The 144,179-nt window shown below is 40.5% G+C and overlaps 2 protein-coding genes across 6 annotated transcripts; both read left to right on the top strand.

Moving 5' to 3' along the window:
* Positions 1-37,424: 37,424 nt before the first annotated feature.
* On the top strand, positions 37,425-119,193 carry CD2AP (CD2 associated protein). Of its 5 annotated transcripts, none has more exons than XM_030448241.1 (19): positions 37,425-37,631; positions 41,137-41,277; positions 60,060-60,220; positions 77,751-77,904; positions 81,886-81,992; positions 86,953-87,073; positions 88,881-89,065; positions 93,074-93,182; positions 96,666-96,757; positions 98,911-99,015; positions 101,434-101,470; positions 101,849-101,911; positions 105,175-105,334; positions 107,618-107,760; positions 113,797-113,912; positions 114,716-114,802; positions 115,418-115,602; positions 116,705-116,768; positions 117,875-119,193. In XM_030448241.1, the coding sequence occupies exons 2-19, from the start codon at positions 41,235-41,237 to the stop codon at positions 117,914-117,916; spliced, it is 1,974 nt and encodes a 657-aa protein (XP_030304101.1). In that variant the 5' UTR covers positions 37,425-37,631; positions 41,137-41,234; the 3' UTR covers positions 117,917-119,193. The 5 variants fall into 5 exon arrangements, with proteins under 5 accessions (XP_030304101.1, XP_030304100.1, XP_030304103.1 ...); XM_030448240.1 differs by having other exon boundaries at positions 114,713-114,802; XM_030448243.1 differs by lacking the exon at positions 41,137-41,277.
* A 6,729-nt stretch (positions 119,194-125,922) lies between these two features.
* LOC103525764 (adhesion G protein-coupled receptor F4-like) lies at positions 125,923-130,201 on the top strand. Its single transcript, XM_030448156.1, has 5 exons — positions 125,923-126,000; positions 126,904-126,940; positions 127,102-127,262; positions 127,799-128,056; positions 128,774-130,201. Exons 1-5 carry the CDS (start codon positions 125,923-125,925, stop codon positions 130,199-130,201), a joined length of 1,962 nt encoding a protein of 653 aa, XP_030304016.1.
* Positions 130,202-144,179: the final 13,978 nt, after the last annotated feature.

The following is a 144,179-nucleotide window of genomic DNA, read 5'->3' as shown; positions in this document are numbered from 1 at the left end:
AGGGGGCAGTCACAGCTTCCTTGTGCAACCTGTGCCAGTGTCTCACCATCCTCATGATGAAGAATTTCTTTCCAATATCTAACCTAAATTTCCCTCCTCAAGTTTGAAATAATTTCCCCTTGGTCTCTCGCTACACACGCATGTAAAAACCCCTACCCCAGCTTTCCTGTAGACCCCCTTCAGATATTAGAAGGTTGCTATAAGGTCACCTCAGATCCTTCTCCAGGCTGAACAACCCCAACTTCCTCAGCCTGGCTTCACAGGGGAAAGTGCTCCAGCTCTCTTATCATTTTTAGATGCTCTCCTCTGGATACATTCCAGGAGTTCCATGACCTTCTTATACTGGGGACTCCAGAACTGAACACAGAGCCCCTGGTGGGGTCTCACGAGAGCAGAGGAGAGGGGGAGAGTCCCCTCCCTCAACCATCTTCTCTGCTTCTTTTGATGCAGCCCAGGACCTGGTTGGCTTTCTGTGCTGCAAGCACACACTGATGGCTCATGTTAAGCTTCTGGTCCAGCACCCCCAAGTCCTTCTCCTCAGGGCTGCCCACAATCCTTTCCCCTCCCAGCTTCCATTCATGCATGGGATTGCCTCCCAGGTGCAGACCCAGGTGCAGAAATTTGCTCTTAGCTTTGTTGAACTTCATGCAGTTTGCAAGAGTCCACTTCTCAAGCCTCTCAAGGTCCCTCTGGTTGTCATCCCTTCCCTCCAGCATGGTGATGCCACCACACAGTTTGGTGTCAGCAGCAGAATTTTTGAGGGTGCATTCAATTCCACTCTCCCTGTCACTGGCAAAGATGTTAAACAGCACTGGTCCCAGCACTGATCCTTGAGGAACACCACTCCATTTGTCCTGATTTGTTACGGATTTGTCACAAAACAAAAGCTTTGGGCTTCATTTGTTACTGGTTGCTCACTGGTAGAGGCCATTGAGAGGGGAAGAAAGGCAATAACCAACTTCATTCCTCCAAGGCAACTTGGACCCACCTCAAATTATGATGAGGCTGCCAAGAGCACAGACCAGGCTGGAGGGAGACCTGAACTGATGAACAAACATTTCTTTCAGATGTGGCTTTTCTCTTTCATTTCTGCACTGCTGGGCAGCCAGAAATCCCCCACCCACATCCCTCCTCTCCTTGCTGAGGGTCTCTCGGAGACTTGTTCTGACCACTCAACACCATGCACAGGGGCTGCCATGAGAACAGACCCCAAATCCAGCTCTACCTGGCACATCACCACCCTTGCCTCTGCTCCTTCACCCTGTGGGCCCTCGTTGGGCACAAACTCAGGGTATCCTGGTGATAAATTGGGGTTGGGGGCTACCGCCAGGAATAAACATCACTGGTTAAATAGGGACAGGGCCCTTAGTGCTGGGAAAAAGAGCTCCAGAAACCCTTTGCTTCTGCTTATCAGAGCTGAAAATCACAGAGCTACTCTGGATCTGCTCAAGGAGGAGGGAGCTGCTGGATTCCCTGCTGCCAGGTACCAGCAGGCTAGTGAGATGAGGATGCTCAGGGGGTGGGGGTGAGGGGGAGATGTTTAAAGGAAAGAGCATCTCAGCTGGCATTTTGATTACAGATTTCATCCCTTGAGTGATAACACAGTCAGGGTCCTGAGACAAATCTCCATATCAAAGTATTTAGGCACAGGCTATTATCTTGTAGGGCTGCTTTGAAACACCTCTTGGGGGTGAATGAAGATTGTAATTCTAAAATTATGGAAAACATTGCACAGCAGGGTAAAGCAGGCATTAATGTGTTAAAGCCTTGTCATCAAACACACCTTTTATTAAAAAGCTTGGCCATTTACAAGTCAGCCCACTCTAGGGTACTCTTAGGATGCCTTTGTACACCACCTCAGACCCCCCAGTACTGAGAACAAGACTCCAAGAGCCATGAAGGAATCCTTAGGCAACAGATTTTAGACCCATACAAATCCACCCCCCAAGGCTGGGTTTTTACATGGCAACAATTATCTTCTTTGTGAAACCTTCACCCTGTCCCATCCTGCCCAAGCTGGATGAGTAATGATAAAACCCAGCAAGGATGACAGTTCCTCTTTGCTTTTGTTTTCAATTAACAAGACTGAGCCTGGGGTGAAAGGGCCTCCCTGCAGGTTTTGGCCATGGGGTCAGTTTGGAGACTGCAAAGGCAAAAGCAGCTCAGGGGGTTGCAGCTCAGCTCAGAGGGAAGGAGAAGGGACCAGAGAAAGAGGAAGGGGGTGACTGGAGGCCACGTGGGGAGACATGTGCTATGTAGTGATGTCCTGGTTGGAGCTGCAGGGTTGCTGAGTCCTGCCCTATCCCTCCTATGCATCCTGATCAAATGATGCCAAGATATCCCCTTCCATGTGCTGAAAATGTGAGGGATGGAAAGGCTGAGGAACACAGGGTGCTGCCAGCCCTGGGCATGGCTTGGGTGGCCCTTTCAGATCCCTGGGGCTCCTCCAGAGGATTCATTGGAGCCTTTTGAAGTTTGCGTGGTAAAACCTAGAAATCCAAGCAGTCATTGAAGCCCTCTGGTGATTGCTGACATGGGTGACTTAACCAAATGACAACTGCAGTGAGGTGTTAGACCTCCTGGGACATATGCTGCAACCTGGGTTCTTGTGACACACGAGGTCTGCCCAGTCCAGTCATCTGCTGCATGATGCTGCTCTTGTGCAGCCCTGCTGTGCCCACAGCTCTCTGCAAAAGCAGAGCAGGTGGGACAGAAGGGAAGGCACCTGGTACCTTTTGTGCTCTACTTCACAGCTTCACATTTCCACCATCCTGGTCCCTGAAGGAAGGTGGCTTTGCACTCAGAAGCCCACACTGCAGTCAAACCCAGGCAAGGTATGGATGCAGGCTCTTCACAGCCTGTCTGGGGAGCTGTAGCTCCAGTGAGGATGTGGGATTCAGTTGAAAAGCAGTGCCAGGACTCTGTAAATAGATGTAGCAATTTGTTTTTTTCAATGCATGTGAGCTGGAGCTCTTTATATTTCCCTTCCAAACCATGCTATGTGCTGCCTGTGAGAAACCCCCTGGAGAAGATGACCCTGCCGAAGGATGGGCTGCACTGGGCAAAGCATGGTTGGGATTTTCTGCTGGGGAGGCTGTGCCAGCTTCTCTGAAGGAATGGCTTTTGGCTGGGAAAGCACTGTCTGTCCAAATCAGCACACTCTTGCCTTGATTTGCATGGGAATTGTCAAGGGAGCCAAAACTCAGGATTTCTCTGAGAGGATATTTTGATTTCCATTTTGAAACATCATCACTTTTAGTCTACCTTATACAACATCTTCTTTGATTTTCAGGTTGCCACAGGCCACGTCTGTTGGATTATTGGATTTTCACTCTGTAAAGAGGTGGATGCATCAAATTTGCTGCCAGAGATGATTCCTGTGTGGTGTGATGTCCTGAATCCATCCTGGGAATTGCTTGGGCAGAGCTGAGGCCAATCCTTGCCTGGGACTGTCCCAAGAGAAGGGTGAAGACACCTGAGCACCATTGCACTTATACAGATAGGGCCTTTGTGTCCCTCTTTGGTACCAGGCACTCTGCCATCAGGCAGGTATCTTCTCTGGCAGCTCAAGCACAAGGATTTTAGTTCATGGAAATTCAAGTGGAAAAGCTTCTTGCTTCACTGATCCATGGCTTTTTTCTTCATGAACACAAGCACCCAGACATAGGGTAAAATAAACTGAAGAGTGGAACTAGAGGGAGGAAATACAACACAATATCAAAACAACCAGCAAAAGATTGATGACAGTCTTGTAGCATCAGTTTAAGGTCAGGCCCCATCTGTGGTAATGGTTTGCACAGGCAGACCAAAATCTGTCCCCTGTGGAGAAAAGGGCTCTGAGGGGACTTGGTGTGGGAAGAGGAAGGGGGCTGTTCAGCCTGGAGTTGATGACATGACCATGCTCCCTGTCCAGAGGCAACCTCCTCCTTTAGGCCAATTCCAAATGTTTCAACCCCCGAGAAAAAAAATCTTCCATGTCTCTTCAGAACATGACAGGGTACAGTGGTGCCACCCACTCCCTTTATAAACCATCCCCTGTTTGGTAAGGCAGGGGACACAAAACACTGTTACAGGTGAAACACCAGGACTTCAGAGAACAACCCTGTCCTTTTAGATAACAGGTAGAGTTGCAACCCCTTACACCTGGATGTTGCTGTGTAGATAATGATCTGTTTACACCATGTAAACTCCCCAGGCTCCTCAGACTTGCCAACCATGACAAATCTTCCTGATATCTCCATAGCAATCTGTTGCAAAGGCCTCTAGCTGGAAAGGATGCACCTTTCCCTGACTGTTCCAAGCCTGTGCTGTTCACATTTCCATAAGAATGCTTCTTAAATTAGCTTGCACCCCCAACCTGAATGTGTTATCTATAAAATGCAATTTTTGACTCTGCATGGCCACTGGAGAGAAACGCCAGTAAAACCAAATCACCAGATAGGAAAAAAAAAAAAAATCAAGCAGATTGGACCTCTGGAGGCTTCCAGCATCAGGCACAGAAAAGAGATGATAAAACACTCTGTTCTGAGCTGCATTTTCTGCAATGTGTTAGGTGGCAGCTGCTGGCTTAACCCCTTCAGTGCCTGGGGGTGCATCCCAGCTGCATCTGCAGGGCAAGCAGGGATGTGATGCAGGGGATGCTGATGTCTCTGAGGTAGTTCCAAAGCTGCAGGAGCTGCCATACCCACATTCTCAGCCAGCTAATGCCATCGTTGTCACCCAGCTAATGCCATCGATGCTCTGCTGAAGATGCTGGAGAGTGGCAGAGATAGGGTGAGATGGAAGAACTGTGTCCTGGTGAGCTGGACCTCCAGAGAGAAAAATATGGTACAGATGCCTGTCAGAAAAGGATAAAGTCAGGGTGAGGAGGGTTTTTAAAAAGACAGAAGAGCTTGACAAAACTCGTTGTTGTTTGCATTTTGGGGGCACCTCAGATTGCCCCAGGCAGGAAGAGCAGAAGGGCATAGAGCCAAGGTCCCACTCACCTTGAGCCTCTGGGTTCTTCAGGATGCAATGGTTAACTGAGCAACATCATGGCTTGCAGAGCCATCTGCTGACAAAGTGATGCAAAGAATGCTTTGCTTTGCTTTGCTTTGCTTTGCTTTGGTTTTCTCCTAGTGTGGAGATTTTTCTGACTTCAGCAATTTATAGGTTTCTTGAAGTATAAGCAGTATGGCCAGTATAGTCTGGCTCCTGCACACTCACTCAGCACAGGACCTGATTTACTGAGCTGGTCTGACATGTTGCTTTCTCAGTAAGAGTTGTTCAAATCATAGCCCCATTCAAGCATTGGAATGGGCTGCCCAGGGAAGTAGTGGATTCTCCATCCCTGGAGATATTTAAAAAGAGACTGGATGTGGCACTCAGTGCCATGGTCTAGCAACCACAACGGTGGTAAAAGGGTTGGACTCAATGATCTCTGAGGTCCCTTCCAACCCAGCCAATTCTATGATTCTATGATCTTTAGATATGGAATTTGGTACAAGACAAAGAATCGTTTAATGAAAATCATTATGAAGGACCCTTGGGAGTTAGGAACCAGACCATTCCTTCCCCTTCCCTTTTTCTGCTTGACAATCAAGGTACTGCAACAGAATTCATCACTACAGACACAGCCCTGCTAAGTGGGTCAAGGACACAGCTGTGAGAGGAGTGAGAGGGATGAGCTGAACAGAGGTGTGCTGAGGCCACAGGGCTACAGATCCTGAGTTACCAGGAAGGCAGAGATACATCTGCACTAAAAAAATTTTTTTCCATGTGGATGCCCCTCGTTAGGGCAGTTTTTGGTCTGCTCTCATTGCACACAAGCTCTGGCACTTTTGGTTTACATTAGAATTTGTATAGAGGGCTGGACCTCTGCTGCTTTGCCTTCTCTCTGGTAGATGTAGAAACAAACCTTTCCTTCCTGACCTGGGTGTGAAAAACAGACTGTATTTATTCACTGACAATACCAACTTCTTTTATTTGTGTGTGAAAAAGGAAACTTTTCTTTAAAACTGTAACAGATGCTGCAATTCTTAGGCTTGCAGAGTTTATGTTCCAAGGAAAGCAGAGTTTACAGCAGTTTAGAAATGTAAAATCCTGCTACAAAATGCATGACAGAATTTTTGGAAGGGAAAACATTGTTTTTTTTTCCAAAACATTTTATTTGCTTTTCTAATTTAATGTAAGGCAAAATCAGAATCCACTGCATTGCTTGATACTGCTCTAGCAGCACAGCGTGGATGCCTCAGCATCACATTAGCAGAGTTGAGAGCACCACAGAATGGTTTGGGTTGGAAGGAGCCTTTAAAGACCACCTGAGCCAACCTCTCTGCAGTGAGCAAGGAGATTTTTTACTGGATCAGATTGCTCAAAGTCCCATCCAGCCTGCCCCTGAACTGACTTAGTAAGTGGTACTCATCACATCTCAGATGTGCACCTATGGGTGCCCCATCTCCTCTCTGCTCCAGCCCTGACCCATCCCACCAGTTCCACTTATCTCTTAATACCAACCCATTGCATCTATCTGCACCTAAAATATTTCTTTCTGGCAGGATCTGGTCTTGGTATTGCAGTTTGAAGGAACCCTGAAGCTTCAGCTTGTGATGCTTTGTGGAGGGTGAAATGCAATCAGAAACAGAGCTGAAAAAATAGCAGCCAGGCTCAAAAAGTCCATGGTCATGACAGCCATTCCACAAAGGAAAAAAAGGGGAGAAGAAGAAAGCTTTTAAAAGAAAGTGGCTGAGAGAGTTCTTTGTGGTTTTTTGAGAGGTCCAGGGTGATGCAGGGTGAAAGAGTGCTGCTTGCTCTGTGGAATGGGCAGAAAGGGTGAAGTGGGATCATGACACTTGTGACACAAAGACTGTCTCTTGTGAGCACAAGCTGCCTCTTTTCCCTGAGACTTTCATGCTGGCATATCCTACCACTTCCAGGGGCAGGGACTGACAGATATATGGTAAATAAACCCTTCAGTTCTCTGTTTATACAGTGCAAATGGCACTGGATCCCTGATGGCAACAGCCAAGTGTTATATATTGCATAAATAATGAATATGCTAATTATCTAAAAAATCTGTGAAATGGCATGCTACAAACTCAATAAAAAAAAGATTATTTTTTTAAAAATTTTGCCCATCATATTGAAATTCACCTTTACTATGTGTGCCTGCATCTTTGCATTTCAAGACAGAAGGATGCAGAATGCCCTTTGGGTAAGGATTACTTACTTAGAATTCTGTTTTTTAGGGGTGCTTTCATAGTTTTTATAGTCCTTGAACAAACCTGGGCTGAAACACAGTATCTCTGGAGTATTTTGGTCAAAGCAGCTGTAGCTAGAGTGCCTTATTCACCTGAATGATGTGACACATCTCTGTCTCTCTCTCTCCATTCTCCTTCCCTCTAAGAATTTGTCCTTTCTGGTGTTACTTTAAAGACCACCTACAAGCCAGAGACATCCTTGAGTGCCATCTAACAACAAGCCCACTGTCACAGTGCTGTTCTCAGCCTGCTTCCAGTGGGAGACACACAAAGGGACAGGATGCTGCAGAAAGTGAGAAGGCACCCTCCTTTGCTGGATGATGAAAAAGGTCAATATTCCCCTTCTGGGAGGCCTTTATGGCTCAGGATAAGATGGAGGTGGTAAAGAACCACGACCAGAAAAAATACTGAAGCAAGTCAGGCAGCAGATCAGAGAATCAGAGAAGCATTTATTTTGGAAAAGATCTTTAAGATCTAACCCAACTGTTAATCTAATGCTACCTAATGCTTCCAAATCCACCACTAAACCATGTCTCCAAGTGCCATGTCTACATTTCCTTTAAATAGCTCCAGGGATGGTGTCTTAACCACTTCCCTGAGAAGCCTGAGCAACAGTCTGAGCTGGGACAGTCTTAGCCTGCTTTGCATCAGCTTGGTCTGAATTGCAAAACCAGACTTGTTTCTAATTTTCACTTGATCCTCCCTTTCCCCAGAGCTGCTGCATGTCAAGGACACCAGGTGACAAACATTTGGCAGTGCCACCTGCTTCCCTTCAGACCTGCTGAGACCCTCTGGCATCCCCAGGAAAGCAGAGAGCACTGCAAATTGGGTCAGTCTCAACCTGCTGGGATATTTGCTGTCAATCAGCCTCCTATTTTCATATTCATCAGATCAACAGGCCTAGGGGGGTACACGGAAAAGCTGAATTCTTCCTGCACTACCTCCCCTCCATGCTCAAGTGTGCATTTCATGCTATAGAAAATTCAACTCCTTTGATTTTTCAAAGATTTTATTCCAGGCAGCTTCTCCATCTAAAACGCTTTCTGAATGAGTGCCACATACAAGAAACCAAGAAAAAATATGAGGAATCTTTTTGCCAAATGCTTCCTTACTCAAAGGAGTCCTTGTGAGACCTTAAGTTTGGCCTGGCTTTGGTTATATTTTTTGGAATGACTGGGGTTTGTGGACCAGCCCTCCTGCTGGGTCTGATGGATGTACAAAATTGGCTAAACATCTTTGTAATAAGGGTTGTGATCACATGGAAAGAAATTTTGGCATAAGGCTCAACACATCCAGTTTTGTTTGAGAGTTTTCCCAGTGTTTACAAGCAGAAAAGGATGAAGAGATAGAGATGTCTCTCCAGAGAGCCATGCTGAAACACCAGTTATTCAAGCATTTCCTTAATAAAGGAGCTTTTCTGTATCACAGTAAATCCAATTTTCCTACTAGAAGTTTCCCGTTAAAAACATGAGGTTCTATAAAAATGCCATCTTTATTTAAGGGTTGTGCACATCAGCATTAGATATTCTTTGTTAAATTACATCCACTCTCACAGGATATGTTCTTTGTGTACTTTAACATTTGGTATGAGTTCATTAAGTCAGTCTGAAAAGGAAAAATATTTTGATCATTAAAAGAAAAAAACCCAAAACCAACACACCCAAACCCTTGGTGTTTTTCATGCTCTTTTAGATTCCATCTTCCAGTTTTATTTGGCTGACTTATACCAGAACATATATATTAGAAAGAAGATTTCAAAATTACATTAAATTGTAAAACTGAAAGTCCAGAAATGCCTTTGGACATGCAAGCATTTACACTAAAAACATATAATGCAAATTTTACCATCAGCTGTCAGCACAGCCCAAAAACTTCTGTACTACTGACATATGGAGATAGTATGATTAAGAGATGCTTTTTTTTTTTTTTGTCTAATTCCTAATCTAATTCCTAAACCAGACATTTTACAAGTGTGTTATCCCTTAGGAATATCAAATCCATGGCTGTAGCTCAATCTATGGACTTTTTCCGAAGTATGACAGATACTTTGTCAAAAGCTTCAAATTAAGAATGAGTCTTCTGACATTTCACTTTGGCATTTAGTGGGGGAAAAAAACTGCCAAGGTTTGAATGTGGTTTTTGGACATTTCTGTCTCTCCTTTTGCAACTATGCAATAAACTCATGATTTCAACCATGCTTATGAAGTGACTCAGAAACACACCTGCCAGCATCTCCTCCTGATGGGGGGGCTGAAATGAATCACAGAATGCCAGGTTGGAAGGGACCTCAAGGATCATTTAGTCCAACTTTTCTAGGTCATAGAATCATAGAATTGGCTGGGTTGGAAGGGACCTCAGAGATCATCGAGTCCAACCCTTGAACCACCGTTGCGGTTGCTAGACCATGGCACTGAGTGCCACATCCAGTCTCTTTTTAAATATCTCCAGGGACGGAGAATCCACTACTTCCCTGGGCAGCCCATTCCGATGTCTGATCACTCTCGCCATAAAGAAATTCTTTCTAATATCTAACCTAAACTTCCCCTGGCACAACTTAAGACCATGCCCTCTTGTCTTGTTGAAAGTCATCTGGCAAAAGAGACCAACCCCCCCATGGCTCCAACCTCCTTTCAGGGAGTTGTAGAGAGCGATGAGGTCTCCCCTGAGCCTCCTCTTCTCCAGCCTCAACACCCCCAGCTCCCTCAGCCCTTCCTCATAGGGTCTGTGCTCGAGTCCCTTCACCAGCCTGGTTGCCCTCCTTTGGACCTGCTCCAGGACCTCGATATCCTTCCTGAACTGAGGGGCCCAGAACTGGACACAGTACTCGAGGTGTGGCCTCACCAGGGCTGAGTACAGGGGCAAATATACTTTACATATATTTTATGTAAACCCCATCAAACTGAGTCTTAAAACTGTCCAATGCAGGGAAATCCACCACTTGTCTTGGGAGATTATTCCAATGTCTAACTGTTCTCATGGTGAAAAATTTTCTTCTGGAGTCCAACCAGAATCTCCCCAGAAGTCAGTTATACTCATTATCCCTTATCTTTTCCATGTGACTCCTTGTAAAAAGGAGATGGGCTTTGTTCTTCTCCTCTAGCATTCTTCCCATACAGGTTATTTCTTTTGTTTTCTGACAAGTTGATTTACAATGAAAGAAACGTGTTCATTCATGGATTTTTCCTCAAGAAATCAGGAACATGTAAGAATATAGATACAATTATTTGAGAATAAGCTTGTATGTGGATCTTAGAATCTGGAATGATGCTTCTGCCAAGTGGTGAGGTTCAGACTGGACCCTCTTGCTTTCTAAACTCCTTCTCAGAGAGCAGACTCAGTGCTCCTGGATCTCAGCCCCCAGCAGTGAAGTTTAGACCCTTGGTTCTACCAGAATCAGATTACAGCTTTATCTTGTACCTCTGAAGTGGGACCCCACTTGTATGTTACCTGTGCTCTTTAAGGCCTCACAGTCTGTCCACATGAAGTGCACCCAATCTGCTCTCCAGTCAGTCTGCTTTGGGTGATTTGCCTCTTGTTTTTAACACATGCACTTTTGGCTTCACCTTTTTGCTCCACCTGCACCTGAAATTCATTGGCTTTCCTCTGTCTCTGGGTGGAATGATTCTTTCCTGCATTATCTGCACCTGGAATTACAGTTCCCTGAATTCTGGTTTCAGTTGGCCCAGTTCCTGGTGTGTGGCATTGTCTGCAGGTCTTGCTTCAGTGCTTTTTCCCTCTATTAATCTATCCTTAGGACTCTTCCAGGTAACAATTTAACTGGGGTTCAACCAAAGTTCAGCCAGGCCTGAGGCTGCAATATCTCAGCTCCTCTGAGCAAAAAGTGGGGCTTGGTCCAGCCAAGCTCTAAATGTTAACAAGACCAAACCTCATCTTCATTTTAATCCCCCCAGTTAGGAATTGATCATCTGAAGGTCAACAATCCTCTAAAAAGTCCAACTCTTGCAGAGCCTGTTTGAGCATCAGGCAGGGATCCAGCTTCTGGCAGAAATTCCATACAAACACCCTTATACAACTTTCCTTTCCTTTCCTTTCCTTTCCTTTCCTTTCCTTTCCTTTCCTTTCCTTTCCTTTCCTTTCCTTTCCTTTCCTTTCCTTTCCTTTCCTTTCCTTTCCTTTCCTTTCCTTTCCTTGCCTTGCCTTGCCTTTCCTTGCCTTTCCTTGCCTTTCCTTTCCTTGCCTTTCCTTTCCTTGCCTTTCCTTGCCTTTCCTTGCCTTGCCTTTCCTTGCCTTTCCTTGCCTTTCCTTGCCTTTCCTTGCCTTTCCTTTCCTTGCCTTTCCTTTCCTTGCCTTTCCTTTCCTTGCCTTGCCTTGCCTTGCCTTGCCTTGCCTTGCCTTGCCTTGCCTTTTCCTCTTTCCTGTGTGCCAAACTACCTATAGATGTAAGACCAATTAATTTCTAGTGTGGCTGCACAGTCCTTGTCCCCTCATGAACACAACTGTTAATGCCATCAGCTCACCACAAGGCAAGAAAACAGCCACATCACACAGCATCCCACCTTTGAGACTGGACTCAAATGTCTCTGCCTGAAGACATTGGCTTTGTCACCCTGATCCACACTAAGTAGCTGTAGTTAGGATAGAACTGCCCTGGTGAGGTCCCATCTGGAATACTGCATCCAACTCTAGGCTCTCCAGTTCATGAAGGACAAGGAACTACTGGAAAGGGTCCAGCACAGACTCACCAAGATGCTCAGGGGACTGGGGCATCTGCCATGTCATGAAAGGCTGAGGGAGGTTCAGCCTGGAGCAGACTGAAGGGGAATCTCATCAATGTTTATAAATAACAAAAACTTGGATGTCAGGAGGATGGGACCAGACTCTTTTCAGCTTTTTCCAGTGACAGGACGAGGGGCAATGGTCACAAACTGGAACACAAGAGGTTCAACCTAAACATAAGGAAAAACTTTACTGTGAGCACTGGAACAGGCTGCCCAGAGAAGTGGTGGAGTCTGAATTTCTGGAGACATTCAAAGCCCACCTGGAATCCATCCTATGCAACCTGCTCTGGGTGATCCTGCTCTGTCAGGGAGGTTGGACTGGATGATCTCCAGAGGCCCCTTCCAACTCCCAGCATTCCATGATTCCATGAAAGCTCAGCTGCTCTCCTGGGTCATGTTGCAGCACGGGATAAGAAGGAGCTGGAGAAAAGAGTATGGGGAGGCCAAGATCTTCCAGCTCCTTCTGCACCATTTCTGTCTCACAGGGTTTTCAGTGCCATCCGAGGCTGCCCTTAGGATGAGGAAACATCCATCCTTCCCTTCCCATCCATCCTTCCCTGGGGCAATGGTGGCAATGGGGAGAACTCATCCTTTGCCTGTGATTAACACCACTCAAAGCTTGGAAAAAGCTAAAATGGGAATGTTCTGCTTTGATTCCAAACAGCACAGAAATTCATTTCCACCAACCGATGGAAATCTGGCAGTTTAGGACTTGGCATAGGCACCACTAAGATGTTCCTTGCTGTCAAGAAGGTGGGAAGCGATTGAGGGGTGGGTGGGAATCTGCCGGCAAAGGAGGAATCGCTGCTCTTGGAACAGACCACGAGGAGGAGCTGCAGAATCGGGAACAGAAAAGCTCCCCCCGAGCTGACACAGACCCAATGCAGAGCCCCAGCACCACTCGTTATCTTTTAACAGGATTTGTTTGGTGAAAGATTAGAATACTTATATCTTTTCTTTTCTTTTCTTTTCTTTTCTTTTCTTTTCTTTTCTTTTCTTTTCTTTTCTTTTCTTTTCTTTTCTTTTCTTTTCCCTTTCTTTACCCTTTCCTTTCCTTTCCTTCCTTTCCTTTCCTTTCCTTTCCTTTCCTTTCCTTTCCTTTCCTTTCCTTTCCTTTCCTTTCCTTCCTTTCCCCTTTCCTTTCCTTTCCTTTCCCCTTTCCTTTCCTTTCCTTTCCTTTCCTTTCCTTTCCTTTCCTTTCCTTTCCTTTCCTTTCCTTTCCTTTCCTTTCCTTTCCTTTCCTTTCCTTTCCTTTCTTTTCCCCTTTCCTTCCCCCCCCAAGATTTCCTTTTCAATGATGACTCAAAAAAAAAAAAAAAAAAGGAAATATCAGCTGGTGTTTTTTAGCTCAAACAATCAGCTTTAAAACTTCACAAGTGATTCATATCTGATTAAAATAGGGCAAAACATCTTTTTCCCTAACTTCAGACCTGCCTTTCTATTATACTCCTCATACAGGAAAATGTTTGCTGTGAACAATAAGAGGAAAGTCCCACTTTCCTGTGAATAGCTGTAACATCAAACCTTAGCCCTTAATATAATGGCTTCTTATTCTCTCCCTGGACTAAAGGGCAGCCTAAGTGAAACAGCCTCCAGAAGAAATGGGGAAAAAAAATCCCCTAGAAACAATAAGAAAATTTCCCAAACAGACAAACACTCAGCCTCTGTCTTGTGCCAAAGCTCTCTGCTTTGCTTTCTACCTGACTGACTGCCAAGAAATGAAGAGATTATCCAAATGCAAGACACAGGATCCTTTCCTCTGGGCCAGCACTTTCACAGGGAAAGCAGAGACGAAGCAGATGGAAAAAAGAATTTCTTTTGTTGAAAGAAAGGGCAGAAAGATGGGTAATGTAGATGAGGAAATGTGAAAGAGATGGATGACACCTTGTCTAAAAAGGAAGATGCAGCCACTTTTGCCATCATTAATTAAATCAGGTTTTAAATGAGGGCACTAATGGTGGCTCCCCCTGTGGCTTTGCAGCTCACTGTAGTGTTTTGTCTTGGTTTATTGTCTGTAAGTCAGGAATAAAGACATCTACCTGTATTACTGGCTGTGAGAGTTAATGACTGATTAGGATTTTAAAGATGTAGCATTTGCCATAGGTAAATACCTGGTGGCTCAGACTTTGCCCTTAGCCTGCACAGGTACCCAAGGACCTGCTCCTCAGCAAAAATATTTTAGCAGAGCCTTTGTGTTTTGAGTCATGCTTAGAGAAATGCTACAAAACATACCATCAAAAATTTTAATCTGTTTAAATAAAAACATTTCTTGCAGTAGAAATGTAGAATAACAGAGAAAAACGGAAGGAAAATCACAAGGAAATCCTTCAGGATTGTCAAATCTCTGTTTCCTGTGTGGGAAACAGGGAAACTTTCAGAAAATACTTGGGTTTTGGTATATCCAGCCTTAACCAAAGCAGCTGCTTAACCATACTCTTAGGTTTCAAGCATTCAGACAGACTAAAAATATTCATGTTCCTCTCTCACATGTTTATTAATAATCCCGGAGCAAAGTAAGAATTTCATCATTGCCAATCAGCCTTGAGTCTCACACTTTTTTTTCAACAACTGAGTTGCCATTACAACACAGTAGATGTAATATTCCTTCTCCTTTTGCTGCTCTTACCTGGCATCCCCCTGGTGACCTAAACCACATTTGAAAACAGTGATTTTACTGTGAGAGAGAAATGCTCAGGTCTTACTTTACTGAGGCTCAGGAAAACACATTCAATTCCCTGGAAGTAAGAATGAATTCCATGAGGAACTCCAGGGGAACAGGGACAGTTTTTTTAATCATTTTATAACAAACAAAATCTAAGCTGTTGCACAGGTGACAGAAATTACATATGAAAAGGATTTGGCACAATGTAGATACTGGTTGAATTCCTATGACCAGTATAGTCCTAGGGCCAAAAATTAAGAGCAGAAGAAGATAAAACAAAAAAATGCAAAAAAAGAATAACTTGAGGATGTTCTCCTTGTATGAAATATGAAGGAGTTTGTCCAATATGTGATGAGAAGGGAGAACCCATACTGGGTGACAAGGTCAAGGATTTTTTTCCTTCAAGAGTCACTTAAGAAAAAGGAAGTTTATTTAAAATGCTCAAGTGTCTTGTGTAAGCAGGATGAGATGTTAGTGATCATACTTGAGGAGGTGGAGGAGGGATGATGCTCCAGGGCACTGGAGAAGCAAGAGGAGTGAATATTTTAGAAAAAGAAGGGAGGGAGGAACGTAGGAACTGCCACCAATCAGTTTGACTGCATTTTCTGAAAAAAAAATATTTAAAAAAAAAATTGAAACTGTGTTTGTAAAATGCAGAAAACATCTAATATCAGTCAAGGAAGGTTTTTAAAGAATCAGGATGTTCAGCCATTCTATGCAAGTAAAATGTTGAAACAATCTTGCCAGTGTAGATAGGATTGCTGGGGGTGCAAAGGGAGTAAGTGTGCTTGATTTGGGGAAAAAAAACCACACTTCAGAAAAGATGGAGATGATTCATCCATTTCTAGAAAATTCAAGGCAATCCTCTAACAGATAACAGATGAAGAAGATTGTAACAACCTTTCTATACACAAAAAGACTTCTGAAGAGAGGAAAGAAACTGTTCTTCTTGTGTACTGCAAAGGGATATAAAATAATCAGGTTAAATTACAGAAATCACACTTGCAGTAATGTTTTGAAGTCCCAAGTGTCTGAACTGTTCCAGCTTGTGTTCAGTGTAATAAATTGCCTTCTTTCTCACTGCAAATTAGCCAAAGACCTGCTCTACAATAACTGATTTGTTTACACTAAATGCTCTCCTTTGTTGGAAGCAGATCTGGCAAAAATCAGTGTGTTATACCTCAAACAGTGACTCACTGAGCTTCCTCTTTAGGAGGACAAATGAGATCAGGGCTGCAATAAACTACAAATAATCCCTGTGGATCATGGGGTTTGATTGTTGGAAATCCTTGTGGACAATAATGTTAAAATTTCCTTCCTTCCTTCCTACAGAAATGCCTTCTGAATTGTAAAGAGTGGTACAGAACCAGAGTAACCACACTCTATTACTCCTGGCAGAAGAATCTCTTCCTACAAGTGCCTCATCACCTGCAGAAAAACTCTTTTCTTTGATCCTGTGCACAAGAGGGTAGAAGATGGAAGAAATGAGGACAAGGTGGTGGCATGGTAATCTAAAGGTTTTCTTCTATCTTGGTTTTCTTTCCACAGGATGTTCCTAAGAGAGATTTGCAAAGGCTGGTGGGAACAACTCACATGTCAGGAGCAGAATTCACAGTGCCCAAAATCTGTGTCCTAAATGGAGCAGTTTCCATATAAACAGGGACAGGAACCACCAACAGGATGCTCAGGATAAGGTTAAGAGCAGCCTTGAGGTCTGTTCTTTACCAAGTAGTGGTTTTGGGGTGTATGTTACACAGCTGAGAGAATCAGCCCTTCCAAGAATTGCCTGATTTCTAAATTCTAAGTAGCCCTTGGCCAAAAATCAGGTCCAGAGAGGTTCAACCCAGACAAGAACTTACAGCAAAACACGAGAGAAAACCTGGGATTCATAGGTACCAGATTCCCACTGAAAAAGCTCAGAAACAGGCTTTGGACTTTAGATGCTACTCTTAATTTTTAAACATCATCATTTTAACTGAACTTGCTATGGTATGGAGCTCCTGGTAGCTAATTTTGGGTTGTGCCACTGTGAGCAGAGATGTGCTCTTTGATGCAGCATCTGTGCAGTGCAGATATGGAGCAATTTGCTCCTGTGGCCCATTGCCAGATCCCAACATTATTATCACTTGGGAGGAAAACAATGTAGGTTTATGACTTGCTTGAGTTCTTTGTTTTGGTTATTTTTTCCTGCTAGGTTATTTTTAGTGCAAAATTGTTCCAAATTATGTGAAGAACAAGTGAAGCTGAGCTAAAAGCACGATCAGAATTGCTGCTGTGTGTGCTGGATGTCTCCATAGCCAACAAGAGCCAGTGGGATGTTATGCTGCATAATCCTAAAGAAATCTCTAGAAATCAATGTGCCACCTCTGTTGCCTCCTGAGAGCCCCCCATCCAACCCACCCTGGCATGAAGGAGCAGCTCCACTGTTAATTTTAGCAGGATCAGATGGAAAGAAAGAAGGAAAAAAGCCACTTTCAGAAAAGCCCACATTTCTGTGTAAGGACAGGAGGTAGCTGACACAGCTCCTTCTCTCCCAGTGCTTTTGAAGAATACACAGTATTCAAATCCTTAAATCACTTTGTGCCTGTTTAAGACATTTTACATCTCCCTGGGCTATTTACTTGCAGAGACAGAACCATGGTGTTTTACAGAAATTAATTAACAAATCCATGGCCTCCTTTGGGTGGCTGGGGAAGGAGCAGCATGGATGAGTGCACCACTGACAGGGTTTTCATGTTGAGCTGTCAGAGGAACATGTACCTGACTGTTCTTCAAGCCTAATTATGCTGCACAACTTTCCCTGTTGCTGTCTGCCAGCTCCAAAGAGACAGCTGTGTTGCCTTCCCTTGAATGAAAAAAAGTGCTGCAGTCATAGGCTGCAAATATTTTATCTCTGGAAGCAATTATTATTTTGTTTTAAAAGCTAAGCTAACACTGGAGACTTGTTTATCCTCCCAGTAGACACCCTGTGTTTGAGCTTTTGAATTTCTCATTGCTGTTTTTAAGGCAGTGTGGTGCAGTTGTCAGTGCAAGTTGCTTCTCATGCTACAGAAAACGCCCTAATTTGTTAACAAAATAGCAAAAGGGGAGTTCAGGAGCAGGTTTCAAGAGCAAAAAAATGTGTTGGAAAATCACCTTGGTTCCAAATTAAATTAGAAGTGTGGGATGTTGCCAGAAAGCCCCCAAACCATCATGAGCTGTGCAATGCCATTCTGCTTCTGCTGAGTGCCCTCCAATGCCCATCTCCATCCCTCTGTGCTCTGTCCCCAGCCAGGAGCCTTCTGTGTCCTGTGGGACAATGACAGTGGCAGCCAGGGCTGGGGCTGGGACACACTGAGCTCCACTGGCACTTTGTAATCCTCACTGTAGCACTGCAACATTTAATCAAAAATGAGCTGTACAGACAAGGATCAATCTCACTTTGTGAGTGGCCTCGGGAGTTTGTGAGTGACCAAGGGTTTTGTCCTTGCTCAGTTATTGCCCCAGGTTCCCATGACAGTGGTTGCCCATTTGGTGGAGGCCACCATTCCAAGTGGCTGCTGGCACAAGTCTGAGTCAAATTCCAGGGAAGTTTTTATCTTCTGAATGTGAGAGAATATACAAATTGGGTAAGATAAATTATTTCAACTTTTTTCCAGAATGCAGTTTTCTTTTTCCTTTCCTGGGTAAGCAAGGTATCAGATTCCTTCTCTAGCAATTATAAAAGGTAGGAAGTGTGTCACCCATCTTGTGTTCATGGCTATGAACAAGAAGTAACGCCAGACCTTTGAGAAGTGGCAGGAGACTGCCTTGTACCCACAGTGGGTGATGTCCTTTCAATTTTGTGGAGTGGCATCTCCTTCCCCATCAAAAATAGATTGAGATTTCTCTCTGCTGTGATACTTTAGCCCTACGCACCAGTCTGACTTGGGCTGAGTTTATCTCTCTCTCTTTCATGAGCACCACTTGCAGATGACCTGGTCTGAAGGGTTTTCAGGACCAGATGGAGCAGGCAGCAGGGTGTGAGAAGTGTTAGAGCCACCTCCTCTCTGCCACCCCCCCTTATACATTCAGGGTCAGGTTGTACAGGGCTCTAAGAAATCTGATCAAGCTGAAGATGTCCCTGCTCATTGCAGGAGGGTTGCACTAGATGACCTTTAAAGGTCCCTTCCAAGCCAAACCATTCTGTGATTCTCCATCAGCCCAGCACAGCCATCTCCCACTATATTTCTTTTTCTTCTTCCCTTGCTTTGGCTCCCACTGATCCCATTTTGCACTGGATCTCTTGTCTGCTTTGGAATTTTGGTGAAGAGGGGGTGCAGCTCTTCTCCTGTTCCTGTCCCTAGTAATACACCCCTGGTTCTGTCTTCTTCTTCCACTGGGAGAGCTCAGGATTTGATCATAGAATAAAAGTACAAATCTGCAAGAATATGAAGTCAGTTCTTGCAATGAGAGGACTTCCCACTAAATTCAAAGGCAGCAGGATCAAGTCTGTACGAATAAATGGGAGCTTCTACATCAAAGGCAGGCACAAAAAAGGGCACAACATGAGCTCAAGGGATTGTTCACTACATAACACGTTCTCCACATTCCTTGGACCTTTTGCCTGGATCCCACTTCCCTTTGAACTCCAGACTACGTCCACATTAAGGCCAAAACCCATTCTAATTAAAATGAGTGGATGTTTTCTTACTCACTACAATGTAGATTAGATCAATTCTTTAATTACATGTTTTCCTCTTGAACACTGTTACCAACCATTCTATGCTCAGTTAGATGTAAAATTAACCAAGGCAAATTCATTTCATTTCAGAATGTTGAGTATTCTGAACTATCTAATTTTGCAGGGAATACACCAGGGTCTTCTCATCCAAAAAGGTGAAGATAGCCTAGATATAAAGGAGGAAATTGCACAGCTACTTCACCATGGTAATACTGGGTGAAGTGGGACCATGCACCATTTTGGTAGATACTAAAAGGAGCCTTCATCCCCAGGCATTTCTGCCCTAGATAAACCAGCAGCACAACACTGGGTAAGTGGATGAATCTGATGAAGAACCTTCAGAAGAAAAATCTGCTCAAGAAAACATGTTTAAAATGTTAAAAAGAAACCCCAAACCCAACAATAACACCAAACAGACTCTTTACAATGTGAACCCATCACAGTCACTACTCCTGCCTGGATCTTCTCCTATAACCAGTGCTTTCTTGGAGCAGATGTATAGGGTATGGTAACAGTCAGAACTCTTCTATCTTGTAAAATAAAGGTCTCAGAAGAAATAGGAAGCTTGTGAATAGGTCCTCGTGACACTGGAAGGGAGACAGACACATTATGTAATTTACAGGAAGCGCTTTTGGCAGCTTTGTGACTACAATTTCTATAAATATCTGTTGGAGAAAAAACACAGGGACACAAAAGAAGCTTTGACAGAAAAGCCACGATACGGTCTGTTGTAGGGAAATAATATTATTGGACTTTGCAAGAAGAACTACACTCTAAGGCTGTTGTTTTATAGCTTGAAGGAGGAACCTAGAGCCTCCAGATCCCCCTGGGCTAAACTCTGCTTTTCTAAAATCCACCTGTGGCTGGATCTGTCTTTTTTTCATTAAGTCCTTTCAGATCTCTACCTGGGATGAATTAGCACTGTTTTCTTCTACTCTTGGAATAAAGTTTGGTCCTGGGCAGAAATTTGGAGTCAGGGTGTTTTGGGGACAGGTGCTGCTTTCACAGAGCTTTGTGCAGCTGCAGCTGAGTAAATCACAGAAGTGCTGTCAGCTTTTCTGCAGTACCTCTGGAAGGCCATGGCTGGCAGCCACAGGGCTGCCTGTGGTTATCTCTGAAGGTCTGTTGTGAAGATCAGCTTGAGTGCCAGCCCAGACACCTGGAAAATTTTCCTTTCCCAGGTCAGTTTGTGAAGATCAGTTTGACCACCAGCTTCACCCAGTGTTTAAAATGATAGTGGCTTGCTAAAGGTGGAGAAAAAAATATAAACAGAATAGCATGTAATGACCGGGTGCACTTTTCCCAAATTCAAACAACAAACAAAGTAAAACAATTGGAAGTCTTCCTCTACAGTTTCATGGCAAGCAAACTGCAGGCAGGTTTATATCTCCAGTATTGGCAGCCCAGGATAAAAAAACTGATTCCTCAAGTCCAAACTGCCCTTCAGTCAACCCAAATTCCCTTCTGTCTCCTCTAGCAAGCTGTCCTTTTTGACCATTATTCCTCTTCCCTAGAGGATCCTCTTAACTATGATTCTGTTTCTCTCTGTTTTCAATATACACTTCCACACCCTAAAGCTGCAAAATCAGACAGAGCAGCCACTCAAGGCCTCTTTTGGTTGGGATGTTTGGCTCAGGTTTTTTTTTTTGTGTGATAGTAACTGTGCAATTTCCCCCACTTTCACATGTCTGTTGAGTTTTTTGTTGTTAGTTTTGTTTGGGTTTTTTTGTCTTGGGTGGTTTGTTTTGTTTTATATTAACAGAAATGTTCCAAATATGAAAAACTTAAAAGCGAACACCTTTCAGATGCCTGCCACAAACCTACCCATTAATCCATTTCCCTGGGTCTCTTCCCTGATACCAAACTCCAGCTGTTTTCTTCCTCCTTCAAGGCTGCCATCATAGAATCATAGAATCATAGAATTGGCTGGGTTGGAAGGGACCTCAGAGATCATCAAGTCCAACCCTTGAACCACCGTTGCGGTTGCTAGACCATGGCACTGAGTGCCACATCCAGTCTCTTTTTAAATATCTCCAGACACGGAGAATCCACTACTTCCCTGGGCAGCCCATTCCAATGCTTGATCACTCTCTCTGTAAAGAAATTCTTTCTAATATCTAACCTAAACCTCCCCTGGCACAACTTGAGACCCTGCCCTCTTGTCATCTGGCAAAAGAGCCCAACCCCCCCCTGGCTCCAACCTCCTTTCAGGGAGTTGGAGAGAATGATGAGGTCTCCCCTGAGCCTCCTCTTCTCCAGCCTCAACACCCCCAGCTCCCTCAGCCTCTCCTCATAGGGTCTGTGCTCGAGTCCTTTCACCAGCCTGGTTGCCCTCCTTTGGACCTGCTCCAGGACCTCAATATCCTTCCGAAACTGGGGGGCCCAGAACTGGACACAGGACTCAAGCTGTGGCCTCCCCAGGGCTGAGCACAGGGGCAGAATCCCTTCCCTGGACCTGCTGGCCACGCTGTTCCTGATCCAGGCCAGGATGCCATTGGCCTTCTTGGCCACCTGGGCACACTGATGGCTCATGTTCAGCTTCTGTCAATCCAGACTCCCAGGTTTTACAGCTTTCTGGATTGGGTCCCCCTTCTCTTTTAGACCTCAGGCACCAGGCTTATGGCTCAGTGGTCAGATCTGCCTGATACAAAGCTTATGTATAAAGTAAGTTTTCCCTTGAGCAGTCACACTTGCTTCCTGGAAAAAACATTTGTTTGCCTAGCCTGTGTTTGCTGTACTGCCTACAAATCCTTCTCAACCTTCTTCTCCCTCTGACCTCAGGCTCCTGTCTTTTCATCTTCTCTCAGTTTTACCTCTGTGCCTGGGGCTTCTTTGCCTTCCCAGGCCGTGGACTTTCTATTTTTTTGCTATGATATTGTCCTTCTGCTTTGATCAGACTGGGCTCTTGGTGTCCAGATTATGTGAAATCAGCTATGGAAATTACTACCTGAAAATCAGGTGATTTTAGACAGTCAGAAATAAAGGCAACTAAAATATATTCATGACTGTTATACTATCTTCGAGGAAATTCCTTGGGTGGGTTTTTAAGGCAAGAGTTATATATAGCTGATGGTCCAAAATCAAGTACCTTCTTAGAGCCTATTACAAAGAAGATTATCAGCATCCTCAATAAACAGGCAAGATGTACAGAACAAGCCTGTGGACTTCACACCATCTCTTTTGCAAATGGTTTTACAGAATTAAATAAAATGCATACACAATTTAAACAAAAATAAATAGCATCTGTGGAGGTGAGAAGGAGGAGACAAATTGGTATGGGCTAAGGGAGAATAAGATGTGTTTAAAAAAAAAAAAACAAAAAAACAACAAATGCACATGAAAAGGGAAAAAGATGAGGAACAGTGAACTGCATAGGGCAGTGCTGCTGTACACAAAAATAAGTAATGGAAAGAACAAGGATTTTCTCCTGTTTTAAGACAAGAAGTTACCATGTAAAAACGACATCATGGATCTTCCTTTTTTCTGTATCCCTCTCTGCAAACACATCCGAGGAGCACAGAAGAATGGGATTACTGAATCTCATGCACCATTTCTAATGAAAGTTATCATGATAGTCTCACATACAGCCATAACTTATCCCACTACAGCTTCCTTCAGGGACCCTGTAGAGCAAAACTTCAGAGCTTCCTTCAGTTAGACATATTTGGTGTCTGTTTGCTGCCTTTGGTAGAAGTGAAATCCAACTCTGTGCATATTTTATGCACCTTGTAATAATACCCACTCATTCACTGCAGAAGATGCATTCTGTTGCCCCCCTCTCCCCCCCGACACTTCTTCAGGCTTGCAGCTGGCAGATGTGTCCCTGGGACTTCCCTTTGTTTCCTCACCATGACCTGGCTGCTGGTAACAGATGCTGGGTTGGTGGCCCCACAGAAACAGATACTCCAGGCCACCACCTTGCACGAGTGGTGACAGTTCAGGTGTCTGGCTTCTGTATGGCACCCACCACTCTGCTGCTGGAGCACCCAGGTAAGTCAGCAGCTGTCAGACAGCACTGCTCAGCCACTTCTTAGGGACCTGGTTAATGGCATGGGAGCCCAGCCAAAACTGAGAAAAGATTTCAGCTCTTTATTTCACTCTTTTTCGTTCGGTTGGTTTTGTTTGATTGTTTATTTTGGTAGGTTTGGTGGGTTGGTTTTGTTTGGCTTTTCATTTGCTTCTTTGGTTTGGGTTTTGTTTTGCTGTTTTCTTGGGTTTTGTTTTGTTTTTTTTTATTTAACCTTTTAGGGAAGAAGGGATAGGTGCACTCCTTGCTGCAGGTCTGTGCTAATCCCTATCCCTTTAGGGCTGCCCTTAGAATCATAGAATCATAGAATTGGCTGGGTTGGAAGGGACCTCAGAGATCATCAAGTCCAACCCTTGATCCACTACCACTGCAGTTCCCAGCCCATGGCACTGAGTGCCACATCCAGTCTCTTTTGAAATATCTCCAGGGATGGAGAATCCACTACTTCCCTGGGCAGCCCATTCCAATGTCTGATCACCCTCTCTGTAAAGAAATTCTTTCTAATGTCCAACCTAAACCTCCCCTGGCACAACTTGAGACCCTGCCCTCTTGTCTTGCTGAGAGTTGCCTGGGAAAAGAGACCAACCCCCCCCTGGCTCCAACCTCCTTTCAGGGAGTTGTAGAGAGTGATGAGGTCTCCCCTGAGCCTCCTCTTCTCCAGGCTGAACACCCCCAGCTCCCTCAGCCTCTCCTCATAGGGTCTGTGCTTGAGTCCTTTCACCAGCCTGGTTGCCCTCCTTTGGACCTGCTCCAGCACCTCAATCTCCTTCCTGAACTGAGAGGCCCAGAACTGGACACAGAACTCAAGCTGTGGCCTCACCAGGGCTGAGCACAGGGGCAGAATCCCTTCCTTGGACCTGTTGGCCACGCTGTTCCTGATACAGGCCAGGATGCCATTGGCCTTCTTGGCCACCTGGGCACACTGCTGGCTTCTGACAGTCTGAAGCCTGTCCTTGAAAAGGAGAGGAGCAGGATAACCCATTGCAGAGAGCTCAACTACCTGGCATGTTGTGATCTTTCTACTCACTGCTGTCACCAGGGCTCCAATCTGTTAATACTAAACTTGCTCTGGCACCTCTGTGCTATCTTGCAAACACTCCTGAATATTTGGGTGTCGAAGGCAAATGGTACTGGTGAAGCCCATGCCATACAAAGCATTGCATCAGTCTATAAATGTACCCAGATCCCTGCCCCCCTGCTTCTCATGCACTGGTAAGAATTTGACCCTTGTGAATACAACTGGAAAATAAAGATTTATGTATATACCTACAGCACACACATATGTATACATACACACAAATATGCATTATAGAGATGTGTGTGTAGACATAAACTTAGGAAATTATGTCATCCAATCCCTTTTCCTGTTAGTAAAGCAAATCACCTAATAATAATTCATTACATAAAATGAGCAAGCTTCATCCTAAAACCTGTTACATTGCTTCTCTGTAAACTCCTGGGTGAATGTTGTTCCAGAATACCCTGGCTGTGCTCTGCCTTTCTGATTTTGAGTCCGAGCACATCCAGCACCCTCTTGTGTCCAGGGATTTTGAGCAGTGCTGCTTGTAAGCTTTAGTCATTTCCTCTCCCTCAGATGTGCCCACAGATGTATTTACCCTCCCTACTCACTCTTTGTTTTGTGGGACTAAACAACCCCTTTTAGAGTCCTCACACTGCAATATGGTTTGAATGGCCCTTTCCCATACCTGTTCCAAGCAGGATTTAATCTTCTTGACTGCAGCCTTTACATTACTTTTTCAAGACCAGGTCATATGAGTTAAGTGATGGCATGAAATTTTTCCTATATAATGGAAATATCTCCTGATAAACTGAAGAACTGTATTTGTCATTTTTGTGGCTTTCTTTCCACTCCAAGACTTCCTCTTTAAGCAGCTCTGTCTCAGTCTTATCTCACTTTTGGGTATGTGAAACAAACTCCAAAACCACAAACCAAACCTAACTCTGGGTTCTCCAAATTGTACTGCTGATTTTGTTCACAAGGAGAACATTTTAAAGGCAGAAGCTAAAGACAGAAATAATGCACAGACGCTGCAAGAGTAATATGTATACATCAACTCTAACTGTGGCATTTGCTTTATCAAACTGTAGTCACTGTAGTTAAGGTAGTTGTGTAGTTTCTCTCCACAGCCACCAAAAAGATGCTGGCACCTCTCCAGGATTTATATCATTCATATCTTAGGCATTTATTTTAGGATCTGATGAACAGTTTCCTATCAATGCCTACTTCTTCCTTTCCACAGATCATCAAATGAATCCACACCAGCAGAGCAGCTGAAGCGTGCAGATAAAACCAGGTGAAACAAGTCTCTCTCCATTTTAATTATGTTAAAATTCAAGAGAATATTCCACTCAGGGACTGAAATGGCTGAGCATGTGAAGTTATGTCATGCTGAACTTTTCTAAAAAATACAGGTAGGCATTAGCACTTTTCTGTGCAGTATAACAAGATTTCATGCATGGTGAACCTGTGCCCCTTTTGCCCACTAGCTCTGGACTAAGTAAATGTTCCAATATGACACAGGAGCAACTGTGGAAGACATTGAGGCTTTGATGTAGTGGAACAAAGCAATCAGCTGCCTCTGATTACCAAGAAGTGGGTGTGAGCCAGTATCAAATCCACCTGTGCCCAATCAGGGCAGACCCCCTATTGAGCATGTGCAAGACCAGGGGGCCAATAAAAGATGAGGCTCACACCCACTGAGTAGCTCACTCTTGGGCTAGTCACAAGAGAGGCTGGTAGCTCATTGAGCCATGGTCTGATCTTGCTAGTTCCACTATGTGAGTGATAGGCTTAGAACACAACTCTCAAGTCTATACTACTACACCTACTCAGACCTTGAGGCACCGATCCCTGAAGAAAGATTCATCCTGCAACACTTTGATACTTCAACTTTTCACACACTGGGAAGAAAATAGATCACAGAGCAGTCAGCTGGGATGTGAAAGAACTGCTTAAAAGAACCACACTCCCTAAATCTGGCCGTTCCCAACATGCCATGAAACAAAGGTAAATACTGAAAGAAAAACATAAGATGCTTGGATTTTTTTTTTTTTTCCAGAAACAAGTGTTTTGCAGAACATTTTTTGCAAGAATTGCTGTAACTTGAAATTGGAACAAGAATAAGTTTTGGAATTCTGATTTTCCATAAGAGAGCTCTGATTAATTGGTGTAGAAAATGGCTGAAATGGGAAATAGCCTCTGACTGATGCTCTGTGTCCATCTGTCCTTATAGCAGACTAATCCTGTTTCCTAAGAGCTCACTTTGGAAAAAATATGGTCTTTTTCAGACTGGTGTGTCCTAACAAAACCCTTGTTTTCACTCTTGTTTGTGACAAAAGGTCATGAGGAGAAATTGGGAGTTCCCAAGTACTGCATGAGCTCTGGAACAATTATAAACGGCAGTTTCTGAAAAGGAAATAATTTGATGTGAGGTCATAAGGATTAATTAGATTCTAGATGGGATGCTGACTTTCAAGTAGCCTAGGCTGGACATAACACAGATGGAGAAGTGAAGAAGAATAGAAAACATTGTGTTTGCAAAGTGTTCTCTGAGTGGGGGTTTTGGGAGGGTGCCAGCTAAAGGATTCTGTAGCGGGAGGAGCCATTCTTGCTCCTGAAGCTCGACGAGCTGCTGGTCTCTTCCAGGACTCCAGCCACCACACAGCGCTTCCAGGGTAGAAGTGTAGCAGGAAGAGCCCTTCTTGCTCCAGAGGCTCCACGAGCTGCTGGCCTCTCCATGCCTCCCACCAGAGTGAGCTTAGGTACCTTCTGTGGGTGTGTGTCCCACCTTTATTGGCCCCCTGGTAATAGGGGGCCTGTCCTAACCAGGCACAGGTGGACTCACACCCACTCTTTGGCAACTCAAGGCACCTGGTTTATCTTGTTTCTCTACAGGATTCAACTTCTGGTAGAAAAAGCATGAATCAACTATACCTATGGTGAATCAACTCACAAATCTGCTGACTGATTAGTTAAATGTTGCTTTCTTAGGGAAAAAAAACCCAACAAAACAACACATTTAGGTTTATGAGTATATTGGTGAGAGAGTTTTGGCAGCTCAGACACAGTTTCTGAAGCACCTTTCCCTTTTCTTTCACGCATCCCACTCTGCACTTTCCAGTGGGCAAACACAAGTCCAAACAATGCAATAAACTATTTGGTATGGTTAATTTCTTTGGGGTGTTTTCCTCTGAGTGTAAACAAAAAAACCCCATCAATTCTTTGCACCTTAATCAGGAAAAGTAGGAAAAAAATCTCGGTTCACTGTCCCACTCAAAATGGGAACTACAGAAAATTTTACTTGTTGAGACATGGATCCAACACTCTCTTTTCCTTTCTAACTTCATTGTCTCTGGAAGCAGAATAGGAGCTGCTTTTCCTCCTTAGGGCTGGGATGTTGATAACTGTCCTAGTGGAATTCCAGTGTTAAAATTTCCACTTGTAGCCAGGGAGTGAAACAGAAAACTCATTTTCTGCTGGTTTGGTGGGAATGAAAGGAATAAAAAGAATAATCCCCAGGACATGAACTTCTTAAGAGGGAAAAGAAAAGCAAACAGGTGCTTCTGAAGTGCTCAGGCTGTTGACAGGCTCAGCTTGCTCTGTCTCTAGAAAACCTGATGTGCATTTTTGGCAGGAGGTATTGATGCCCTGAGGGAGAGGATATACAAGCCTGCAGGAATGTAGATAAATATCTAAGTTCTTGCTCTGCATGACAACAATAAAAATAATCAGTGGAAGCTTCCAAAGCTCTGCCAAGAGGCCCTTTTTCACAGTCACAAGTGCTTTACTAAGATGAGAGCTAACCCTTCTAATTGAAAAACATTTCATATTTATTTGGTTCAATCCCAATTCTGACTTTTTTAACATACAAAATTGATAGGGTTTGGTTTATTTGCAGATGTGGAGGGAGAAATGTGCATCCTTTCTTGATCTGGGCAATGTTTTGTCTGTAGTAATGTCTAATGGTTTTGTCAGTTGTAATTTACTTGATAACTCTTAGAACAGAAAATGCAGGAAAGGAATTTTTGGGTAAAATTGTAATAGCCTGTTGGAAGCAGTTATACAAAAGCATCTGCTGGTTATAGCAACACATCCTAGAGTTCAGTCAGTATAACTGAAGCTGAGGGTGTGTAATTATCAGAGGAAATAATATTTTGTTACAGGATTTTTAAATAGTGGGGGTTTGGTCAACTCTGGCAATTCCACAGATGCACAGACTGCCCCTTGGGGATTCTATTTATAAACCCAAAAGCGGTTGAAAAACACTCACAAAAAAAGGCTGCCAGTTTCAAGAAAATTAATGACAATATTACATTGTTCCAGAATGAAGAGAGAAGAGGCATCGTGTTAAGCTTCAAGCATGAAGAGATACAGAAGTGTGTTTGCACTCATAGAATCACAGAATTGGCTGGGTTGGAAGGGACCTCAGAGATCATCGAGTCCAACCCTTGAACCACCGTTGCGGTTGCTAGACCATGGCACTGAGTGCCACATCCAGGCTCTTTTTAAATATCTCCAGACACGGAGAATCCACTACTTCCCTGGGCAGCCCATTCCAATGCCTGATCACTCTCTCCGTAAAGAAATTCTTTCTAATATCCAACCTAAACCTCCCCTGGCACAACTTGTCCTCTTGTCTTGTTGAAAGTCGTTTGGCAAAAGAGCCCAACCCCCCCCTGGCTCCAACCTCCTTTCAGGGAGTTGTAGAGAGTGATGAGGTCTCCTCTGAGCCTCCTCTTCTCCAGACTGAACACCCCCAGCTCCCTCAGCTTCTCCTCATAGGATCTGTGCTCAAGTCCCTTCACCAGCCTGGTTGCCCTCCTTTGGACCTGCTCCAGGACCTCGATATCCTTCCTGAACTGAGGGGCCCAGAACTGGACACAGGACTCGAGGTGTGGCCTCAAGAATCAAAGACTCCTTTGTCTTGACTTCTTGAAGATTGTGATACTGATAGAAATGCATTGCTCATTGCATTGTCAGCTTAGAAAAATCCGTGCAGGATTTTTTACCACACAGGTAACTCCACATCCCTCTCTCCAGAAGTCTCCCAAGTTCCCTTTAGCAGATCACTACAGGGAATAGTGTGTCTTCATGTGCTTGCAGGGTGTGGCTTTGCTGCACTTACATAAAAAAAAAGTCACCACAACAATACAACAACAACAAAACAAAACAAACCCAACAATCATAATCTGCTGAGTGCAAGTAATGTGTAAGTAATATGTAAAGATATGTAAAGTAAAAAGTGAGTAATATGTAAAGAGTTTCCATATTGATCAGTCTTTGTGGCTATAGATTGTTGGTTTTTTTAAACATTTTAGAAGTGACAGTTGCACATAGTTTAATTGAAAGTCCAGACTGCTCTGAAGATTTAACAATTCCCTGCTTTGAAAGTCTCCTGCTGGGTTTTGAAGCTGGATTGACTGAGCAAAACCATCAGATGAGGGAGAAAGAGAAGTTCCCTGCCAAAGTGACAGCCTCCAGCTGTGGTGGCAGCGGCTCAGCTGCTTTGGATACCACAGAGCACAGTGGTGGCCAATTGAATATAAGAGTGCTTGACACCAGCATCTTACCCATGGCACAGAAATGCACCCTGATATCCAACATGTGTGCATTTACAGTGATACAAGTCGTAATAATGCATCAAATGTTTTAATAAAGCTTCCTCCCTTTTGAGGAAACCTCCTATCTTTAGATCACTGTAATTATGGCTGTGGTGCTGTTACTGATGGAGAGAGGGCAAACCTGCATTGCTAATCCTCTTCGTTTTGTGTGAAGTCACCTCTTCAGAGAAGTCTTCTCACCCCCCTCTCAGAGCATGTTGGTATATGTTATATATATTGTTGGTATATGTTATATATATATGTTCTGGGCCCCCCAGTTTTGGAAGGATATCAAGGTCCTGGAGCAGGTCCAAAGGAGGGCAACCAGGCTGGTGAAGGGACTCGAGCACAGATCCTATGAGGAGAGGCTGAGGGAGCTGGGGGTGTTCAGCCTGGAGAAGAGGAGACTCAGGGGAGACCTCATCGCTCTCTACAACTCCCTGAAAGGAGGTTGGAGCCAGGGGGGGTTGGGCTCTTTTGCCAGATGACTTCCAACAGGACAAGAGGGCATGGTCTTAAGTTGTGCCAGGGGAGGTTTAGGTTAGATATTAGAAAGAATTTCTTTATGGCGAGAGTGATCAGACATTGGAATGGGCTGCCCAGGGAAGTAGTGGATTCTCCATCCCTAGAGATATTTAAAAAGAGCCTGGATGTGGCACTCAGTGCCATGGGCTGGGGACTGCAACGGTGGTTCAAGGGTTGGACTCGATGATCTCTGAGGTCCCTTCCAACCCAGCCAATTCTATGATTCTATGAAAAACAAGCACTTTTTCAGTTACTTTTATTTTGGTAAGACAAAATAGCTGAAGGCCACAGCTGTTGATTTATTCAGATGCCAAAGGAAACCATTAGTCCATTGGACCCTGAAGATGAGATTTCTTTGTGCTAGATGTTAATATAAGGAAATCCCAAGCAGCAGCAGCTGCCAAAGGGACTTCATACAAATGCAAAATGCCATGTGTACCTAAAAAGGAAGGAGGAAGGTGATTGCTCATTGGAGAAAAAAATTAAATATGTCAGTTATTAAATATGTGAAAAGCACATATGTACTTGCAACATGTGAAAAGTTTGCTTTTTCCCACTTCTTCTCATTTTAAATACGGTTTCATGGACAACAACCAAAGTGTGGACAGCCAAACAAACTTAAATCAAATAGAATATCTTTGAAACTGCACATCTGTTTATAGCATTAATGACTACACGGCCACATTAAATGTATTTTATCAGCATGATGTGGGTGGAGCTTCTCCACAAACCTCCTGATGTTTGCAGCTTTGTATTAATTAGTTGTAAGAGACCAGTTTAAACTAATTAAATACTCAGAAGAGAAGTTAAGGAAAAAAACATAACAGCTCTCATCAGGGTAGGTAACTAGTATTTCAGATTGCTGCAACAATGGCCTCATGGCAGAAACGAATAATTTTTGCCTATACTTAGTCTGGATTTCAGATACAACTCCTTTTCCAGTTCTTCTCTTTCAAGATCCTAAAATCACAAGTCCTTTATTTCATATCTGTGCAACAGAAGTGAATTTTCTAATATTTTATTCAGGACTTTAAAAGTATTTAGTACTGGAAAACTATCATCTATAATACTTTTTAAATCAGCTTTCAGTCCTATTTGAAGGACGTATTTTTATACAATAAAATGAGACCACAGAAGGGAAACTTGTCCTGGCTCCCTGGCTTGTGCAAAATGGAGTCAAGCACAGGAGTTTTTGGCATGAGGCAAAGGAATAATAATTAAAAAAAAAAAAAAAAAGAGAGGAAAAAGCAGTACTTGAGTACTTGCTAGCAAAGGCAAGAACTGCTTAAGGAGAAGAGAATGGGATTGACTAAAGAGCTTGATAATAATGGAGGAAGTAGATCAAGAGGAGTTAAACTTGAAGCAAACAACACAGGAATTTCAGCCTTCTGGCTGATGCTTCTCAACCTTTTCAACCAAGAACTTCAATCAATAATCAACAGACCATTTTCTGTGGTGTTGCCACAACTTCCAGTTAAAGACAAATAAAATCAGCATAAACTTCCAGTATCCATATTATTTCCCTCATTTTGGTTGACTGCTTTATTGATATGTGAGAAGCAAGTACAGTCACTTTACAAAGCCATTTTCAATTATTTTGCAGACCTCGGGATCATCCTTGATCCACACTCCCTGGTTTGAAAACCACAGCACTAGTGCCTGATTCTTTTGATAGCCTGAAGACTGCCACTCCCAAATTCCATCCTAGCACCAGCTGTCTGTTGTGACACGTTATTTCATCCTCTTCAGCAATAATCCACAAGAAAAACTGCAACTATTTGCTCTTTGCCTGGATGGAGGGAGCTGAGCTGAAGCTGAAAAAGGTCCAACCTGTCTGAGTGGCTGTAGGGGGGCAGGAAGAAAGAGTTGGTTTTGCTTCTCAGTATATGCAAATATATTAATATGCAATACTCCCCCTAAGAGATAGAAGAAATAACAGGAATAAATGTTAGTGTGCAAGCTTATTTTGTTCCCCACTTAGAAATCGACATTTTGATGCAGTTTTTATTTACAAAACAACTGCTCTCTGTCCTGGCTCATTCTGTGGAATAAGCAGATCCACTGAGGATGCAGTGAAGGGGAAAATTCATGCTGAATGATTGATTATTTTGCCACAGCTTGTATTTTAAAATTAAATATATCTGCTGCTGCTTCAAACCAGCAGAGGGAGTGTTCTCAGCTAAATAATTTTTTAACTTCTGAAACATAAATTTGTTTTTAGTAATGTGACATGGCTGAATAAAAAAAAAAAAAAGGTGAAATCTTACCATCAAGACAGCTGTAACTCCATAGTGCTCCAGGCTGTATGATTCCTGTCAATATTTACAGGTACTACTGTGCAAAAAGTTGCTACCATAAAAGATGCAATACACTAATAAAAGCATGGAAAATTGATTCAGCTGGAATGTTTGGGAGCAAACCATTTGGTTACAGGGGAATGTACAATTACTGCAGCACATGTGCCACTCAAATGTGTGTGAAACCATAACTTGGTCAGAGCTGACACATAATTTTTTTTTAAAAAAAGTCAGTTCCTTTTTTAATTCTTGTTGTACTCCAGGGAGAAGTTTCAAAACTTCTGTGTTTAGGTTTCTTTATTTGGAAGTAATGGAGTAATTTTAAGATTACCACTATGGCAAAAAAGTTCAAGTGAAATGTTCACTATGATACTACCAGGGAAAGATTTTTTTTTTTAGTGAGTTATTTCTAGGTTTTTCATGAGAGAAAAAAAGCATCTCCAATGGTGAGAAACTGCATCATCTGCATCATTTTTATTTTATGTTATAAGCCTACATACCTGGATACAAATGATCTCTCTAGTAAAATAAAATGATAGAAGTTGCTGATCTTAACAATGAATATTTTCTTGATCTGTGAACACGTCACAACTCTTCCTCCCTCATAACCAAGCAGTGAATTCAAATAGTCCACCACACTCAGTCATAAAGCACTTGATAGTTTAGTCTCTTATTTTCCGAAGTTATTCTGAACAAATTCTGCCTCAGAGAAAATAATCACAGTTATTTTGGTGAACCTAACTGAATCTGAAAATACTCTGAAACAAACATGCACTTTTATAATTCCATAGTCAGAATAGTGATGCTCTACATTCTGCTTGAGCTGAAAAAAAAGACTGATAAAACCAAGATCCAACGTGTATCTGAGAATGACAGCAAGACTGTATTTTCAAAGGGCTGCATAAATACCAATCATTGAGTAATATCCAAGTGAAAATGGCTAATTAAATTTTACAGCTTTTATTGAAAGTGGAAAGTAAGAAAGGAACTCACTGTATATAAGGTATTTATTGGTAAATAAGCATTTAGCAGGACATCAGACATAGACCACAGAGAAAAGAAACAAAGTAGTCCCACATCTTAACCATTCAGCCTCAGTTGTTAATAGTGTGGTTTTTTTTAATGTGCCATCATTTCCAGCTCATATAAGAATACTAACTAGGGACCCCTATGCTCTTTTCAGCTAGGCATGAGTGGACTCTTGATTTTTAGCAAAACTTTTGCAAAGTCTTGCCAAACTCAGAGAAGCATGGATGCAGCACATCACAGAACTCACCAACCAAAGCCCCAAAGCAGGACCAGCTTTAGACATGGGCAAACCAGAAAATTGTACAGGGTTGCAGGTGATGGGTTCAGCAGCACTGCAGCCAGCCAGCCAGAAACTTTGGGGCTCAGCAAGCCCAGAGCCTCCTTCAGGAACCATCCCATTTCCTTCTTGCTGGTCCTGAGAAGGACCTGTGCTCAGCGCTGGTGAGGCCACAGCTTGAGTCCTGTGTCCAGTTGTGGGCCCCTCAGTTTCGGAAGGATATCGAGGTCCTGGAGCAGGTCCAAAAGAGGGCAACCAGGCTGGTGAAAGGACTCGAGCACAGACCCTATGAGGAGAGGCTGAGGGAACTGGAACTGTTCAGCCTGGAGAAGAGGAGGCTCAGAGGAGACCTCATCACTCTCTACAACTCCCTGAAAGGAGGTTGGAGCCAGGGGGGGGTTGGTCTCTTTTCCCAGGCAACTCTCAGCAAGACAAGAGGGCAGGGTCTCAAGTTGTGCCAGGGAGGTTTAGGTTGGACATTAGAAAGAATTTCTTTACCGAGGGGGTGATCAGGCATTGGAATGGGCTGCCCAGGGAAGTAGTGGATTCTCCGTGTCTGGAGATATTTAAAAAGAGACTGGATGTGGCACTCAGTGCCATGGGCTGGGAATTGCAGCAGTAGTGGATCAAGGGTTGGACTTGGCTCTGTGGTCCCTTCCAACCCAGACGATTCTATGAAGGAGACAGAGGCTGGAGCACAGAATTCCCTGGGTGCTGGCACATTATCATCAGAGCACATGGGCTTTGAATAAAATCTGGGTTTTGTACTCAGACTGTTTTGAGCCAGCCATGTTTATCAAGATCTGACAAAAGCAAGGGAAAAGGAAGCTCAGAAAGCCATCTTGCTAGCCCCTGGTGTCAGAACTGGTTGGTGCTTTGCTCTTCACCAGGTTCTAGACTGGAGGGCAAAGGTAGCTTTGTGTCAGTCTGAGTTTTCAGGGCTGATCCAAAGGGAGTAATGAGGATTAAATAAACTACAATGAGGATTAAATAAACTGCCATGAGCTTTTGCCCCAATTCAGCTTCTTAGAGCTATATGGAGCTCTGTAAAGCTCTGTAAAGGTGTACACTGTGAGGATTTTATTTCTCACCTCTTCTTCATGCACATTTAGGCTTGTGACAGGGTTTAAAAAGGTAAAAATCAGATCAAATTTATCCTTTTTTAAAGCATGTAGATTTTCAGAGGAAGTGGAAAAAAACTGTAGAGAAGACAGACGTTGAAAATTCATCCTCATGGAAGATATTTTTGTTAATTTTTGTTGGGACTTCAAACTCCCAAAGGCTGGTGTTTCCTTTCTGTCCCAAATCTCTTCTTGCTATTAATTCCTGTAAATTTGAGGGTGCAGAGATGTTGTATGTTTATAAAAACCAGATTCTTCTTGCAAGGGGAGTATTATGAGGCTGTTCATCAGCATTAAATGTTATACCTGCTTCAAGGAAGTTCTGCCTAACACTTGTACATTTCCAGTTCTGCTACTGGAAGAGATGGAAGCACACTCTTCCTCTACCTACTGTGATAAAATTCCATACTACAATATGGTAAATGCTTGTTTACACCCTCAGACTTCACATTTTGTCTTCAGTACTCACAATCTGACTCATTTTCTGTTTACATGCCATGAGAAAGATGCAAAGAAAGGCTGACTCCTGGACATACTTGACATTCTTTTTAGGCTAATTTTGTTCTGAGCTTGGCTGAAATGGCTCATTTTGAATCACTCATAAAAGGATGTCTGCAGTAGGGGAAACAGAGTATTTTCATTTCAGACAGCCCCACTGCATTATATTCCCTGATTTTCATCAAAACCAGACCATGTTTACTTGTCCTTTTGGCCTCAGAGTCAGTGTTTTTTCTCTAAATCGGTTTAGTTCTAAGTAATAATTTTCATTCGTTCTTGAGTTTCCCACAAAAACCTAAACAGTGGCAGCCCGGTACAGCTGTGAACATTTTCCTCCTTTCTTAAGGACATCTAAAGTGAAAAAAATAAAAGAAACAAAACAACAAAAACCAGACAATGGAAAAACTACCCCATGAACTCTCCAATAACAATTCCCAAGCCCGTGGACACGCACCCCAGGGGAACAGCCTGGAAGTCCTTGGGAAATGACTGCTTCCCTGCAGGCATCACTGATGCTTCCTTGGCTCCTGAGGAGAGAGGTGTCTGCTGGGGGGGAAGAAATTCTGTCCTGTGAGGGTGGTGAGACACTGGCACAGGTTGCCCAGGAAAGTTTTGGCTGCCCCATCCCTGGAAGTGTTGAAGGCCAGGTTGGATGGGGCTTGGGGCAACCTGGGCTGCTGGGAGGGTGTTTGAGCCAGAGGATCTTTAAGGTCCCCCCCCAGCCCAACTTGTGAGTCTAAGAACTGAGGAGAGATACAGTTGGGGCAGGCAGGAGATGGAGCAGAATCACAGGATCATGGAACATCAGGTTGGAAGGGACCTCAAGAAGCATCTGGTCCAACCCCTCTAATACTGCTGTTTACATGAGGTGTCACAGCACCCTGTCAAGCTTAAAACTTTGCAGAGTGGGGGAACCCACCCCTTTCCCTGGGAGACCATTCCAATGTCTGACTGTCCTCTGAGGGAAATATTTTCCTCTGGTGTCCAATCGGGATCTCCCCAGGAGCAGCTTGTGCCCATTGCCCCTCGGGTTGTCCATGTGAGTTCTTGTCAAGAGGAAGTCTCCATCTTCTTTGTAGCCCCCCTTTAAGTACTGGAACATTGGAATGAGGTCTCCCCTAAGCCTTCTCTTCTGCAGGATGAACAAACCCAGATGGAGAGAAGGAGAGGAGAGGAGAAGAAGAGAGCAGGAGAGGGAGGAGAGGGAGGAGAAGGAGAGGTGAGAAGGAGAGGGAGAGAAGGTGAAGGGGAAAAGGGGAAGGAGAAGGAGAAGAAGGAGAAGAAAGAGAAGAAAGAGAAGAAAGAGAAGGAGGAGAAGGAGGAGAAGGAGGAGAAGGAGGAGGAGGAGAAGAAGGAGAAGAAGGAGGAGAAGGAGAGAACAAGGAGAAGAAGGGGAGAAGAGGAGAGAAGGAGAAGGAGAAGGAGAAGAAGAAGGAGAAGGAGAGAAGGAGAGAAGGAGAGAAGGAGAGAAGGAGAAGGATCCACGTCTGCCGCTTCTCTCGGGAGCCACAGTTCCCCCTCTCCGGCCGGGAGGGGCCAGCGGCGGTGACGTCACCTACCCGGCAACCACGCGTGGGGAGGGAGGGAGAGAGGGGAGGTGCGGGGGGTGGCGCGCGCGGCTCTCGCGGGATTTGGCGACCCCCGCGGAGGGGCGGGGCGGGACCGTTCGGGGGCGGGGCCGCGGGTGCCGGAGCTCCGCCTGAGGCGAGGCGGTGGCGGGGAGCGTAGGGTGGAATCTGCAGCCGCTTCTGCCCCGGGCCGCCGGCGGCTTGGAGCAGCCCCTTTCACACCCGTAGCGGCACGGATGGAGCTGCCGTGTCCGGCTTGAGCGTGTCGGCGGGATCCCGAGCCGCTCCGCCGAGCCCGGGGCGGGCGAGCGGGCGGGCGCAGCATGGGTGAGCGCGGCGGGGAAGGGTGGGCACCGGGAGGCGCGGCGAGACGAGACGGGACTGTCCCCTCCGTGTCCCCCCTTCGCCTCTTCACGCTCCCTCGGGGCCGCCTCCGCCGCCCTTTGTCTGAGGGGGGGGAAAGCGCGGACCGGGGGTGTCCGGGAAGCGGCGCTTCGGGGCATTCCCCGGGGAAGCAGCGTTGCCGGTAGCCAGTGCCATGGCGGGGATCGGTGAAGGGGCGGGAGGAGCGGGAGGTGGCGGCGGCAGGTGCCCGCAGGTGCCTGGGGAAAGGCGCTGTCGGCTCGGCGGGACGAGGCGCGGCGGCGGGGCGGGGAGAGGCCGGGGCTGGGGCCGCTCCCTCCTGGCCGGGCTGTCCCGAGGGGCAGCACCGGAGGTTACGGAGGTTACAGGGGGTTTTTCGGCGGGGAGAGGGAGGTTCGCTGTGGTACAGCGAACGCTGAGACAGTGGTGGCTGGAGAGAGCTTGGTTGTGGAGTTTTTCTGGTTAAATTCAGCTCTTTCGGTGTTTTTCACCCAGCTGAGCCTTCACCCGGTTCTTCACCGAGGTGTTGGCTGAACAAAAAAAAGCAGGAGTACAGCAACTCGAGGTGCTTCTGTTTTCATAAGGTGCCAGTTTAGGTTTAGACTTGAAATAATCGGTTGCACTGGGTCTGGATTCTACTGTGAAAGTATCTGCATAGGCAAGTATGAAAGAGTGACTTAAACACCACTTTTTAGAGCCTTCTGTTTTTATCCTGAGTTCCTCAGTGGGGCTTCAGAATGGTCCTTGACCCTTTTTGTCTGTCTCTGTTATCCTCACTCACGTTTCACCCCTTTCTCAGCTGTGTAATGTACACCTGGAGGGGTGTGTGGAAGTGTGTGTGTGGCAGTGGTTTTCCTGTGCTGAGTGAAGAGGTTTGTGTGTTCACACTGCTGCACGCAACGTGTCGTGTTTGAGCGTGATTTGAAAGCTTTCTAAGTGAAAGGACACCTGGGTTTTTGATAGCTTTGCTGCCTCCACCTCCTGCGTGAAAAAAAAGAAGTACATGGTGTGCAGGGAGTGAAGTGATATGTGCTTCTCCTGATTAGAGTTCCTCCTGGTTGTCAAGATGTGTTTTCAGTGTTTTCATCTTGGTAGTATTAGGAGGTCAAAACGCAATTAAAATGAAGTCTGAAAATCTAAAGTGAAGTTGATGGTTTAGGGTCTGATACAAACCAAGCTCTTAAGAAATCACTTTTTGATGCTCCCTGTGATTGTTCAGAATAGGTAAGAAATACTGCTTCTTTCCTTTTGGGCTATGTTGTCTTTCTTGCTTATGAGTGAGAAGTGTCTGTCCAGGTCATTGCTGTGGCCTCTGATAGTAATTACTAAAGCATAAAGGTTTAGTGTGCTAATTAAACATCTTGAACTCAAGAGTGTGTATTTTAATGTGAAATACCAGAGAATTTACAAATGGGAGGTCTATGTTTCTAAAATTATTAGTGTGCAATTAGGAATACTGTATAAGAATAAAGCACCAAGTCCAGTTTCTGACTAATGATTACTATAAGACATTATTTTATGTACTTTTTTCCTTTTCTTGAATGTGGCTTCTCTCTTGGCCTCTTCTTGTTACAGTAGTGAACATGTTAGTACTAGTTCAGAGGTGACTGAATTGAGTGGGTGCATACACTCCATGTCAAGTATTGTTATTGTATGGGTTGTAATAACCATAACAATTTGTGTGCCTGGGCAATTATGGAACAGTTTCTGCCAGAATGCTGGCAGACTTCTATAAATGATTGCAGAATGATCCTAGAGCCTTTTAAATAGATTTTCTACAAGGCTGCTCTCCTGTATTCAGATTTTCAAGTGTTACTGTTTTGTGACTGAAAGCACAGAGGAATGTGCAGTAAAACGTCTCTAAAAAGGAGAGTGAGAAAAAGATGAGTGAGTAAAAGAACTCCACACTCACTATATTTAGTGGTAGCCTCATGCTTACCTTGGGAAGTCATTGTTTTGTTGTTTGATTACTGATGTCATGGTAGAGCTGGCTCTTGATAAAATATTATTAGTCATTTATGGCAGTTTATGGAAGATGTTTAATGTATATGAGGGGGCTTAGAGGGGCCTGTTGGGGTATCTGCTTGACAAGCTGAAGGGTTTCTGAAATTTATGGGGAAGTAACAACAGGGCAGTATGACTCTGAAGGAAGCAAAAGGAGAAGAGCAGAAATACAGACTGTCTTGGGAGGTTCTTTTATGTTCTTACTACTTTTATGTAGTAGCTGAAAATTAGTGTTGCTATGAGCACATGTCACTGAGGTTCTTGAAAGATATGGAGGAGGAGGAGGATGATGCTAACAGGGTGACAAAATCTGGAGCATATAAAGTTATTAGTAATGCCTGGTGACATGCTTAAGCTCCATCATTATAATTCTTTGCCTTCTATACTAGATGAGTCATTTGTGTTCAATATATGTCTTTATTTGTTGTCTTTGCTTGGTATCTACTTACAGGGAGGAAGAGTGCCATGGTTTGGTGCATTGTAACATCTGTCCAGTTTGCTTCTATGGCTCAGTAACAGATAATTTTGCTAATTACAGTTTAGAAATGCTCTGACTGTACAACTTGCTTACTAACAGAAAGGTTGAGCTAAACTGGCAGTGCCCAACTGGTTTTTGTGTGACTTCCCAACTAAGAATGAAACAATTGAGAAGTTGTTGCAGTGAAATCTACAGGGTTTCTCTGTGTCTTCCTTGCTATATGCAGTTCTGCCTCCTTCCCCCCTAAATTTGGGCAAGCTTTGATTTGTGGTGGCTACAAATTAGTACATTGGAATTTGTTGCATTTTATACTTAGAAAGTTTTAGAATGTGGCAGTAGTTTATGAAGCCAGAAGTACTTCTTCTTTGTCAACAGAATGTGTATAAATATATGTAAATATATATACATCTATTTGGTCTACAGAAAGTATTTAGCAAGGACGTGCAACATTAAACTTGTGTGAAGCCTTTTGCTTTCTTCACCTTTGAGCTGACATCAGTAAAAAACCTAGAAGGTTTTTTAAGCAGGCTGAATACTTACAAGGTATTGTCACAGGGGCAGTGACAGGTTGTTATTCACTAGAAGCCTTACAAGAACCAATTAAAACATTAATGCAATGGTTTGTCCTCTGATTAAAAAAACAACAACAAAAAACCAAAACATGACACAAACAACGAACAAAACCAAACAGCCCCCCTTTCTCCTTTGAAATCCACTCCAAATGCCACCAAATAAATGGGATTGGGTAGATGAAATCTTTCCTCTAGTATTTTTACCAAGAAATATTTAAGATGTGATGTACAGTTAAACTTTATTCACAGTAAACCACTGAAGAAAAAAAACCAAAAAACTACTTAATCAGAATCATGAGTTATTGCAGCCCTTTTGTAGTGGGGTACTTGATGAGCCTAATCTTGACAGACCAGCTGTGCTTGTACAGGCAATGTTGAGCAAAGAGCTTTCTTGTTATCGTTTTCTTTGTTCTAGACAAAACTACAAGGGAAGATGATGGGAAGTTGACCTCTGGAAGAGAGATGCCTAAGCTGCTGGGAAACAAAATTACGATTACAGAGAAGAGTTGATGGATGCAGGGTTTTGGTCAAAGTAGAGGAGAAATCCTTTCAAAAGGTACTGGAGATTCTGCCAGCTCAGCTCTTGCTTTTTTTGTCTTTCAAAGAATGTAAGAGCTGCTGTGCTAAGATTCCTATCTGTGGGGGCAGGTAGGGAGGAAGAGGATGTGGAAAGCTGGTATTTATTTATTTTTTTTAAATTAAAAAAATGGCAATTAGTTATTGATGGACTTGCTCAAAAGGTGCTTGTAATTTCACTGGAACTTTTTTTTATAGATAGAGATTTAAGAATGGGGACAAAGAGGAGCATGGCTGTTGTCCTCCTAAAACTGCCTGTGGCTGTGGGAGTTCCCTTATAGCACAAATGTGTGTGTGTGTGTGTGTGTGTGTGTGTGTGTGAAATGTCCCTTCAGCTGACAGACTTCCCTAAAGTTGCTGCTTGTTCTGCCTCACTCCTTTCTTATTAAGAAATGGTGGCTGTTTGTTTGATGGCTTCAGGTTGAGACATCTCTCTACATATACTTTGTGTATCAGCCATTGTGAGTGCTGGTCACCTTTACTGCATGATTATTTTAATTTTGATAGCACTTACTATCTTGGAGAGTTGATCAGAGCTGTGTGTGTGTGTTATTCAGGACTTCATGCAAGGGTGTAAGTATGTTTGCTGACATGATTGCTTTTGTTTTCCTGACAGTTCTTGAGGGTTCTTGTTTCAGCTAGGTAGAATCTTTGATGCATCTTCACCTGCACTGCTCTCCTTCACTCCATTGTCTGCCTCTGGTTTTTTTTTTTTTGTCTTTTAATGGGTTTTTTGTTGCATGACTGCAGGAAGCCTGCGGTCAAGCCCAGTGTCTTGTCTGGGGCGGTGAGATGACTACCTGGTCTTTCCCACTCCAGGTGTTGTTGTTCTGCTCTTCCCATCCATTTTGCTTCCTTGGAATTACTGTCACATATGCCTACTGGTCCCTAACCCATTTTCATAAACATTACTTTTAGGAAAGAGCAGTAATTGAAGTGCTTGAAGTGCCTCAGGGCACCTGGAGGGAAGCAGGCAAGTTGATTATATGGAATTCTTTGCTAGAAGGTCTGGAGGGTAGTGATTTCTAGCAGCTAGTCCAACCTGTGATTGCAGCCTGAGCAATAAAACATGTCTCTGTCCACTACAGGGCTCTAGGCCTTTCCTCCTGTTCCTTTTACATTTTTTTGGGTTTGTTTAATTTGGCTTCCTTTATTTTATAATGTAGTTAAACTCTCTTCAACTCTTTTTTTTTTTTTCCCCTGAGTTTCTTTCTAGGAAAGTTGCTTTTCTCTTTTAACTGAATTGTGAATTTACTAATGATCTAACACGTGCCCCACTCCCTATGAAAGTGATGCCTGTGCCTTTCTGTCCCTTATAATTTTGGACTTCCAGACATGAGAAAGTTTTATATAATTTAGTGTAAGTGTAACCCTGCTGGTGCCTCGGCTGGGCTGTCCTATCACCCTGGTTGTTAGAGGGACTGAAGTATCAGAGAATGTCAGGTTGGAAGGGACTTCAAGGATCATTTGGTCCAACCTTTCTAATATTACTGTTTATGTGAGGTGTCTCAGCACTCTGTAGAGCTGTGACTTAAAACTTTCCAAAGTGGGGGAATCCACTCCTTCCCTTGGGAGACCATTCCAATGCCTGACTGTCCTCAGAGTGAGAAATTTACCTTTTGTGTCCAATAATTACTAACACTGTCTGCCCAGTTGCCTCTTTTCTGGAGCAATCCAATCCTTGCTGTGCTAAATGAAAGCATACTAGAGGTTTGAGTTTGTTGCTGGCCTCACATTGAGCAGGATGTTCACCTGGATGGCCTTTGCAGGTTCCTCTCACCTTAAATATTCTGTTTCTCAGTGTAAACTTTGATTCATTTGAATAATCCTGTGATGCCAGCACAGCTATTTACTTTCTCTGACTAATGCTGACAAGTATTTTTTTGGGTGGAATTTTGTTTAATTACCCTAGACATATGAGGAATTTACTTTCTTTATCTGAAATCAATGTGAAATTTTGCTCTTTCAGAAACTTTAAATGAAATCAAAGGACTGTAGGTATTTTTTTATCACTATATCTGCATGTCCTGAAAGATTTAAGACCTGCCACTCTCAGAGTCCTTAATAAGACTGGACAAGCCACAGTATCCATCTGTCTGCCAAATGAGTTAAATCTTTCCACTTTTGAGGTGATGTACACTGGGAGGGAATATGAGGTAATTTAAAATATTAAGTTAACTTTTATTAAAGGAATATATCTTGACTGTAATATGGTCAAGGTATCAGGCAGAATTGATTTCAGTGTAACAAATTGGAATCTAGTATTTCAAATTATTAAAAAAATAAACCATTTTCCTTTAAATTCAGTAATTTAAACAGGGCTAGTTTATGATGTTATAGGAGAGGGTTGCAGTTGGAGCTCTGCTGAACTCTGGAAAAGGAAGTAGGGATCTGTCAGCTTTTGTGCCTTAGTGCTGAAGAGTTTTGTAATTGTAAACTCTGAATTTAAGCTTGACATTATTATTAAAGAAAGTCAGAATGAATTTTATTACCTTAATATTTTATCTGGTTGAAGCTATAATTTTATTTAAATGGCTTAAGATCATGCTGCTTTCTTAACAGTACCTAAATCACCATGAACATGATACTTTTTTACAATAGAGAATATTTAGCTGGTTTTGGTATTAAGCAATACTGGGTAATCTCTTTTTTTTTTTTTTTTAAACTTTGCTTCCACAGCACTCGAGTCTCTGTGAATATATTTTTGTGGATTGGAGTTATTAATGATTTTTACTTTAGTTTTAAATTAAAAAGCCCGTTTTGCCAGAGTTCCTGGAAACTTGCCTGACTTACCAGTTGAAGGAGACTCTTAGGTCATCAGTTTCTACCTTTTGGATAAAATTGCTAAGTGGTCAGTCTTAGTCAGATGTTTTTGACTGTAAACACAGCTTGATCTTCTTAAACTGGTGCTGAAATCCAGTCTCACTCTTCACTTAGCCCTGGCTAGTGAGTCTTGTCCTTTTCCCTTGCTTGTATGAGCTGAACCTTTTGAAGCTTCCCTGTCTTCCTAGATTAGCTTTTAGCTTTTAGCCAGGCTGGCTCTCCAGAGACTGAGACTAAGCATGTGGTTGCAAAAAGACTGAATGGAAGCAGGAGGAGAGGAAGAACACTGCTTCCAGTGATCTCACCCACAGCACATTTACAGCAGTCATTGGAAGTTGTGCCTGATAGAAAAGTGTCTTCCAGTTTTTAGCTCTTTTAATTCAGTTGTGGATTTATTGGAAACATACCAGTTTACCTTAATTCTGCTTACAGCAATGTTTGTGGGTTCCTTTTCCAAGCTGTAGTGTTTCTTCGTTTTTTCAAGAAAAATGCAAAAGCAGAAGATAAGCAAACTTCTCAGGATGATTCAAGTAATTTTCTCTAAATGCATCTTTGGGACTGAGGAGAGAAAAGTCTCTACCTTTGCTGGTTGAAGGAATAAACTGCTAGTTTCTTGAAGTTTTTACTCTCTAGTAAATGCCAATCACATCATTTAACTCTGAACTTTTATCCCTTATAATGAAAGGATTTGTTTTAGGGCTGCTTTGCATGTAATCTCTCATCCAGAAGTCACCCTGTGGGTGCAGTTTCCCACTGTACTTCAGGATAACTCCAGGCTGCTGCCAGAAGCAGACAGAGCTTTGTGATGGGTCTTCCTGGCTTGCCATGGCCCTGGTGGTTGATTCTGTGGTGTGAACTGATAAGCTGAGTGGTGTGGAAGAGAGGCTTGTGCCAGGTTTGTCATCATGTCCTCAAGCTGAGTGACCTTACTCTGCACAGTGATCAGCTCCTGTGCAGGAGAGTAGATGGGGCTGTGTTTCAGGAGCTGGAGAAGGGAGAATGTTTTTACTTTTTCATTTTAGCCTGCAGTTATTTTACACCAGGTCCAAACTGAAAATCCATTGGTTTCTTCTGAGCATTGGATTAATTGTTTTTAAGTGTTCATGATCAAGCAAACTGATAATTTCTAACATTCTTGTTCCTGATCTTTAAAATGCTTTTTAAAACTGTCATGCTCCCTCATCCGTTTTTAGCCATGCAAATGTCCTTTTGAAACTGTTTATTCTTTTTCTTTTTTGGTTTGATAATTCTTTTAAAGAGAAAACAGTTCCTAAGCAGCTAGAATTTGCTATTGTTCTTCTTTTTGTATTTCTGTGGGTTTTGCTTCTGGTTGTCCCCAGTAATGTTTTGCAAAGAAGACTGAGCACAGTATGTGCTGTGCCTATGACCACAGTATGTGCTATGTCATATGCCTGTGACCCTCTATATCCTGATTTTCTACAGGTGGGCATGACCTTAATGTTGCCATCACTTAAATACTTTTATGCAGTTGGCTTATTTAGTACTGTCATAAATCAATCAAATGCCAAATGAACTAGAATAAGCAAGCCTAAAACTTCAGTTAAATTTTCCTGCCCATTTAATATCTGAATGTTTCTGTTGGGGAAGTTATTAACTACTGGAACAGACTGTCAAGGGAAGCACTAGATCCATCATTTCTTGATGTGATCAGTCCCCTGGATGATGCACATATCAGTGCATCCTTTCATCTTCCCATTTGGCAGATTTAGTGATCATGGGATGATTCAAGATACTGGCCTGAGTTGGGTCCAACTGGAAGAGAACCAGCTGCCTGATTTGGCAACAAACTGAACAGGCACACCCTAGAGCAGCACAAGGGAAGAGGCAGCAGTGTGGGAATGAGCAGGGAGAGAGCATGCAGGGTCATTCCTTCATCCTCAGCTTGTTGGAGTCTTTGTAAGAAACTCTACTGCCTGAATGACTAAATCAACAGTTCCTGAAAAGCAGAGCCCATCTGTTTGGTTTCCTAAGTGGTTAAGTGAAGATTACTCTTTTGTTCAGGGTTTTTAGTACATGACTTCACAAGTTCAGCTGGGTTTGCAAACTGCCTGGGAGTGTGGACGGAGTTTCAGGTGACTATAAGAAGAGTGGGGTCTGTTTGTTTGAAACCTCAGTGTCCCCAGCAGCACTTCTTTTTGTGTTCATTTGAGTTAGTGCTGTTCTGAAGCCAGGTAAAATGAGATGTCATTCTGAAACTGGGGCAGTGGAAGTGCTGAGGGAAATAAAAGCAGATAAGTCAATCCCATCCTGTCGTGAGTATGGCAGGTAAAGAGCTAGCAGGTCTTTCAGAAAAGTGCAAACAGCAGAATATAGTCCTTTTATTAAACATAAATTACTATAAACTGTGCTTGTTGGCTCATAGTGCTTTGCTTGCCTGACTCAAGCTACTGGTCGTACTGAAAATATATCTTGTTCTTCACCATGGAGAAGGAGACTGTCTGTGAAGTGGAGGATTATAATTAGAAACATTACATTATAATTTTCACATTATGCACATTAGAAGCCTAAGTACAGCAGGGTCTGCTTTTACTGCATACCAGTGTCTGTGTAAGGATGTGGTCCAGGGAAGTGGGAAATGGGAAAAGCTCATGTGAAACCCTTTGCAGCTTGGGAACTTGCAGGCATTTTTTGTAGCTGTATGTGCTATAGGGTTGTGTGTGAATTAACAGTGTGGTTACTCTCAAGGAAGAGCACAACAGAGAGTGCAGAAAATTGCTTCCTGTAGTTTTCATGTGTTCATCATCTTGCTAGATGCTTCTTTTGGGAGAAGAGTGTTTTGTCTTTCAGTCTAAGTGCTGCATCCTTATTGAGAGAGAATCATAAAATACAGGTATAGATTGTAATGCAAATGGCTTCTAATGTGTAAGTAGTACAAAAACCCAAAAAAAAACCCCAAAAAACACCCTGCCCTGACAGATAACTAGTAACAGCCTCAGGCCTTAGGAATGGCAGATGAAATAAAGCTGTTTATGAAACATGAGATGCACTGTCAGTAGAATAAGATACCACCTGCATCTGTGTGCATCAAGATGACCATGCTGATTTCCTATCATCACAGTTACTGGATATTGCCCTACCATACAGTCCTGGCTTATATCTTTTTAAAAGCTGGAGTTATATTGCTGATTTTTCTTTCCTCTTGATTTTACTTTTTTTTTCATGCAGGTGAATCACCAGGGTTGTACCTGGTAGTTGTGAATAGGTGTGGCCAGTCAGTAGGCTTTCCTTTGTGTTTCTGAAATCATAACCACTACTTTAGGGGAATGTGTTGAGAATGGTTGAGGTCTGGCTTTCTATGAACTGACCACAGTGCCTGGTATCCCTTGCCCCAGAGAGTTTTTCATAACCTCCTGTAAGGTCTCTGTTCCCTCCTCAAATTCTTCAAATACTTGTGTTACTATCAATTAGCTCTGCAAGACAGAGCACATGCTGGAGCTGCTTCCAAGCTGCATATTTGGTGATTAGCCAACCATCAGGTTAAAAGATGAGTTTTAGGGCAGTCCTGAAGGCTCTTTTCCTCAGGCAGGGCAGCAATTTGGGTTCTTCAGTGCTGACTCTGCAAAATAAATAGTAAAAAAAAAAAAAAGTAAAAAGGTACAACTCTTATTGTTGAACTGCTGCTTTTCTGGCACATTTCAAGAGGGAAAGAACTGTTGGGAGTGAATCAGGAGGACAGGCTGATAGGGATGCTCATGTGAACCTACTTTTTTCAAGCGCTCAAGATTATGTTCAGGTAGGTAAAAAAACCCTGCAGGGAGTGAGGGGTGGATGAGTGATGTGCTGCAGATGGGCCAACAGGAACCTCCTGTGGTTCTGATGTGTAATCCTGCACGTTGGAGGGAACAACCTTACTGTCTGGCTGCTGGATGGCATCAGCAGGACAGGAGAGTGGTTGTTTGTACCTGGCACTCTGTAGGCAGCCTCTAAAATACCCTGTCCAGTTTTGCTCCTCCCTTGCCTCAAATGGAAGGAGGATGCCAACAAACTGGAGAGGTGAGTGTGGTTAGGAGGCTCGTGCCTATAGCATGCAAGAAGTTGGTCTAGCCTGGAGAAGAGGAAGCCACTGTCTCCTTGGAGGCACTGGAAAAAAATGTAAATCAGTGGCTGCAAGTTAGGGCAAGAATGTTTCCTACTGAACATAATGGGGAAAAAATTGCCACAAGAATTGAGTTCCAGAAAAGGTGTCCACCGTGGCTGTTTTATCTCCATCCTTTAAAGGCTTTCCAAGTTTAGCTGGACAGTACTTTGAGTGACCTGATTGGACTTGATTAGCCTGGCCAGTTTGGAGTAAGCAATCTCCAGAGATCCTTTCAATCCTTGTTTTTCTGTGGCTGGATGTATTGGAAGCCATACAGGTTTAAATCATGACCTTAATGAGATATGCTTAAGTCCTTCTAAATTTATGCTATAAGTGGATGTTTAAAGGACTTGCATCTCCTAATTTTTAGAACATAATTGAGCTAATGAAGCAATTTTATCTCCTTTAACACTATCTGACTGAGACTGTAGGGTGCCCTTGAGCATTTGTGGGTTTGACTGCTGTAAAAATCCATTGCAAAAGGATTTCTCTGTATGCTTTTCAATCAACAGTTCAGTTTTTGTATTGCCTAAAATGTCCATACTCAAATGTAAGTTACTTTATTAATGTCATAATTAGTATGGACTGTTCTGACAACATGGAGTCAGACAGGAACACTTGTCCCTGTTTTAAAGTTAAGCATATTCTGTGGTTTTTGCCAGATTCCAATCTGGGCTCATCCAGGCTATTGCATCATGCCTGTTTTTAAAGATGAAGGGAAGGCTTTGTGCATGCTCCAAATGATGCTTTTAAGGATCCATAAATTTATTAAAAAGCCAGATTCTTGCCATGTTTGCAGAAATACTAATTGTCATTCTGAATTACATATGTGCCAAATCATAGGCCATCTATCAAAGTATTTTTGCATTTTTTTTAGTGTTAAGGGAGTTTTCTTTTGGTTTAAACCCAAAAGGCTTTCAGAGGCTTTCTTGTTTTTGTAGCTGATGAATTTGGAACCTGGAGCTATGATCGTGCTGTCCTTTTTGGCAAAAAGAGTCCTGGAAAAAATCTGCAGGAGGAGCTGAAGCTTTTGTAGTAACAGGGGGTCCTGATATTGAAGAAAAGAAACTTATTTCTCTTATTTGAGAGAACTCAAATACAGTATTTTGTTGTTGTTTTGTGGTGGGTTTTTTTAGAGGGTGATGGCTTCGTAAAAACAATTCTAACTAAAATAAGCAACAGAATCTTCAGCTTCAAATGTATTTTTGTGAGGTAATTATCTAGTAGAGGTTTTAAGAAAAAAACTTAGAAATGTGGTGTTGACCCTGTGGTACTTTTACTGCTTATTTGGTGCTTTGGATTTGAAGTAAACCTAAATGAGGCATTATTTTTTTTTTCCTTTCTTCTTCAGAGCTTTTTGGCATGGCTTTGTTTTAGCAGCTTTTGTAATCCAGTGTTTTGTGACTCACCTTGAATGTTTTGCCAAATAGATGTTATAAAATTAACTTAAGGGAAGGAACAGGGGAAGAGGCGTAGATCTATATATGGAACAGTGTCTGAGTCATGACATAAGAAAACGTGATGTTTTTTAAAAGTACTTTCCCTTGTGCCCTTTGAGAGCCCTGGTTAATAGCAGTTTTTCACCTCTGTGAAGACATTTACCTCCTTTTCTGCAGGTGTCATCTCTCATTTCCAGGCTGGTTTCCTGGGGTAAGTTCTACTTGGCAGAAGAAAATAGCAAATAGCACAAAACATCACTTTCTGCTTACTGTAACTTTTTAGATAAAAACATTTTGACCTCTTCTGTTCTTACAAAGTGGGAGGTGGCAGAGGTTTAATATTTTATGTCTCCTCATTCTATGAAGAGAGGAGTCTGGCAATTCTTGCTTATGGAAGTGAGGGGGTCAATCAGATACACAATCAGATACAAATTTTAATATTTATGCAGTTTGCAGCTGAGTTTGAGAAGTATTTCTGATCATACTGGAGATGACATGACTGGATGGGTTTTCTAGAGTCAGTTTCATGTGCCTGCAGTGAGGAATGTAGCACTAAAATACCTTTTTAGTGGCTGGTTGGTAATGATTACTTATATGCAGAATACTGCTGAAGAATTATGAGGATATGTGTGAAAATTATTTGTTTCAGGGAGGTGAACATTGACAACCTTTTAATTTTAAGCATCTTTTATCATGCACAGTGGCAGGCATTAAAGTGGCAGCCACTCTAGAAAATGATGGGAGGCTGGAGTAGGAAAATGAGACATGTATGGTTTGCATCTTTAGTGCTTCAGGACAGGCTGCTGCAAGGGGATTTCAGCTATTCTGCTTTATTTCTTTCACAAAGTACCTGCTAATTATATTGGAGCCAGCTGGAGAAGCTGGGGTTTGACATTTGTACAGTTAGAAGCAGTGAATTTCTTGTTACTTGAAATAGTTTGGGTGGAAAAGGGTCCATTTTTGCAGTTTTCAGTTGTTCTTTCTCCTAATTATTTCAACCATTCTTACTGGACTGTAAAATTAGACATTATCATTTATGAAAAATGTATGGTGAGTCACTTCTTGGAGAATGCACCCCTTGACTTGCCCAATCTAAAAATGCCAGGCAGATCCAGGGCAATTTCCAGATGAGCCAGTTCTGTGTTGACAGAACCCAGGCTTTAGACGGTCTCACGGGTAAACAGCTATTTTTGTTTATATTTTCCTTTTTTAAGGCAAGCAATTGATGTAGAGGGATTGTTGCTCCAAGCAGAAAATGTTTTTACTAGAATGGGGTGTTGCAGCATGGAGCAAACTACCAAAGAGCTAAGGAAAAATAGGAAGCGTTGCTGGGTGGAAAGAAAACCAAACCAAAACAGAGAAACTACTCAAATCACCTTTTCACTGACTTTGACAGCAGCTGGAGCAGCCTGATGAGGGTAATGTCTGGAATTTTATGATGGGGATATCAGGGACATAGCAGCTAGAGGATATTTCTGGGAGTGGCTGAAATTAATTTCAGTTTGGCCAACTTCTGGAGAGTTGTGTCAGGTGCAGATGTAAAGTCAAAAGTGTGAGAAACTTTAATGAGAGATCTGACAGATCTTGTGACTCAGAAGAAGTCTGAAAGTCAGGTTTTTCTCTGAAAGAGAGTATGCTAAAGCAGGTACTGACATGGTTAGTCGTGTGGCATATCTAGCACCGTGGTAAAATCTCATTGGTTTTACCTTTTGGTTTCTGTGTCTGAAGCACAGAATGATTTGGGTTGGAAGGGTCTTTGCAAGATCATCCAGGCCAACCCCCCTTCCATAGACAGGGACATCTTCATCAGGTTGCTCAAACTCTTATGCAGCCTGGCCTTGAACACCTCCAGTAATGGAGCATCCACAGCTTCTCTGGAAAAGCAGTTCCAGGGTCTTACCACCCTCATCATAAAGACTTTATTACTTATGTCCAATGTAAATTTACCCTCTTTCAGTTTAACACCATTGCCCCATGTCCTGTCACTAGACACCTCAATAAAAAGTCCCTGTCCTTTCTCTCTTTTTCCCTTTTCCCTTTCCTTTTTCCCTTTCTGTCTCCTCCTTTACTGAAACAATACAATAAGGTCTTCAGTATGGTTAGAGAGTATAAAATGTGGTTGGAGCCCATATTTCAGAATAACAGAAATACCTTTTATTCCAGTTTGTTCCTTCCCTTGTGATGTTTTTTTTTTCTCATGAAGTTTGTAGTATTTAATCAAAATGGGAATGCTGATGCTGAACTTTGAGCAAGCAATGGCCCAGATGAGATACTGGATATTGTGAGACATATTGTGTTTGGAAGTTGTTTGGATGCTGTGGTTTTTTTTTTGTTTGTTTTTTCACCTTTCCCTGGTGTGTGTTTATTTTGACCTAGTTTTTTTTTTTTCTAAAATCTATCTTTAGAGCAGTGTAAATACCCTCACTGCAAGCACTGGGGAGTACTCATTAGGTTTCTTTTAGATCTTGCAAACCATCACATATGTGCAGCACCTTTTTGTTGGCGATAGAAAAGATTCATCATTTTTCTGGAGCATTGCAGATTTTCTTGATAACCAGTGACATGATCTCTGATTGGAAACACTTTGATTTTTAAATTCCTTTCTAAAAAGAATGGGGTTTAATCTGCTGTTGGAAGGGGGGCTGGGACTGGAACACTGACCTGTCCCAGAGCAGTGCTGTGTGGATGTGATCTCCAGTGGGCCTGGTGTTCTGTCTGCTCAGCTTTGATGCTGGGGACATGGAAAAGGGGGCATGTTGGGAATTTGGCCTGACTGCCAAACACTTACCTAATGTTAGATTGAACCTAATGAGCCTTCTGTGTGTTGGAGTGATTGTGAACTGTTCCTTCCAAAGCAGTGAATCTTGTTGGGATCCAAACTGAGTCTTTGCTGGATGACAGCAGAGTGTTTGTTAGTGGTGCTTCCAGAGTTTGGGTGAACTCAGCTGATTTTTTTGAGATCCAGCTTGGGTCCAATAGTGTCTATTTATTCATGCTGAAGGTGTACTTACTGCCTGAAAGCAGGGTTTGTTTGTCCACCGTAGGTTTAGGTTCTCTGTTTGAAATAATCCACTACTGGAATAATCAGTTAACAGCAAATTAGGAGTTAATCACATATGCTTAAAAGAAAAAGTACATGCATAGAATGGCATGAAAACCTTTCAGTTCCATTTGCATTGTGTTGTTTTGTTACAAACTAACAAAAGAATCCTGATAGCTCGGGGCAATTTCCTTAAAACAAGGTGTTAAGTCAAGGGTTGGACTTGATGATCTCTGAGGTCCCTTCCAACTCAGCCAATTCTATGATTCTATTTGTATAGATGTGGTTGGCACTACCTAAAACTGCAGAGTGCCTCTCCTACCCCATCCCTTCCTTGTGGCACAGAGGTTTGCTTGGCTGGCATGCAGGGCATCAAAGCTTCAAGAGCAGGAAGCAACTTGATGACTTTGCAGAGCTGTTTTTCAGGACTGGAGCTCACTTGGGAGTAGGCACACGCAGAGATGGCAATGCTGTGTGTCACTGCTATTGCAGAGGCTGCACGGGAGGTGCTCAACCTCCTTTTGTAGGTAGAACATCTTATTTGTGATGCTCACTGCTTTCAGTAGTCCTTGTGGTGCAACTCTTTTGCAAGTCCTCCATGTGGAGTGTGAGTGTGATGACTGCATGGCACAGCTCAGTTGAGTCTCTCCATAGTGTGGCTTAAACCTATTGACTTACTGCAGCCTGTGGTGAACTGTACTGTCAAATACATGTAGACTGCATGCTCTGCATTAGATAAACACACACTTTCCTTTTTTTTTTTTTAAATTTATTAATCATTTGGAACTCTCTACCATCAGAGTTGACAGGAATCCAGTGACCTTCTATTGTTTATGCATTATGTTAGGATGTGGTTTCGTGGCAGTTTTTGGCTGTGTGCAAAGCAGCAAGTGGATGTGTAGAAGGAAAATGATGTTGTTGGGGACCTGACACATATTTTTGGACATTTTTATACCATCTTAGTTTTAGTCACATCCCATGGAGTTGGTGCCTATTAAAGATTAGGATGCTTTAGGAGTGTTCCAGGGCTGCTGATTTAGTTTCAGTGAAAAGGAATCCAGATTACTTTCTGTGAGACTGCTTCACACTGTGAACTGAAGCACAATAAATGAGGGTTGCTTGGGGTTTCATTGAGAAGTGTGCTCCTCATCCTGACTGTAACAATGATGGAGATGTTAATCTAAATTGGGTCTGATGCAGTCCTGCACTCCTGGCCCTTCAGTGAGCCATTTTAGGGAGATAAATTTGCAGGAAGTTGTCATTAAATAGTTTTCTTTCGGGCTGTTTATCTGATTCACCAGTAGTATAAATAAGCACTAATTGAAGTGCAAAGCAGGGGGAAGGGTCCCTGATGAATGCACACAGAAAAAAGGATGGGATCACAACATCTCTGGGTTAAGATGTCTTGGAATTAAATCTCTACAGATTTCCTACTTCCCATCACTGATACGTCTGTCTTGAACACCATGAGGAGAAAAGCATTAAATAGTGGAGGGTCCCATCTGTTCAAAGTTCAGTCCCTAGGCCGGTTCTCATCCTGACGGTTGTGGGGGCCTGGAAAGGAAGTGAAGGACCTTTTTGCACAAGAACAATGGTGAGTGGTTTTCCCAGTAGTGGGGAAATGTGAGGCACTTCCCTCCTCAGTGTGACCAGAGCCACATGTGTACCCCAAAAGAATCCTGTGGCCTTTGGGGAACTGGTTATTATGGTCGTTGTGTGAACAGGAGAGTGAATCACGGCAGCAGATGTGGAACACAGAAGAAGGAACCTGGCTGCAGAGAGATGGAAGCTCTTAAGCCAGGAAGGATTTGTCTTTGGTTGCCAAACCGAAGTGCTCAACTTAGTGTGTCTCTTACCAGCAGAGTTTCATAGGACAGAACTTGTGCAGTTTGGGAAGCAGGGGCTGGGTTTTTAAGGGCAAAGGGGAGTCCACCAGGTCTCTATTTGAGCATTTGGGTTGTCATCAGTGACTCAGGTCAAGGTAACAGGTAATTATGTGGTGTTGAAGTGAGACAAAAAGCATTCTTATAACCACTACTTATGTTTGGATTTTATGGAGGTGTTTTCGTTGTTCAGCATTTAAATATTTGAAATACTTTTCCAGTGTTAAGATCCACCTTCAGAGACCAAACTTGCACTATGGTATACTAATAAAACAGCTGCAACTCTTATCTCTCAAATTGTAGGAATTTCTCTGGGGAAGGCAAGTGGAAAGGTTTTCTCCTTCAGTTCAACACCTGATTTTAAGATGGTTGTGAAAAGAAGTGTAATAGTTAAAAGGATTAGATTATGTCTTTTGTCTCTGGTGTAAGCTTGCTGTCTGCTTTAAAACAAAATACCTCTGGAACTCTGCATGTGTGCACTCGTAAAAATGTTAGCTTGTTTTTTAGGAAAATAAACTTAGGTGTTCTTTTTTTTGTTGTAGATGTACAAGTGGAAATAACAGTGCTAATAAAATTTGTTGCAGGCATCTAGCAACTGTGTGTTATGATAAACTGGAAAAGCAAAATCACAGTTTCTAGTGTAACTGCAGTTTTGCTGGCAGGATGCTTCTGGAGGCCACACAATTTTCCAGAGTTCATGTTCCAATAAATGATTTTGAATTTGAGCTGACCTAAAACCTGCTTGAAGAGACCTTTATGGAGCACAGCGTACAACTGAGGCTCTGCTCACTGCTTGACTTTGGAATCTGTCCCTCCAGGTCTGCAGCAAGTTTTAGCAAGGCTTCCTGAATAGCTTGAAAGTTAAATGATAGGATTTCAGTTATCCCATTAGTTTTTGGGGTTTTTTGTTTGTTTGTTTGTTCTTCTTTTTTCTTTTGGTAATCTATTAAATGTATTTTTCATGGGATTTATTTTGTATCTGGTTTGTGTCTTTCTGGCTACTACAGAAAGGTCACTGGATTCTGGAAGTATTGTGATACCCTAAAAAAAGTATCAAGAATGTGAAATTGTGCTTGTTGCTGAGAAAGTGTCTTGAAACTTCATTATCTCTATTGAAGACAGACATACTTGAATTTCAGTATATTTTCCACTCTTTTCCTCAACTTCTTTATGCATAAAGACCCTTCCCAGAGAACCTTACTTTCCTATAGAGTCTGAATAGCTGAAGACTTTTTTGTTTAGAATGAGTGAGGATGGGTGTTCTGTGGCCCTGTGCTCTGGGTTGGCACTGGGCTGTGGTTGGCAGAGGATCTGGTTGTGTAAGTTTTGGAGCAGTGGAGAGTCCACCTGTGCCAGCAGTGACTGAATGTCTTCTCCAGGCAGTGTTGCTATGTTGGCTGACAGGCTGAGCTGTTTTCTCAGAGAGGCAGTGTTAGATAGGACACTTTGTTTGCCACAGGGAACATCTCATTAGCCAGGTTCTCATCTTACTCTAAACCAAGAGCTTAAGACCACTCCCTGAGCATGGTTGATTGAATTGATTCCTTGCCCCTGAAAATGGGTCAGAACTTTTAGAAAGCATCCTCTGGGGGGTTCTCTGATTACACTGGAAAGCTGACATGGCTGGATGACAGACAGCTGCCACCTCAGCTCTATCTTTGCTTGAATCAGTTACAGAATCTCTGAGGCTGGAAAGCACCTTTGGAGGCCAACTAGTGGAACTTTCCACTTAGGGCAGGGTCAGCTATAGCAGAGTTCTCAGGACTGTGTCCAGTTGGGTTTTTTAGCGTCTTTCAGGAGACTACACAGCTTCTCAGAACAAACTTGTGTTGTTTGGTCACTCTCGCAGTGTGTCTGTACGTATATTGTATATAATGTCTAAGTGGAGTTTCTTCTGTTTCAGTTTGTACTCACTGCCTCTCATTCAGCAGGAGATGAATTTCACTGTGGAAGGAGGTTCAGGCATGATTTCTTTTTCAGACATCTTTGCTGATTCCCACTATTACCACCCTGATGCTCTTGAGTGGGGCTGGCTCAGCAGCATCTGATGCTTCACTCAACAAAGCTTCCAGCCCCTTGACTGCTACCAGGGCACTGTATGTAGTTTTATGATTATAAATCTGTTTTGTCAGGTCTTACAGTCTATTATAATTTATTCTCTATAAAACCCTAATTAACCTGACTGATCTGTCTTGTCATTTTTTTTTTGTTTCTTTCTCTTTTTGTTTGGAAGCTTATGCCAGGTGATGTCTTATATTTATATTTATATTCTTGCCAGAACAAGATTGCCACTTACTTGTTAAATATCTAGGATAAAGACATCATCTTTGCAAACAAGCATAGGAAGTAGTTATGTCCATGCTGCCTGTGAAAACTCTGAAGGATGTTATCTCTCTCAGGTGAGCTTTCATCCTGATGGATGTGCAGGAAGTTCATGATTAACCTCTTGGTGTTCAGTCTCAAGCTTGAGGAAGCTATTTTTCACCCAAGACCTGGTCACTAAAGACTTGTCAACTAAAATAATTGCTGTGAGTTGGGTTTGCAATTGAGAAAGCTGTGTCAAAAACAGTAAGATAAATGGTTTTGGCAGTTTGTGTTGCTGAGGTGTTCTGCACATTCTACCAGTTGAGTCTTTCTTTTTTTTTTAAGCTTTGTCCAGTTTATAATACTGCACTCCAACTTACTGCTGACTGATTTTGGTATCACATCTGTTCTCAAGTAAAGCTTTTAAGTGAGAACTTGAAGCATTCAGAAGTGTAATTCAGAAGCATTCAGACCTACTTCAGCCATCCATAAGTATAATCCATGGACTGGCATGATTTCAAATTGTTGTTGTTAGAAGGAGTTGTGATTACTTACACATTTTCTGTCACCACTGGACTCTTTTTGCTTGGGAAAACACTAACACTTGAAGACCTTTCAGGGGCTTATTTAATGTCTACTGTGTTGGTAGTAAAATAGTTTCTTTTCCATCATGCTACATTCTGAATTACCTGGATGGTTCTAGTGCCACTTGCTGATACTGAAAGCAAAAGTGCTGACTGTTTCTCTTGAGGACTGTGTGCTAGTGAGATGTGCAGCATCTTGCTGTTTCTGTGTCATCACATGAAAAAATGCAGGGAATGAAATTATTTTGACATTCCCTGTGACCCTTCCCACTTCAGAGGTCAGACAAAAGTTTATATCTCTTTTGTATACATATCCATGAGAGGGTGGAATTGAGTATCACTGACAAACAAAAGAGGAGATTCAGCACCTGAATATCAACTATAAAAAGGTGATACATATTTATTCCTGATTGTCTTTGGAAAACAGAACATGTGGATGATAACTGGAAGTTTCTTGATCCTCCTTTGGCTGTTGGCATGACTGAATCATTTTTTTAGAGTCGGGACAGGTGACTAAAGTGAACTTGTTGTGCATTTCAAGCACAAACACAGAAAGTTTGCCCAAGGGAATAAAGAAGTTCATATAAATAATTAGTTCATATTGATATTGTTTGAGTGTGACTAGCTACTAATTCTGTGGAAAAAGGACCAGGTGTTTGGCAGTTCAAGTTGTAGTCTGCAATGCTGTAAGCATTTAGTATGACTTACACTGCCTTGTAATCCATTTTCCATGTTTAACATCCTAAAACTGTCTTACAGTCTGTATTTTGAAGCATAATACCTGCTAATGTGCTTAAAAGAGAATCTATCATGAGAGAAATATGGAATATGGATATTTCTTACATTTTCATGCATTTGTAGGTTTCCAAAATGGTTGGATTGAGTTGGTTGTAAGATGACATTTTTATTTCCAGGCTGTAGGTGATGAATGGCCATTGTTATTATGATCTGTGGCTGCCAGAATTTCCTGTCTGTTATGCCATATTTCATGTCAGCAACTCAAAAGACAGTTTGCAGAGGAAAGAGAAGAATGCTATGCTTGCTGCAGGCAGTAATGGGAAAATATGATTCTTTGAAGTAAGCTTAGAGAATATGTTTGGTAAAAATGAATGTATAGAGTCCAAAAAGCCTATGTTAGGTGTTCCAGGGTTTGTATCAGGAACAGATAAGTATAGTTATGATTTCTGTTCATAAAGAAGAAAAGATTTATTTCTTAAAAGCAGAAAAAGCAAAACTGAATCTTCACATCTGAAGACAAGTGGTTCCTTTGTTACTGGCTGTATCTGAAAATGGTTTGCCAGAGAGATAGATGGTTCTAGCTTCATGACACCATCATCAAGTTCTGTTTTTTCACCAGAAAAACTTTGGTATCACTTTTCTGACTTCATCTCTAGGCAGCAGAGGGATAAAGGCCATGTTGCAGGAAGTGTGCAGCAGCAATTCTGAACTAAACTCTCCACAGATCAGAAGTATTCATTGATTTAATGGAGCTGCAAGCTCAATGCCAAGAAATAGTATTTTCTCAATTTGATTCCTTCATTTGTGAATTCATTGTTGGATAAAGGTATGCACTGATAGTATAAGAAGAAATCTGGAAAGAAACTTACACAGCCATTCAGGATTTCTGTCTTTTATCTCTGTTGTGCCATCATCTCTGTGTGTGTTTGTTGTGCTCAGCAGAGGTGAGGGTAGTTTCAATGAGAACAGGGTTATGTTTGGTAGTGTCTGGGTATCCTGTCTGGATTTGAGTGGGAAGGGAGATTATTTGATTGCTGCAGGTTCGTGGAAACTTCTAGCATAAACAACATTGCTTGATGAACAAATGAGCTTTTATTGCCAGGCAAACCTTAAGCTGTCAGTAAGCAACTCCTGTACCTTGTGCAACAGATGGTCAAGTATGTAAATATATTGCTATGCTCCTGAGTAAACTTTAATTAAATCTCTCTTGCTTATTTTACTTCATATAAAACCAGATGAATCTGAAGGAGGGTGCATTTTACATGACTGCCTAATTTACATTGTATCATATTGTCAATAGTACAACTTCTGGCTGTATTAAATTTCTTGGATCAAACTTGCAGAATTAATATGTGTGTAGCAATCAGTTTTTTACAGATACAAGTATGAGAATTAATAACATACTATCCATACACAATTTGAACCTTTCTCCCTCCTTATCCCCAAATACACAGTGAGTAACAAACACTTGCCCTGTGGGCAGTGATTCATAATTGGTAAATCTTGGGCTGGGACTTGGCCAGGTCAGGGGGTAAATAATCAGTGCCAGCAATCCCTCCCACCACATGTGCACAAAATCTACTCACCACCAGCAAAATCTGACCTGATGTCATGTTCCTAAATTTACTTCAGTCTCATAGGTTGGCTGTCCAGTTTTTTTTCCCCCTACTGCAAAATGGTTGGGAACACTACAAGCCACAAAAGTGCTGCTGGGATGGAAACAGTTGTTCTTAGCATTTGTTGTCAGGTCTGCCTTGCACACACAGGGCTTTCAAGTTGCCTTTCTGTGCCTGACTTGCATTCAATGTGGGTTTTGTGTTTTTGTTCTTTTTTTTTTTCTTCTTCTTTTTAGTGGACTATATCGTGGAATATGACTATGATGCAGTGCATGATGATGAGTTAACCATCCGAGCTGGTGAAATAATCAGGAATGTGAAAAAACTGGAAGAAGAAGGATGGTTAGAAGGGGAGCTAAATGGCAAAAGGGGAGTGTTCCCAGACAATTTTGTGAAGGTGAGTTTTCTGCCTTTACTGGGCTTAACTGTGATTGTACAGCAAGCTAATCATTATTGAGATGGTTAGAATACACATCAGCTGTTTCTGTAACAAGATTATTTTTGAACTGGAAGACTGTTTGGATTATTTTGGTTTTGTTAATGTGCATTTGAAGGCCATTTTTGTTTAAGTTCTTATGCCTCCTCTGAATCACTTCAGTATTTCTTTTGGGCTGTAAACAAGTACCCTATGTTCTGTCTCCATCCTACTGCTGCAGTGCACTACCAGTTGTCTATAGCCATGTTGCCTACTGATTAAAAAAAAAAAACAAAACAAAACAACAAGAAAAGGCTCAAACCTATCCCTACAGAAGACATGAAGTCAAGACAGAGTTGGGAAAGAGGGGTCACAGCTCAGTCAGCTCAGCTATAATGAAAAACTGTATCCTCAGGCTGGGGTTTGCTTCAGCCTGGGTTAAGCTGCTTTGTTTGGAGGAGCAGTTCAGCCCTACCCTGGACTCCCTGCTGCTGGCACTGCCTTTTTTGTGACCCTCCAAAGGGACAGGGCAGGGAATGTGTCCAGCTAAAAGGTAACAGTGAACCCAGGTTGGTTTTCAACTTGTTTGGTTTCCTGACTTGTTTCCCATTTCTCAGCAGCAAATATCTGCCACAGGAAGGGTGTGAAGTAGGTTTTCCCCCAGGATGCAGCATTCTTGTGTTTTGGGATTAGACATGTTTCTAAATAACATCTTTTTCTCTGGGATTTCTGGTCTCACTCAGTGCTGTGTGACTGACTTCCAGTAGCTGTCTTCTGCTGTGAGAATGCTTCTCAAATCTTTTATTTAACCTTTGTATTTCTTCTGAGTTTGTGTCCTAATTTTAATTGAAGTTCTTGTTTGTACCTTTCACATTCTTCCTGTTTTTTTGTTTGGTTTTTTTTTTCTGCTACCTTCCTAAATGTGGTATTAAGTATACATCTATTTATTAGTTACTTACAATGAAGAAGTCAGCAGAGCAGCTGGGAGCACTATTCCATGTGTAACTTCTGAAATTCAGAGTCTTAGGAACTGCAGGTATTTTCTCATCTAACTTATGCAGGTGTTACAGAGATGTTTTTCTTCTCTTCTGTATGCTTCTTAACCCTGTTAGTAACTTAAAAGGCTTCCTTATTGTAACTTCTTTAAAGTGTAATCAAAGAGAATTCAGATATTTGTCTCTTTTGAAGTGAAATGAGTTCTTTGCAAAACAGAATTATCGAATATATCTTTGTGATATTTTCAATTAATTAAATATACAGGGGAATTTTTCCAGTCCTACAAACACTTGACACTTGCTTACCTTAAATTTGAGAATTTTTATGTTAAACTTCCTGAAAAAGCAAAATCACTCTTTTTTTTTATTTATTTAACATGGAACTATTTAAGTGTCTACCTTTTTAAAACTGATGGAAGAAACTTGGGTTTTACTCAGAGAGCTTTTTACCAAGGTAAAGTTTGTACAAATGCCTTTCACAATGCCTACTACAAGTTGCTACGAGTTCAGTTTTTAGTCCTATGTAAATAGTAGTTTCACCTTAAGTGGTGTTTTGATGGTTGCTGCTTTGATGATGTGCTTAATTATAAGCAAGTGCCATATAGGAAGAAAGCATCAGACACAGCTCTGGGTTTTATGTCATCAAGACCATTGTTCTACTGAGCATCAAAGAAGGGTCAGATGTGGCTATATATATACACTTTAAGGCTATATACTAAAATTTTTGGGTGTTTTATTGCCCTTCTGCATCAGTGGCTTTTATAAACATAAGTTTTAAATTATTTCCATCCTGAAAAAATCTTTATGCATCTCAGCTCCAGGTATTTTTAACTATACAGCAATTCAGTATGTACATGGCTTGGACAAATATCCTGAACAACAGGGGACAGTCAGTTTTGTAGAGGTGTAGGCATTTGGAGAAGTGAAAGGAAGTTGTGTAGAAGAAAATAATCTCTTCATTTTCATGACAACAGGGAGTAACTTGCCTTCTTGGTGCTGGAGTTGAGTGCAGTCATGGCACTGATCTTGAGACCTTTTAAGCTGGTAGGTGTAGACTGGAAGACTGTCATGCAGTGGTAAGTTGATGGGGAAGCATCAGTTGTTAGGGAAGTGAAAGTCAGTTTTCTTCATGGCTAATTTGATTACAGTGTCTTCTTAAAAGTTAATTTGGCAGTAGTGATAGTTTGAATGACCATTTCTGGAAAAGCTGTTGCAGAAAAGTGGTTCCTTTTTGTTCTGCCTTCCCCCATATCTGTTCTCATTTGCAGTGGCAGGAGGAGGTTGTTGATATTTCTGGATCTATCAAACACAACAACTGTGGCTGGGCTGCTTCAGATCCTCCAGCTTGGCCTGGTGCAATGTTAACACACAAGGAGTGGGTGAACTGCAGGAGGGAGGTGGAAACAAACTGAAAGCAGTGCTGTGCTTTGGCCTTGTGAACAAGGAAGGTCTCTTGAGTAAAAGATTTACTCATTGGTGCCTCACCTAGTAGCTCCCCACTCACCATCACTGGGTAGTAGTGACCTCTGTGTCCTGTGAGCTTTCAGCTCCTGCAAGGGGGTGTAGGGTTGAGAGTAGAGAAGTGGTTTGGAGGGGTAAAGACAAGAAGGATGTTCAAGAGGGACAAATCTTGCTAACTTGTCATGACCCACGTGAAAGGGAAAGGATGCTGAAAGTCTGAACAATGCTGTGAGCTGGGAATGTCAGGAAGGACACCAGGCATGGGAGGACTTTGTGTGCATGGGGTTAAGTCAGTAGAAATGTGACAAGACAACAATTTGTGGACATGACCAAAGGTTGCACTGAGTTTTACAAGTTTGGATGTGAGATTCTGGAATGGTATTGAATATTTATTCTTTCCTGAAAGGCTCTTCTTATGAGTGTAATTTCATGCATGAGATTTGGATCTTTCCTGAACTCAATAGATGGATAAATTTTGGATTTTTTTGTAATATATATATACTGTCTTGTTATGAGTTGAGCTGAAAGCCAGGGTGTAATCTTCCTCATCAGAATTTGCTGGTAAATTACAGTCTGTGCTGATCTGAAAAAGATTAGCATTTGAAGCTGAAAGTGCATGTGTTATCCACTAGATTTGCCTAGCCTCTTCATGTATAAAATATTTAAAAACATAATAAATATGACAGATTAAACTGGGTGAGGATAGACATGTTTTCTTTTTCAAATACTAGATATTTTTAGAAAAGAGGAATTATTTATGAGAAACCTTTGATTTTCATCAGACATTTGCAGTAGAATTAGGAGGAGGTGCTGATTCCAGCTAGTTAGGTTTTAACTCATTTTATTAGTTTGTCTCTTCTTCATCCTGTTTGAGGGCAGGGAGAGAACTTCTTGCCTCAGAGGCAGCTTCAAAGTGTCCTTGGCTGCCAGGCAGCATGCTCTGCTTTTTGCTTGTTTGAAGGACAACCTGAATGTTGAGAGTAGGATTATAGCTGCATCCTGCTTGGATATGTTGGATGCCCCAGATTCAGACTCTATCATCACTGTTAAAGCAGATCAGTCCCCTTCTGTTCCTCCCACTAATACATCAGATTTACTGACATTTTACACTGCTTCTCATACTTTGACTTTGTGCTTGTATAAATGCATTTTTTCTATTTCAAGTATGACCAAGTGCTGCCAACTTCATTTTGAGTTGAAAAAGTTGTGCAGAAAGTGTTGGGGTTTTTTTATTTTGTATTTTTTTTCTTTTCAAGTCGTCCAGATGCTACAAAATATTTTTATGTTGTGGTTTGTTTCATGTAATAGTAGTGATTGGGTCTTTGCTGTCAGAAGGTGCAGCAAAGGAAGCTGATGTGTTTTCAAATGGGTTAATTTGTTGTACAGACAAGTAGGTGGGGTAAGCACTACACAACTTTGAAATACTGGTATGCAAAAGGGAATATATGGAAGCTTCCTGTGGATACTGCTGGGATATTGTTGCTTGGTACCTTGTATCATCTATTGGTAACTTTTTGATAGGGATTTTTTATTTTCTTCTTCTGTCAAAACTCAACCCATTTGTGGAAAGATCCTGAAGAAGGACTGAAGCTTGGTGCTGCCTGGTTCCTAATGCCATCTGGGACCTGGACATTTTCTGTGAGCTCATCACTTGCCAGATTAACAATCTGAGATAGTCTGTCCCCAAAATGTACAGTTCTTAGTGCTGGCTTGCACTTGTTTTGCATTAAAACAGGTAGATTCAGCTAAGAGAAACCCTATAAAGCCTCCAAAGCATTCTTGGATACTAATGTGATATTGCTGCTGCAATGGATGGAGAGCAGGAGGTATTGTATATGTTAGGAGGGAAGTTGGAAAGTAGGATGCCCAAAACAGTCTTGAAACCAGAGCTCAAGGGTGATGGAGAAGCTTGTGGTGTTTGTATAGTTGAAAGCAAGAAGGTAAAAGAGGTACAAGCAATTACACTGCCTAACTGTGAAGATAATTTGCTTTAATTTTTCAGAAATAGCCCTTTAAAATATTTTCTGCCTTTATTGCAGTATTGGGTTTTGGAATGCATGGATTTCTGATTTTATTAACGAAACATGATTTGAAATTCCTGTTTGAACTGAGTGCTTTTATGCTTTTAGAGGGGTTGAAATAATTAAATTAGAGTTCTTGTTCCTGACATTGTTATTACCATTTTTCTCTCTCTTCCTGTATAGGCAATTTAAAATAAACTTCATAAATTCCTGAAAAGAATTAGCAGTAGAAACCCAGCTGACTTTTATTGTTTTCGGTGAGAGTGGCCTTTCCTTTCAGAAATTCATCACAGTGCACAGACATTAATCTCCAGTATGGGTCTGAGCAGTGCAGTGTTGCTGTTAGACTGAACGTGAGGTTTTCAGACATGTTGAGGTGTGTGGGATATGGAAGACATTTTGGCTTGATTTTGTTTTTTTCAATTTTCTTGTTTGCTTATTTCTTTATTTTTATTAGCTCTATTCTCCAGTGAACTCTTGGGTTGATAAGATGGAAATGATGATTTGGTGTTCATCCTTCTGCTCATTTTTGAAGGCTTTTGCCTGCAAATAGCTGAGATGTTTAAGAACTTAAGTTGCTCATTTAGTTTCATTTACTTCTGAGTTTTGTAACTATATTGTGAGTAATACAGCTCTTCATGGTAGTAAAACCAGTTCAATCATAAGCTCAAGGCAATAACTCAAATGAGGGAGGAGCAGCAGATTGATTAATCAGTACCTTTCATCAGTTAAGGTAGAAAAGTTTGCTGGTAGGCTTCAGGGGCATTCCAGTGAGCAACCTGCACACTTCTCCAAATGTTTCTGGGATAAGCACCACGTCAGCTGCCTGCACAGCAGAGGATGTGTCTGCAGCAGAGCTGGAACAGGGAAAACCTTCTGGCTGTGCAGGTGTAAGGAGCTGCTCCTCCTTAGCTTAGTGCTGAGCCTGGATCCTTTCCAGGTTGATACATGAACTTTGCTCTCTGTGACATTTTTCTTCCTCCCCCTAATTAAAAAAAAAACAAAACCAAAACCCTGCAATACTGGGTGTGTTCGAGCAAATATGTCCTTGGAAGTGATAAGCTTGCTTTATTTCCCATGTGTTCTCAGTGTCAAATATTGTGGGCACACTCTGCATTTTGGGGTAGTGAAGGTGAACTGCAGCACAAATTTAAAAGCTGTGACTGCAGGATAATTTTTATATTTTATGCACACTGTGAATTCTTGGCCTTAGAGTTGTTTGTGTAGTAAAATTACTTGGGTCTGGCTTAACTTACCTACTTTTCTGTAGTTTATAGAGATGCTTAGGAACTGCAGGTAACTATGGTGCTTGCATGAAGAATTTTTTTTAAATGAGGGTTATTTATTTTTAGGGGTCACTTTCTTATCCAACTTCCTGCTCGATGTGTTTATTCATGTAAACAAAACAAAACCTAAACCCCTTTCCATACCTTAAAAGCCACTCTAGACCAAAAGTTTAGAGTTCTTGCACAGCTGATGGCTGTGTCTTTGCTGCCTTCATGTTCTCACTGGTGGGATGCTGTTAAGCACCAAGTTGTGCTGTGAACCAGCAAGAGAGGTTTTGGCTGAGAACTCCTTCAAGTGTAGTGTTTTCTGTAATTCCTTTTCCAAAACAGAAAATTGACCTCACCCAAAACTTATAACAGGAATTGTGGAGTAGGGAAGGGCTGTGGGTGAGGCAGTGTCACTCACTTCTGGGTTGGTCTTAATTTTAACCTAGGCACAATTCAATAGTGTACTAACATTAATAAAAAAACCAACAAAAAACACCCCACCCCCAATCAATAACTAAGCTTTTAAGCAATGTGTAAAGTGTAAGGCATGTGAATCTGGTTGGAAGTAATTAGGGTATCTTTATAGAATGGAACAAAACTCTTACCTATTTCCAGAATTTTTAGCTTTGCTCCTCTGCTAAGTGTTCTGCCTGAATTCTTTGCATCTGAGTAGGGCCTGGAGAAAATCAGATGTGAGAGATACGCAGTAATTTATCAGTCCTATTGATGAAACTGTATTTCAGTTAATAATAGCTTTTTCCTTTGCTTTATTGTTTTGAGAAAACTGTCTTCACAGTGGTTTGTGTGGTGCAGTGAGACCGAGGAGCTCAGAGATGTTTTTAGCTTCCCAGGGAGAAGCAGACAGTAACCCTGCCAGTAAAAAGTTGATGCTTGTTTTGATGTTGGCAGTTCTCATTTTTTTTCAGAAACAAAGATAACATGCAAAGATAACATGAAAACCATCTTAAGTAGTTTTGGTTTCAGTGCTGAGTATGTGAGAGGAAACCATGGGTGTAGGGTGGCTCTTTGTCTCCTTGCAAGGAGTGAGGCTGAGAGATCAGGATGGTGCTTTAAGACCTGTAGTCTACATGATGGTGCCATCCATTATCCCTGTTGATTTTTCTTCTGGTTTTTGGAGAAAATTGTGCCACTGGGGAGTGTGTTATCAGGGGGGGGCATGTGGCTTTGCCTGAGCTGCTCCCACTAATCCAGTCCATAGACAAATGTCTGGGATTTGAGAGAACGGTGATAATGATTGCTGTACTTGGGAAGGGATAGATGGCTCTCTATTAGCCCACTATTTTTGAGCGGAATAAACAAGGAAATGGGTTTCTTCCAACCAGCATGTCTAGATGGATAGCTTTGGTGATCCTTGCTTATGATGGGAACCATTGTTTCTAAAAATAATTAAAACTCCCACCCCACCAAAACAACCAGCTGAAAACACTGGCAGATGCAGCCAGTGGCACTGATGCACTGGCATGTAGTCATGTATGAGATTGAGAGCTCATCATGGATTACTCTTAATCCTTTGACTTTTTGCCCCCCCGTCACTGGGTTGCCTGCTTGGGTTTCCATCAGTCAGGCCCAAACCCTGTGAGTTCCCTCTGTAAACTGACTGCAGCTGGCATGAAGAAGAGAAAAGCAGAAGCTTGATGTTGGCTTAAATTTACGGATGCTCTAAGACTTTGCTCTGTAGAGCTGCTGTCACTGATTAATCTCTGCCAACACAGTCACTTGTGGGCATCTGCATGCCAGGTTGTCTTTTCATATCATTCCTATGTTCACACATTGGATTTTATTGTGTTATAGGTGTTGGTTGGTGATGTGTGAATTATTTCATATTCCAAGGCAGTAAAGTTGTGTTAATTGGAAAGATACTGCACAAGAAAGTTACATAGCTCTGTGAATTACTTACCCTGATGAACTGTTAAATCTGAAATGATGGTGTCCTCAAAAGTTCAATAGTTAAGTGCAGAAAATGTGGTGAAATGATGTGGCTCTTTCCCTGTAAAAAAAATTTTCTGTCAAGAGGGTTCCAATTGAATTTGGAACAGCATTTGAATACTGTTGTTTCACTGTTGGAGTAAAAATCTGTAGCAATGGGAATTTTTTCATAGCTGAATGTGAACACAGAATGAGGAAAACACTGGTGCTTCTTTTAAGATGTACTATTTCAAAATTTATTTATATATTCCATATTATAAAATACTGTGTTGCCAAGAGCTTGGGAGAAGTGGAAAGAGCTCCTTCATTTTCCCTCAGTGGCAATACTGGTATGGAAGGGAACTTGAGGTACTATTCCAAAGGAGGGAAGGATAAAACATGATTAATGACTTGTGTGAATCCTGCTTAAGACACTGATTTCTCTCTCTGATTTAACCAAGTTTCTTGCTTGCACATGTCTTGGTTTTCTAAATGGTTTATTGGCTTGTGCCATTACCCTCTTGTAGCTGCACACTGAGATACTCAAAGTGCTGCTCAGTTTCGTTGTATTTTTTTTTCATGAGCTAGTCTGAAAGCAGCAGCAGGTATGTACTGTTAATGAAAGTGTCTGCTCTTTTGCCCCTCCTTATTTGGTTTTTACACTTGATTTGTGCATAATTTTATAACTTCCTTTCTGAGCACCAAAGAAAGGTAACTGCTCTCTGCCAGGAAGCTTGCAAACAGGGTGTGTTCCATCAGGTGGTGTTTGCAACCATCTTTGGGTAAACTCCACAAAGTATTGCCAGCATCTGGGTCAGCAAGAATTGACTGGACATGTGCAGAAAACTTATTTTTAGACATTTACTGTATACATAAGTCTAAAATGCAGCCATAAATATGTACTTTGGAATTAGCATATGTAGTAATACCAAAAAGGTCATTTATCCAGAGAGTGTAGTATGTAATGTTGGTTACATCCTGGGAGGCTCTGGGCACTCATTCCAGTGCTGTATTTTTAGTACTTTTCCATATGTCTAATAAATCAACGTGTGTACACCCAACATAGTTAATATTAAATCTGTTCTTTTGCTTTTTATAGGAGTTTGAATGAAGTAATCTACTTGTGAACTGGAAACCCAGGCTTCCTTGGGGCTAGTTCATCTGGCCTGTGTGCAACACTTGTGATTTTATTTTATTTTTATTTTTATTTTTTTCTTCTGAAGGGTCATTGTTTTGGAGAGGGGAGCTAGATCTCTGCTGTAGTGTTTTCTGTATTAATTGCATTTTTGGGTATGTTTTCCTTTGTTGAACCACTTGAGTTATATCTATAAAAACGAACTGATCAGAATTAGGTGTGGTGTTTGCTAGGCTTAAGCTTTTTGTGTAATTTTCACTTCCTAAAAGTATTATTTCAGTGTATTTATGTGAGTTCATTAGCTTTAGTCTTGGGGTAAAAAGCTTTCTGACTGTTAGAAACTGATGGTGGACAGATGCCCTGTCACACCTCTTATAAAACAGCAGCAGAAAGCTGTGTTTTTTAGTTAAAGATGTTAGTGGGGATCTTTGATAAAATGTGATCTTTAAACTTCTTTTAGTCTTGGAGATTTTGAGCTTTATATTTTTCACTCGGATTCAGCAACTCTCATAAACATTATTTTTGTGTCTTAGGAACAGTTGTGATGGGACACAGATGTGGCAGTGTTTTAACTTGCTTTAACCCTGCTGCCAAAGTGGCCGTGAGGGAAGTGCTGGAGGTTTTAAAGGGAGTGGAAAGAGGTGGGTGCCCTGCAGAAGGGATGTGGAGAAGAAGAAAGCTGAGCATGTCAAGGTATGCAGGAAACTAGGATGCTGGCAAGAAGGAATGAAGGGTTGTTCTGAGTTAAACATCAAAGTGGACCTCTAGTGGTTAATGGATCACACATTTCTCTGGGCCAGCAATGGAGGCACTTAACTGGAGAAGTGAAAGAAATGTGTCTTCTGCCCTCCCCTGTGATGGAAGCTTGATAAAAAAACCACAGTACTGTGGTGTTTTATCTGTATCTTGCCTTCTGTCACATGCAGTTCTTGGTTTCATTGATCTAAGGCACTACTTTGTGGTTGGTCATTGACAGGACATTAACTGTTAGCCTATAAAACAATTACAAGAAATAGAATTAAATTTTCACATGTGTAAGCAAGTAGACTAGAAAGGAAATGTAATTAACATTCTAAGATGTTTTTATCAGGCTGTGAATGTGGAAACTCCATAAAATATTACTTAGGTACTATTTCCAGAAGTATTTTAAGACAATTTTTTTTGTTTGTTTGTTAATTAAATGATAGGGAAACATTGATGTAAACATTTATGCTTTCTTTAGTTACTCCTGTTCGTGATTCTTTGCTCTACTGTTGGTAAGTCTGGTGGTCTGACTGCTGTGCATTTCTGCATCTGGACTTAGGTCCTGTTGGAAAGCAGATGGGGAGGGTCCTATTAACATCAGCAGAAGCTTTGTAGGATGCTAAGACATCAGACATCGTTGGGTCTCTTGTATTTTGCAAATATTAGCAAGACCTCAGATAAGAATTTGCTCTCACACTTGTGTGACATTCAGTTCTCCACTTATCTCTCCAGTTACTCATTTAAAAAATATAATATATGCATGTATGATGATGAAAAATATAATTATAAATATATAATATATTGAGAGCTGAAATTTCAAGCCTGTTTCTACATTCCCTCTTAGAGATGATTTTTCCTCATTTAGGAAAGCTGACTTTGCCTGTTCTTGAGTTTGCTTGTTTTTCACCTTCAAATATTACACTTATTAAACAGCTCAAGTTTTAGTCTGTAAGTTTGAAGTGACTCAGTAATTCTTTATGCTGCCCAGAGATCCTGCTTATCCCATGTTTTATATGTTGTGAGAAAGAAGTGATACCTTATCTGATTGATAATGCCTTCTTTCCTAACAAGGGGGCTGTGTGATTGTATGATTATATGATCTATATTTAGCATAGATAAAAAAATTGGGAACTTGTTAAACTTTATGGTGAGTGATGTGATGTAGGTGTGGTTTAATAGAAGATGCTGGGGTAGATAATTATATTTTTTAGATAATTAGATAGATAAATAGATTAGATAATTATTTTTCCCCCCCTAAGTACAAAATTGTGATTTGAATCTGCAGCAGGCACAAATATTAATAATTAAACTTCCCAAAAATATTTCTCCAGCCAGTTATGAAACTCTGCTGTGCACAGAGAGCCTGCAGATGCCTTCTGGCGTTGCTTGATGGATGAGAAGCCAAACCACCAGGACTATGCATCTGTGCTTTCTGTACCCTTATGTTTGAAGCGTGCAAAAACTTAAGATGCAAATGGGTAGAATGTGCAAATGGGCACTGCAGAAAACTCTTATAAAAACATTTATAGGAATCTCCAAAGCTTTGCTCAGCTGGAATGGCCTTTGAGTGAGTGATGTGCTGAGGAACTACACCAACAAGTGGCTCCCATAAGAGTCTGTGTCTAGTCCCTGTGAAAACTGCTGGGATTTCATACCAGCTGGAAACTTTTTTTTTTCTAGCTTTAGTCTTGAACAGAAATGACTTTGACTGGGGTGCACAGAAGTCAGAATAGGAAGCAGTTTCAGTTTTGGAAGTGTAGGAGGGATGCTGCCTTACTGTTGGTTCAGCTTGATGGGGATTAGTTTTTCAGCACGGAAAAAACAAACCTGGTGATTTACAGTTCCTGCTTCAGCCATAAATTAGGCCCCAAAAAATCAGCCTGTGACACATGCTGAAGTGCCCAGGAGGTAATCTGTCTTGCAAAACAAAGGTTATCAAGGTTGTCCCTTCTACAGAGGGTGACTGCTTTCATCTTTAAAGTGATTTGTTTCTATTTTCAAGGGCAACATGGAATCCTCTGGGGAGTAGGGGCAGTTTGTGACCTCTCCCAGCCTCACTCTTCTGTTGGGAGCTGGAACATGCTCTGACCTATGGAATGCCCCAGGGAAAGAGCTCAGGAGCTTCTCAGCTATTTTGGTTCAGAAAGTGCCTTGATCTGTGCCTTGAGTTTATAGGAAGTGTGGCAAAGGAATGGGGCAGATAGGAACAGCTGCAAATCAGCCCTTTTTTTGCCTTTATTAAATATTTTGCCTTTGTGGCTGCTTGTATTGAGGATGAGAAAACATGTCTTCTATTTAAGGAGACACTTTAAAAATTAAAGGACATGGGATATCTTAAATCCAAGAGACCAGAGCTGTTAGAGCTGCCCTGTGCCTGCCTGTCTATTGCTGTAACTGAGACTGTAAAAGTGAGAGGTAATGGCTACTTAAGTAATTAGCTATATGAAGATTTTTATTCCAGAAGCCACCTTGTATCATTGCACTTTAACAGATTATGGCTGACAATATCTCATCTGTATGCAGCTGTACAGGTTTTTATATGTATTTATATACAGTCACACACATGTGTATGCTGTTTTTCAGTGACGTGTTCTTCCAGGCTGTGAGGGAAAGAGAGAAACTTGTATTAACAAAACTGTAGATTTATCATAAGCTTCAAATTTCCCCTAAAGTAAGTGATAGGTACAATTCTGACTTCCTTATTTTCTGCGTAGTAAAATACAAATTATAAAATTTCCCAGTCTAAGGGTTCTTTATTGCTTTTCTTATGGGAAGAAAAAAGATAAGAGGAGGTGAAATAATCATATTTGGAGGCTCAGACATTTACCTTTGTATATTCTGCATCTCAAGCTCTTTAGAGGTTGATACCATTTTTCTGCTGCTTGAGATATTGCTGTAAAATGTACTTGGCCAGTAACAGAAATGCACATGGCTTTTGTACAAACTGATATTTTGTAGTTTAAAGAAGAAATTATGTCAAAAGCCTGAAGATGAGTGTTCTTGGTATAATGCTGTATATAGAAGGAGATGGGCAGCTGAAGTCTTAATATTTATACTTGAAGAATCTAGCTGAGGAGAGAGGTCTGCTGAATAATGAGCTTCTCTGTGCCTCCTAATTCAGGAATAGGCTTCATATTTATAACTGTCTGTTCCTCATGTCCTTTCAGACTATCTGACCTGCTTTTATCTCCAGTGCCCTGCTGATTTTAGTGCTCTTTGCTTCTGGCAAGGGAAATGGGGAGGATCCTGCTGTCCCTGCTGGAGCCATGCATGGGCAAGCAGCTGATGGTGGGAAGGCTGCTTGCTTGCTTGCATAAAAAGTAGGTCAGGACTGCCTGCTTATTTGTTTATTTTGATATACATCATGAGGCTATAGATGAATTCAGATGTGTTAGATTTTTGTCTGTATATAAAGAAGAATAATTCCTGTTTCACATGTTGCTGTACCTAAATGATCTTGATTTTATACAAAAATGCATAATTTCACCCTGGAATTGTTTCTTTGTGATGAGTACAACTAAACCAATAGTGCCTTAAGATGACTTGAGTGTTTTTTCCCTACTGATTTACTTTCATATGCATTTTTGCATATCAGCCTGTACGGATTTGGGGAAATTTTGTAGGTACTGTGAAATACTCATGTAGCAGATATCATGATAACTTCAAACCATTATGACTAGTGCTGTAGTTTGCAACAGAAGGAGTGGGTGGTTACTTCCCAGTTGAGTGTATTTTATGCCAAGAGTCTGTATTGACCTTCTACTGCCAAGTCATAAATGCATAAAGTCTGTGTTGCTAATGGAAACACTGACAATCCCTGAACTGCAGTGGCCTGGCATAACAACAATATTAAAATTTCCAGCTGCAGTTAATATCAGATTTTAATTTCGTTTTTGCTGTCTGGCAGCTGGTGGTGGCCTCATCTCAAAACGAGTTGAAGTTTCCTGGAGGTTTTTTGTAGGTATTGTCACAGCACAGACTCTCTCTTGAATATGTGAGGCTGGCTTACAGCCACACACAAAAACTAACAAACAAAACCCCTCAGAAATAAAACAAACAAACAAAAACAACGGGGGGGGGAAAAAGCCCAACAAACACAACAAAAACAGGGAAAGAAAAATGGCTTCCTTGTTGTCTTGGACATGGTTGTCCCAGGTTTGTTACAGTGATGCTTGGGAGAGGAGAGCTGTGGGCAATGTTGTTTTTCAGGCACTAAATTTCAGGCCAGCTGTTCAGAGATGTAAGAATTGCAGACTTTTAATAATGTTTCATGTTAATTGCAAATTCTTATTATCATTATGGGGCATGCATTAATGTTTGTGTTTATTAGTGTCAGCTTTCAGAGATCCAAACTGATACAAGCCTTGTGTTAGAAATTACTTCCTTTGTAAAATCTTAACACTTCCAAAAGGTCAAAGAGTCATAAGGATGATGCTCAGGCAGTGGTGAGCATCCTGAAGATGAATTTTAGAGCAGGACTGATGTGAAATACAGGTTTGTGGTGTAGTGGACCTCATGTGAGTGTGCAGACAAGGGATTTCTGAATTTGCCTTAACCTGGTTTGGTTTTAATGTGGTTTTTAATGCCCCGAGGAAGGGTAATTAATGCTACAATTCCTCTTTAACAAGAAGGAAAAAAAAATTTAATTATTTTACAAGGGTGTTCTGAAGGTTAATGGGTTTAATATGGAGAAAGCATTTGTTGGCTTACATGCACTACTTACTAACCCCTTCTTCTGCAGTTGTTTCTCAAAACTACTTGTCTGCTGGCTGCTGTAGCAGTAGCTTCTTCTTGTGGTTATTTTTCCCCCTCTTGTAGCAGAGCAGCTTCATTTGATGGTACAGTCAGAGTGTTCTTTCTGATAAATGAAGTAAAACGTCTCCATCCTCTCTGATACAAATGTGGCTGACATTGGTTCTTTACTTGTGTCTAATAATTGCATTATTTGCATGCTCTCTGCTCCTGTTTTTTTTCACATAGGCATTTTGATCTTTTCCTTGCATCCTCTCTCCTTTTAGATATCTTAAATTAGGAACTTTCATACCTTAGCTCTATTAGGAAAGGCTGATGGCACCAGTCTTTCAGTGTCCAGTCATTCTTTCTGGCTTCTGCTAATGAAATTCAGACCTTGGATGTGTTTGCAAGATTTTCTTCATCCAACTGTTACTCACAGAATTATTTAGATCTTGTATTTTAATCTAACCCCACTGTGTTTTATTATATTTACCATTGCTCATCTTGTATTAAACTTTGAGTATTTCCTACCTGCCACCACTTCAGTTGCTGACTCAAGCCAGGCAAGCAAGTGACTCAAACGTTCCTCCTTTCAATTTTGGGTCTTTGGTCTTTTGTTATGATTAGTTTTCCTCTCAGATTCTCTCCTGTTGTTTGTAACCTATCAATGACTTTCTTGCTGCTTGATATTGCTGCTGGATTTAAAAGTATATTGTCTTTAGTATAGATTACTGAAAAGGGTGATGCTTACCTTACAGGAAGTTCTCACATTTGGAAATAAATGGCTTGTGTTGTGTGTTTGGGTTTGTTTGTTTGTTTGTTTGTTTTTGGTTTTGTTCTTGTGTGGTTTTGTTTTTTGGTTTTTGTTTTTTAGTTTTGGATTTATTTTGGGGGGTTTTGGTGGGTTTCTTTTTTAATTTATTAGGAAAAGTAGGTTATGTTTTTGACCAGGCTGCCTGTGTCTGTCTTGCCCATACACTTTTCTCTTTTCTTAAGTTTCTTTATGTAATATATATGAGTGGGAAGAAAAACTGTGTTGTCTGTAGACCTCCTTATTTTACTTGCTCTGCTCTTTTGAGGAATAGGATGGTGCTTTGGACTGTTTGACTTGAGGTCCATAGTCTGCTTGAAAGCAGCAGTAGCTTTCCAAATGTGTTGAATTTTCCAGCTGGATAATTGCAGTAAGTAGCCTGGATTTTAATGTTCCAGAAAGCACCTTGGTGAGCACACTTCTCATTTCATAACATTTCATCAGTGCACAGGTCTTGTTGTCTTAAAGATCATGTTTAAGAGTTCACATGACATTACAAGTGTGTGCATGTGTATAGTCAATACCTGTACCTGAAATAACCAGTGGAGTTGTAAACCAGTGGCTACTGATAGGTTGTTCTGAAGTGGATTATGAAGAGCTGCAGAATGCTTATGGGTGTTTTGCTTTCCTCAAGATGTTGTAATGCTGTGAGAGTTTGAAAGCTGCTGGGCTTTGGGGCTCTTGCTACACATACTGGCACATGAGATTCAGTGGATGTAACCCAGGAGATTTTCAGAGAAAGTCTTCATGATAAAGCTTTTCCATCCAGAAGCTGCTCTGAGACTGAAGGAAAAAATTATTTTATGGATTGGAAGGTGCTTAAAAGATAAGCCAAGGGTTTATCAGTGACTTTGCAGGGCAGAGGAGAGTTGGTGTGTGGAATTCCCCAGGAGCTGGTTCTGGTACAGGTGCTGCTCAGCATCTTCAGTCATCTGCAGAGAGTGTTTAACAGTGAACACTCCCATTTTGTGAGTGCTCTTAAACCCTAACATAGTCCAATGGAATTCTCACGGCAGGGAGAGCTGAGGAGGAGGCAAAAAGGGTGCTAGATGAGCCTTGGAGGTAAGGAAATGGCAAGTGTATAGGAATAGGTGATCCACACCATGCCTACATGGAGCTGTCAGTAGAGAGCTGAGCATCAGCTCATAGTGACACAGGGATGGGGACAGGCAGGTGGATGTTTAAGGGGATGGAGCCTAGGGAGATGGGGGCTGACAAGACTGGGATTCTTCAGTGGAGGAAGCAAAGCCAAGGGGGGATAGGGGCAAGGTTTACACAGCTGTGGGGGTAGTGATAAATTCAGTGCTTCAATGGAGAGCACACACCCTCCAGGACTAGTGAAGTGCCAGCTTAAAGGGGATGAGGCAGAGGAGCTTCCTTACGTACTAGAGAGCAAATATCTGGTGTCTGTCCCTAAGGAATCTGTGGAGGAAGGCAGGGCCATGAGGGCAGAAAGGGCTTAGATTTCTGCAGACATGAAAGGGAGAGAGGAGAGGATTTATTTTCCTAATGAAACCCTTCTGGGTGCTCTGGGAATGTGGCAGGATCTGGGTTGCAGGCTGGTTTTCTAAAAGAGCCTTTCTGATTTGGGCTGCTGAGCTGTGTTCTGCACTTAAGTCATTTGACTTAATGGTTTTCTTCTTTTGCAAAGTGATGATTTACTTCTTTCAAAGGATCTGTTCTCCAGATTCTCATTTAATGGGGGGATGCAGTAGCATTACTGCTGCCTACATGGTCTTTTCTATTAAGTGATGCTTTCTTGCTTACCAGCTTTCTTGATTGGCACATTCAGTTCCAATGCTAGCACCTTAATTAAAAAAGATAAGAAGGTGAGAGGCAATTACCAGGAAAATGATGTATGTTACTTTCCTCCTACACATTTTCCCCTCACTTCCTCCCACTCTTTCTTGTATCTCACTTGGTTTTCCACTTGTGTCTTTCAACAGAAAATTGCATCTTGTCTGTAAACAGCCTTAGAGCATTTTAAGGTAGAGATGATCAGCTACTACAGTTTCATAAACTTAAATTTTATTTAGTGCCTTTACCTAAGGGTCTTGTCATTGAAGTGTAATACTTTTATTTTTTAAAATGTTTTCAAACATTTGTTATTTAAGAGTTGTAATATGGGACTTATGGGTTCCAAGATACTTTCCTTAGGATGGACTAGATGGCTACAATACTGCCCATTTCTGCATTTTTTCAGCATGTCAGCTTACCTGTTTGCTAACATGATTCTAAGAAAGGGTCAGATTTATTAAGGTCTTCAGTATGTTTAGTTGCTTGGATGCCATGGTTTTTGAGTATAATACATTACAAACCAAATGGTAAGTACCTCAAATCTGCTGGTCTGTGACCACTGACCTCTGGAGTATTTTAAATGGCCTCTCAGTCTTTTAAATCTCTTGTTTCAGGAAGTTAAGAAGGATGTAGAACCCAAGGATGATTCTGTACCACTGAGGAGGGAGAAATCTGGAAACGTAGCCAGTCTTGTGCAACGTATGAGCAGCTATGGACTTCCAGTAGGAGGATTTCAGCCTCATCCCCCATCCAAGGGCTTGAAGAAGAGTATGTAGTCTTTCCAATTCCTTAATTGCGTAAGCTACTGATGTACTTTTAATTTTTTTTTCATAAGTATGTATTGTTTGATGTCTGGCTTGATTTTAAGGTTGTATACAAAAAACTGGAGATGTAAGAAGAAGAACTTGATTGTATGCCAAATTCTGCTCCTGGATGCATGGGCAGAGCACTTCTCTGTAGTTCTTAACAGCTGCACTAGGATGATATTTTTCCTGGGAACAGCATTTAGACTATTTCCAGATTCCAGAGTTGGGCTGTAACTTCAAGACAGCTCTGCTTGTGTTGTCAGGTAGCTGAATGAGAAAACGCTTGTTCACAATAATGAAAAATATTTCTGTGGTCACTTCATTTAAACATAAATTTTTGTCTACAAATTCAGGGTTTTGTGACAAGGAAACACTCCTTAATTTTTTCCTCTTCTTTGATAGACTTGCTTCTAGTGTGAAATAAGGTGGTGTCTTAGAAAATGTATGATGTTCTTCCTTTGATTGTAACTGTGGTCCCCAGGATTGTCAAGAGTGCCTTCATCTCTGATTTCTGTGTTTTAATGCCAGTATTAAAACAAGGTGACTAAAACCTTGAGCAGAAAACTTAAACTTAGCTTTCTCTACAGCCCTACAAAAGAAAATTAACTTGTGATTTGTATTTGGGTGCTTCAGTCTTGTAGGAGCCTTTGCTCTAAATTATTCTGGCTTCCTCTCTCTTAAGGAGTTGCAGGCATTTATGATTTAAGCTTGCTTGTTCTAAAAGAAAGAATTCAGAACTTACTGTTTCTGGTATGTTTGTGCTTTGAGTTTTTGCCCATAAAAGGAGCAGAGCCACCAGTTGTCATTTCAAGTTCTGCAATGGGACCACCAGATGTACAAATTTGTTGAAACCTTCTTCAAGGCAACTCAGGTTGTTACCTTCAAAGCAACTTTTTAGTGAACCTGGTCTGTATACACAGATTGGCAACAGCATATATGTGCCTGTTAGATGTTTGCATCAGCAAGCTTTTGAAAATCTGGTCTGAAAGGTCAGTGCTGTTCCTAGATTAATGCAAGCAGGTTCTGAAAGGCAATCAACATGATTCTTATGGGTCCTTCCAACTTGAGATACTCCAGGATTCTGTAATCCTGTGCACATGATCTGATACTAGTTCAGTTGTTGGCTATTCCTTCTGGTCTCCCTAATGCTTGGAATAATCCCATATTCAGCATGTCTGTGGTCAGGGTAGTAGGTACAACTTGATTTCTAACTCTAGTTAGCAGCCAGAGTGCTCTGGCTACTCTCATCCTCCTAGAATAGAGTGGTGTTCAAGCACCTTCCTTTAAGCACAACAAAAACCTCTTGGCACAACAAAAACCTCTGTGTTTCCATTTTACTTGCTGTTCCCTATTTCCTGGAAATAGCAGGTTAAACAGCTCCTGCAGATCCTATTTGCTGTGTGCCTGAGAACTGCTCACTTCTTTCAGAAGGTTTCCAGTGCTTACTCTTTTTTCCATTTATGGTCCCTAACCCTGCTAATATGAGGTTTACCACATTAAAAATAAAGGTAGACTTCTTTAAAAATAATGTTAGACTTCTTTAATAGGAAGTTTCCAATGTTCAGTGAGATATGTAGGCTGTCTGTGGCTGTGAGTCCCTTGTTTTGTTCCCATGTGCAGCTCTTGCTGAATTCAAGTATTTTATATCATGTGGGTGTGAAAGTGCAGGCAGGATTCCCATCAGTTACCTGGCTGTCTTTATTCAGGAAAAGAAAAATACAGAAGGTGCAGTAAATGGTGGTAACAAAGGGTCAAATTTGGTTTGCCCTGCACAAAACAAATAAAACTTTTAAGTTGTTTTGGAAAAGGACAAAATTGCCTGAGTGCCACCAGCCCAGCAGTCTTGCAGCACCATGTGAAGTTGGTGTGGTGTTTTCTGAGAAGACTGATGAGGTTCCTATGATAATATAGGTATTTTCAGGACTAGAAGGCAGTACTTTATGGGATTCTAGGAAGACTGGGTTGAAAGAGACCTTAAAGATCACCTAATTGCAACCCCCCTGCATGGGCAGGGACACCACCCCACCAGCCCAAATTGCTCAAGGCTCCATCCAACCTGGTCTTGAACACTTCCAGGGAGGGAGAAGCCACGACTTTCTTGGGCAACCTGTGCCAGTGTCTCACCACCCACACAGGAAAGAATTTTTTCCTGCTGTCTAACCTAAATCTCCCCTCTTCAAGTTTTAAACCATTTTCCCTTGCCCTCTCACTATACACCCATATTAAAAGCCCTACCTCAGCTTTGTTGTAGGCTTTCTTGTTCTACCTAAATTGAGTATTGCAAAAAACAGACCTCAGGTGTGACAGTGTGTTCTGTATGTGAAATGCCTCTGTGGGTTTGTTTTCTCTCTTTTTTTTCCCCGTTTAAACATAACTGCAGTATGAAAAGGAATGCTGAATTCAGGCTTATACCAAATGGCCATGACTTCTAAATTTGCCTGGTTTTGGTAGCAGTCAATCTTGTAGAAAGGAGAAGCCCTGAAAGCACTGTAGGAGGTAGTAAAGACCAGTGAAGCATTCATTGCAATTACTGTTAACCTAACAATCCCTCTTGGCTGCTGTCTGAGTTTCAGTGGAGGTAACAGGATGTATTGTGTGGGCAATTACCTGTTATTGGAAATAACCCATAGAGTTTCATGCTTTTGGTTGATTTGCTTCCTGCCTCTTTCAAGCTTTTTAGAACACAGACTATATATCAACATGTAGAAAATTCTTGATTTGTTGAGTCCCCTCTCAGAAGTTTCAGGTGCTGACTATTGCTCAGATGCCTGGTGTGTTTTGTACTGAGGGCACTGGGTGTGACAGTCTTCTAAACATCTGACTTTTGGACTCTCAACACTGCTATAAGACATATAAGACATTGCTATTTCTTGGAAGCAGTATCTGTGCTTTGAATTTGTTTTTTTTTTACCCAGCTGATCTTAATGGCTGAAGCCTGAGTATGGAAGCAGTGCTCAAGCTTTGCCACTTCAACCTTTTGATTCTTATTTTCACTCAAACTGTGGCATATTATTTTTGTGGAGGATAAGGAACATGTGGGTCATAGCTCAGGATGACAATTGCCTTCAGAAGTATTCTAGCTGCTTAGTTATGAAAAAGGTCTGAAGACAGGGCCTCCTGTTTGAAGAAGAAATGCCTAATAAGCTGCCTGGGTTCAGCAGCAGGATATCTCCAGGAAATGTGCAGAATAATCAGGCAGTGGTAGGTTCACACCACTCTGGCTGGAGGGGTTGTTGGAAGCCCCTTGAGTCCTTTACCCCATTGGGGTGTCATTTTGTCTTCTTAATGCCTTCAAAGCTATAAAGCAAACATCTAAACACTGCCCTTTAGTTTGATATGGCCTTTGTCAAACCCTGCTAATTGAAGCTTAGGTTGAATTTCTGGAAAAGGGAGGGTTTTTTGCCTTTGGAGATAGAAATTAGCTTGGATTTTGAAATATGAGCTGAGCAAGTATTAGCATTGCCTCAGACCTGTAGTTAGCAAAGTCTTTGTTAGAAGGCAGAAAGGCTGTGACACTTTAGTGCTGTGCAGAGCAAAAGATTTGTTACTTCTTTCAGGATTCCTTAAAGATTAAAGGCTCAAACTTGAATATTTTCTTCTATGCAAGTGCTAACACTGCAACTTGTCATTCAGTCAGGAAATAGCTTGAAAATAATTGTACTGGGGATTTATCTGACTTGCTTGTGTCAACATGCTTTTATATAGCATGTTGGCAGCTGGCAGTGTAGTGTTTTATTTGTAATCAGCAATCTGTGAAAATCAGTGGTATCCAAGCTCCAAGATACAGCTCAGTAGCCTAAAGTGACACAAGCAAACTGAAAAACCAGCAGCAAATGCTTCATAGCTTTGGGATGATTTATGGGTGTTCTGGTTAGATTTGCTCCTGGGTGGAACTAGTTTTCCTTTGCAAACATTCTTTCTTTTCCCATTTCCCTTGAATCAGGGTCTGGGTCCAAGAAACGACAGTGCAAAGTGCTCTTTGAATATGCCCCACAGAATGAGGATGAGCTGGAACTCAAGCTGGGGGATGTGATTGACATCAATGAAGAGGTAAGCTATTTTGCAGTGATGAGCATCTCTTCACAGGGACAAAATTCAAATTGTTTTGGATTTTTTTGGCTGAATACTTTATTATAGGGATGTTGGAAAAACAGCACACAAAGTAGTATATTTGAAGCTGGTAGTTGAGGAAGTCTTTCAGAATCTAATCCTAACCTCTTAGAACCTCCTAGCTGCCCTGTCTGTGATCCTTGTTTTTAGGATGCTTATACTAAAACTGTTTGACCAGTTGCTTTAAAGTTGGCATGCTGTAACTTGGTTTAGGTAAAAAATATTATTTGACCTGATTTTCCAGTTTCTTATTTTCTTGCAAACTCATTGAAGCTTTGAGCTAATATTGATAGCATTCAGCACAGAAGCCTGTAGGTTAGGACAATCTATTTCAACCCACTTGCACAAAAATATGTAGCATACAAATTTACTCAACAAATATTATTTCTTCCTTTTCCATTGTATAAGAAATAGACTTAAAGCTATGTCTTGATGTTCAGACTGTAGTGGCAGTGGTGCTGTGTATTTGAGGGGAGGTTTCTTACCATTTCTTACCTGTGTGCTTCCTTGGTATCTGTTCTATTCAATAGCAGCTTGTGTTGTGGGACACTTAGATTTGGGAAGAGATCTTTTAGACCAGTGGAATCTGTTAGGGATCTTGTGGAATCTGTTAGGGATCCTGTAGAGAAGAGTGGAGCAATTATGGAAGGAACCTTTTCAGAACTGGGTGGAAAACTCAGCATGCTCTGACCTTAGCTGGTGCCACCTCACTACCATCCTGGAGTCTAAGGAAGAAGTCTGAACTTTTCCTCCTATCCACATGTCTGCTGGTGCTTTTTAAGTAGCTCTATGAGATCATGTTTTTCACATGCATGACCTCTTTTGAAGTGAATGCTAACTCTCCAGGATCCTGACAGTTGCCAGGAAGGCCTTTTCCATTCTCCTAGCAAGGAAAAAATTTGCTTTTAGGTACATTTGCACTGACGACTTCTAGAATTTGTTCTCTTTGAATAAACAGAGAAAGTGACTTATAAAACTGGTTCACTAAAATCAGTTTCATAAATACCATACTGAGGTGGGCATTTTGCTAAGGAGTGTTCTTGGATAACCTCACCAGCTTAATTTGTGGATAGTGCCTGTATGCAGCAGTTGTGAATTTGAATGATCCAGTGAAAGCATTTACAAGAGATGATACAGGCAGCAAATTATTGCAGAAGCTCCTGTTTCACACATAATAACATCTGGAACTATTTTGGGAGGGATGTTCAGCGTGATGTATCAGAGGTGACCAAGCAGCCAAAGAGAATAAAAAGATCAAAGCATTTCCTTTTTTTTAAGGAAACATGAATTTTGTTTTACTATTTCCATTGCTTTTTTTGATCAGTCCCTCTGCTTCTTCCTTTCCTAGTGATTTGAAGATACATATTTGTGGTAGTCAGCCTTTGCTACTTCTGAAAGAAACTGTCAGTAAAAATTTTAGGTAAATGCTGCCAGGTAGCAGCTAGAACAATATTGCAGCTAACTGTTAGCACAGTGATATTTGCAGCTGGTTTTATGATGCTGTGGAATAGAATCAGAATAATTTAGGCTTGAAAGGACCTCTAAAGGTCACGTACTCCAACCCCCCTGCAGTAAGCAGGGACACCCTCAGCTGGATCAGGTTGCTCAGAGCCTCCTCAAGCCTCACCTTGAATATCTCCGTCCATGAGGCCTCAACTACCTCCCTGGGCAACCTCTTCCATTTTTCCACTACCCTCATGGTAAAGAACTTTTTCCTTTCATCCAATCTAAATCTCCTCTAATTTAAAACCATTGCCTCTCATCCTATCACTACAAGCCCCTGCAATGAGTCCCTCTCCAGTCTTCCTGTAGGTCCCCTTCAGACACCAGAAGGTCCCTATCAGGGCTCCCTGGAGCCTCCTTTTCTCCACGCTGAATAAACCTGAGAGGTGTAGGGTAGGTCAGCTGCACAAAGCTCTGCTGATGCACCAGAAACATGAAGAATAGTAGAAAATAACATCCATTGGTTCTGCAGAATACTGGGATAACTTGTCTTAGGTAACTTGTCTTTGCTACTGTGAGACAGTTTGCTTCCACTTTTATATAATAGATGCTATTTATGTATATATGCAGGTAACTCATAACTGTTACCTGAAGCAAAGATCCTTTGGTCACATTTTTATGTGGTGAAAATAAATTAAAATGAGCTTCTCAATGGGATCAGTTCAACCAGTTACCCAAGAATAATTCAGTATTTTGCCTTTGCAATTATTTTAATTGACTGAGTGGTTACAACTGACACCACTCATCATGAAATTAAAGGTGGAGGGGGGGCAGATGGGTTCAAAAGTTGAATGGCTGATGTTGAAGAGAGCAGGGTAAAAAGATCAGAGGTAACTTTTAGAGAGAAGAAGGCCCTTGTGCTGTGTGCTAGCTGAATCCACAGGGTTTTTTGCTTGCAAAACATGTGGGTTTTGTATGCAAAATACCTGCTCAAGGTGGATGTGATAACCATAATTGCTGTAAAATTGTTTTTCCTTTGTATCTTCCCACTGCTCCTATCAGATGCAACTCTTAATCTTAAAATAAATTTGCTGTTACATTTGTAGTATTTGCATGCTGTTTTATCAAGCATAATCAAAATTAAAATGACTCCATTAGTGGAGTTTCTATTAAAATAAATACCAGTTTGGCAAAACTGCTTGTTCCAGCCTGCCCCACCCCTCTTCGTGTGGAAGTTTGAGGTTTTGTCATCTTATAGAATTAAGTTGATGGAATTCATACTCAAAAAAAATTACTGATTGTGTGTACCAGAGCTGTAACTCCCTCTTGTGGAAATTGCATTGTGTGGTATGATTTTTGCAATGGAAGATAAGAGTTGTGAAATTGTCATCTGTGTTGCTAGTGCCCAGAGATGCAGAAATGCTCTCCAGCAAAGCATGTAAGAACTTGTTTTAATCTGTTTTTTAATGTCAGTAGCTTTTTTGGTAATCTAGTTTGTATATAGACATTTTAAAAAAACAAAAATTGTGTGTTGAGGAGGCAAATACACTAAAGAAATCTGTGTTTTATTCATGACTGTCTCTGAACTAGCATTGCTTTGCCTTGCAAGTCTGTAAAGTGCTTTGCTGACCTTATTTATTGGCAGATGACTAAATGGATACTTGAGGTGCTTTCTGTATAGTAAGCATTAAAATAAAACTCCTTTTCTTATGCTGTAGAAAGGGTGAATCTCAAGGCATTTGCATTTTAGTTTCCTGCTATGTATTATATATAAACATGAGGCACTGGAGCCTGATCAGCACTTGTCAGAAGTCTAAGCTCTAAATTCTGTTTCAGAGGACCACACTCTGAATTTGACCCATCCACAGCAAAGCTATATTTGACCACCAGTATGTCTTTAAAAATAACAATGCTCTTTTCATTGCCTGTCTGTCTGCAGAGCTGCCAGGTTTTGCATGTGTTCTGCTTGCCTGGAGGTAGGCTGATGTGTAAAAACTGTGTCTGTGTGTCAGATGTAGTGACCTGCAAAAAACAAGGCTAAAAAAAGATCATGTCAACAAATGCTATTGTTGGTTTTGGGTTTTTTTTTTTCCCCTTCCCTATTGTTTTTCTTTTTCTTTCAAAACCAGCTTTCCAGCCCCAAAATAGAGCAATTCAGATGAAATCTTTTTGAAATTTATCCTAATTATAATTTTTAAATTGTTCTGGTTAGACAATACATTTGAATTTCTTTCATTTTTTTTTTAAGACATCTTATAAAAGTTTTATAAGTTTATCAATTTGAAGAGCAGAATTCTTCCTTGACCCCCTGGCATTGTTTTACACTGTCACCTCTGTGTACCCAGATTTTGTTTGTTCTTCTTTTGACTCTAGGGTATTCCTGATGCAACCACTTTCAAGTCAGCAGTGATAGGACCAGAGGAAATGGCCTGAAGTTGCACCAGGGGAGATTTAGTGTAGATTTGAGGAAGAATTTCTTTATGGAGAGAGGAGTTGGAACGGGCTGCTCAGGGAGGTGGTGGAATCACCATCCCTGGAAGTATTTAAAAACTGTGTAGATGAGGCACTTCAGGACATGGTCTAGTGGGCATGGTGATACAGATAAATATTTTTTATCTATTTCTTGGGGGAGGGGGATGTTGACAGTTGGACGTGGTGATGTTAGAGGTCTCTTCCAAACATGACAATTCTGTGATTCTCGGAATAGCAAAGCCAAAACAATTGGTCAGCCAACAGACTTTTATCCTTAGGACTGCTGTGTGCCAACACAAAATCCTCATGTGTCTTGACTACCTTCATTGGCTGCCAGTTCTGATGGGAGGGTATCTGTACCTTCTGATGCATGCAGAGGTGCTCAGCTACTTGTCTCCTGCCAGAAGGAATGGAAAAACTTAAGTTTTCCATTACTCTGGGAAGTCTGTTTCTGTTCTACCCAACATTATCTGTAGAAATTATATCTTTGAAATTTGTTTTTTGATGGGCATTGTTTGAAGCTGTTCAATGGACACAAGCCCAGTGGGAATAGGACTGGTGGAAACAAGACAGATGGCAGCAAGAATACATAAAATTTCCCTGGACAGGCTAAAATGACATCTTTATTTCATAAAGAGTTTAATATGATCTTCTGCTCAATGTCCAATACCTGTTACTCTGTTTTATCTTGAGAAATCTGATCAATATTTTGATGCTTATTTTCTGGATTGTCATGGGCCAAGTCTCATGTTTCAGGACAATTGCTGTAGTGATAGAAGTGACAATAATTATTTTGTTGCACTTTTTTTTTCTTTTTTTTTTCTTTCTTTTGTTCTTACTGTTTCTTCATCTTTGGTAGTTTTTTAAAAAGAGAAATCATGAACTTCCCTGAAACTGGGGAATTTTATAAGTGACATGGTGATGGAATAGATGGGAATAGATGTTTGCTTTATTGGTAATGTGCAAAATACTTCTTTCTCTACAGGTAGAAGAAGGCTGGTGGAGTGGAACACTAAATGGCAAGACAGGGTTATTCCCTTCAAACTTTGTGAAAGAATTGGAATTGACAGATGATGGAGAAACACCAGACAGTCTGGATGACACAGGTGGTATTCTGTTTGTTGTTAGCTCTTTACAGAGTAATTTTAAATCTTAGGTACAATGTGGAGTATTGAGGTTGTGGTACAACAGAAGTTGTAAAGAATTCTATCTGTGTAAGAACAGTGAGTATTTAATTCATTCTAGAAAATATTGATGCTGAATATGAAGATCCCTGTTCACTTCTAATAAAATTGCACGAAAGGTCTTGCTCTTGCAAATGTATATTCTGCATTTTGTCACTAAACATTTTATCATATTCAGAGCTGAGCTTTTTTTAGTATTGTATATAAAACTGAGTTTACTAATAACTTTTCAGCTGTGATCTCACAGGCTGAGCATGGAAAACTTGAATGTTTAACCATGTCAGATGAGAATGAAAACTTGACTTGAACCAAAACATTACAGTGAGCCTCAACCTAAAAAAACCAGGGCCCCCTTCCCAGGATTAATTATGTTTTTATCCAACAATCCAATGTTTTTAAGGCAGTTTGTGCATTTTTAGCTGTTCCTTTGTGCCTATACCCATGTTGCTCAGACAGAAGCAGGCAGTCTGTGGCTGAGCAGCAGTGGAGAGATGAGGGTGCCAGGCTGGTAAATGCTTTTCAGGCAATTTATTTTCCTGACACCACACTTCAGAGGCATTCTGTCTAAGATGACCTGTTTAAAAGCTGGGGTGATCTGACACTGCTGGAATGGGCATGTTTTGGGAGCAACATCTTAATGGGAGTTAATCGATGCTTAATTGTGTATTGTTGCAGAATAAGAGATTTTTTTTTTCTTGTAATGTCCATCCTCATTTTGCAAGATGTTCAGTATTGATTGTTTCTAACAAGGGTATTCTAACATGTAGGAAAGAAAAGTTTTGCTTGCATTTGTTTGGTAAATTGTGGAAATTACTGCACTAGTGTAAAACATATGTTTGAGCAGTCTCAACTATCTCAGTGGCTGTCTCCATAGAGGTCAAATTCCCTGAGTTTAGTGGGGCCTGATGGGGTGAATTTACAAATGGGTATGTGTTGTTCTTAATTCCTGGACACTGAAGTCAGTGGTAACTGAACAGTAATTTGAAGTAATTGTTATCTGTCAGTAACTAAGACATTACAATTTTCAGCCCCTCACTCCCCCCAGGGGTTATATCTAATGCTCAGTAATTCCACAGTCAGGATCTCAAGTGGATAAATGGGGTGGATAAATCCCTTAAAACTGAAAGATTCTTTTCATCTTAAATGCTGCTTATGTACCACTGATGAATCTCAAACAACTATATCTGATTTGAATCTTTAACTCATTTAAAATAGGTTTTAAGTGTTACCAGGTTACAAAAATATTTAACTAAATTTGCAAGAAATTTTTAAATGTGTTTTTTCTTCTCTCTTGAAAGATGGTAGAACTTGTCATGAACCTTTATTGTTGCTCTCAGCTGCTGTAGTTGTGCAAATGACAAACTTTTAAATGTTGGACTAAAAACACATCCTCAAAAAACCTAAGCAGTATTTCATGTAACTAATGCAAAACATAACATTGGTTACAGACTGTGGAGCTGGAGTGATAACTGGAATAACAATAAATATTAGTGATCTAATGACTTCGTTGCCAGAGTATTCAGTGCAATACTGGTGTCATTTCACATGGTCTGTTGTTAAATATACAACTAAAACAAATACAAGCTATTGCAGCTACAATAGTGTTTGTAGAAAAGCTGTTTAGCAAGAGCAGTGCACTCAGCAGTGCACTCCACTTTTTTCCCCAGAAGAGCAAGTAACTCATTTCAGATATCAAACTAACTTATTCTTCCTTTGTTTTCACTTTCAGAGTCTGTGTTCAGTGGTTCTACCTCACCTGTAGTCTCCCCAGGAAATGGGAGTGAACCTGGATCTGGTCCTGCACAGCCAAAGAAAATCCGAGGTATTGGGTTTGGAGATATTTTTAAAGAAGGCTCAGTGAAACTTAAGACAAGATTATCCAGTAATGAATCAGAAGATAAAAAGCAAGATAAGGTTTGTTCATCTCGTTACTATTGATTTTCTTGTTAAAAATATTTAAAATACGTGGAATCTGAAGACTTGATATTTTACAAATGCAGAATACACTGGCCATGTAAAAATTGCTTTGTTGTTCCATAATTAGAACATAATAGTTGCATGAAACTCTTGCCTATAAAACAAAAGGAAACTTCTCAAACTTCTTCCATTGTAAATTATGTTTAATACTGATTCTAAAAGGTGTATTCCAGTTCCTCACTATTTAAAACATTAGAGAGGAAAACCAAGCTGATACAAAAACTAATTTCAAAGCTATATGGTGTAAGATACAGTAAGTTCTCAAGCACATCTACAGTACAAGCTGTCTTATAGCTCTCTTTGGAACAGACTTTTTATACAGTCTGGGACAAGACTCAAGTACTCCTTTAGAGATTAAACTTTGATGTTTAAACAAGGAATATTTTGATAGGGTCTTGAGTTTTTTAATTGTTTTTTTTTTCCCCAAGCTTTGGTTTGTGTTGAGATTGCTGTTTAAGTTGTCAGCTGTCATTATCAGTATAAGTGTCCTTCAGTGAATTCGTCTAAACTTTTGGCTTTGGTGATGCCTTAGGTTAGTGAGCTATATAAACTGCTGGTTGTATAAGCCTGAAAAATATTGTTTTAGTTTTGCATCCTCTTTCATGTTATTTTCCCCCCTTTTTCATGAGTGGGAAAAGGATCCCTCTTTAGAATACAAGATCAAAATTAAAGCTTAGAAGAGTTAATGTGATGATAGCAAAATTTCTTTTCTTTGAGCTTTATTGTGATGTGAACCTGAGAGAACTCTTATCCCTTGGAAGCACAACTGCAGTGCTCTGTCCTTTATCTTGAATTTATGCATAATTTATACCAAGAGTTTATGTATGGGTTTTCAATTATTGATAAAGGCATCTGAGAGAATCCAGTGTTTCAGTTTTTACTCCCGTGTTCATTTCAAGAAAGCTTTAAAAAACTTTGTCCAGTTTCAGTTTTTCTGTCTGTGGCTTATGCTTACTAATTCTGTTCTGGTCAGCTGTTTTCCTCTGCTTCTTTGGAAATAGTTGTAGTGCTATAAGGCAAAAGGTGGGGTGAGTCCTTGGAAGAGGAAGGGGGATGGAGTCTTCAGTCCTCATCTCTACACATGGTTTGTGTCCTCTTTGTTTCTGCACCAGTAGAAACACCATGATTCCCTGGGCAACCTGTTCCATGGTGGTGGACAACACACAGGTTGTCCAGGGAGGCTGTGGATGCTTTATCCCTGGAAGTGTTCAGAGCCAGGCTGGATGGGGCTTGGAGTTACCTGATCTAGTGGAAGGTAGATCAGGTAGATCACAAGAAGGTAGATGACAACAACCCCATGCAGCGCTACAGGCTGGGGACAGAGTGGCTGAGAGCAGCCAGGCAGAAAGGGATCTGGGAGTCTGGATTGACAGGAAGCTGAACATGAGCCAGCAGTGTGCCCAGGTGGCCGAGAAGGCCAATGGCATCCTGGGCTGTATCCAGAACAGTGTCGCCAGCAGGTCCAAGGAAGTGATTCTGCCCCTGTACTCAGCCCTGGTGAGGCCACACCTCGAGTCCTGTGTCCAGTTCTGGGCCCCCCAGTTCAGGAAGGATATCGAGGTCCTGGAGCAGGTCCAAAGGAGGGTAACCAGGCTGGTGAAGGGACTCGAGCACAGACCCTATGAGGAGAGGCTGAGGGAGCTTGGGGGTGTTCAGTCTGGAGAAGAGGAGGCTCAGGGGAGACCTCATCACTCTCTACAACTCCCTGAAAGGAGGTTGGAGCCGGGGGGGGGTTGGTCTCTTTTGCCAGACAACTTTCAACAAGACAAGAGGGCATGGTCTCAAGTTGTGCCAGGGGAGGTTTAGGTTGGATATTAGAAAGAATTTCTTTACAGAGAGAGTGATCAAGCATTGGAATGGGCTGCCCAGGGAAGTAGTGGATTCTCCATCCCCGGAGATATTTCAAAAGAGACTGGATGTGGCACTCAGTGCCATGGGCTGGGAACCGCAATGGTGGTTCAAGGGTTGGACTCGATGATCTCTGAGCTCCCTTCCAACCCAGCCAATTCTATGATTCTGTGATTCTATGTATCCCTGCCCATGGAAAAAGTTGGACTACATGATCATTGTAAGTCCCTTCCAACCCAAACCATTCTAGGATTCTAGAAGGCACATTGATTTTCCTTGGTTGTCTCCAGGCTTTGTCCCTTGAAATAGGAGTCTGTGGCATCACTACATCTTTGTGTGGATGCTATTAGGCTAGGGGCCTACCTTTCAGTTTGATTTCTGGTCATGAGGTTGATTACTCAAATGTGCTTCCTTCCTTTCTGCATTGTAACTTAGGAGTATGAAGACACTAAAGTATGTTCAGTTAATGTGAAGTCTGCTCAGGTATTTTGAATTATGTTATTTGGCTTTATAAACACATAAAATATGTTGGCACTCTCTTTTGTTAGTTGTCTCTTCTGGAAAGTACTTGCAGGCTGTTTTTCAGCAAGAGGGGAAATGAAGTGAGAAAACAGTTTTGTCTAACTTAGACACTGAAACAAACAGTGGAATTTAGCATTTAATATTCTAATTTGTCTTGTTGCCAAAGTTATCCCAAATGCTGACAGACTTAGAGAACAACCTGCAGAGCCCTGGGGAGATAATTGTCATGAAGGTCTTGTGAAAATGGACTGGTGCTTAACTCTCTGTGGTATTAGACGGAGGGATGCTGGAACGGCATTGCCTTACCAGGCATCAGGAAACTCTAGCAGAGGGGGCTTTTTCCCCTTGGAGAATTTGGAAACTGTTCAGTAGAGGAAGGCTGAGCACAGATGTATCTGAATTGCTCAGGAGCCTATGTACTCCTGCAGGAGACAGTGAGAGAGGTTTCAGCTGGTCCCAGCATCCTGCCTGGGCTCAGGCTGCTCATGCCCTGTCTGCCTAAATTTCCTCTTTCACTTCTAATTGCTTCTCTTTTTTCAAAGGAGGAAATGTGGGGAGCTATTTCCATGTTAGACTTGTTTAATCTCATAGACAGTTTATTTTAGTTCTTCCTTCATGTAGCATTCTGAAATGGCTTAAATTGCAGATGTACTCCAGGAACATCCCAAGTGACCATGGCTTCCTTTGTGGTGTGTCAGAGGTACCAATCACCAGCCCACAGGCATCTGGTTTAGAGAAGAGTAAATCTGGTTTCTCTGGCTGTAGATGGTTTATGAAGTTTAACTGTAAATGAAAATGAACAGAGTAACTAGAGATGGGGTTTTTTCATGTCAGGAATTCTATTAGGGCTGCTCTGTAAGGTCATATACTATGTGGGTAGCTCACAGGGCTGTGAAGAAGTGGTTGCAGCTCAGTAAGTTTTCTGGGAAGAAAAAAACCCTCTGAAATATTGAAACATTTGTTTTAGTTAGATGTTAACTCTGTTATCAGTTGCAGTGCCTCTTCTTTTCTATTTTTATGTTCAGGAGAAATCTCTTGTGGCCTTTGCCTGTTCTGCTTCTGTTCTGTACAAATGGCTAAGAGCAAAGGAAACCTGGGATGGCTTTTCATGTGCTCTTATATTTGTCTGAGTTGCTAAAAACTGATCTCCTCTCCTGCCGAGGTGGTGTACAGCTCCTCAATATTTCTGCCTTATCCCAGCACACAGTAAGCATGGTCAGCAAATCACTTTCAGCAGAGCTGTTAAATAATCACTTCTGCTCTGTGTTGGAGGAGGCAATTTTCAGGATAATGGAACAGTAACACTTAACTGCTGAAATTAAATTGCTAAAGTGTGTTTGGCACTGTTTCAAGATGATCTTCTTGTTTCAAAGCTGTGCTGTGGCTTTAATTGGTAGACAAAATTCTAATTGCTGTGGCTGTAACAAAGTTCAAGTGCTTAATGGGAAAGTTTATTGAATCTCTTGGAGATGGTCCTTGGCATCATCTCTGGGGATGATAACCTGAGCGTGTCATGTTGCCTAATTGGAAGTAAAACTTAGTTTTTTTTAACGAAGTTCTCTTTTGTTCAAACAGCCATCACCTAACCACCTCCCTGGAACAAAGCTAATGCATTTTCCCAGTACAACAAAAACTGAAAACTCATCAGAAGTAGTTAAATCAGAAGGTGAAAGTAAACCAAAAGGTAAGGTTGATAGAACTTGCCATCTATTACTTGGTAATTCTCACTAGGGAAGTATTTAGCTGTCACATTGTTTTGTGTTAACATCTTACACTTTTGTTTACACTTGGTTTTTGTGTAATGCTCTCTATCTTTGAGGAATTATATGAATGCAAAAGAGTCTGAAGGAGTTTCTGCTTGCATATCTGGGAAGTCAATCAATGCCATTTGTAGAGATGTCTTGCAGAACAAAATAAGGCTAGGGTATAAAGTTTTATTGCAGCAGTCCCTTTGCTTTAATTTGCTGCATTTGTGTTATCAAACAGACTTATTTTCTGCCTAGTTTTTAGTGTTCAGCTGCAAAGCTGGAAATCCCTTGCTATGGAGCAGTCCCTCAACTCAGTCTCTGACCCTGAGCTATAAAAGTGACTCTCTAAGCTCAGATTTACTATGGAGTTACTAGTGTGGTGTCAGAACTCTGCAAAGTTTCTTGCAAGAAAAAATTGGTGCTTACAACCTGTCTTTAAGACTAAGAAAGCTTAGTTTTCTTCCTTAGTGTTTTTAACATAGACTTTTTATTTTAACATATAGTTTATATATATCATCCCCAGTTTTGAGAGAGCAAGTTTAAAATAAACTGTGTACAGTATGTTAGCAAATAAACAGATTTCCAAAGTATTTAGACTACTGTGGCTTATTTTGTGGTGTGACTCTGCTATTTCTGGGAAACTTGTTTTGGCCTTTGGTGCAAGTATGTACAAATATTTTGTTTAAAAAATAAAATAATCAGTTTGATCCCCCATTCCCCCCATTATGTTAGACTACAACATCTATGATTCCTGCTACCATATTGTTAGTCCCAAGTCTATGTAAAATATTCCATTTTAAACTACCTTTTATTAAAAATACTTACTGCAGTTGAGATTTATTGTTTTGTAAGAACTGTCTTGGGTTAAATGCTGGAAAGTTGAGCTTGAATCTGTCTTCATCCTAACTACAAGGAGAATATCAGGCTCACAAAATAAGGTGCCGAAGTGGCAAATTGTACATTTTTTTTTTTCTTAATGTTTATGGCTGGGTTTCTCAGGTGGTGCTGGCTGCAGGAGCTCCCAGCATGGCACATGTTGGGAATTTGGCAGCCTGCAGAGTGCTGGGCTCCTGTCTCCATCCTTCCTGGCAGCTAGAGGAGGCTGAAAGGTTCCCTTTCTGGCAGGATTTACTCTCTGTTGTGGGTCTTCGTGGATGTGAACAGGGGGAGAACTGGTTGGATGTGGAGAGAAGGCTTACATATCTCAGCTTTACTGGCCAAACCCCCAGTTTGCAGGAAGGACATGCAAATATTTTTACAGACTCAGGATGTGTAGAAATGTATTCCAATTGTGTTGCACTTACCTATTGCTAATGCACAAACCCCCTGAATTTGATAAACATGTGTCAACTGCATTATTTTTTAGACAGTGTGATTATTTTTCCCCCTTATTTCTAATTTATTGAGCATTTCGGATCAGAAGATAAGGTACTAAATAATTCAAGTTCTTGTACCTAGGATTGCTCATGTGGTTACACACTTGTAAGTGTTCCAGGTCAGGTTGGAGCAACCTTCTCTAGTATGAGGTGTCCCAGCCCATGCAGGGTTGAACTAGATTATTTTTAAGGTCCCGTCCAGTCCAAACCACTCTGTGATATATCTCTCTCTTAAGCTTGGCATAATTTTGCATTTTAATAGTAGCTGGCATGAACCAAGGTAGATTTTTATTTAACAACAATTTGTGTGTTCTTTCAACTGCAGAGTTACATCTTGTTTAGAGAAAACAACAAGAGCAGAAAGTTTCAACTGCAGCTCACTCCCCTTTTTTCTTACCATCCAGAAAGGGGGAGTTGTTGGCTTGCAGATGATACTGATGATGACTTGAAATTGTGCTGCTCTCTGTGTGCAGGGGATGAAGCTGCTTTCTTGTGTGTTGTGTCTGTGCAAAATACCTGAGAGGTTATGGCAGCACATTAGAGTCCATTTGCCCCTGTGCTCAGCCCTCGTGAGGCCACACCTCGAGTCCTGTGTCCAGTTCTGGGCCCCTCAGGAAGTTCAGGAAGGAGATTGAGGTGCTGGAGCAGGTCCAGCGAAGAGCAAGGAGGCTGTGAAGGGATCCAGCACAAGTCCTGTGAGGAAGGGCTGAGGGAGCTGGGGCTGTTCAGGCTGGAGAAGAGGAGGCTCAGAGGAGACCTCATCACTCTCTACAACTCCCTGAAAGGAGGTTGGAGCCAGGGGGGGGTTGGTCTCTTTTCCCAGGCAACTCTCAGCAAGACAAGAGGGCAGGGTCTCAAGTTGTGCCAGGGGAGGTTTAGGTTGGATATTAGAATTTCTTTACGGAGAGGGTGATCAGGCATTGGAATGGGCTGCCCAGGGAAGTAGTGGATTCTCCGTCCCTGGAGATATTTAAAAAGAGACTGGATGTGGCACTCAATGCCATGGGCTGGGAACTGCAGTGGTAGTGGATCAAGGGTTGGACTTGATGATCTCTGAGGTCCCTTCCAACCCAGCCAATTCTATGATTCTATGATTTTGTTTGCTTCCTCTTCCTTAATCTGTCAGATACATAAACCCAGCCTTTTTAGCTGCTAAAGAATTTGAAAAGTGCCAAGGTTAAAAAGTGTGCCAGAAATGCTTCTCAGTCAATGCTTCTCAGAAATGCTTGTTCTATATTAATGTATTTTGGGCTTTAACATGTTGGTTTTGTTCAAGCCTGGGAAAGGAAAGCAAATCCTCATGCTTTTTTTTACCTGAAATGGTTATCACAGCTCTAAATGTCTTAACTATTGAACTGTACCAAGAGGCAGGAAAGGAATTACCTTTTCTGCGTGTTGCAGAAGAGGCTGACTGGCTTGAGTTGATCACTCAAAGGATCTCAGGTTTCAGGTGTTTAGCCAAAGAAATTTTGTTGCTTCAATTACTTGATTTCACTACAGAATTTCAGTAAATGTGAAGCTGAAGTCTTTGTAATTGTACATGTTAGTAAAGGATCTTAGTTTAAGCAATTCCATTTGTTTAATTGGATAGGAAACTTGATATTTAGATAAATTTTGAGAAAATGTCCTATTAAATTTAATTAAATTCCTGTTTAATAAAAAGCTTGTTTTTGTCCAAAGTAGCTCACAACTGGATGTATATAAAGCTATGGGGAGGGCTAGGTAGGCTGGTGAAACTAACTGAGCTTGTTCTTCTGTTCTCCATCTGAAGTCAGAGCACTTGAATTGCTGTTGGAGAGAAGATATTTCAGAGCTTAAACTCCTGGCCTTACGAATATTTATCTCCATTGCTCTGTAAATACCTAACCTTCTTTTTCTTGTGATACGAATTATATTTTGCACAATTGCAAAGCAGTCTCAGAAGGGAAATATGATTATAGTGGCACTCCCTGAGCTCTCCTTTCAGTCAGCACAAGTGAGCTGCTGTTCTTTATGCACCTACTTGAGGTATGAAAGTGTAGTAACTCTGCTGCTTTCTTTCAGCCAAGGAATATTGCAGGACAATATTTTCCTATGAAGGCTCAAATGATAAACTCAGCTTTAAGGAAGGAGAAATCATTCAAATAATCAGTAAGGTAAGATATTTGGTCTGCTTTAACTCTTTGTTGAGCTTTTGTGGGTTTTATCCAGGTAGGTAATGTGTAAAATATGGAATAAGACGAGACTGTTGTAGTAGATTTACCAGAAGACTGATTTGTCTTATGTGAGGAACAACTCTTTGCTTCTGTATTCAGTGGATATACCTCTGTCCTTACAGGTGTTAGAGATACTTGGCATAACCATACAAAAATTATTGATACTGTTTGCTACTTAGATGTTGTTTTAGTTGAATATTTCCATTCGTGTTTAATATTGGGCAAAAAATGTGTTTAATATTGAACACACCATTTTTGTAAGGTCATCTTGTTGCAGACATTGTTTTTAACAAGTAATAAACCTACTCATATTTAATTTGCTGTAGTACTCTGCAGGTTTTTGTTGGTTACTGTTTCCATACTGCTATATTAAGAAATAATGACTTGCCTTAAAGTGGAAAGTTTATTTTTTTGTTTTCCACTTTCACACAGTTACAGAGGAAAAGTAACTGCTAAGGAGGATTTTAGTTTACGGAAAAGATTGCCACTTTTCTTAACAAGAAAATTGATATTACCAGTATTGCCTACTGTAATTAGAGTGGAAAAGGGCATTTATGGAAGACACATTTTTAAACAGACAACCCTTGCCCCAGGGAATTATCTTCACTGTACCTCTTGTCTCTGTCCTTGTAAAACTGATTTACCCAAAGTGTACCCTGGTCCAAACTGGGGTGAAGAGGAGTTACTCAGAGCAGAACTCTCTCCAAAACCATTTTCTGAAGTCTGAGTATATGAATTTAACTGCTATAGGTGGCTGACCCAGTCAGAGTTTTGAACTCGCAAGTGTTAAGGTCTTTTCTTCTAGAACATGCACTTTGTGTAAAGCCTTTCAGCTTCAGCCATTTCTTTTCTGTTTGTTCTATATATGATAATTTTCCATGGATTGCTCTCTGGCTTGCCCCAGCCCTGTCTAAATGAAGTTTAACAAGATTCCTTAACCCATTCATGACTGCACTCTGCTCAGAAACTGAACTCTACAAAACTTAATTGAAAGGCTGACAGAAGGAGAAATGAAAGAACTTTTACTTTCAGCACTAACCACCTGTTCAGATCTTTTTTTTTTTTTTTTTTCCTGCTAATTCCTTTAGTTTAATGAGAGGTTGTATTTTTCTTAGGATTATTTTATTTTATATTTTCTTTTTCTCCTTCTCAGTGTCTCAGCTGAACTGAGTGCTAAACTCTCCTTCTTGTGTAGTGAACTTTGGGATTAACTACTTGATGCTGTGGCACCTATGAGCAGTAATTGACTTGTTCTTGGATGAAGTGTGTCACAGAAGCACGTGGAATGATATAGGTGACGTGGAGGTGTGGCAGTGGTTTGGATCTGACAGAGGAAAGCTGTTATTGATACTGCTAAGATATTCAAATGCCATCATACTTTGTTACAGATTAAGGCCTTGATCCTGTAAGGTCATGTAATGGATTTTTATGTCACTGAATTGTTGATTTTTTTTTTCTCTTTTTCTTTTCTCTTTCTTTTCTTCTTTTTTTTCTTTTCCTTTTTCTTTTTTTTTTTTCTTTTTTCTTTTTTTCTTTTTTCTTTCTTTTTTTCTTCTCTTTTTCTCTTCTTTATCTTTTTTTCTTTTTTCTTTCTTTTTTTTCATTCATATGTCTTAATATTGTTATTCTTCCCCCCAGAAGGCTTTGCCCTCCTGCTTTTTCACCCTTTTACAGATCAGTGAACCTTACCAATGACATCAGATCACTTTTATTTACTAGAGTTGTGTTACTCAAATGACACTTGAAATGTTTACTAAATAGTTTGCCAGTCAAGGAAGTTGAGAATATCAGAAGTTGTATATTGGGTCATAACTGGTTTTATGTGTTTTCTTTCCCTTTGCAGGTGTTATACTCACTCCCTTATCTTACATAAGATGTAATGCCAATTCATCCTGCTTTTGAGAAAACAAAAAGTGACCAAACCTTATCTGATCTTTAGCTAATGTTGGCCAAAGTATCCCTCTTAGAACTGTGATATTTTCAGACAAAGAAATATTTTATATTGTGGGTAAAAGCAAAAGCCTTGTTCCTCTAACTGTGTGTGTTCTGGGGAAGAAGTAAATATTGATGAAATATCTTGTTGTTTATTTTAGGACACTGGAGAGCCAGGCTGGTGGAAAGGAGAACTCAATGGTAAAGAAGGAATCTTCCCAGATATTAATGTTGTTCAAATACAAGAGTCTGATAAAGACTTTCCTGTAAGTTATTATGTGTGTTGTTTAGCATCATGAAAAAGTGTTGCTGGAAATGTAAGGAAGTAAAAGCTTCAGAACACATTATGCAGCTTAAAATATTTAATACAATTGTGACAGTTTTATCTTGAGTTAGTTATGTAACTTTATTCTGAGTTAGTTCTATCAAAGAAGGGAGATTTAATGTTTGTGTTAAAATTCTCCTTAACTATTAAACTGAGACACGCTTTTCCAGATTTATTAATTAACTAATGAGGGTGATTAGATAATAGAAAAAGATATAGTTCTGATAGTGTGGTGTTATGTGTAAGTAATTACCAAATTAAGCCCTTACTGTGCTGAAAGGAGATATGCAGTTGGGCTCTTCCATCTCTGTAACTAACTATAATTGCAAAATGCTGAATCACTTCCATGGGATTTGACTGGGATTTTCTCATGTTGAGACTTGCCAATAATTTGCTGTGTGGGAAGGATCATATTTGGGTGGGATCTAGAAGTATTTTCTGTCCCATGTCATGTGCTAACTTAGAGCAGTCCCATGTTTTCATTTGGTATTCCTTGGCATTGTAGTTTTGGTTCTTATTCTATAATTTTTTCATTGAGATTAGTTTGATTTGGTTCTGACTCATTTGTGTAGCAAACATGGTTGTAGATCATCCTCAGACAGGACAGGTTCAGCTCCAGGACATCTAAATGTTAAACTGCATCTCAGCAGAACAGAGTTTGAGAGTTTCATAACAATTTAGTGCCTATTGATCTGGAATTGGTGACATTCAGAGGATTGCTTCATATAACCTGACAGGGATTTACTTAACAGTAAATCTTGCACACAGAACACAGGTACTTCAAGTGAGTGTTTTCAGATTGTTCCTCTGCTTTGCAAGGAGGGCATAAATACCATCATATGTGACTGGCCTGATTTGAGGGATGGGTGGGAAGTGTTGCTGCTTTGCAATTCAGAATTGTTCCCTTGAGAGAGACAAAAATTGGCCTCTAAGTGTAAACTATGATTCCTGTAGACTTTGCTTTCATCCTTTATTCTGCTTTGTGCAGTGTGTCTCTGTACAGGGAGGCTTGCACTGAGCATCTTTGAAGTTCAGGGCATTGGATGGCTGATTATTTTAATCAGCTATTTGATATCAGCTTAATAAATATGCAGAGCACAGTCATGTAGTGGCAACTGGATGCTGAAATGTCAGTGTAATTGTTTCTGGTATAGGCAGCAGTACTTTGCAGCTTCATAATGTATTTGCTTTTTTGGGGGAAAGAATGAAAATAGGGACTTGTTATTGAAGTTCTCTAGCTTCTGTGTTCTCTGCAACTGGAGAAGGAAATGTAATACAGGTTTGAATGCTGGCTTAACTACATTTCACTTGTCAGAATAAAATCTTTCTGCATTAAGAAGGATGTACTCAATAGTGGCAGAGGCACAGCAACTGTTTCAAAAATAGCCACTACAAGAAATGTCTAGAGGCACTATAATAGGCTGAGCCCATAGATTTCATCAGTGTTTGTATAAAGAACAGATTTTTGTAGGCTTTTGTGAATATTACCCTTCATACAACCAAAAAGCCACCTCTCCTACAGAACATTAATGAGTTGGATTCTGAGGCTGAAGTGGCTGGGGATGCTGGACATGTGAGGTGGAGTAGGGCAGAGATTCCAGTTCAGATTTACCAGTTGAAGGAAAATGATTGGTGCCTATGTTTTAAAATTATTTTCAATGTACAAACTAATATCATAATAGTTAGCAAATTTTTCATGTCTAGAGTAGTCTGTCTGTCTTTCCTACTTAAATACACAGGGATAAGGAAGCACATGAAGCAGTGATAAGGAAGTTTTTCATGCAACTGCAGTATTTATGTTGCAAATGCTGGTAGCTATTTTTTACACTGTTGCAATGTGGAAGTCTAATTGAAATAATTATTCTGATACTTAGTTTAGAACCTTTTTTTTTGTTGTTATTTTTCCCCTCCCCAGTGAAAGGGACCATTTTTACCTCAAGAATTTATCTAATTTCTCTTTTAGACTTACATTGTACTAAGACTGAGGTTTATGTATTGAAACTAAAATGAGTGCAATCAGAGCAGTTCTTTGGATAAGAAAATACATAATTCTTAGTTTTTAGTTATTTGTACCTCTGCTGCTTATGGTTTTGCATATTGCTGAAACACTGATCTGGTTCAAAGTAACCTGCATTCTGTTCCTGTTTTTGTGACTGGTTGTCTGGGAGATATCAGAGGAATTACTCCTGTTCTCTGTTTCCTGCCTGTGAACTGATTACCTCCTTTGTGAAATATTTTGAAATCCAGTAGTAATCAAACTAGGCATTACAGTATGCAAAACAAAACACAGTTAAGTCTGTCTTTGATAGAGGATATCTGTTTATTTGTTGTTTTGTTCTTTTTTCTTTGCCTTTTGCAGAAGCCAAAGAAACCTCCACCTCCAGTTAAGAGTCCAGGTATGCAGTATAATGTATGGTGACATGTGTCTGAGGAAATATTACATTTCTGAATCAGTGCATAACTTCAGAAGAAAATTCACAAATAGTTTTGTATTTCTGAGTAATGCAGCTACCAATTGTCTCAATCTGAGGTTACTTTTTATGCTTTGTATTTTGCTGCTGCTATATATTTTTTGAAATTATGATGGAGCATACCTAGGAAATATCTGAATACAGGCTTACCCTTTTCTGGGCTCAAAGGGTGTTTATAAATGGTATAGCACTCCTTGCAAAGGAGAAAATATAAACACAAATTGGTGTGTGTCATATTTTTAGTCAGTGACTAAGATAATTAAAGCTCTTTGAGAAGTTTTTCTGGTTTGTTTTTGCATGCAGCTCCAAAGCCTGAATTGCCAGCTGGGGAGAAGAAGTTCCCTTCTTTGAAGCCTGAAGAAAAAGGTAAGACCCATTGTTTTTATTGGGTTTTTCTTTTTTTCATAGTGAATTTCAGACTATGCTCTTATAAACAGCTTAGGTTTTTGCTTAAATGCTCAGTGCAATAGGTGCCTGTTTGGAAGCCATGCAGATTTTCTTGATACCATCCACTCAAGTTCTTGTGTCTGTGCTGTTCTGGAAATGTGTTTAGAGTAAATAGAACATCAACTACTCTTACGAAATGTGCAATTCCTGTTACTGCATTCCATCCTGAAAAATGTTTATTGCATGGCATAATAACATAGTTACTACATCTAAGTATAGTTCTGTGATAGTGACTGCAGTTTTGGACAGCAAGTTATTAGGAATTAAAACATTTGCTGCTGCTTCTGAATATTTTGGCCAAAATCAGTCTCTGATGGAGAAGAAAAGAAAAATACACAAAAGAGTTACAACACTTCTTAGAGTCACAATGCTCAAAACTGAGATTTCTTTCTGGGATTTTCCCATGTTGAGACTTGCCAGTAGTTTTCAGTGTGTGAAGAATCATAATTAATTAATTCTTGCTATATTCCATATTTTCCAGTCCCTCAGAATTTGGAGGTGCTCACCACTTAATACTTAAACTTTTAAAAACTGGACAAGGCAAACTGAAATTGTTTTGGGTAAAAAACTCGGAAGCTTAAACAAGAATGCTGTTTGGGTCTTAAAGAAGAAATTCTGGTGTTACTGCATCTTAACAATATTGCAAAAATGTTCTCTAAATAGTGAATTCTGTCCCTCCCATGGCTAAACAAGTCAGCCTGCTCAGTGAGTTTCTCAGCTTTTTATAACCCATGTTTTAAACAAAACACTTAAAACCAACCATGTTTCCTCTGCATGTGAGCAAACAAATGATTATTTGTTGGAACAGTATTTTCAGGTGTGAATTGAGATCCACTGTGAGATTGTAGAAATCTTGATCACTTGGCTCTTTATAAGATTAAGTTTATTTAAACTGAAGTAAGTTTAGCTTTAGGCTGGTTCTGTTTGTGCTGTGGTATTTTGCACCCTTTGCATAGTTGAACTCAGTGGCATTCATGGAGGAATATAGGAAAAAATATTAAAAAAAAAATCCAAAATACTTAGGAACATGAACACTTCTGAAAAATTAAGGAGGGGAACTGTTCTTTACTGTGGTACAGGAAATGATGGAGGAAAATTTTGCCTTGCTTTCAGTTCAAGGTCAAGTTTTAGGTTACTTGTTTAGATAGCAGTAGTATTTTACTAGAAGTGCCCATTTACCACTGCAGTTTTACCTGTAGGGAAAAAAAAACCCCAAAACTATGTTGGTATTAATGATCAAAGTCATTAAGTATGAAACTGTACTGTAATTAGTTTTCAAAAAAAATCACATTAATTGAAGAGCTTTAATTACAAGTTACCAAACAATGGAATGTTTTAATTGTCTATTGGGAGGCTAGTAAATTTTCCTTTAATTGCAGTAAAAAATGGGTCAAAAAAATAAAAGCAATACTCCTATAATTATTTTTGTATTTATAGTGAAGGATACATAGTGGTTTCATGTAGGATTTTTTGTCCATTTCATATAAATGTCTTCAGACTAGTATTTTCATTTCCATTACTAAACTACTTGTATTTAGCCATCTCTTTCATTGCAACCAATGGCATTTTGACTGTGCTCATGGTACATCTTGACCTTTGCTATTAACATTTTCCACTTAGTTGTGGATGGGTTTTATGCTCAGTTTTTGTGTGGGAGTAATTGAAAGGAAAACTGACAGGTGATAATTCAGGAATACAATTTGATGACAGTGTTTTTTTCTTCACTCTTTCTGAACTCACTCTTAAAGAAAAAAGCCATAATTCTCAGCTTGTGTTCAGCAAAGTTAAAATATCTCTGATTGATGAAATAATACTAACTGCTATTGGACAAAAATTGGAATCTGGCATATGGGTTCAGAAGTGGCTGTTAACAGATGGTTTACACAGGGCAGTCAGCACCACCATGTGGCAAAATCCTTCCACTGCTTCAGTATTTCATTTATTTGACTCTATACTAAGAGAGACTGCAAGATGATGCCACCAAATTTAAATTTTTAGTTCATATCTCCTTATGTTCAGATATCTCAAAGCAGGAAGACAATATTGTCCTGGATAATGTGTTTTTGCTGAAGTATCTGTATGATTTCTTAAGTATTCCTGTGAAAGAAAATCAGTTTTCTTCCATTTTATGGTAGAAGGGCTGACAGTCAAGGGCTGTAGGCCTTGTCCAAAGTCAGTCAGTCATAGAGCTGGAAGTTAAGGCACTTCACTGGGATGAAGATGAATCAAATTTCTGACCCTATCCCCATATCCTTAGAGTATGAGAACATTTTACAGCAGACCAATACTTGGTTAAAAGCAAAGCTGTAAAAGGAGAGGATAGGGAGAATCAAAGCTGAAGGTCAGTGCCTCTCCATCCCAGTTTACTGGTAAATTACCCTGTAAGGATTGGAAATCCTTCCTTTAACTTAGCAGTGATCTTTTAAATCCTCAGTGCTTTATACATCCTTCAGTGAGCTGTAGCATAGTCTTACATGAAAAATAGAAGATGTGCTCTGGATATCCCACTGGGTGTGATTAAGGAAGATGGGCTAAAGACTTCAGCTAAGGTTTGTGAAACAGCTTGAATTTCTCAGTGTCCCATGTTTTGTATGTCAGATTCTCTGGACAGTATTCAGTTAGGTCATGCAGTCACTGAAGAAGTAGTTTTAACTTTTTTTGTTTCATTTTTCCATACCCAGTATGTATCTTGAATATGTAGGAAGGTAGATTTTATCTAAAATAAATGCAGTTCTTAAATAGTATTTTTTCCTCCTTTTTCCATAGATAAATTGTGCTGCTTGTGTGTATGGAAAAGTCTAGTTACCAAAAATCCCAAACTAACCCTACCTTTTCTAGAGGAGATGAGGTGAAGTCACAGGAAGAGAAAGCAGTAGAGTAGTAGTAGCAGCAGAGAGATTCTGTGTTCTGCTGCCATTCATGGCGTAGTAATGACAAGCCATAATTTCTCACTGCTGCTTTGTGTCAGTAGAAAGACATTTTGCTTACTTTACCACGATGGTTTTTAACTTCAGGTAAGTACTTTGTGTGTTTTGATAAGGTATCACTTAAGATATCTCTTTCACTTTTATCTGGTCTTCAAAGTAAGTATTTCTGGCAGCAGCTGCTTGCTACTTGATTGTCACTGTAAGAATTCTAGACAACATGGGTTTTTAAAATTTTATGGTGGTTTATTTTGTCAGATGAAAAAGGAGCTTTGGATCAGAAGCCTTTGAAGCCACAAGCTCCTCAAGTACCACCCAAGAAACCTATCCCTCCAAGCAAGAATAACAGCTTACTGAGAGTGGGGCTTCTGCACCCAAAACGTCCTGAGAAACCTGTTTTGTCATCCTCTGTGTCCAGGTGAGTGTAACTTCAGTCATATACACCAAGTATATTTTATTTGTTTGTTGTTCTATCTTTCTTCTTGGCTGATGTGAGAAGAAATGTATGTTTTAAAGGTTAAAAAGATGCAAGGATAACTTTTGCCCTATGTCTACCACTGTCTTGGTTCTCCAGGTTGTTATCACTGTGAATTTATAAATTTGTAATTTTTCAGGAGATTGAATCCATCTCAGAATAAATATTGCACTTACAAACCTGTGGGCTGATTTGCTTTAAGCCTGCCCCATAACAAAGAAGTTGTAGCTACAGTAGCAGTAGAGGGTAAAAGAATCTGTGGATGTGGCACTTGAGAATTATTATTGTGTTGGGAAAAACCTGAAGATCTGAGCTGCATCAACATTCAGTGTTTCAGCACTTTATTTATATAGTAAGATAAATGGAAAGTAAGGGCTGAGCTCTGTAACTACCTGTGCTAAAGGTATCTGTTCTCATACGCTCTTCTGAGGGAGAAACCACTTGGTACAGAGCCACATCCAGTCCCTGTCTTGAGTATTCTTAGTTGAGTTGCTGAAATAAGAGGTAGGTTAATAACAAATAATGTCTCAGTTCTTCTTTTAAATCCACTGTTGGGATTTTTTTGTTTGGGTTTTTTGTGGTTTTTTTTTGTTTTGTGTGTTTTTTTTTGTTTTTTTTTTTTTTTGGGTTTGTTTTTTTTTTTTTTAGTTCATAACAATTATTTATGGTGTTTCTCTAAGACTAATTTTGCATCAATACAATCCCCCCATGCTTTTCCTTTCTGCCTTCATCAAAGTATTTGCCAGGTACCCAAAACTGTAGATGAACTGCTGACATCCCCTGGGTTGTTCACTTGCCTTAAAAGGACCAAGAGAAACTTAAGGTCCTGATGAACTTGGCCTTTTACAAAGGAAGGAGCAGACAGCTTCTGCATCAAGGTGCTTGCACCTTAAGTACCTGTAAAGATACAGGGTGCCAGCAAGCATGTGTCCAGTTTTCTTTTTTTTTTTTTTTTTTTTTTTTTTAAGCAGGTCTTGTAGAACTGAACCAAAAGGAAGAATATCTAAGAGATAAAGAGAGAAAACAGTGAGGAGAAGGGCAGTGAGGAAAGGGAGTTGGGGTAAGGCTCACACTTTGGAGGGCTGATTTTAAGAGGGCAACCTGGGCAGAGTTTCCTCTGATCCCTTCCTACAGAGCCCTGGGAACACTGGATGCCTGGCTAAAGAATTTGACCATTACCACTTCTGTTTACATTTCCAGTGTGTAATTCAGTTACATCACTTTGGAGACTCAAGCAAAGATTTAAAAAATTTTTTCCTGTTAATCCACAGATCACCTTCTTCTCCCCTATTTTATAGAATAATCATCAGTATAAAGGGATACATGTGTGCAGTTAGAGGTCTGCAATAAACTGTGGCCCTTTAATAATTGAAAACATTAAATCTTAGGGGTGTTAAATGTGCTTCAATGTTTGAAAGTTTAACATTGCTGTAGGAAGATAAGGCTGCTGCTTCTTTCTCTATTGCAATAAAACTTTCAAATAAAGGTTTGGGAGATGAGTTAATGACAGGAACATGCTTAAGCTGAAACTGGTCCAATTATTTTTTTACTGTGGCATAAATGGTGGCAAGAATTGCAAAGGAAATGTAATCTGTTCTTTTGTGTGTGTCTTTGTTTAAGCAAGGGTTGTTAAAGTTTTTTTTGTTTGTTTGTTTTCTGTTTTGGTTTGGGTTTGGTTGTTTTTTTTGTTTTGTTTCTGTTTTTTTTTTAATCTCTGGATGATGTGACCATGTGTGCAAAGAATGCCTGGTATATAAAAGCCATACATTTAGGGTACTTCATTCTCTATCCAGAAAGAAGTAAGTTGTTTTTAGCAGCTTTTTTCTTTACAGCAGCTTTTTATGTTGAAGAGATCAATCCTGAATATTTCAGGAGATATTACTAACAGTGCTATTCATCTCCTTTGTTTTCTGTTGCACTGAACTGTAATATTTTAGTTATAAGTGCCAAAATCATGCCTTGTAACAAAACTTTGTATTATTTTAAAATAGGATTATAAATATTTGACAATTCTGCAAGAAATGGAACAGAAGAATTGACTTTTATAGGATTGGAATTATTCTTTGAAATACTTGATTTTAAGGCTTTAGAAAATAATAAAATTACTTTTTTTTTTCCTCTGTTTAGTTCTCACTCTTGGTATACTTAGGTTGGAAATTATTTAATTTCTTGCCAAAGGTATGATTTGTCTTAACTGTTTTTGTATTTTTGTTTCAATTACCACAGATCTAATGGAGAAGTTGTTTCTCTTCGACCAAAATCTGAAATTGAGCCAATAGCAAAACCAAAGTTAGATTCTGAATCACTACCACTTAGACCAAAATCAGTAGAGGTAGATTCACTTGTGGTAAAGAGCTCTAAAGAATCAGGTAAGACAAGAATAAAGGCTCTTTTGAATCTTTCTGTTTGAATTGCAGTATTTTGAATTGAATAGTAATTTTAAAGAATTACCAAAAATGCCACAGAATGCAATTTTACCTATTCAGTAGAAGGTATATTTTAGGAACTTCAATAGACATCTGAAGGTAAGAGTCAGCAAGTGCTGAACAGATGTAAATAGTCTGTTTGGAGGCATTTGATGAGCTCTGTGTTGTAACAGATGACAGGAAGGGAGAAACATAGGTAATGGTTTGTTCTTCTAATTTGAAAGCATGTTTTTTTGCTGCCTCTTTTATCTTGCATTTTTTTTTTATGAAATTGTTTTCCTTACTGACTGGTTCTGTTTGCTCTGCACTTGCATTTCAGGTAACTTTTGCTTTTCTAGCTAACTTGCCTATTTTCAGTCATGCCATTACCTTCAGCGTTCTGGGGTTAATTTAATGGCTATTTGAGATTATGACTTTATTGTTCCTTGAATTTGGGCCAGCCTGGAGCATTGTACATTTGAATTTCATGCTTAGGCTCATGCACCTTGAATCAGACCTGGTATCTCTTTAAATCTAAATTTGTCCAATAAAACCCTTTATATTAGTTTAAAGTAGCCACATTGATGATCAGGATCTCTGAGCTATAGTACAGTTACCTTTTGTGTTTTATTGACAGCAGAATAGATTTCAGTCCTCTGTGTGCCTCTGAGGCAGAGGTGATCTGCTGTGGGCATTTCTTTTTTTAAAACTTTGAATTATTTCTATTGTATGATTAAAAACTGAAAAAAAAAGCTTTAGTGAATTGTGCCTGCAGTGTTTGGCTTGCACGTCTCAAATGAAACCTTTCATATCAGGAAGGGTTTTAGTAATAATACATTTTGAAATAGTTTAATTTGATTTATTTTTTACTCCAGTTGTAGAACAGTTTGTCCTAAAGTGTGATAAATCCAATGGGGAAACAAAAATAATGCATTAAAGAATTGACACAATTTATGAATAGAAAAGATTACTACTGATTTTTTCCATAGCCATTTAAAATGTTCTTCTAAGCTTGAATGCTCTGTATGAGGAAAGCTGTTAGTTCATGTGTGCTCTGAATACAGAAGTTATATTTTTCTGATCCACAACACCTTGGAAAGTTATAAGGTGCAATAAGAGGAATTTTGTATTATAATATCCTGGAAATATTAAGAATATTATCAATGCTACCCTAGAGTATTTGGAAGTTCTTGGGGTTTTTTTGTTTGCTTTTTTTTTTTTTTTAAGTCTTCAGTAAAATCTGTGCATAAGCTCTGATTAATTCCTCCCTCTATTTAAAGATGAGTTTGAATGAGGGTAGGGAAGAAACTTCCAGGCCAAAGTAAACTGAGAGATTAAAGAGCAATGCAAAACCTATCCTTAAAAAAGTAATAAGTTAGCCTTGTCCTACTACTCAGGTGTTTATCTCCAGGACTGTGCTAGCTGTGTAACTGTGTAGCATAATGTCAGAAAAAATGCCCCAGGAAAAGAGATGAAATGTCTGTGTTTTTTTTTCCTTAGGTGCAATTATCTTGACACCTTTAATAACCAAAGTGGCAACATAGAATCTGTGGTATTACCCATTCATGGAGATGAAAACCTAATAAAAGTGTGTGAATTCTGATTTGCTAACACATTTTTACAGGCTTATGGAGAAATTAAAGATTTTAATACCTAAACTAAAAAACTTCTTTTATGTGCAGCTGCCCTTGTTTAAAACCATCTGCAGAAGTCACTTGGAGTTTTGCTGCTCTTGTGAAAGGAGATGAGTCCAAAAACCTGCCAGTAAAATGTATTGAATCTCATGATTTATGTCTTCATGACATAGTACCCTGTAGGTCCTTGTATAAAGCTTAAGATTGTTTAATCTTAAAAAAAACCAGGATGGATTGTAAAATGGGGGAGAAAACGTGTAGCTGGGGTTGGCAACTGTTATCAGACTGCCACTTCCCCCCCTTCTACCCTCCTCTTCTTTTAGACTGAGATCCTGAAGTGAATGAATTTTTAGAAAGCCAAATTCTTGGAGTATGTGTAATTTTTTTGCCACTTGGCTTGACCATGGAGTGGGGTGTAGGCTGAGCCATTTTCAAATGAGCCTAAGGAGAGACTGTAAATATTCTGTACCTATAGGGAAAACCAAATAAAACAAAGCATATTGGAAAAAAACCACACAAAAAACCCACAAACTGCCCCAAACGTATGAAAATTAGGTGTCCAACCATGAGATAAGGACAAATACTCAAAGTTTAGAAAGACTGATCGTGGTGAAATACCTCCTCTTGAAGCTTTATTTGAAAAAATGCATAAATGTTTCTCTGTTCAATTAGAATTAAAGTACTGTGAAAGATTAAAGCTGTGATACTAGCATGCTGAACATGTAAAGCAATTCTGTTTCTTCTACAAATGTTTCTTTTTCCTGCTTTGTAAAGTAATTTTTTTTGTTCAGAATCTTTTTCTAGACATTCCTCTCCTTGACTTTTCTTTCCAGATTTTGTTTCCTATCCTGTTTGCCATGTTTCCCTTCTTACGTGTCAGGAATTTACCCTACCCTTCTCCATTTTGGTAAGATAACAATCTATAAGGAAATCCAAATGCTTTATGCCATACACACAGCCTCTCTTCTTAACTTCATAAGTGTAATTTTCAGTTGCAGGTATTGATACTAAAATTTTGGGGTTTTAATTTAAAAATGCTTTTTTTTTGTTTGTTTGCCTGTTATCCTCAGATGGTAAAGAAGTTACTTAAATACACATTTCAGTGAGGACCTTGTGAGGATAAAAATAAAGCTAAAACTTTACAAGTACTTCTATTGATATGCCAAACCTAATGTTTATAGTGAAATGTGTGTAATACCTATAGGATTTCTGGCATATGTAGGTTGAATGGCTTTATCTTTCTGTATGAATTTATCCAGCCTTGGTCACTGAATCCTTTAGTGTTGGGTATTTAGTATCATGAGTCTTGTAAAACAATATTTTTGAAAGTTTGTGTTAGGTGCAAACTTAATTTTAGCAAACATTGCTATTGCTTGACTGCAAATTTAAATATTTTAAGGCTTAAATCTGTCCCCTGAAATTCTGGGGTGCAGTCATCACAGCAAGATCAGTAATAGGAAAAAGGCTGCCATCTTCTCTTACTATGCAGATTAATGGGAGGTTTACTGGATATGTTTTGCTTCTGTTGTGGGTTTTGAAATCCCAGCCACATGAAATATTATTGGAACTCTAATTTCTATAGACACCCCTTCAGCTTTGCTTCTTTTTCTGAAGGCTTTTTAAGACAAACTGCTGTGAGTGCACTTGAAGCATTCACAAATCTTAGTAAAACCTCTCACCTGGTTGTATCTAATGATGCTCCTGACAGTTCTGTAATGTTTGTCATAGTCTGTCCCAAGTGTCTGTTCAAGCTTAGGTGCTCTTGCTCAGCCTTAAAATCATTTGTGGTCTCAAACTATCCCCAGAGGTGTGGTATTGCTCTTTTGTCTCTATGATGGGGTTTCCTTTAACTGTTAGTCACAAATTGTCTGTAGGAAAGTTAATTGATAAATCACTTTATTGATTGAAAGGGGTGTTGAATTGTGAACTTTCAGTGGGCTTAGTTAAGTAGCTCTGGTAGTTTCAGTGGGGACAAGCTTTCTTCTAAAGATAATTAAGAATGCTGTTTAAATAAAACCAACCTACAAACAAAAAAACCTACAAAAAAGCCCCTCCAAAAAAACCAACAAAAAACCCTGAAAAGGAACCCCCAACAAAGAAAACAAACCCACTAACACTACAAACCCTAATCTACACCAGCCCAGGATTTAATTTTGTCCTTATACCAGAAGAACAAAATGGAAAGGCAGAAGGATTCCTTCAGCAATATGCTGGTGTTATTTTAATGCTGAGCAATTGTCAGGTGCAGCAATTTCCTTTAGAAGCTCTTACAGATAGAAATAAAAAAATAATAATAAAAAAAAATAACAACAAAAAACCCAAACCAGCTCCTGCTTCTTGTGTCAACTGACCACTTATCTTTAAGTCATATGCAATTAAAGACTGTAGCAGTCATCTTCAAGCCTTGTCAAGTACTATGTTATTTTTTCAGAAGTACACATTTTTCTTCTATGTTCTTAATGTTCTTAATATGTCTGTGTCCTTAATTAATAGAGACAGGGCTGGCATAACAATCATAATAACAACTTAGCTTAATTTAAATCAGTTCTAATTTAATTTACTGCCAAATGATTTGTCATTTCTGCAGAATGACAAAAGGAGGATCATTTAAAGGCAAAAATTAGAGATGGGGGAAAGACATTTTTTTCCTGCCTTCTTATCTTTTAAATAATGCTTAACTAGCATAAATACTGATGTACATTTTAGCATGGGTTACTGCTCTCTGGTTACTGACAACTGAGTAAAGAAAGTGAAGATAGATCCCTTGGTCACAGTTGCTTGATTTCTAATAATTTAAATATTTCATTGGCTCAGACTCCAACAGAAGTAGCTACATAATTATTTGTTTTTTCCCTCATCCTCTTTTCCGTCAGCTGCTTGCCATTCATCACTCTTCTGTTTCTTCCTACTTTTTCTTCCCTGCTTTTTTATTTTTTAATTGCAAATAATATGATTACAGGTTTACAAAATCTCTGTCTTTACATTCTCTTTAGTAGCATTAAAAAGCAGCAAACCTTACTGGTTAAAGATGGTGTTATAGATGCTTGCATTTCAGCCAAGGCATAATGAAGTAGCTAAGGTCAGGAATGTTTGAAAAAATATGAATATTTTATTAATTTCAAGTATTTTAAAGTATGAGACATTAAAAACAAGAAAAGCCTTCAGTGGAAAACTGTAGGACTAACTTAGTTTTGACCAGGCATGAGTAAAACTTGAAGTAATCAGATGACCAAATCATCCAAACATTGGCATGATTGGTCTTGGCCCAGCATTCTTAGGGCTTTTTTTCCTTATCTGACCTCTTGCTGTGGCTTCAAAGTGAAGTAGAAAATAGGGACAGAAAATGTCATACCTTCTGTTTGATAAATCATAATGTCATGTAAAACTCAGGGATTGACACCCCCCTTACACACAAAAAACCCAAACAAAACCACAGATGTTATTCTTAGTTCCCATAATAAATGCTGAGTGGCCTTTGAGTTAAACTCAAAGTTTGAGTTAAACATTTAGAGTCTCTAGAATAAATCTAACGAGTTGGTGTTGTTAAAGTCATACATAAATCAATTTATGGATGTATCCATAAATATATGTCAATTGTTGGCAGGTAAGTATTATTGGTTTTGTGGAGAAATGATTGAGAAATCCACTTTATTAATGAAGATATTATTATTAGGTTGTTATATCTAGTAACACTGTTATTAATTAGTCATGTTGGATTTTCCTATTAATAGTTCTTTACCAAAGTGTATTTCATCTCATGGGATATAAAGGGTTTATAGTGGTCTAAGAGACAGTATACCTAAAGCTGAGCATAAAGAGACTAATTACTGAAGAGCTCTTTATGATTTAATGAAGTATGGAAGTAAAGCTTTGAAAGTACTGGGTATGAGAAAAGTTCATGTCTTATTAACTTACTTTCATAAGCCTTTTGACATTTACCATTTGCTTTTATTTTTGTCTTAGTCACTAAACTTGGATTTTCAAGCTTGCCCTGCAAGCTTAGTGAGAAAAAAATATGCTCTTTTAAGTGGTTCAATTTGAAAAAAATGGTTGGCATTTAAAAAAAAAACCAGTCATAAATATAATTTTCTCCAGATACTTGTTATGTCTGTTTTATGGTTCATCTGTTAAGAACTTGAATTTAAATGCTGCTTCAATTAGCTCATAGTTTTTTCAAGGGGGTAAACGTGATTTCCTAGATATGCCAAAGTCATTTACTTGTTTCATATGTCTCGTGTGTTGCATATGCTGAAAAACTTAAGAATTCTGTAAGTTCTTTCTTTTTAAAAAGAATATCCTTAAGGAAAAAAAAAGGCAGCAAAATCATCTGGTCTTGATCATAGTCTGCTCTTTCATCTCTTTCTAGATGTGTTAAGCTTTGATGATGTAATAGCTACCTCAGATAATTTATCTCACCCTACTGCAAACAGACCCAAGATGCCTGGCAGGAGGCTGCCTTCACGGTTCAATAGCAGTGGTCCTGTGAGTATGTTGGGTGTCTTTTCCTAGTAGTGAACTAAGAACTAGCTTCCCAGGAAACAGGGTTGAACTGGGAGATAGTCCTAGGAACCTTTTATCAGAGACCAGAAATGCCACAGAAGTTCAGTTCCCCATAGACTCTGCAGGAATATCCATTCCTTGTGTAAGAGAAACAACGTGGCTGGAGGAATATTTTTGTTTTGTGGGATATTTCTGCAGGAAGTACCCATCCCTGCTGGTATCACTGATGGGGAAATATACACACAACTCTAAAAGTGTCTTTAGTGCCTGTATAAGCCTAACAATATATAGTCTTTTACTACAACAAATTAATAACTTAATATTGTTGAAGTGGGGAAATGCTGATCTCAAGTGCTAACATGTGGGATGGTCAGAGCACAAGAACCAAGTGATGCAGTTCTTGTTTGGTTTATATCACTGGATGTTGTATAGCTCAGTCTTGCCAGTTACAGCCTACACTTACTACCTCCTGGTGTTCTACAGAAGTGTGTACAAAATCCCCAGAGCATCTGGGACTGCTAAGTACTGCAGAAATGCTTGGAAATCCTGCCAAAGATTCCTCTGTTCAATTTAAATTCAGAAGAATGAGTATTTCAGTGAAGGAAAGTTCTGGATGGCAGGGAAAGAAAAAAAACTATGACTAGCAATTTAAGTTTGTGGGTTTTTCTTTTTCTATGTACTACTGCATCTTTAGAAACATGGGGCAGGGCTTTTTTGTATTTACTTAATTACTTGTTCTTTTTATTCTGAAAATCTTTTCACTTTTTTTGTGAATGCTTTAGCAGGCAAGTCAAAATGTGTGTCCAGAAAAAAATTTGAAGGTGCAGAAGGAAGAAGAAAGTGCCAAACCAAAGCCAGTTGAAACAAAAAAGGTATGATACCCAGGAGCTAGAGAAGTACCAGGCAGCTCTGTGTTCTATTCATCTTGCTTGTACTTCCAGTTTAGATTGATGCAACCACCTAAATGCAAAGGATTGTGTTTAAGTGCAAGTGTGCCATATAATTTAGTATAAAGTTCATTATTAGAAATCTTAGTATAAAGCTTGTTTATTTTTTAGTGTCAGGCTCAAGAGTTCTGATGAGAACTGTTTTATCAGGTGTCATGAAACTATCATTTCACAAATAAGCATCATGTCTGCTCAGCCTTTAGTCTACTGATAAAGAGAACAACTGAGCAGATCAGAAAGGTGCACAAAAGATTGTTTATAATGAAGCAATGGGCTCTGGTAAATCACTGTAAAAATTTATTCAAAAAAGAACTGCAGTGTGAGCACTTCTTTTTGTGACTAGAGGAACCTCAGGGAAATGCTTAATAAAAAGTTGTATAAAATAGCTGTATCTCAGTGTACAGTAGTCCACTTGAACTTGACATTGATTTTTACCTTTTGGGTAGAAAATTAAAGAAATCTGTGCACAGTACAACCTGTATGCTGGAAGTGGTCAGTTTGATTTCATTTCTTAGCTTTATACTGATGTCTTTCTTTCAGCCATCTGCATTCAGTACACCAACTCCATCTTCATCTCAGAGACCAAGTTCTGTTCTACTCAACTTATTCCCTGGAGACATTCAATTTAAAGGAGAAACAGATGATGAAAAAATTTCTGTGGAAGAGCTCAGGACTCAGATTAATGACTTGTTGAGCTTGGTAGACGCACTGAAGAAAGAACATGGGTAAATATTTTCCTTCTCAGTCTGCACAGGGATATGTAGACATGCTCCAAATGTCTTTATTGCCAAACATCTAAAAGCCAAAAATAAGCTATTCTATGTTGATACAGAACTTATTTCTTTGAAAGTTTATATGATTAGATACTCTGAGTACATATACATTTGTTGTCAGAGTACACCTTTTTCCATCCTACTTTGCACTCCTGCATTCATTACAGATTTTGGAAAATATTTCTTCAGTTATTACTTTCACTGTAAGGAAAAACAGATAATTGTTGTGGTACTTAACACAAGTAAATGTGCTGGCACACAAGTAACACTGCACACAAGTAATTTCTGTATTGACATGGCTGGTAGTAGGGAAAGAAAGAACTAAGCTTTTCATAATGGTGATCGTGGTGGCCTCAGCATCTGTGTGCATGTGGGTAGGGTTGTGTTGGAGAAAAATGTAGAAGAAAAATGTAATTAGTGTTGGAGTTAGCATAGTAAAAAACAAGCTGGTGGAAATCTCCCTTTTCTGGTTTTAATTTCACAGCTCAGACATTCATTTTGGTACTATTTAATAATGACTGGTGCTAATAAAAAAAACCTTCTTGGTTGATTTCTTAAGAGGTTAGAAAGCATCAACATCAGGTGGTCTTCAAAGTGAACTAATAAATGATGAGTTCTGGATATTAATGAACTAGTTCTTCATCAACCTGATGATGATTCTTGGTGCTTTTCTTGCCAGAACATAGTTATGAAATAAAACATATTTTAGGATCTCTCTACTCTTAATTATTTCTATTCTTAATGTAGAAGTTGCCAGGTTATTTTAGCTTAAATTCAACTGTCTCAGTAAAAGCAACAATAAAATATTGAAGTAACCTGCTTAAAGTTATGATTATAAGTTAGAGATAGATGCACAGTGATAATAAGAAGTGTTGAGAGTTGGTGGAAGCTTGTGGTGCAACAGATACGAGCACCACCTTTCTGGTAGGCAGGGACTTAAATGGAAGTTTTATTTCTAAGATGTAGTATCAGTTTCTCTGGTAAAATTTAAACAAGGGCTGATTTAATGTGATTTACCCCCCAAAAATTGTTTTTCTGATGTCTTTACTATTAGGAGAGAACTGGAAAAACTAAGGAAGGATTTGGAAGAAGAGAAGCAGTTGCGAAGTAATTTGGAGGTAATTTTAGGAATCGGGGGTGGGGGTTTGGAAGTGTACAGGCAATATTCTGGAATTTGATGCCACAGGAAAGTCTTAATGTAGCTGCTCAACCTTTTTTGTAATGCTCTGTGGCTTTGTGGTTGAATGGATGCCTCAGGAAGCAGCTGAATGTGTATGGAAGATTCACAGTTTAGTTCAGTTTTCTTTATCTGGAAAATTAAACAACGTGTGGGTTTGGGGATGTGAGTTCAGTTTAGTATTGGTAGATTCTGTTCTTTGCTCCAACTTGACATGCTCCAGGAGAGATGAATACTTCGGTTTTGTAAAACTTGAAAGAAAAATTTACTTGATGGAATCAAAAGAAAAGTAAACTTACCTAGATTTTTGATGTAAATGGATAATTTCCTGAGAGAACAGAATGCATCTGAAAAATTTCCTCATGTATGAATGACACTGCTCTTGTTTTACTGATGAGGAAGGCTATCTGCATTACAATAGGATGTAAGGAGTTAATAGAATGAACTCATTGTAGAATATTATTTCAAAAGGGTACAAAAGAGCACTTAATAAGTGAAACAGTACTTTTTATTAACTATAAAGCTACTTTAAAGCTTGAACTTCTCGCGAGTCCTCTTTTTAATGCATCTCTAAAGCAATCACTGAAGTTGCCTTAATTATACACTAGAGATGAGGAGGAGGTAAATTTCATGTATCTTGTATAAGCATTTGAAGAAATACAGATTAATCTTTTAATTTTAATTTTGAATAAAGGCTGCTTCAGGAAGATATGAGGTGATGGTGCAGCATTTGTGGGAACTTGTCAAGTGATTCCACAATGCAGCTTTGACTTCTTTACTAAGAGTGAATTTATCCAATAAGATGTACCAAAACTATAGGCAAATTTCTCATTATTTTAAATTCTTCTTTGTTTAACAATATAGTAGTATAAAATGAGCTGTAAATACTGAACTGTCAAATGCTTCTGTCTTACAGTTTTATTTAAGTGTCTTTGAAATATAAAGGCTGAGTTTTGGTGAAAGCTATGAAGACTATAGATTATTTCCACTGTGATACTGACTTTTTGTTTTTGTTTTTTTTTTTTTCCCCAAATGTCTGTTTTCCAGCTTGAAATAGAAAAATTGAAGAAAGCAGTAATGTCTACATGAGACAGCTATGGACTCAATGTTTTTAACTCCAGGAATTCAAAGCTCAACACAAGGAGAACTGACTCTTATTTTATAATAATGGATGCTGGTGTTCTACAGTTTTAAAGAGAAAAATATAGTTAAAAAAGTAATATAGTCTTTTATTCAGAGAGATAAGAAAACAAAAAAGGATAAAGGTGTAATTTTTTTGCCAATATACAAGAGGCCTTATTTCTTACTGTGCTGGAATTGCAGACCGTTTTTTTTTGGTTTGCTTGAAAATACTACTGAATCTGTATAGAAAGGAGAGGGAATTCTTAATAGATTTTTATTGAATACCTGTAGCTTAATTTTTAAAGAGATCTATGCTATAAATAGGGTGATCTATCTTTACAACTAATCTGTAAAATAGTCTGCTGGGAGGGATGGAATAACTGTATCGTAATTGTAGTCACTACTTTTCCCCTACACTCAAAAGGGAATATATGATATTTGTATAATTTTGGCAGTCTTACCCAGGGTTATGCTGCAGTGAGAAGAATAATATGCTGTTTATAAGTTGAGTAATGAGATAGGAATTTATTAATACAATGAATCAGGTGAAACTCCTATGCATTGTGGTAAGAATGAATTATCTGAAGTAGTTGAGCAGAACATTTTGTCAGTTGCACTATTGGATTAAAAGGGATTTAGGACAGAATCATGAAGTTATGACAAAATTAACTTTTAAAGCAGCAAACTGCAAGAAATTATAGAAACAAGGCTAAAATCCAGTCTTAACTCAACCTGTTGTGCCTGAAATATTACAGCATACAGCATGGAAAAGGAAATATTAAGTCACAACATCTGTGCTTCTGTGCATCTAAACTGAAGTCATCAGTCTTTCTAGCAGTTTAATATGCATCTTGATCTTTTTACAGTAGTCAGGTTTTGTTTATAATCCATCTCCAAATAAATCCCTTTGGAACTTTGATACTCTCAAAAGGTCTCAATATTTATATATTTATGCCATAAACTCTCTCGGTATATTGTGTACCTCTAAATTTAATAGCATATTTGTATTTTAATGAGTGAGTGGAACGAGTGCTTTGACAGCATTGTGTTGGTGTCTAAGATGGTGTCTTTCACATTTTATGGAAAACAGTTAAAATCTTGTGGCTTGCCATTATCTTTAACCCCTGAGTTCAATGCAGTGCACCAGAATAATATACAAATGATCTGCAGAGTGATGGGATACCATTATATTTATTGCTTTGTTCATTTGATTAAAAAAAATAAAAAACAGCTTTAGAAACCCATTCAAATGCATTCCTTCAGTTAGTAATCACCTTACCTCCTTATAGCCTACCAAAATCTAAGTAGCAGAAACATGCTACAGAGTTTGGCAGCTTCACCAGGAAGAGAAGTAAATTAAGTTTCTGTTCATGATAATAGTCATAATTATACCAATGATTTTGGGTGTCACTTGAGTAAGTGACATGGAAATATTACTTCTCGAGAGATTTTCCCCATTTGCTGCATCATAAAATTGAAACTTCAGAAAGTCAATTGGAGGATGTTTGTCAGTTGCTGATTTCAGCTGTTCATAAGATTTGATTAATGTATTATGCAGGCATTAGGAAATATTTGCTATCACTTTGCTAGTAATCTGAGTCAATATTAATGCTTTTAACTTGCCTAGATGCATCGCAAATGAAATTTGAGCCAGATCTTTATGTTGAGGAATAATGTGCAGCAGTAATCAGACACAAATCTTGCTTAGAATTCCTATCTCCAAGTCAGCTGATGAAAAGCAAGAATTGAGCCTGATGGAATAGCCAGTTTTGTAATTCAAACTCTTCACTGTGATGAGAGAATGAAACAAATCTTGGAGTGGCTTGCTCTACAGAAATTGTGTCTGCATTCAAGCTTGGAGCAGACAAACAAAACAAGACAATCATTTAAAACCACAAATGAAAGGTGTTAATTATTTAATGGCCTTTGTTCACTATAGCAATAAATGACCCAAGTGCAATGACTTGATTTAATAAAAAGTCTCTGCTGTGAGTATTTTCAGCCATAGGGAAGCTGACCTGATAACGTGTCTGTCTTGTCTTCAGCTAGTGTTATGTATTAGAGAGGAGGGGGAGAGGGTAATGGTTTTGAAGACATTCCACAGTACAAGTTCCTAAAAGCAGTATGCTTGACTGACTTGTTTACCAGTGCTGTAAGATGATGCATGCTACCCAAACTCTGCAAATAAAATAAGTTTAAAAACCTCTTGAAACGTCTGCTGAGTTCTGTTCTTGAATTCCTTGTAGGAGGAGTTTGGGGGGTGGGAGAAATGTGTATTATTATTTATATAGCCTCCTTTTGAGGCTTTCAGATTCCAGTTTAATTCACTTAGAGGCTCTGGTTCTTGACTTGCAGGAGGGCTTAGTATCCAAAGGGCTGGCAAGCTTTCTGTTTTCCTTGGCACATGTAACTGGGAATATTCTCAGTAGCTCTTTAATCCCTTTTTTCTTTTTGCGGTTGGTCCATACTGAACTGACTTCACTGTACATCTTCAGACACCTTTTTCAAGATCTCTGTTGCCACTCTGGAACATGGATAATTGCATATTTGAATCTCTTATTTAGAAAGTAACAAAGTCCTGAAGAATGAGAGTGTGGGGAGATGTTTAAAAGGGGAATGGATGAGGGAGAACACAAATGAGCAGAACAAGAGAAGGGCATTTTTAAGCTGCAAGGATTTTATTCCTCTTCATAACATTCTTTAAAAAACTGGTGTTTGCATACAAGATATTGTTAAAAAAATAGTTACAGGTTTTGAGAGTTGGACTGTAACACAGGTCTGCTTTATTTTTTTTTAATTTATTTAAACAGTTGCCATAAAGAACATTTTTCTGTAATGTTGCTTCAGGGGAATTAAGTTTCTGATGAAAACCTGCAGTGTATTGCAAAGTTTTACTTGGGTTGTGTAGCAAGATATCTGTTGAGCTTTTACATAAAAACCTTGAAATTAATGAAGTTGTAAATTAACAGGAGTCTGACTTCTGTTGAGTTGGTAAAACCAGGTTTTCAAAGCTGCCTTACTTTTGGCTGCTATTAAAGTTCTCCAGGATGTTCCTGATTGCTGGCTGCTTTCTCAAGAAGTGGCAGAGCAGCTGGTCATGTATCTTGGGAAATGGGATTTTGCAAGAGCTGGGAAGACAAACCCCTCCCTTGTGGGTGCCTGGGCACATACCTCCCAGCCTGAAGAATGCAAACAGCCCTGACCAGCTTGTCAAAAGTGTGAGACTGATGCTGCTGGGTTCAGGGTGTTTCATAGTCCCCTTGCTTGTTGGAAGTCATGATTTGAAGAGCTTTCTAAGCTCCTGGAAGCACAGATTCACACCTTTTCTTTGTGGGAGAAGCATGCCCATGTGTCTTGAGTGTTGCAGTATCCCAGTTTTTGTGTCCTTCAGAAGGCTATTGCTTAGGTTGAGGGGGTGCTGGAGATCTGAGAGGTTTGGGGTGGGAAGTGAGGGCAAGTAGAAGCACAACTCCAGGTGCCAAGGGAAAAAGTCACCTACTGTCCATACATTGGCATAATCTCATCTATGGCCCTTTTCTTCTGACTTAAATGGTTGAGAAGAAGCCACCTTTCAGTTCATCTCTGCTTAGTACTGTATCCAACAGGTCATTTAACCTCGGGTAGGTTGGGTCAAGTTGTGCTTAATTCCTCCTTGGCACCAATGTGAGATGCTAGGTTGGCTGTACCAAAAGAGAGCAACAGATGATGCCAACTTTTAAGCTGGAACTGGAGACCTGCCTTGTGGATGAGGACTGGCAGGTCTCAGGAAAACCTTTAAGCTCATGGCACATTACAGGACTGTGGAAAATATTAATGATCAAACCTCTTCCAGTGCAGCCCTGTGAGTAGAAAGTGTTAGGAATTGCTCTTCTGTTGTGAGAAACTGCTTGCTCTCAGTTACTACCTATTGGAAACCTGGCTACTGAGCTCAGCCAGCATGAGGAGCCAACTGGGAATAGGATTTGAGTTCAACAGGCAACTCTCACCCCTTACAATGGGTGCAGCCAATAAAGAACAGATTCTTAACTTGCTCATTGGGATTTTTACCTGTTTAAGATAATAATTAGTGTCATCTCTCACTTATGAAAGGTAAAGCATTAACTTGACCAGATTTCTATTATTTTTTTTTTTTCTTCAAAATTTAGAAGGTCTGTTAGGTACAGAAGAGCAGAAGGTGCCTCCTCCCCCAGCAGGCAGGGTACAAACCCCACAGCTCTGATTCATCTCTGTGGCCTCCTGGCAAAGGTTGCAGTCTGGCAGTCTTGTGGGCGTGTTTCTAAGTTGTTTTGTCATTTTGCAGTGCAATACCTTTGTTGTCACCTGCAGGTTCCTCAGTGGTAATCCAGTCAGACAAGAAGAGAAGCAGGCTGGTGCCCAGGGTTATTTCTTCATGGGAAAACTCCAAATGAATCAGAGCAGCCAAGCGACGTCAGAGTGAGACTGGGGCATGATGGCAGCAGAGGAATGGTCAGAGACTCCCCTCTGATATCTTGAGGATGTGTTAGTTTTGCTTACAGCAGCACCCAGACTTCTGAAAACAGTAAGTACCATCACATTTTTCCAGAACTGCTTAAAATTTATCAGTGAGCTGTGAAATTACTTCATCTGCAATCCAACCTAACTGCTTAGGCTGTATTTATTTAGCACCTATTTCCTCAGTTTTGTATTCTCCTTACATCTGTGGAAATACTTAGGTATCTTAATTATCCTCTGATCTTTTTGCCTGTAGTTTTGTAATTGGTCTCTAATCACAGTGTGATTCAAAAATTGAAATTTTGGTACAGCTAAAGTTGCTGTAGAGATCATTGTCCTCACAAAACTTGCTTTACTTAAATTCACATTTTCCAAATACAAGTAGTACCTTTTTGTATAATTTGAGAGCATTAACTTTTATCCACAGATGACCGTGTTGAAGACTTCTGACTCTCCATCTGCATCCTTTTTTACTAGCTAGTTAGCAATGGCAAGCGATCACATGGTGATTTATTGTGTTTAAGCTAGCCATGTAGCTATTCAAGCCCTAAAAATAATAGATAAGGTTCTGTAACAAAGGATTTAAAATTTTTTAAAATGTTAAATACACACAGTAGAAGATTGCAGCCATTTAGGAGAATATACTGGTCTAGCTAATTAGGGCAAGCCCAATGTAATTTTTTTATTTATACAATGTATACTTGCAATTTTTGTGCAGGATACCTTCCTTTATAAATTTCACCAGAGTTTGTCTTCTGGAGAAGTGAAGAGGGAAAAGTGTGACCTCAGGTGATGGAGATCCTTGGGTCCATCAGCCTGGGAGTGTAGTTCCCACAGTTGTTGCTGCCAGAAGTTAAAGGCAAGAAAGTGCTTGGGATAGAGGAAGGGAAGGGTGGTTTTGCAGAGTTTTACAAAACACTTTGATTTTAAATCAACAGAAGTCACAGAGTAAGGGCTTTGCATATAAGGCTATGATACATTAAGCTAAACATGGATTATTTCTTAAACACCTGAGCAGTTTACCTTTTTTAATTTTAAGAGGTTCTCTTCTCTCCTGTAACCACTGTTATACATTTTGTCCTCTTTAGGGCTTTCCCCCCCCTGGGGTTCTGTGTCCAAATGAAATGAGCTAGAGAAGGAGGATTGGCAGATGGAGACAATCTCCTGAGAGTGGGAGATAGCTGAGGATACAGAAGAATCTCCTTACCAGAAAGTCCCTTCCACTTTCTTTATCCTAGGAATTATTTGCAAAAAGTTTCAAGATTTTACTGACATGTCCTGGATTAACAGCTCAGATGCTTTCTATGGACCTCAAGGAAAAAAAAAAAAAAATTCATTGCCACAGTTAGGATCAGGACATCACTGTCTGATACCCTGTACTCATAGTGTGTTTTCCTATTAATGTCAACAAATAGTTCAGGATTAGATATATATCACGCTCTATCCAAAGTACCAAAATTGGGTCATAGAATGGCTCTGTTGGAAGGGACCTTAGAGATCAGCTCCTCCAACCTCCCTGTTGTGGGCAGGGATGCCTCTCATACAGACCAGGTTGCTCAAGGCTTCATCCAACCTGGCCTTGAACACTTTCAGGGAGGAGGCAGCCACAACTTCTCTGGGCAAGCTGTTCCAGAGTCTCACCACCCTCATACTAAAGAAATTCTTCCTAACATCCAGCCTAAATGCTTTGGATTCTTTGGAGGGAGAGGAATCACAGTAAATGCTTTCGCATGGTCTTATGTCAGTATTTCCATATTTTTTCCCTGAAGTGGCAATGATTTGCTGCTGCCTTGCTTGTTTTGCTCTACATTTCTATTACTGCATAGTAGTTATCTTGGCATGTGCTTGCAGTGGTGAGGAGGGGAGGTTTCCATCATGAGTCAAGCAGTGCAATGAAGCAGGAGCAGTGTTTTCCTGGTAACCAGAGCTGGTGTCTCAAGGAGCCTCAGATACCTGGAGCTGTCCCAGTTTTCTACCTCACTTCAACAGCCTTAGGTGGAGTTACATCAGGGACAAAATACAAAATTAATATGAATGACCTAATGATGAAACACGATGAGCTCAAGGATTCCTAGTTGTGAAATGGAATTTGGGGTGCAAACATGCAATAAAGAGTTAATGACTACAGAAATTGGAAAAGAATTTGATAGAGCCTTTTTCTCAAACCTGTTTCCCAGCCACCTCCTGCTCTTCAGCAATATTGATCAGTGTTTTGGTCAATTTCTCCTTCCCCATTTTATGTCTTTGGATCTAATGCTTGCTAGCTTTAAACTGAGAAATACTGAAAAAATACTTTGACTGCTCTCAGTGGAGTTCAAGGGGCTGGCATGGGAGTCTCATTTAGAGCTAACTTAAAAATTCAGTGCATAAATCTAGCTCTTCCTTTTATGATATCTTCATAATTAAGCAATAAACGTGCAGGTGTAAAAGAACAGTGAGGTGAACAAATGACACAGATGAAGGGGGTGGTCAGCTGCATGCCTGGCCCTTAGATGCTCTCAGATGGTGAAAGGGTGGAATTTCTTGGATAGAAAATCACATCTCTGCTCTGTCAGTGTAGGACCCCTTCTGTTTCAACATCTGCTATTCTGATCAGTGGGTATCTGATCAGAGGGAAATCTGAATGTGTTCTATCAAAGCACAGTGATTTGCTGACCCTTCTGCTGTGTGCATCTTCTGAATCCCAGCCATTGTCCTGCTTTGTCACGCTGCATCAGCTTTATGGATTTCCATTTATTTTTTTTAGTACATGGTTTTATCTGCTTATACCTCCAATGGCAGAATATCAGTGTCTTAGTTCTGTTGAATCCACAGCAGCTGTTGCTTTTGGACATACACAGCATCTAATCATCAGATTTGATGTAACACATTATTTTTCCTTCATTCCCTTTACTGGATTATTTTCCTTCAGCAAATATTCCTGTATCAAGTTGCATCACAAGTTGCTAACCTGTTACCAAGGACCACGGGAAACTTCATGGAGGGAGCAGAGGCTTGAAGATTTCTGCAAAGCAAAGAACACTTTATTTCAGTCTGGTCCTTCTTTCTTAGGTGTGGATATCCAAGCCCCAAGGGTCCTACCTCACGTGTCAGGTTTTGTCACAAACTACTGAGGAGAGTAAAAGTGTTGAGCTCAGTAGAAATGAGTCTGGTTTAAATCACTTCAAAAGGAACCTATAGGCTAAATTGCTTTAATAAGCTCTGCACCTTACAGTTACAGTAAATTATTAATGTGGTAACTTCCAGTGTTGGACAGATTTTTCATTTTTTATTTATTTAAGAATTTATTTTATTTATTTAAGAAGAGGTTCACAAATCATTCTCAGTAAAAAAAAAATTAATAAATTATAAACGTCTGAAAATCACCTTGCAAGCCAGTCTTTTGGGTTGAGTTTAGCTGCTTTGTTGCAAGTAACCAGACTGTGTTTGGGAGTTAAAACAGAGATGTCTGAAGTTCTTTAACATCTTTCTTCCAGGGGGAAAGCAGTAAATGTGAGCTGATGGATGTGAGGGTAGCTCACTGCCTGCTCCTTTGGGCTGTGCACTTCTTCCCAGCTGCACCACGCAACCCTCTCAGGGTAAGTTTCATCAGACCAGGTTGTTCCAAGCCCCATCACCACCTGACCTTGAACCTAGGGAGGGGTGCAGCCACTGGACAACCTGTTCAGTGTATCAAACCCTCGTCATAAAAAATTTCTTTCACATCTGATCTAACTTTACATTTAATTTAAAACCATTTCTCCTTGTCCTTTCACTTCAGGACAAAATGCTTTGAAGTATTTAATGTGTTCAAGAGGCCAAGCAACCTCAAGCAGAACTCTTGGGGTGCTAGAAATCTGCTATTCAGGCTGCTCTACCTAGTGGTATCAGTGTATTCTCAGAGTGTCATCACATAGCCAAGCTTTGCTTTCAGACTGACAGGGTTTGGCTAGTTGTAGATGATAAACCATTTGTCCAAACAGTGATGGAAGGTTTTCTGGATTGCTCCTGGCTGTACAACATGTGCAGAGCCAGCAAGTGGTCCTGCCTAGAGGAGCTTGGTACATCTGCCTTGGTTTTGAGTTCCAGGAGAGGAACAAAGGTGCTATTGGTGTTTATGTAACTATCTTGATCTATGGCAAAAGTTATATAGATCACAGCAAATCATGTATTCTCATCAGCATGAGAAATATTGGAGGTCTTAGCCCTAAACTAGGGCTTCTGGCTAAGGACTGCCTCCTGGAGGTATTTGTGATCCTGCCCTCTGGCTTGGTTCACTGCAGCAGAAAGGTGAGGCTGAAGGCATAATACAAAGAGACAAACTCTAAGTAGAGAGTTTTCTGTTGCTCTGCATCATCTGGGCATTCTGAACCTTGAAAAGATTTCTGGACCTCAGAAGTACCATTTTGCTCATGAAATCACCTTTCTAGTTTGTGTCAGAGTCCTCTTGTACTTACTTCTTTTGACATGCAACCCCCATTCCCCTTTCTCTTGTTTTTCAGGTTGTCAGTAAGGAATCAAAACCTGGCAGTCAGCAAGGTACAGTGAGTACCTCTCTGTCTTTTTAATTCTTTCTGAGATCTTGTCAGTTGTCAATACTTTACACCCCTGATACTCCCCTCATGGACCGCAGTATGCTATAAGGTGGGATGCTGTAAAGTATGCACTGTATAACCATAAATGCTTGACTTGTTTTCCAGATGGATGTATAAATCTCATTCCCTGCATAGACAATGGAGCTGTTTGTGTTCAGCATTGCTCTCCCTCATTCCATGGGGAGAGAAGCTTTGTCTGCAAAGACAGAAATTGGGAAATGTTCACAGATAACTGTGCAAGCCTGGATGTTCAGTCTCTGTTTCAGGTGAGGTACCTGTTACCCATCTGCTTCCTTTTCATCTGCTCATGGTTTCTTTCAAAGACATCCCCATCCCCTATACCTTTTAAATCTTGGGCAAAAGGAAGAAAATGTGATCCTAAACCACAGATTACTTTGATAACAGGCGTGGACTTCATCCTAAAGAAAGTGGTGGGGATTGGTGGAATCCCCATGTGGAAACCTAAATCTGAAATGAAATTACCTTGTTCACTTGGCCCATGTTCCTTGTGTGGATTGAAACCAAGACAGGGAACCTGAGAAAAGTGTAACACCACTGTTGTAAAGAGGTGATTGATGGTAAATCCTCCTCAACTACAAAATAAAGAACCTTTTTCAGGTCACTTCAAAAACAAGGCACTGCATTTAGTTCTTGCCCCTTCCTTTCTGAGCTTTGGTCTGGGCTTCAGGCTCTCCAGCACATTCATTGCACACATCAACTCTGCACCTTTTGCCCGGCTGTATCTGTATCTTCATTTTCATTCTATTCATTAATTTTCTGAAATATATATTCCTTCCTGCAGAGGATTTCTGAACGTAAGCCCGGAGGACACCTTCCTTTTGTAGGGGAAGGAAAACCAGCATATGGAAAGCCTGGAAATGAAGGAAAATATCTTGGTGCTTATGACGATGGGAACAGCAACTGCCAAGCTGATTTTTCATGCATCATCCCAGATATCCTGTCCTCACCAGCCATTGCAGGAAACATTGCTGATATAGTGGAATTACTAAAGAATATTTCCCTGCTCTTATCAGAGAATGTCAGTAGAGGAAAAATGCAGGTATTTACTTTTATGGGCTTCAAGAGTTGTTTCTGAGCTCGTCAGTGTTTTATCCTTATAACCACTATCCAGTGAATGGGGGCTGCAAGTCACATGGAGAACACATGGAAAGATATTCCAGAGAGGATAATGTTTTGTTCTTAGAGAAACTATTTGACTTGTTCATGTATGGTAAAAATACTCTGTGGAATTTACTTTCTTTAAAAGCAAAAGTTTTCAGGAACTGCTGTTACAGAGATGGGAGAGCAGTACAAGGAAAAATTCATTTTTATGGTATGACACTAGAGGGAAGGCAGCCTTGGAGATGCTGACACAAAGCTGTTGTCATGTGTTGCACAATGGAACTGAAATCTTTCCCTGATGAAGTCAGAAATCAGAGAGGTGGGGAAGGAAATGTAGGGAAGGTGAGGTAAGCAGACCTGTCTAGTGGGTCAGCATCTGGAATAGAAGTTAGGTGTTCTGATTTTTGCTTTATACTTGCTTCATCAAGCACCTTTTGAACTATGATATGAAGAGGATAGGGCAGCTCTGGTAGTGAAATGTTTGGTTTTAGCTGGGATGGATCATGGGAATCTGTTCACTGTTAAAGAAGAATGTTCCCTTTTGTAGAAATCACTCTTGAAATAAATGAGCCTTTCTGGAGGGTCTCTGTAGAATAGTAGGTGGTTCCTTTTTAATATAAAAAATAACTTTTTTTTTTTTTCTTGTTTGTTTCAGAGTTACAGCAGGATTGCAAACCATATTCTGAACAGCTCCATCATTTCCAACTGGGCATATGTAAGGGACAGAAATGCTGGTTCAATATTACTGGACTCTGTGAATTTCTTTGCTGGCAAACTTCTTCTAAGGAATGACTCGGAAACCATACAGGAACACTTTATCTCTACAAAAGGCTACAGCATACACAAAAACACTTCAGGAAAGAGTTTTGACTTTTCTATGGAGTTCAATAACACCAGCAATATCACTGGGCATGTGGTCATTCCAGAAGAAGAGCTTGTGAAATTACCCAGGACTTCCAAAGCCATCAGCATTGCATTTCCAACACTCGGAGCCATTATAGAAACCAGCCGGCTGGACCCTGGCTTGGTGAATGGAATGGTCTTGTCAGTGTCCCTGCCAGAAGAGCTCCAGCATATTTTGCTCACCTTTGAGAAGCTGAATAAACAGGAGAACTTTAAGGCTCAGTGTGTTGGGTGGCACTCCACTGAAAGGAAGTGGGATAACAGGGCTTGCAGGGTGAAGCTGGACACCTTCAGCAGCGTTGTCTGCATCTGCAAGCATCACCGTCGGACATTCAAATCCTTCTCCATTTTGATGTCCCCCACCATGCTGCCAAATGCAGTGCTGGATTACATTACACGTGTAGGGTTAGGCCTTTCCATTTTCAGCTTGGTTCTCTGCCTTGTCATCGAGACCGTGGTCTGGCATCATGTGACAAAAACTGAAATAACCTACATGCGTCATTTTTGTTTGGTCAACATCGCTGCGTCGCTTCTCATTGCTGATGTTTTGTTCATCTTGGTTGCTGTTGTGCACAATATAACCCTGAACTACCAGCTGTGTGTAGCAGCCACTTTTTTCCTTCACTTTTTCTACCTTGCCTTGTTTTTCTGGATGTTTACGTTGGGCCTCTTGATTCTCTATGGATTATTATTGGTTTTTTTTAAGATAACAAGATCTGCGTTCATAGCTACAGCAGTTTCTATTGGATATGGATGTCCCTTGGTCATAGCCATCCTTACTGTTGCTATTACTCAACCAAAAAATGGATATTTAAGGAGTGGAGCCTGCTGGCTCAACTGGTATGAGACAAAAGCCCTCTTGGCCTTTGTCATTCCCGCTCTGAGCATCATTGTCGTGAATGTGGTGGTGGTGTTGGTGGTTGTGGTGAAGACTGGGAGATCCTCGATTGGAGAAGGCTGCAAGTCACAAGATTTGAGCAGCATGATCCGCATGAGCAAGAATGTTGCCCTTCTGACACCCCTCCTGGGTCTCACCTGGGGGTTTGGATTGGCAACGATTGTGGACAGTCACTCTCTGGCATTCCATGTGACGTTTGCACTGCTCAACGCCTTCCAGGTAAACTCAGCAAGACTTGGGAATGGCACCTGCTTGGCTTTTGCTGAACTTGGGAAAAGGTAGCAAACCTCAGAGGGGCTGGCAGCTTGAGCTATGTGTGAAAAACAGGATCTAAAGTTTCCTTTCAGCTTGACTGTTTTGCATGGTGTGTGTACTACATGTTGTAGTTAAGGATGTCCCTGCTCACTGCAGGAGGGTTGGAGTAGCTGACCTTTAAAGTTGTCCCTTCCAACCTCAAGCATTCCATAATTCTATGATGCTGCATTGGCACAGTGGATGCAGATGGGTAATGGTATGAACCAGCTGGTGTAAAGTGGGATGAAGAACTGACAAATTTATGTTAAATATAAAATACCCCATGTAATGTCTAGTAATTGCAAAGATCATCATAGAATCATAGAATGGCTTAGGTTGGAAGGGACCTTAGAGATCAGCTACTCCAGGCTCCCATGGGGAGGAACACCTTTCATCTAGACAAGGTTGCTTCATCCAACCTGGCCCTGAACACTTCCAGGGAGGGGGCAACCACAACTTCTCTGGGCAGCCTGTGCCAGTGTCTCACTACCCTGGTACTGAAGAATGTCCTAATATCCACTTTAAGCCTATTCTCCTTCAGTTTAAATCCATTTCCCCTTGTCCTTTCTCTGAACACCATTATGAAAAGTCCCTCTCCAGCCTTCCAGCAGTACCTTTAGGTACTGGGAGGCAGCTACAAGGTCCCCATGGAGCCTTCTCCAGGCTGAACAATCCCAGCTCCTTCAGCCTTTCCTTGTAGCAGAGGTGCTTCAGCCCCTTGGATCATCTTTCTGGTCCTCCTTTGGACTCATTCCAACAGATCTATACCCTTCCTGTGGTGGGGACACCAGAACTGGATGTAGTTCTCATCCTTATCACTTAACAAATACACAGAAAATTCTTTTGCCATTGAAGATGATTTTGTTTAGCTCACCAGTATGAACATCCAGTGTCACCTGATGTCCCACCCACCCAGACTGCCTGGGCTCATCTTGTCTGACACTGCTACTAAGTGGGGAGAGAAAGTCCTGGTATGCACCCTATCAGTCCAGTTCCTAAGGAGAACAAGCAGAGGTTGTGTATCCATTCCTGACATTCCCCGAGAGCTCACATGACCTGGGTGGATAAATTCATTTTGCACATTGCTGTTATCTGAGTCATAGATTTAGAGCTATTACCCTGACAAAACCATTATTTCAGCTCCCTTTAAGTTAAAGACACCTAGAAGCATTTCAGGAACATCATGTCATATCTTGGGTTTGTTAACTTTTTTTTTTTTTTTCAATTTTTTAGGGATTCTTCATCCTGTTGTTTGGGACACTTCTGGAAAGAAAGGTATTTGGGTCACTTCAGCACTTATTCTGCATCACATGAGCATTTTCTACACTTTGAGAAACTATTCCTTTTTTTTAATTGACAGACAAGAGAAGCCTTAAGGATGAACTGCCTTTCATCAAGGCGGAGGTGTACTCTGGCAAAGGTAAAGATTATTTTTTTTCTTAATTTAAGATTTATAACAGCTTAAATACCTTCTTACTTCTACATGAAGGGAATGGAAACATGCACAAAATCTTACCTAATTTAATGTTTTTCTAAGGCAAGTGCTTGCTGAAGGAAATACAGGTATCTCAAAAGTATATTTAGGTTATTGGTCTTCTAGATATTAGAAGTGGTAGTCTGAAGATTTTTTAAATTCTATGTAACCTACTGCTGCTGTTACAAAATTGAAAATGGTATTTTAAGCTGTCTTCACCTGTAGATATCAAAGTGCTTTAGACAGAGAGTGTCTATGACTTTCTCCTCATCTGTAATATAGATCTACTTTCAGGTTACTGACTATGCAATGAACAGAATTAAAAGTCAAAATTCCTGTGTAATGACCTGTTTGCCACCTTCACAAAAGTAGAGATTTGTATCACAGCAGAGCTGCTCTAGAATGCCAGAGGATTGTTCATCAGCATCAGCTCAGGATGGAAACTACTCAGAGCCTGCCAGTACCTTTTGTGCTAATCCAGGCTGTGTATTTATCAGAGATTGAGGGTTGTTTTTTGGGTTTTTTTTAATATCATGGCAATTCATTAGTAGGAAATGTTCAGCTTTCAACAGGAGACATTTCCTAGGAAAAGGTTGGTGTGTTGGAAAACTTTGATCTGTTGTTCATTAGATTTCTTTTGGTACCAAAGCTTTAGTGGCTTCACTGTATTAATAGGAGGAATCTCCTTTAGCTCTCTCCCAAAAATCATCTGCAGTGCTCCTGCTGTCTGCCAGAAGAAACTGTGTCAGCTCAGTTACTATCTAAACTTCTGTCCTTGCTTTTCCCTGGTCTGTTTATTAATCAGTTCCAATTCTAGTATTGAAAGCTTCAGTTTTTAGTGTCATTGTGTCCAGCTACTGCTTTGGGTCATTTGGTGCAAGAGGCTGCATCTTCCTTTCCAGTTCAGTCTTCACTTGCATCCAGCTTTGCTGTTATGTGCCAAGTTTTATTGTGGTCCTTTAAAAAAACCCAAAACCCAAAAAACACCCAACCAAATAAATTAAAAAAAAACCACCACAAAAAACCCCACAAAACCCAGGAAATCCTCCCCCCCCGGAAAAAAAAACCTCAGAAAAAAACCACAAAAAACCCAGCCCAAAACCCACATTCAAAAAAAACCCAAGCCCAACACAAAACAACAAAAAACAAACCAAACCCCAAAGAACTATTTAGGAATATGATGTCCAACTCCAAAATCTATGCTAAAATTAAAAATTTCTTACCTAAAACAGAAAAAAGAAAAGTGTTTGAGTTTTGTTCCACATTTAATAAGTGGAGATTCCAAGTCCTGCTTTTACAGATCCAGGATCCAAATACCAGTGAAGATGTGAGGCCTCATCAGGCTTTAGGTCAGGATGAAAGTTTGAAGGTTAAAATTCTCTCAGGTCACAACCACCATCGTATTTTGGAAATATTAAGTGATGTCACTGGGTAAAACTTGATGTGGAAAATATGGCTGCCTCTGCATAAGAACTTGGGTCAATGTTGTCACTCACCTGGGTGGAAGGGACCACGTGTAGGTGTTTGCCATTGCATAACAGAGGAGGAAAAAAGTAATTCACTTCACTTGTAAACTTGGGTGTAAATATGGAACTCAACTTACAAGAGCTGGAAAAGTTTGTCACACTTGAAATTATTCTTAAAAAAAATAATAATTCTTGTTTCAGAGAACTTCAGAATTGGAATATGTGGCAGGGTTATTAAAGTTGTGGGTGCTTAAAACAGCTGAAGGAGTTATTCAGATTTTTTTATGTCTTCTAGCTTCTCCAGAATAATAAGAGCCTTTCTTCTGGGTCAGATTTTATGACTTACTGTTATGTGGCATTTCTCTCAGGACTCTGAAGCTCCTCCTGTTTGAAATGGAGCCTCACTCTGCATGGATGATCTGTCTAATCTGATGTGCTGATTTATTTTCTCCTAGTCCTAGCAGCAGACAGCTGTCTTCAAGGGACCTGACTAGTGAGAGGAAAAGGAGCACTTCTTACCCAGAAATCCTGGTTTGAGATGACCCGAAGGGGCTGATCAGCTCAAAGGATGGAGAACATTGCCTTGGAGCACGACCATGGGAAGCATCTTGAAAACCAGAAGAGAAAAGGCTCTGAATCTGCTCTCTCAGGAGCAGAAAACCATCAGTGTTGCTGCAACCCTTGGAGGAAACATGCTGATACCTGAAGGTTGTTTCTTACCTTTGTGAAAACTGCCGTGAGGAGAGTTTGTCCTCAGTGGCCATTTCAGTGCTTCAGGTGTTTTTGGGTTTTGTTTGTTTTTCTTTATGTCAGTGCAATAAGGAACTCTACAGCATGTAGGGCTGTTCTAAAATTATTTATTTTTTAATGGGATTTACAATGTAGAGTGTTATCTAGCTGGTCTTGGCTGCCTTGGACCAAAAATTATTCTATTAGGTAGCACTGTTATTCATTATATTCATCCTCCCAGACCAATTTCTCTCCAGCTATTCTCTCCATCTCAATATTTGATCTCTCCATCCAGTACTTGTGTCACAGGAATTGTACAAAGCCCTTTTTTAGTCTGTCAGGACAGAATTTTCATTCCTTTTCCAGTCCTGAAAGATGATGAAAGAGAGAAACAAGAAAGGGGACTCTGCACCTGAAGGGGACTTTCCTCTTTAGATGGTTTGAATGTGCTTCAGAATTGAATCAAATGGATGGAGATCTGTTGTGTCCTGCTGAATATGCTGACCAAGAAAACAGTTCATCCATGTGAGATGGTGTATCTGGTTTCATTAGAAAATCAGTCCTTGTTCTGAAAAACCCTTTCTAATGGAAGCTTTGATAAAAATATTATTGTCTCTTGTCAGGACAAATCTGTGCTTTCAATGGGAAATAAAGTTAATTTTTTTTTCATTGTTTCTAATAAGTAGAATTTCATTTATCTGTGAAGTAGATAAATGCCCTTTAAAATAAGATATTACTCAAGTCAGAAATCAGCCATCCCTCTGTGACTTCACATAGATTTGAAATACAGAAGATCTAATCAGAGTAATATGGTTTTATGTTGTTAGCACCTCTTTACTGAAGAGGGAGAGGAATGCCCTGACAGGTGAACTCTGGGATGTGGGGTATGATACATAGTATGGAAAAACCCACAGCCAGGTGTCTCATGAGGAGAAGCTGTGGATCTGGAGGGGGGAGATCTTGAGGGCAGAGAGAGTTCTGGTCCCCAGGACTCTGTTGCATCCTGGCATTTTCCTCTCCCATCTTCTTTCCTTCTAGATTGTAGTCCTGTCACAAGAGATAATCATCTCTTCTCCTTTCACAGGCACATTTGCACTCTGGAGAGGTTTGACCAAACAGAAAGAAAATTGGGCTTCTTTGTGTCACAGTTTAAAATTAGGGTGACAGTTATCTGAATGACAGGTGCTCTCAATTAATCCCCCTCCCTGATAAAGAAAGAAGAGAGAATAAGGGACATTTATGGGTTGGAAACTAAACTAGACAGCTTTAATGAAACAATAAGGAGAAAGGAAAAAAATTTAAATATATACTAATATAGGAAAAATGATACCATGCTCCTCCCCCCTCCCCCCCAATAACTCTCACGTCACCACCGAGGCTGCAGGGCAGCCCTGGGAAAGTCCAGGCTGGAATCCTGGGGTCAGCAGCAGTTGGGAGCTGGAGGCAGGAACACACAGATGCAGGCTGGCATGGATCAGGAGCACAGGCAGAGAAATGGATGGAATCCTCCCAGGATGCCAAAGGGAACAGGAATAGGTGAAAAAGGGCAAAGGTGATGGGTAAGGAGGAATGGCTTGACCCTCATGATCCCTCAAATTTACACTGAGTGTGACACATATGTGATTTATGATCATTTACCTATTTAAAAATAACTGGGAGCTTACAGAGAAGCAGTTAATGGTAGAGGATGAGCATGAGCACTGCAGTTTTATTTTTAATAACCCAAAATTAAACTCGCAAGGAACATTTAATGAATAATGTTTTTGAGAGGTGAAAGCTGTAACTGTCTTCTACGGGCTGTGAACTGGTATTTATTTAAATGCCCAGTTCTAATTACAGCTATGGGGGGAGAGGCAAAGGAAAAGAAAATCACTGCAGTTGGAATTCTGCCAGTTTCTCAAATTATCAGTGTAGCAACCACTTAATAATGTCAGTGTTGAAGGGTCAGATAGACCCTTTGATGCTGCAGGAGCTTGTTTTGGAGCTGTTCTACCCTGTCTGCCAAAGTGCTTATACTCAAAACCCCCCAAGTCCTTTTCTTCAGGAGGTGTCAAAATTAATGGGACAACCCACTGTTTTCCCATAGACTTCCAGCGTTGCTTGTGGGGCCCAGCACAGAGATGTGTCAAAGTCCCTTGGCCAGGCAATTAAAAACTAATTTTTCTGGTGTCGAGTTTGACACCAAAACAAGTAGATACATCAAGTTTTATGTTCCCTTTCCAGAGCCAGGCAACTTTCCCCCTCTTTTTCTATCTAGCACAGGCATCTCCTTCACAGCTGGTGAATCAAAAGAGAGGAAGATGCCAAAGCAGCAGAGTCTTGGCAGGCTGCTAACAAGGCTGCTGGGCTGCCATTTAAAATGTTCTTGTGTTAGATCCTCGAGGTTTGGCACTGCTGGCTCCAGGCACACTTCCAGCCTGCTGCCTGCAGCTCCAAGAACCATCAGGTGCTTGGCCCTGTGGCCCTTCACAAAGGCATTGCCTGGCTCCGAGTCTGCAGCCCTGACAAGTGCTGGGACACCCTGTGGTCTGCCCAGTTGGTTTCACTCATTAACTGGGCATGGTTTGTAGGGTTATGTCCCTCCCAAAGTAAAATCTGATTTCAGGCTATGGGGGGAAAACAGAGCATTGGACATGCAGCACTTCTTCACCTCAGGACACCCCTACATGTGAGGTGCCCCTAAAATCTGATGAGCTCTCTCAGGAGCATTGCTGCTCTCTCTAGCTCCACTTTCCATGCTCTTGGTTAGGCTAATAATAGTAGGTGAATATACTTTTAGCACAGCTGGGATTTGGATTAGGTCAAAATTATAAACCCAACAGTATTCTCCCTCCCTGATCCCCATTTGTGTCCTGTCAGTGGGGTGATGCTCGTGACTTAGTTTATGATTTCTAACTTATTTTTCTAACATATGATTCTAATGTATAACCAGATTTTTTTTTTTTTTTTTTTTTTTGGTCATTCTGTCAAGGAGGACATAATCAATAGGCTGCACCTTGAATCCAGTGTTTCGTTCTGGGTCCCTCACTTCGAGAAGGACATTGAGGTGCTGGACCAAGTCCAGGGAAGGAGATTTAGGGTAGATGTTAGGAAGAAATTTAATTTGAAGGTGGTGAGACACTGGAACAGGTTCCCCAAGGAAGTTGTAGCTGCCCCCTCCCTGGAAGTGCTCAAGGTCAGGGTGGATGGGGTTTGGAGCAGCCTGGTCTAGTGGGAGGTGTCCCTGCCCATGCAGGGGGCCTGGAACTGGATGATCTTTAAGGTCCCTTCCAAACCTAAGCTATTCTATGGTTCTTAGGTCAATTTATTTACTTATTCCAGCCAGGAAATGGAATTGCACTTTTATTTGATCAGCAGTGCTAAACTTGAAAAGCCCAGTGGTCTCCTGGTTAAGTGTCAGTGTTTAGTTACAGATCTTCAACCTGCATAAGATGGACCTGTGGGTACTTTTATTTCAGATTGAGAGCAGTAATAAATCATCTCTTTGGGCTGTGTGCAGCTACTTGCAAGAAACTTGGCTGAAAGCAAAATTACAAGACAGAAAATCACCTTTATCCTGGCCCAAACCAGGACAGGCTGTTTAAAGATGGTGTTGAACATGGGATTAGAAAGATCATTCCAACCCTTGGGAGTTGAGTTTTATATCTTATTCTTTATTCCTGCATCATCTCAGGCCAGGAAACAGGCAGATTATGACAATTACTGGGATGCTGGAAGACCAAGCTCTGTTTAGCTTGAATTTGACCAGTTTTAAATATGCTTTTTTAAAAGGGATTGTGTTTTAGTAGCAGAGCAAGAGAAGCAATGAGTTTTCCTTTTTCTGGTGTTGCTAAACCTGCCTTACATTAACCCTGATTATTGGGATCTAGGGGGTCATTCTCCAGCCTGTGAAACAATCTCTCCTGGCCTGGAAACTCAGGAACTATCCCAGGCCTCTCTTTCCATTGCAGTATTGTTATCAGTAGCCAAATATGAATGAATTTCTAGTATTTCAGGTGACTGTCCCCAGGTGGAGCTCTCTGCTTTGGCTGACTGAGGGCAGCCTGAGGAAAATGAAGATATGGGGTAATTGCATCAGTAATTTGCATCAGTGCCAACGTTTTTAATAAACCCTGCTGCCCATTATTATCTTTGGGCCCCATCCTTGCTCGTGGAGTGTTGTTTTTTTTTTAATTCCAGAAATACTGCATTGGTGTCAGTAGTTAATCCTGACTTCTGGTGGTACAGGAGAGCAGAACTGGGCTTTGGGTCCCACTCACCTGTTTGAAGCACATCAGATCCATCACTTTGCTGTGGGTCTCAGAGGTGTTTCTCCAGTAAAGGATTAATGGGTTTTTTCTGGATAATGACAGTTCCTCCTGCAATCTGTGTTTCTGACATGGTGTAAGCTGAACATCTCCCACACTGCTGAGATATTTGGCTCTGAGAGAAAGCCTGGGTTTCTTGCTTAGCTTCTGCATTATTATAAAGATAATTTATTATTATCAGTTATCTTAATCTCTGCTCACTGTAGAGAACCCAAAGTTCTCATCCAGGCAGCTGGAGAGGTAGAGCAGAAATCCTCTTGTTATCTCTTAGCAGCAGTAGGCACTGCTGGGCATAGCAAGAACAGGGCAGCAGAACAGAGGATTTTCACCTTTTTATCAGTAAGTTCTGAAGCTACAAGAGTGTAATGGTGTCAGGATCTACCAAAAGATCTGTGGAGGGCAAGACTTAACTGCTGACTTTGAAGGGTGCTGATAAACAGTAAAGTTCCCACTGACTTTAAAATGAGCTGCCAAACCATGTGTATGGAAAATACCTACTGGGAAAAGATCCACTGATCCATTTCTTGTTGAGCTTTTGGTTTTTTAGGCCAGAAGAAACTGTTGGGCTTAACCAGAGAATTCTCCTCTCAGATGTGATCAAACCAACTTGCAGCCTTCTTTTGGGCAAGCTCAAAAAACTGATCTTCCTTTTCCTTTCAGAAGAGGAGTTGTAGTATTGAATTTGTATTAATTTCTAATTTTGCTAGCAAACAGAAGAATTAATTTAATACACAAATGCATCCTTCAGGCTACAAGCTGTGTTAAATTAGTAGGAATTTGGGTCTTCTTCCTGTAACACATGTGTGTGAAAACCTGGAAGAAAAAAGTAGAATTGACACAAAATTTTTGGTTCCTGAGACTTAAGCTTCAAATGCAGGAATGAAATTCATAAAAATTAGTGATTGGCATCTGAAAAAGATAAGACAACTCAATCACAGTGTAGGCAAAGATAAAAGCTACAAATCTTTAGGGGTTTTTACTGGCTCATGTAAAGGAAAACTGTGTAGTCCAAATGAGTGTGACTTCAAGCTGAAATGTGCTTAAAACATAAAGGATCTGATCATGGAGCGACTGTCTCTCCAGAAATCAGCTGAAGTGCTGTCAGTCAGCCCAAGTTTCTCCCACTGGGTCAAATATCTGGTGTAACCCCAAAAAGTGAGGAGCACATGAGCCTGAACTCTTCTTTTCTAGAATCAATATGGATAGTTGTATCCAAGAGTAGTTTTAGGGTTTACATCCTCTGTGGAGAAGACATGAAGGGAGTCTGAGTGGATAATTTAACCCTGGGAGTTTTGCCCTGAAGCAGGAATGGCCCCAGGTTTAGCTGCTGAAAACTCAGGGTCTGTTCTTTGGAGAGAAGAAAAATCTTTGCCATGGGGAAGATCTGATCCTGGTTTGCAAGCTCAGCCCTGCTGTGTCCGTGCCTGCATCCCATTTGGAAATGGGATCTGCAGTCGTTTGGAAAGAAAGCAAATATTTTACTGATTGTGTGTCCATCACATCTGGCTGGGTGTCATCAGGACTGGGACACTCCACAGCTCATATTAAAGCCATTTAGAACCACAGTGCTTTAATTAATTTAATAATTCTTATAGCAAGGTATGAATACTTGCATATGATGGAAATTTTTAACTCTGCTAAGAAAAGAGATCCATGCATCCTATTTGTAATAGTGGAAGTTGCCAATAGCTTGATTTCCATGGAAGTTGAGCAGTCCAATCATCCATGTGATTGATTACTTACAGCATTAGGGCTATAACCTTGGGGTTTGTTTCTTGGTCTCCACACTGGTAACTTTATTCTCCGAGCTTGTTTTACTTAGAATCATAGAATCATAGAATTGACTGGGTTGGAAGGGACCTCAGAGATCATTGAGTCCAACCCTTGAACCACCACTGCAGTTCCCAGCCCATGGCACTGAGTGCCACATCCAGTCTCTTTTTAAATATCTCCAGGGATGGAGAATCCACCACTTCCCTGGGCAGCCCATTCCAATGCCTGATCACTCTCTCCGTAAAGAAATTCTTTCTAATATCCAACCTAAACTTCCCCTGGAACAATTTAAGACCCTGCCCTCTTGTCTTGTTGAAAGTCGTCTGGCAAAAGAGCCCAACCCCCCCCTGGCTCCAATCTCCTTTCAGGGAGTTGTAGAGAGTGATGAGGTCTCCTCTGAGCCTCCTCTTCTCCAGGCTGAACACCCCCAGCTCTCTCAGCCTCTCCTCACAGGGTCTGTGCTGGATCCCTTCACCAGCCTGGTTGCCCTCCTTTGGACCTGAAGAAGACTTCTGAGAAGATGACCTGTTCTTTTGTGCTGTAAAATAATTTAGGTTGGAAAGGGCCTTCAAAATCATTGAGTCTAAATGTGCTATAATTGGACAAAGCTTGGCATGCTGGAGGCCTGGACCATGGCTCAAGTTCCTGCATGAATACTAATTATTAAATTTAATATAATTTATAATATGTAATTTAATACTACTAATAAAACAACAACCATAATAAAACCCTTTAGTGACTCTGAAGGCTTCCTTTTTTGCATGCTTCATTATGCCTGTGCTGATGTAATCATAGAATCACAGAAAATCATAGTTTTGTTGGAAGGGAGGTAAAAGATCATGTAGTTTCAACCCCCCTACTATTCTCAGGGACATCTCTCAGGTTGTCTCACCCATCCTGGCCTTCAATATTTCCAGGGAGGGGGCATTTCCAGCTTCTCTGGGCAACCTGTGCCAGTGCTGTGCCAACCATCCTCATAGTGAAGAATTTCTTCCTAATATCTAACCTAAATCTGCCCCTTTCAGTTTAAATCCATCACTCCATGCCCTTGTCAAAAGTCCCTACCCAGCTTTCCTGTATCCCCATCAGGTCCTGGCCCTGTGCAGTTCTAGGTGGAAAGGATGTGATTTAGTGGTATAAGATAATTTTCCACTGCAGGCAGAAAAGTGGATGATTCAGAGTCACCAAAATTCATGTTAATTTTGCTGATACAAGGGGAAAAGGATTATTACATCAGGAGTTGGGTTCCTGTGAAAGAAACTCTGTTAAAATTATATTCTTTTTAAGTGGTGAATACCATGCTTGAACTCTAGTGAGCTTGATAAGATTTGACATCTCTAAATCATTGTTTCCAGTAAATAAAACCAAGTCATGTGGTTCCAAGACAGATCTTATGACAAAAAAAAAGAAAAAAAGAAAAAAAGAAAAAAGCAAATAGTATGAAACAAATTCTCAGATTATTTCTTCAGGGTGAGCCCGTGATTTCCACAATGCTTTGTTGCTGTTTTCAGACCAGATTTGGTTTATTGGTGCAGTAAAGGTAAACCATGCAAACAAGAAAAATGGAAAACAAATGTAATGGGCTTTATTCAGATCTCTTGTACGAAGGTGCAGTCATCCTAATAAGTAAATACAAAAATGAAAGTTTGAAGGAGCAGCTCTGGAACGTGTTGAAAATTGTCTTTGCCCTGATTTAAAGTCTGAAACTTCTTTATGTTGAGATCATCTTTGTGCTCACTTGACCCAGTTTTTGTACAAGTTAGCAGTGAAGAAAGCATAAGTACAAGAAAATATTGATTTTAGGAAATAGCATTCAACACAAGTCCTATCTGAATTTCATATTTCTTCTGCTTTCCATCCAATGAACTTTTCTTGCAGAATTATTTTTAGTATGATAATTTTCTTTTGTTCCAGTTGTGTTTCTCTGTTGAAAAGTAACTAAGAAGTACCAGTTCTATGAGTTTTGAGGAAGTTTTTGTTCATGAAATATTCTGGGCAGGGTTGGTCTGTTCACTCCTGAGCCAACGTGTTGGGGCAGCTTACTGAGCATCTCTGCTGCCATCAGGTTCACTGAATGCTGATCAGACTTAAATCTGCATGTATCAAAATACATTGCAAAGCCTCTCTGTGTGCAGGAAAAAATAAATCTGTCCATGCAGTATCAAGAGAGACTGTGCATGGAATAAATTATTTTGCCCAGTAGTATCTTGATAGGGTTTTGGATCTGCAGAGCTATTAAAAATAAACCACTGAAGTGAAATATCTCCCATTAAAATTCACCAATTTTTGGCCAGCAAAAAATGTTCAATACCTTTTAGAGCATGTGCATCTGGGGCTACAGAGTAATGGGATTTTTTGTTGCCTGCTCTCATGTAAGAGAAAGATGAGGAAAACCAAATTGATTTCCTTTTTCTAATTGTTTATCATCAAAGATACAGTCATTGCCTTCTTGGAGAGGCTGAGGTGAAGGCAAGATTTTTTTTTCCCTGAAGATCTATTAAAAAAATTTTAAAATTATATGGACTTCCATATATTCTTCATGTGGAAGAATGGATCTTTGGAAACAATATGAGAGAAAAAAAACCAAGCAAACCTAAACCGTTTTCTTACAAAGAAATAGTGTCTGCTGGTGAAAAAAAACCCAAAACATAGCAAGATGAAATATTTTAGAGGTTTGGGTTTTTATTAACAACAACAACAAAAGCAATTTTCTGCAGGGAGCAGAGGGATCCTGCACCCCCTTTGAAATGTTCTACCACAAGAATTAAAAGCAACTTAATTGTGATAAGCAGTTAATGAAGACAATTCTTGTGTGTCCTTTGACAGCATTGAAGTTGGCATGAAAATCTGACTTTGAATCCTCATTAAGTATTTTTTTCTTATCCTTTTTTCTTGCTGCTTGTGCCAGGAAGGGAACTTTCTGCTGCCCTTCCAGAAGGGCTGCGGGTTTAGTTTCTCCTCAGCTGCTTTATGCACATTTGTTCAATACAGCTCTGAAAATGTGTTTTCCTGCTGTGTTGTGAGCTGAGCACCTTTGGAAATGACCAATCTGATTCTCTGTTGCTTTGAGAGCCCCTTTGCTGCCTGTGAAATCCAGAGCCCAGCCACGGGCAGGGCGAGCATCCCTGCGGAAAGGGAGCAACACCCAATGCAAAGTTTGGGCCACTTGTGTGACCTTGATAAAAGCGGTTTTTAGAAGTCAAAGTAATCTTGCTCAGCACATTCACACTTTCTGTTTCCTGGCCAGACAGCCACTGAAGGTGTAAGTATAATGGAATTTGTCATTTTAATGTCATAGATTTTTTTCCCCCCTCTTTCATCAGTGTTAGCGCAGCCCCGCGGGGGATTTGCAGTGTGAGCTCTGAGCTCTCCATCCTGTGAAGCACAGCATTTATCAACAAGAGTCATCCAAAAGGAAGTAAAAAGGTAATTATATAAAAAACCCAAACCAAACAAAGAACCAAAACAAGCCAAAACAACAACAACAAAAAAAACCCCACAGAAATACATATTTGAAGGGATAAGACAAACACTCAAACTTGCCTGTTTTGTTGATCCTAAACCAAAAATGAGTGTTTTTTCATTCCTGAAGCCAAGACATAACCAGAAATTTTTTTTCCAGATATCAACAATTCTGGAGAGATATTAAAGATTGACATGGTCTTACATTTTATCCAGGTTATTCCTGTCAGTCATAGAACCACGTAAGTCTGTAAGAAAAATACAGGGACTGTATTCTCACCAGTAAAGCAATTCTCCACCTCACTGAGCCCAGCTCTTCACAAGGATGGCATAGTGGAAACACATGAGATTATTAAATATAGCCCATGTTTAATAATTTATTATCATCTCCTCTCTGTATGCAGGGTAGTAATCCATGCTCACTACAAAGCATCTCCTGTGCCACCAGAATATACTCAGAATAACACTGAGAAGCACCAAATCCTCTGTCAGGATTTGTAGAGATGATTTAGTGGCACCTACAGCTCTTCTTGCCTTTTCTGTTGGAGGGAAAAAAAGCTTCCCTTGGTGAGTCAAAGGGTGCAGCCTGTTGATGTTAAGTCCCTTACCTTCAAATGGTGCACTTCTGTCAGAATATTTATCAAAGAACTTGCAGTGTACAAAAAGGCACCAACTCATAGCTGGGCTGGAGAGCTTGCAGGATTTACAGTGCTGACTGCTTAAAACTTGGATGATTTACCTCATGTAAATTTCAG

The sequence above is a fragment of the Calypte anna genome, chromosome 3 (assembly GCF_003957555.1).
Source record: "Calypte anna isolate BGI_N300 chromosome 3, bCalAnn1_v1.p, whole genome shotgun sequence".
Taxonomy (NCBI): domain Eukaryota; kingdom Metazoa; phylum Chordata; class Aves; order Apodiformes; family Trochilidae; genus Calypte; species Calypte anna.
Note: the sequence above shows the minus strand (reverse complement) of the source record. Positions and strands in the feature narration are given on the sequence as shown.

Excerpts from the sequence above, each read along its gene's own strand:
- CD2AP (XM_030448240.1), top strand. The coding sequence starts at position 41,235 with ATGCAGGGTTTTGGTCAAAGTAGAGGAGAAATCCTTTCAAAAG. Across the intron at positions 77,905-81,885 it reads ATCCAAGGGCTTGAAGAAGA|GGTCTGGGTCCAAGAAACGA; the intron begins GTATGTAGTCTT and ends CCCTTGAATCAG. Across the intron at positions 116,769-117,874 it reads AGTTGCGAAGTAATTTGGAG|CTTGAAATAGAAAAATTGAA; the intron begins GTAATTTTAGGA and ends TCTGTTTTCCAG.
- LOC103525764 (XM_030448156.1), top strand. The coding sequence starts at position 125,923 with ATGGATGTGAGGGTAGCTCACTGCCTGCTCCTTTGGGCTGTGCACTTC. Across the intron at positions 126,001-126,903 it reads CACCACGCAACCCTCTCAGG|GTTGTCAGTAAGGAATCAAA; the intron begins GTAAGTTTCATC and ends CTTGTTTTTCAG. Across the intron at positions 126,941-127,101 it reads AAAACCTGGCAGTCAGCAAG|ATGGATGTATAAATCTCATT; the intron begins GTACAGTGAGTA and ends CTTGTTTTCCAG.